Source organism: Ostrea edulis, chromosome 7, assembly GCF_947568905.1.
Source record: "Ostrea edulis chromosome 7, xbOstEdul1.1, whole genome shotgun sequence".
In the NCBI taxonomy this organism is placed as follows: domain Eukaryota; kingdom Metazoa; phylum Mollusca; class Bivalvia; order Ostreida; family Ostreidae; genus Ostrea; species Ostrea edulis.
Window position 1 is genome coordinate 69,003,433 of NC_079170.1, and position 124,451 is coordinate 69,127,883.

The window sequence follows — 124,451 nt, forward strand, 5'->3', positions numbered from 1 at the left end:
AACTACCCTTTCAAAAGATGAAATTCTTCAAAACCATGCTTTAGTTTTAGAAACATTTGATATCCCCAGTGAATGGATTGGGTAAATATTAGTTAATGTACCTATACTGGATTCCTAAACTACATAAAAATCTCTACAAACAGAGACACATTGCTGGATCCATTAAGTGCTCTACAAATCACCCATATTTGCTCCTCACGAAAATATTAACAGCTGTGAAGGAGAAACTTCAAACATATTGTGGCAGTGCATATGCCAGAAGTGGTGTTAATGAAATACGGATTCTAAAACTTGAAATCACAAAACTTTTCCCAAATCAATAACATCAAAACCTTTGACTTCTCAATGCTAAACACGACCATTCCTCACGATAAATTAAAGACTAGAATCATTGTAAATTCTATGGTCGTTATAATGATCTAATTCGTCAATGCAACCTAACATTGGGTCAAATGCTGTCTGACGTGTTTCAGACCGATTGTTAGGCCGTTCCTGGCACACTGATTTTGACTACGGTTAACTGTTTACCTGATCAGGATATAGGGATCACGACGGTTTGACTGGACTACAGGTGATGCTTACTCATCCCAGGCACCTGACCCCACCTCTGATGTGTCCAGGGGTCTGTTTGTCAAACTATCTATTTTGTATTGCTGATAGGAGTTATGGGATTAATCACAGTTCGTTTTTTTCACCTTTCATTTAACCATGGAGCTTGCATCTCAGCTGGTGGACAGTCTCTCCCTGAGGATACCTATCGCTCGATATGTGTTTCTTTATGAATGCAAGGTGAAGATAACGAACAGTGATCAATCTCATAACTCCTACAAGCAATACAAAATATATAGTTGGGCAAATATACAATAACGAAACAGTACTGACTGACACGTCGCCCAAAAGGAGTCACTGTATGGTGTCCACAAGAGACACAGACTCTTGCAGATTGGTCGGTGTCCCTCGGATTACCCTTCAACACATCAAAAATTTGTCTTATGTACAAATGCCATATTGCCAGATTTGTTACCGAAACCAAAATTCTTATACCCAAATTAAAGACTATATGTTCCTCTAACAGATATTTATTGATGATTCCTTCTTAGATCCCATGTGCAGAATTTCAAAATGTTCTGCAAAGAATTGCGAAACAATATACTGTTCACTAGAAATCTAATTAGTAGTAATTGCACTGGACGTAGTTTCTGTACCAAAACTTTTGATAATCTGACTTGTAAATCTTCTAACGTTGTGTACGACAATGAGTGTAACCTGCGTGGCTTAATTTATGTAGGAGAAACCACGTGCCCACTTAATAAAAGAATTTCGGGGCATACATTTCAAATGAATAATGGAGGTAACCAACTTCTTTACATTTTAATGTACCGTACCACTCCATATTGTCTATGAGGGTAAAATAGACATCCTGGTGAAAACTTCACCAGGATGAATACAGGCTAAACCCTTACTAGATTTTAAGTTTCATCTAGACCTATTCGTCTGATCATGTCCCTAACAGTGGTACTATGACCATTTTTGAACACTTTTTTTCTCTTTTCAATTCTGTTTACAATCAGTCCATCTATTTTAATTTTTTTGAACTTGATAACCGATTGCTTACATGTAAAACCCATTTATCAGTTTCCGTGATTCTATGTTTTTCTTACACATCTACCCTAGACATGATCAGTACGGGAATGTCTGATGTTGATTCAATTTCCTGAGCTGCCTATTCTTTGTTTTTGTTTGGAGTTGGTCCATTTTGTTAACTTATTCAAACTTGTTGTTTACATTATCTTTCTCTCAAACTTTGTTCATCTCTTACTTCGTTTACATAGCTTATTTTCATTTATTTATTATTTATCTATTTTTTTGTATTTGTTACTTACTATTATCTTTTATAAATTATGCATGGTTAAAATAGAATCTCTCTGGGTACGAGTTAGCTTTACTATTTGTCAACGTAATTGGGTTAACTCGTTCCACTTGAGATTAATTAAGTTTATTGTTTTTCTTTTCGGACATTTTGGATCAGCTCTTTGGACGAATAAGGCATGTCCTAATTCGCTCCACTTTTAACATTGATTGGCAAGCCTAAAGACCAAAAACATGTAGTCTGCGTTGTAAATACGTTTGTAGATTAGTGTAGTTGTAGTGCTAGATGTATTTATATGTAGTTTTTGTTATTATGCTCTGTTGATATTGACCACATTATGTAATTGTTTTCGTTTGTCCTGAAGAAGGGACGGGTCGTCCCGAAAATTTGACAATCTCGTTGTTCGTGTCGTTGGTCATTTTAGTGCTTTGTATAATTTTTTGTATTTGACCTTGTATCCATGTTGTGGATCCGACACTTTGAGGTATCGGATGTTGTTGGAACTTTAGTGCTTATATATATATATATATATATATATATATATATATATACATATATATATATGTATATATATATATATATAAATCCTCATGTTATTTGTTACGGCATTTGTTTATAATCCATGTCGTCCGATATGAGTTAGGGTTAGGGTTAGGGTTAGTAATAGTGATAGTAAATATGCATATCGCAAGATTTGAATTTCATCGCTTTGAAACTCTTAAACTACGCAAACTATATCATTAAAACACATTTAAGGTTGGTCGATTCTCATGTGATGTCATAGGTTTTTTGCAAAAATCTTAATAATTTAAACTTTGCGCATGATAGAAATATGTCTTTCTGAGAAATTTAGTTCACTAGATATAATAAAAAATTTGATAAACAATTAATGCTGAAAAAGTTAATATTTTCCATCGATAATCAATTATTTACGATTTAAAAAATGTTGTCAAGGGCAATAACTTCTATGGTGGAATTTCCTCTACTGAATGTCTATTCTATATTGGTTTCCCTAATATTCACTATTAATCTATACATATTTATGAATTAGCAGGTTTTTTTAAACTGTTGATATTTAAATTTTGTTATTTCAACAAGTTTTTATCTGTTTTTATTATTCTGTTTCACGAAAATGTGTGATTTTCTGATTTAGATGTATACTTCTGTTTTTGTATGTCTTGTATCTTTAAAAAGGTGGCAACATATATATTTTCTTTGATTATTAATTAAATTAAACTATATTGAGTGGAAATTAATAAAGTTTTTCCACTTTTAACCATTAATATTGATAAGTCACATGAGGATGGAGCTACCTTAAGGTAGTTTTAAGCATGGAAAAAATTAAATTTGCTGACGAAAAATGAAAAAGTTTAGAAACATGAAGTCCACGGCTTCAAATACAAATTTAAGAATATCTCCATAAATGTATATCATGCAAGTCGAAGATAACGAACAGTGATCAATCTCATAACTCCTACAAGCAATACAAAATAGATAGTTGGACAAACACGGACCCCTGGACACACCAGAGGTGGGATCAGGAGCCTAGGAGGAGTAAGCAAGCCTTGTTGATGGGTCACACACGCCGTGAGCCCTATATCCTGATCAGGTAAACGGAGTTATCCGCATTCAAAATCAGTGTGCCAAACATCTGCTTAACAATCGGTATGAAATACATCAGACAGCATGTTGAAAAGGACATAGCTAGTAAAAAGAACTGCACATAACAATTTGAGGAAACATGGAAATAGTTTTTAAAAAAACTGACTGACTGAAATTTATTTCACATTGTATATGTATAAACCATAAAGTTAAGTTATTGGTTTGCCATTATAGATATATTTTATACGTTGTTATATTTTAAAAATGTGTGTCCACTTATTTTTGTAACTGTTTGAACATCTACATGTAAATCATACATCATTCGTCAAAACGTTATTTGTGTACATAATACAAATCATCAGGCACCATCACCATGTAAATCTACTATTTGGAAATGCAAGGAAAAGCGATGATATTTAGAAGAAGTGTATTCCTCTTCTTTATTTAGTTCAACACAATTATGTATATATTCTTACCGCCGACTTCTCTGCTGAATCCCGACGAATCTATAACAAGCAAACCGAGGCCTCTATTTTACTGTATTTTGATTCTTTCCTCATAAGAGAGGGTCCAAAATTATGTGTCACATTGCAGTTAACCTATTGTTCGGAAAGAAAGAGTTAATATGTTTGGGACAAAATGAATTTGACGAGCATTGATCCTATCATAAATCGCACGTGTCTATTGAAATAACAGGATATCAGACTGAAAATTACATTTTCTTGGAAATTTTCAATCATTTCCATTTCTTCAGTATTAGTATGTGATTGATCACAAACTAATCGTTATCTTTAACCTTGATTTAATATCCCAAGCTATTGGACGAATGCGTATAATCTATGGTATTATCAGTATTCCAAAACTCGAAGAAAACTTTCTCATAGATGCAAGGTGAAGATAACGAACAGTGATCAATCTCATAAATCCTACAAGCAATACAAAGTAGATAGTTGGGCAAACACGGACCCCTGGACACACCAGAGGTGGAATCAGGTGCCTAGGAGGAGGAAGCATCCCCTGTTGACCGGTCACACCCGTCGTGAGTCCCATATACTGATCAGGTAAACGGAGTTATCCGCAGTTAAATCAGTGTGCCAAGAACGGCTTAACAATCGGTATGAAACACGTCATACAGCATTTGACCCAGTGCGAGGTCGTATTGACTAACTAGATCGTTATAACGACCATAGAATTTGCGAAATGCTAATTTCAATCGAGACTGTTGAAATCCCTGTACCATCAACTTGTTTGTCAGTAGCTTACCTCGATTTAAAAACTGACTATACCCAGAACAAGCTCTTGCATAACGAATCAGTTGAGATATATAAACACCATATGCAGGTGATAATGGAATAGTGTTACATAAATGTGGGAAGTTGACGATGGAGAAGCTGAAATCATCCCGTTTTGTCATACAGTTGAGTTGTCAGTTTGCCGTTAATGTTTACTTTCAATAAAATATACAAGCGTGAAGCAGAAGTGGACGACTCTGTGGTGTCCTTTATTTCGAGCTCACAGGGATATATCAAATCGAGATACATCGAATGAACCTAAAAAATTCTAGAAATCCTAATTTCTACTCTTTACAAAATATTGAGGAACTGTGATCTATCTCCTAAGTCCCATATATAGAATAGAAATAAGAGGACATACACTAACCTTCTGATACACCAGAGTTGGGATTATGTGCTAAGTAGGAATAAGCATCCCTTTATGGCTAGGACCATCCGCCGTGAGATTTTTTGTCTTGATAAAGTTTAACAGAAAAATCTGTTGTAAAAACAAACTGTAAAGAACAGCCGTGAATTTAGAATTTTAATGAAACATGTTTCTAATGCCGAAATATGAGAGAGAGAGAGAGAGAGAGAGAGAGAGAGAGAGAGAGAGAGAGAGAGAGAGAGATTCTTTTTTACACCGGGTATATACCATACATTTGAAAGCAGTTGAATGATTATCATATATGTTAGTTGGATTGTTGGGTGGGGGCCCTTATTCTATATGACAAATTGACGATAACAATAAGTGATCAAACCCATTCATTCCATAAAAAAATACGACATCACTTTTGCTGCATCATTGGGCGCATCTCTTTAAGAGTTGTCAAGTTTTGGAACACTTTATTATACAGTAACTCACATTATTTCGTCCTATTGCTAAAATGGAGTAAATTGAACTGATTCAATACAAAACCACCTTTCCAACATAAGGTTATTTCCTGTTTTACATCCTGTTATTTCGATAGACACGTGTGATTTATGATATCAACTATGTCTGTTTTCTTTATTTTGCCCTACATATATAGTAACCCTTTACTTTATAAGGTTAGCTGGTAATTTAACACAGAATGTTTAACCTTTGAAGAAAAACCAGAAAACAGTATAAATAGAGGCCTCGTTTTGGTAGTTTTAAATTCCTCAAGAGTAGCAGAAAAGTTAGTGATCTCCATATCAGGTAAGGAGATTTACAATTTTGTATTAATTTGAAGAATTGAAAAAAGGAAATGCACTTTTATTCAGATATTAACCTTCGGGTGTTTTCAGGATGATTTTCAAAATAGTTGTGATGTTGGCTTTCGAAAAATTTTCAAACTAATTGGACATATATCTTAGAAACAGAACACTATATGATATATCTTTATTGAACATACCTATAACGGCAAACTAACAATTTAACTTTTTGACAAACGGGATGGTTTCAGCTTCTCCATCTTCAAATTCCCATATTTATGTGACAACTTTCAATTAATCAACTAAAATTGTTTAAGGGGTTGATGTGTTTGATCACTGTTCCCTGTCCTAATCTTTTCGTAAAGAATAATACCACAAAATCCCACCATAGATTGGGTAACAAAACTGTTTATCTTTCTCTCTCTTTCGTTCTCTCTGTCCATACACATTCGGTATATACTCGTTTAAAATTTTACTGCAAAATCACAACTTCATAAAATACATGATGATTTAGTTTTCTCCATTTAAAACTTCACACGATTTCATTATGATTTGCATTTCATGTTCATATTTCACAACTGATTCGATACCCAAGACGAATTTCTGGGTATGATAGATATTTTAATTGAACTAAGCTAGTGACAAATGAATTGCAGAAGTCAGCATTTGGTAAACTCAAAGGTCGTTATAATGATCTTATCAATAAATACGACTTGTCATTATGCCATTTGTTATCTAATATGCTTAATGACAATTTGAGCTTGTTTTTTACATATTGTTTTTGATACGAAATATTCTAAGGAACTTCTTCAAAATATAGAACTCACAGCGGGTGAGACTTGTCAAAATGGCATTCTTGCTCCTGCTAAACACAAAATCCAACCTCTGATGTGTCAGTGTTCGTATTTGTCCAACTTTTAAATTTGGATTCCTTTTAACATTTATCACTGCTATTTTAAATTTTCCAATATTCTATCACGCATATATACGAATGCAGTGTTTGCAATCATCAGGCACCATCACAATCGATCTTGATTCTATAAACTATCAAACATGGTGTGTTTAGCACTTAAACTCTTTTTTTCCTCTTTTCCTCATTTTACAAATTTGCATTCAACATGGTGCGTTTTGATTTCTACAGAAAATGCGAATCTACATCAATTCCATTTTCCTCCTTATCTGCCTACTTGCGGGTGGAAGTTTTTGCCTTAAAATGATTGGACCATACAATGGTGGATTTTCCCCACTTTTTGGCGGGAGATTTTATCCCCAACCTGTATATGGTGGTGGGTATCTTGGGAAGTCTGGCGGGAAATTCGGAGGCGCATTTGGCAGCAGCGACTATGCCGGCGGAGGATAAACTGTTTAGGTTCATATTATTACATACTGCATGTATTAACTTTGAGGTAAAAGGACGGGAATCAATTGGTTGTGTTTATTATTCATTCAAGATTGACCTACTACATATTTGAACTGTTTTATCGCAATGTTTTTCGTTACTTTACAGGGATGTTAAACGCGGACGAACAGAAACGGATATGAAAATCCTACTTCAGTTGGATTATTCTCAATAAATGATTTTTTTGCAGAGTGTATATCTTTGATTTGATTTGATTTGATGTTTTCCGCCACACTCAACAATTTTTCAGTTATATGGTGCGCCCAGTTTTTGTTGGTGGAAGAGAGAACCCAGATATAATGCACCTGGGAAGAGACCACCGACCTTCCGAAAGTAAACTGGGAAACTTTCTCACTTACCGACGCGACCGGGATTCGAACCCGCGGCGATAGAGGTGAGAGGTCGTGTGATTTTGAGCACGATGCTCTAACCACTCGGCCACGGAGGCCCCTAGTAGTATATCAATTATCTTATATTCAATACATATTATGTGGTTTGAACACAAATCAATTATAGAGTAATGAAGTGTTGAAGCTACTGGTGCTAAAGGAACATACCATAGAATTTTGGTGGCTTTAATATAGGTATAATACAGGTATGGTACAGGTATTGTTATGGAAGAATACTAAAGGGAATCTGAAAAGATATGTATGAAAATAAAATACCTCCAAAACCATTCTAAAGCTATTAAGGATGTACGGAACTGACAATTTTGAAATTACCGCGCAACTCAGAAGGACGTAAATAAATCCTATGTCGTTCGCATCTCCTGTTTGATTCTGAGTATATGCTAGATAATATCTACAATGAAATCAATTTTATAGATATATTTTACATAAACTATGACACAAATATTAATAGATTCGAAATAAAAACAAATCGGGTACATTTTACGACTTTAATTACTTATCGACAATGTAAACATAGTGAGATTTTTGACACATTGAAATGCGGGTAAAACACGGATTTCAGTCAGCTAAAGCGATCCGGCGTTACATCAAGGTTTCTTTGGCCCAACGAAGACGATGGAAAGCTGCCTTACCAAGACACCAGACGCCGGATCATCCATATTCGCAATCGCAGAAGCATGACATGTGTTCAGTTTTGTCAATCACTGTTAACAGGTTAATAAATTAATGCTGAGTACGCACGTACGTCAAATAATAAGAAGAAGAAAATGTTCAAGTGCAAATCTTCCCCCAAAAATTCCATGAAAATCAATGCTTGAAAACAATATTGAAATAAGGTATGAATTCAACGGCGCTTATTAAATTGTCAATGTCAGCTGATTGTTCATAGACTTTGTATATCTAGACCAAGCTAAATTATTTAGCGTAACATACCAAGTGTATGATACAAGCATCTGAGTATGAATATGTTAGAGGATGTTCTCTCCTGTTTTGAATTTTTTCAGAAGTATCAAACTTTTTGATAAACCAATTTAACTGATTAATCTTTATCCGAAAGACATTTAAAACATAAAAAAGAGTATGTTAGTGTGGACTTTAAAGAGTTACAGCCCCTCAAAGTTGCCCCTTTGCTGAAACTTAATTTTTCAAGAAAAGCGCCAATTTTCACAAGAAACACATTAAAACAAATATTAAGGACAGAATAATTTTGGTTTTCTTATATTTTATGAAAATTAAGCATATTTGATTATTTCAATAACTTTTACATAAAATATATCACCAATTCTACAAAAAATGAAGTATTAATTAACATAATTGTATATGATATCACACAAATTTGAAGAACTATTTCAACAAAAAATTCAATCTCGGGAGAATATCTGTATCAAACTTTTTCTGAAATTACTAATGTAGATTTGAATCATATTTTTGCTTAATTTAAATGAAAAAAATGTGAGAGGTAGTGTGCATTGGAACAGAAATTTGAACCATTTTGTGCCCCCCCCCCCCCTTCTTACACTGACATACATTCTAAACAATAACAATATACGATTTGTTATAAAATGTGTATTTTTCAATTCATATTTACAAATTCTATATATTTATTTCATTATATGATAAATAATCAGAAAACATAAATAATATATGCATATATACAATACTAATTCATTTATAACTTCAGAATGTGTAAAAACATATGCCCCCGCATCAGCATTTTCTAATTTCCATGCAGTGTGATCTTGATCTTGACCTTGATCTTTGACCTTCTGACCCCAAATTTGATAGACATCTCCCTGTCTTTGTATGTATCCATATGTCCAAATTTGGTTTGAATAGAATGCAAAGTATTTGAGTTATCATCGAGAAACTACTTTTAACAGTCAACTTCCATGTGGCCATGAGGAAGAAATCTGCACTTCCTGGTATGGTTGTTCATATGATGATAGAGAACAACTCATCCCTCTCATTGTGGTTACCAAATCGATGTAGCTAAAATGCAAACATTGGAATTCAATTTCTATCAATACTGTAAATTCTTAACAACAGAACAGAATATACTATTAGGTTTACCACCAGACTGCTAATACACCAACTTCAACTAACTCTAATTTTTGTCCAGCCAGGGATTATGTGTTAATGACTTGTCCAACAAATTGTTACTCTAAAATAATTTCTTAGGCAAAATGTTATATATGAAATCGTTCGTGCATAAATGACTGTTTATGAACTACATGCTAAAATTCTAATCAGGATTTTTTTAAATTTGCATTTTCAATACCCTATAAACAAATTTTAACATTATCATAACGTTTTGACAATTACACTTGGAAGGAATCATTAAAATAATATTTTGATAAAATAATTTAATTTTAATTTTCCAGAACTGATTAGAAACAAATTATCAATCTAGTAGCCTCCCAAAAAACATATCTATACATGTATATTTAGTCAACAAAATTATCTTTTATTTCAACTAATTTGTACACGAATGGCGCGCCATAATTCTCTAGATGGGAGAACCCTCCCCCTTTTCCCTTTGAACTCTTTTTAATGAATTAAATTCGCTATATACTTTGGCGATTTTTTAAAACAATGCTATAGAGTACACTTTTTAATCAAAATGATGCTTCAATAATGATACATTGAAAGATAGGAGCGATATTCGCTCATGACCGACGACTCTTGTGGGATCGGGAAGATCGCAGATCAATTTAGGTACAGATCTACATAGTTTGTAGATTTTATTTTCATAAAAAAAAATTCTTGTATATTGAAAAACTTACAAATTCACTCAATGCTATATCAGCAGCCTCTGATTCGGGTACTAAATCGCTAACATCCTTCCATTCCCTCCTCTCGTCTGACACTATGTACAGTACTGTAGTGTGTCACCATGTGCGTGGTTGTGCCTGCTTGTCTGTAATTTTCTTTGTCTGCCACTCACTTGTAAGAATATTGAATACAGACTGATCTATAACTGCGATTTACTTCTAACGAATCGCCCATGTATGTTTCTGGACTGCTTTAGAATAGACTAAATGTCACATCGTACAGTATGCGTCTTCGAGCTCGAGTTTGTTTACAATCGTAACGTCATCATGAATGTCGTAAAAGAGAAAATAAGTAAAAAATTGTCATGTTTTAATTAATATTTGTAGTTTATTAACATTACAAATAAAAACAGATATTAATGTTCTCCTTTGTGCATACGAAATCAAACACACGCATCCCCATAGTTACGACTTTAAAAAGTATGGAGAGTCTCTCGCGGTAAAAGTACCACGAGAGTACATCCTTAAAGTATTTGTCAAGTTTTAATATGCATATCTATCAATTTAAATATCTTTTGGAGGGATTATATAAAGTTAGGGTATACACGATAGATCAGTGGTGGATCTTTGGTTTTACATAGATTGATGAGTAAGATTTTTTCTTCCTTAGTTGATGTTGTCAGTACAGAAAACAGAGACAGGGCACTAAAAAGAATCTACCACCACATACAAATTATACAAACCCAGTGACATGCTTTGATTTATTTTCACATTGTGCAACATAAACAGCATAATGTCATAAATGGGTTAACTTTTATTTATTTTACTATATAATTGATTTTGAAATCATTTTCATCCACTTATAAAGATTCAATTCATAGTAACCTTTACACCATTGACAGCACAAATATCTCCAATATCTTGTTTCAGGGTCTTATTTTTCCCCTGAACATTGCAGCCATACACATATTATATGATTGTGTTCCACTCTTACAAAGGAATATATAAGGAAATGGAATGATAAATTTCATTACTCATGCATGTTTTCTGCATCTAATGTTGCTAAAAGTTTTTGAAATCATGAATAGAATTTATGTCCAGATCAAATGTATTTGGATAAATGTTTTAGATTTCATAAAAAAATTAAATACATGTTGTTAATATTTGAACAATGTACCCACAGGAAAGAAACATGGAAGAGTGTGGGATGCAAACACAAAACTAATTGATAGTCATTTTGTCTGCATGTGCATGTACGCAATTGCAATTTTGGTACAAAAAATGAAAATCGAAAACAAAAGAAATCAACATGAAACCTTCATAGGATGATAGTATATCATCTGTATCTGCGCAAAATGATAGTCATATTGTCTGCATGCGCGTTCATGCACATGTACGTGCATCGCATTTTTCGTACACAAATTTGTAATCAATGTAACTTTCTTGTTGCTCATTCAAATGGTTTGATATTCATATCATAGGTAGGTATTGAGATCCTTAACTGATATGCATTGTCAAAATTACCAATCTGTATGCGCATGCACGTGTGCTTCTTTTTGATTGGATAATACATCTACTAAAACATCTGTAACTCTCTTATTAATGAAGCGAATGAGTTGATATTCACATCATAGGTAGATGATATGTGTATCTATATATTGGTGTAACAAAAAATACCAACGCAAACGTGCATGCACATGCATCATATATGAAATGTTAATTTTTTGAAGGATTATGTTTTTGTTTTTCACCAAATGCTTTTGATTTTAAGGTTTTAGGTGTGTCTTGGTACTCCTTACAAATTGCTGTGGTTAAAATTATTGGTCAGCACGTGCACATAATTATGCTGATTTCTGATTGGATGATTTTAAAACCACTCTAACTTTCTTGTATTTGATGCAAACATCAAGGAATTATTTCTGTGGGTATATGATAGAAAGTCCTGTACTAGAATGACATAAAAAAAAGTACAATCATACTCTTGTGCGCATGTATGCACGTGCATTTCTTTCTTTTCTTTGCACTGAAATGACCATAGTAAACATGCCACATGTAATCAAAAGGCTAAAATAAAATGATTTTTGCTATAGGTTTACAATGGCACTACTTTTTAACTGGGGAAGGTTTGGGGAACATATGTAATGGTCCCCGTTACAATTAGAACTAGTTACAAATGCAATATTGATTTTGCTTTAGATTGCAGAATTTTTATCTTTAATATGATTTTATAAAGAAAAGCAACTCATTTTTAGCTTAAGTGAGCATTTCTGATCACCCATTTTCCATCGTCTGTTTGTCTGTAAACTTTTCACGTTTTCGACGTCTTCTCTGACCAGAACCACTTGGCAAATTTCAAACAAACTTGGCAAAAAGCATCCTTGGGTCGAGTCAATTTCAGTTTGATGACATGAAGTGTAACACCCTGCTTCAGGGGGAGATAATAGCGAAATAGTAGATATATATTGACAAAGTTAAAAAAAATTCTCCACAAAAATCCTATGGGGATCTGGTTTAGAGTAGATCCTCAGTACCCCTTTGCTTGTCGCAAGAGGCAACTAAATGGGGCGGTCCTTCGGATGAGACTGCAAAAACCGAGGTCCCGTGTCACAGCAGATGTGGCACGATATATATCCCTCTCTGCTCAATGGCCATAAGCACCGAGCATAGGTCTAAATTTTGCAGCCCCTCACCGACATTGTTGACATCTCCATATGAGTGAAAGATTCTCGAGTGGGACGTCAAACAATATTCAATCAATCGATCTCCAGAACAAGCAGGCCAATTTCATGCAAGTTTGGTACAAATCCTCCTTGCATAACGGGAATTCAAGTTTGTTCAAATGAAGGACCATGCTACCTTTTAAGGGGAGATAGACGGCCAATTAAAAATCTCAAGAACTGCTGGGCAAGGAAAGTTCCAATGGTCATGGCAGATTCCTGATATAGTGCAGATTAAAGTTTGTTGAAACCATGGCTCATGGCGGGTAGGATGGGGGCCACAATAGGGGATCCAAATTTTATACCTGAATATATGGGGGAAATCTTTATAAAGCAATACATCTTTATTATATTTAATATATATATTTACTGTTAATATTACATATTGCTATCCATTTTTTTTTTATATGTCTCCAGTATGGATAGTTTGGCGATTTTTACCATGGAAACAAACTCACAGACCAACATGTATGTCAAAACAGTTTTTTGGGTAAATTAAATATAGTGGTACCCATTTCAATCAATTTTAGAATTTTTAAGCTAGTCTGATGTCAGTCATACTTTTCCTTTTTTTTTTTTTTTACCGGTTTTGAACATGGTGTCTCCAGCAATAATATGTTTGATGATGGTAACCATGGGAACGAACTCACAAACCTATGTCAAAAATGTCTTTTTCTGATAAAATAGAAATAATGTTATCCATTTCACTCAATTTTAGAATGTTTTAATTATTCTGATGTCAGCCATACACTTCCGGATTCTCTACAGGTTTTAAATACCAGGTGAAGATAACGAACAGTGATCAATCTCATAACTCCCATAAGCAATACAAAATAGATAGTAAGGCAAACACGGACCCCTGGACACACCAGGTTGCTAGGAGAGGTAAGCATCCTCTGTTGACCGGTAACACCCGCCGTGAGCCCTATATCCTGACTACTAAATTGACATTTGAGATGTCTTGACTTGCATTTGTCTTTGATGGTTCCCAAGTATCAACAACTTTGGCGGTACTCAACTTACATATTACAGACATTGGTTGAATGTCAATACCCTGAGCCGACATATTGCAGACTCGCACGGGAACTCTTGAGGTTTTACCATTTTTATTAGATACAACCCTAGGACAAACTAAAAGACTTTGGTTTGGAAATGTATCTGTTTGCTCTGTAATAGCTGTATCTACACTATTGGCATTCACTGATTTCACTATCCCCGACAGGGTTTTAACCTCCTATGTTCCAATTGTAATATAACATATGTTAGTTGTTTTGACAGGAATCCCACTAGCACTTAAGTTTGATAAAGCTAATTCCCATTCATCTGGTTCGCAGGTATATTAAGGCAGGTCAAGCTTCATTTATGCATGTAAACTGCATAATTTTTAAAATATGTCTTACATAGAGAGAGGGAGCTACTAACTCTTAAAAACTATTTTGGTTGTTTACATGAGAGCATTTTGTATCATAACACCATGACAAACATGCGCTTCCGTATGACGTCATTGCATGACTGTTATAAATAGATCATGGAGGTACCTTAATAGAAAATGTAAAAGTAACACATTATCCCAAGATTCAAATATTGGTCTAACTGGCGATAATGACGTTAAAATACCCATAGTATATCAAAATCACTGATAGAATACTACCACTTTCAATAAGAAATAATTATTGAACATTTAAACACGAAACCATCTAGCTCATGTTTTACATTTTGCATGATGCTATGTAGTTTTCTTTAAAAGTTTTCTTCACAGTGGATTCTATCAGTAATTGCCTTGTATATTAGTTTATGACCTTTCAAATGGTGTATAAAAAGTCGCTAAAAGTATGCAGTCTAGTGTGCTACTTTTGCCGTTTTATTTCAGTCTGTGACAGAGGAAAATCTGATCGACATGCTAAATGGAATGTTTTCTCCGTTAAACAAAGTTGTCAATGAATGATATCAACATACCTTCCTAATATCAATAAATTCTCATCGTTTCACATATATATTCCATATATCCCATGCCATATATTTCAAATACTCTACATTTTGTCGATATTTGCATGGCACACATAAACAAATTCCTTGCATGTGTCAACGTCACTTGATGTATAGTCATGACGTCATCAGTTTACTTTCATATCGATCAGACAGAAATTACACAACACCAGTATAGCATTTCGAATTTCGTTGTGTCTTAGTAGTTGCATGGTTTATTTTATGCATAAATAAAACTTAAATAAAAAATAAAATCGAAATTTAATATATACTTAGTGATATACTTATTTCAATTATGACGTCACATTGTTCGCGGATTTTATCCCAGTAAAAATTTTCATAGCCTGCCTTAACGTACCGGCGTTCCTCTAAATTCTCATATTGTGAGAACTCTGCATATTTTGATAATATTAGTGCCCACACTTATAGGAACCTTACTACTATATTCTATTCCTTTTGAGATCAATACGGGTGTATAAATTGGTTTAGAAGATAGAAAAGGGATCTTAAGCTCTACCTCTACATAACCTGAAAATGGTAATGCGCTACCTTCAGCACTATAGACCTTCAATTCAAAATCTTCAATATCACACAAAACAGGCTTATTTTCAAACAAATTATAAAATTGCTCTGACATGCAAGTAATCATTGAACGGGTATCAATCAAGACTTCGGCTTCAACTCCGTTAATATATAGTTTGCTCTCATTCGGTTCACCTACCATCCTTGATAATAGATATGAAGAATTTTTAATAGGGCTTTTACTATTCTCTCGCTCCCCCTCCATTCGCCCTGTAATAGAAGAGGTTACTCTTTTAACTGAGAATCTGCTTGTTCTGTTTTGATAGCATAATTTTGACCTCGACCTTTGCCTCTATTATGATCTCTACTCCTATTGTTATAACTTTGGCCTCGTCCTTGCTTTATTTTCTGTCGATGAATTTCTACAGGTGCATTGTTCTCTAATTGGTGAACCCTTTTATTCAGTTGTTGAAAACGTTTTAAATTGTCATCTATTTTCTGTTCTAACCTTTAAAGTGAAGCTATCATATTCTGTAGGTCATCATGCAAATCTGTAGATATCTCTGCTTTCTCAGCATGTAGAACCGTTGGTCTGAATCTAGTTCCTCTTGTAGAGCCTTGCAATGATATCTCCTCCTGCTGAACCTTCCTGATCTCCCTAAAAAGAGTTTCAAAGTTGTAATAGTGTCAAACAAATGTCTAGGACTCTGTTTTAATTGTTGACTTTTCAAACAGGTTATAAGTTATTGAATGACATATTATGTAATAATGCATATATTGTAAGCAAGTTTAAACTACAAAACATTTCATTTACGAGTGTGATAATGTTTTAAATATATGGAACACTGTTAGCAGTTATCTATCCTTCACAGTTCAATGGAAACACATTGTTGTTGGATTTTTTCTAGAACAAAATGATGAAACCAAATCCTTAGATTTACTTATTACTTACATAGCCTACAGAATATACAAACATAAAATTTTATCTAGATTAGATTTTTTAGACTTTTAATATGTATAATCATGTTGAAAAATCATGTTTCTAAACATCAGTATTGAAGTATATAAATGCAAAACAGCATACATTTTTTAACATCTTTATAAATTAATGTAACTTGACTGCTGTGAAGAGACCAGTATTTACTATCCTTAGATATTTATCATTATAACTATACGGTCAACTTAGGACTACATTTTTTATATATTATTCCTTGAGTAATGTCTATGTTATTCTACTGTTGATATATCTACATCAACGTTGTATATAATATGTTTATGACTTCGAAAAATATTATTATACATATAGTGATATTATGTATTTTCATATAAATTATATATACTGTATATATGCCTTATCTAAAATAATAATTATAATAAAATACATTCAATCCAATGGGCACCTGGCAACATTGGTGAGAATTAAGAAGTATCCGAGGATATTTTATCCCAAATAGTATGTATACTTTTTAATAAATGATGAAATTGTTTTTTAAAAAAAGACTTTTCAAACCAGTCAAAAATTTACTCCTAAGAATTCCATCTTTCGCTACTGCATCGATGTGACCAAACGTTATAGCTTTTGACAAGGTATCTTCTAACCTTGAAGCATATACAATGATATATTCATTGTCCTTTTTGAAAATCATTATAAAATGACTGCAGTTCTAAAATTTGAATCTTTACCCTTTACTAACTTCATTTGTCCATTTCATTTTATTGCTGTGATTGAGTCTGTAGAAATGGTTTACTAGTATGCTAAAAGGAACAGACCTTTCATTAGCATTTGTGACGGAATTTGTTTTCATTGGATAATATCTCAGTAATTTTCGGCTTGTTCACTGATAAACAAATCGTCATCGCTTGAAAAGTTTTCGCTTCTATTTTTAGAAGCCATAATTAGCTGGCGGTCAAAGTGGAGTGTATTGAAGGATACTAACAACTGTTTAAAAAATGCACCAGGGGTTTATCAATCTTTCCAACAAATGTACTGTGAGTAAAAGAAATTTAACCATAAGTTAGTTACTCAGTGATTAGTAAATTTAACCAGAATTATTTTGGAGATATTTCCCCAGGTATATATCCAAATGAAAGACACTTTTCAAGTATCTTATTGTATAGAAATACCTGAACTATAATTATAGCCAGCGAAATTCCATGGAATGTCCTTTTAGAACCAGACACTTCAACATTAACACTGATTAGTCTATAATTACTTTTTATTTAAACTATAGGATATGCATTGAATGTAAGATAAAACAAGTTATATACACTCTGCAGATAAATCATTTATTGATAATATTCCATTTGAAATACGATTCCTATGTCCACCATAGTGTTTGTATCCGTCCACATTTAATACACCTGTAAAGTAACGAAAACATTTTGATCAAAAAGTTAAAACATGTAGTAAGTAAATCCAGAATGAAGCACAAAATCAACCAATCTATTTCCGATCATTTACCTCAAAGTCAATATATATATGCTACAACATGAACTTGAACAGTTTATCCTCCATGAACATAATCGCTGCTGCCCAATGCGCCGCCCAATTTCCCGCCATATTGTCCAAAATATTCACCATCATATGTAGACTGTGGATAGAATCTACCGTCAAAACGTGGAACAAATCCATCATAATATGATGCAATTATTTTTTGGCTAAACTTACCACCCGCGAGTAGGTAGATGAGGAAAAGGGAATTGATGTACATTCGCATTTTCTGTGAAAATCAAAATGTAACATGTTGAATGCAAATTGGCAAAATGATTAAAAGATGAATCAGAGAGTTTAAGTGCCAAACACACCACGTTTCATAGTTTCTAGAATCAGGATCGATTGCGAACACCGCAATGATATCCACGCGTGATAGAATAATGGAAAATTTAAAATAACAAGCCATGGTAAATGTTATAAAGATTCCAAATGTAAGAGTTGGACAAATAAAAACACTGACACATCAGATGTTTGATTTTGTGTTTAGCAGGAGTAAGGATCCCATCTTGACTATCCCCACCCGCCATGAGACCTATATCTTGATCAAGTTCCATAGAATATTTCGTATCAAAGCATTATGTAAAGAACAAAGTAAAAATATAACGAAGCAGGTCAGACAACACTTGGCCTAATGACAAGTTTATTTCTTGATTAAATCATCAGAACGACGGTTGAGTTTGCGAAATGTTGAATTCTGCAATTCATTTGTCACTAGCTTAGTTCAATTCGAATCTTTATCATACGCAGAAATTGCTCTCGGGTCTTAAATCATGTGAGAAATAAGAACACCAAATGCAGACCATAATGAAATCGTGTGAAGTTTCCAATGGAGACGTTAAAATCATACTGTCTTTTATAAAGTTGTAATATTGCAATAAAGTATTAAACGAGTACATCTCGAATTTAGAAGGAGAGAGAGAGAGAGAGAGAGAGAGAGAGAGAGAGAGAGAGAGAGAGAATGGAGAACGAAGGAAAGGGAGAGAAATCAGTTCCGTTACCCAATCTATACATAATATACATTTTAAAGCAATTTTATGATTAATAGTATAAACATAAGAGCGATTCTGGGGATACCCGTATTCTATATGCAAAACTAAACACAACGAGTAGAGATTAAACACATTAACTCAATAAACAATACAAAATTAAAAGAACAAACATGCAGTTATAATAGCTCTAAGACTTCATTGTTATTTCGGATTTCAAACATTTCGGTTGAGCATCACGCGGCTGAGTTAAGGCTTTCCTCATAAATACCAGTGCTGTAAAACATGTACTTTACCGCACTGGCACATTACATGACGTCACAATTACAAATACCTCATAATGAAGGTCATGACGTACATATCTATATTCCTTTTGCGGTTGGAAATGTCAAAATATTTTTTTCGTTATTTACCACCGCTGTCAAACAATAAACCGCAATCGTGTAAAAGTTTCTGTCAAATGGGTTATATTAATTCTCTTTGATATTGAAATATTTTCAATTTCTTCTTTATATAACATACATGCTAAAGTAATATCCATATTATATTGAGATCTTGATATCGCCCCTAATCTACATCTATATTGTGACTTTCACAATGAACTCATTTGCATAAACAGGGTTTCCGTACATACAAATTTCATCATTGGCACGACAACCCGAGGTTTTTGAGTGAAAGGTGTTTGATTTATGCGACATGTGAACTTCAGTGCAAAAGGAAAGTTAGGGGAACAAGTTGTGGCTTCAACAGAAAATATGTTTTTCGGGCTAGATTCAACTTCGTATATGCAAAAATCGTCGCATCTTGCATGTTCAATGCAAAAATTAGACATGTTACAAGTCACGATAAACTTGATCTCAGCACTTTTCAAATTAAGAAATTAATATGTTTTGAAGTAATATTAACTTCAACTTGCATTGATATCTGGATATCGTGCCAATGGAACGATTTATACATACACGGTACGATTTTATCTTGATATTTGATCACGTGATATACAGCTGATGTAGAGACTGTCGGTCTGGTGAAAAATGTATGGGAGGTCAATATGCACTTAATTATATATACATATTTTTTTTTTGTATGAAAAGGTTGTGTGTACAGAATTTGTCAAAAATTGATCTGTTTATAATGCTTTTTTCCTCTAAAATATTTCTATAGCCCTACTTAACACAACTGCGCACTGAAGATACATTATTTCTCGAAATGCGCATCTGGTGCATCAAAATAGGTACCGTATAAATTTTACATTATGACCCCTGGTTCGAGGCCTCTGCTGGTGGACTGTTAGTCCCCGAGAATCTCTACAGCCCAGTAGCTAAGTACTTCGTTACTAGCTTGAAAACACTGACGTATATGTAATTGCTGTTATAAAATTTAGAAAATCATTTCAAAATTAGGGATTATCTCCCTCATGCATAGCTCTTATCCTTAGACGAATTTGACTCCATTCTTTTGGCACGCTGATTTCCGGCTATAATAGCTCTAAAACTTCATTGTTATTTCGGATTTCAAACATTTCGGTTGAGCATCACTGAAGAGACATTATTTGTCGAAATGCGCATCTAGTGCATCAAAATTGGTACCGTATCAGTTTTACATTATGACCCCTGGGTCGAGGCCTCTGCTGGTGGACTGTTAGTCCCCGTGGGTCTCTACAGCCCAGTAGCTAAGCACTTCGTTACTAGCTTGAAAATACGGATGTATATTTAATTGCTGTTATAAAATTTAGAAATTCACTTCAAAATTAAGGATTATCTCCCTCACGCATAGTTCTTATCCTTAAACGAATTTGACTCCACTTTTTTGGCACACTGTTTTTCCCTATAATATAACTCCAAATTTTCATTGTTTTTTCAGATTTCAAACATTTCGGTTGAGCATCATGGAAGAGACACAATTTGTCGAAATGCGCATATGGTGCATCAGAATTGGTACTGTATAAGTTTTACAACAAAAAGCAATCATATACATGTATATGTAACACTACTTTACAATAACTTAATCTACCTTATTATTATTATTATTATCATTAGGCCGTTCTTGGCACACTGGTTTTGGCTACGGATTATTCCGTTTAACTAATCAAGATATAGGACTCACGCCCGTTCGACCGGGGTGCTTACTTCTCCTAAGCACCTGACCCAACGTCTGGCATATCCACTGGTCCTTGTTTCCCTAACTCTCTATTTTGTATTGCTTATAAGAGTTATGATATTAATCACTGTTCGTTAGTAATATTGTTCTGTAGGCACCTACATATTATTATTATTATTATTATTATTTTATTCATTTATAAAGCACAAAATTACGTATAGTTTCAAAAAAAGTAAACAAACTGGTAAATCATGTGTTTCCAATCACAGACTACAAGTATATCATCGTTACTATAACCTAGGCATCAACACATTTCATACAAAAAACACCCAAATGAATTACATGAAGACTGGCAACAAATAGTGCAATACTGAACCCCCAGTGCTTACATGATCTCTCAGTAGAATGTATAGAGTGTACATCTGTTCTTTGTTCTTGTTTCGCGCGTTTCCGGTATATAGAAATAAACAAAATCCGAAACTACACAGATGGACCAAAGATTTCCAGACCAGCCTCTCTCCCATACTCTCTGTTGATTCCTGTAACGTTCCCCATACTGTAACTATTCAACTTACAAACTTAACGAACAGTAAGATACCGGTCAACAGGGGATGCTTACTCCTCCTAGGCACCTGATCCCGCCTCTGGTGTGTCCAGGGGTCCGTGTTTGCCCAACTATCTATTTTGTATTGTTTGTAGGAGTTGTGGGATTGATCACTGTTCGTTATCTTCACCTTGCATAAAAAAATCCTATGTATAACATACAAACTTAAGAATAGGAGAGGTACGAATTCTCTGATACAACTGGGGTGATATTAGGGTTTTAGTAGGAGTGAGCATCCCATTTTGGCCAGCCCCATCCGCCTTGAGCCCTATATCTTGATCGGGATTAAAAAGAGCAATCCGTATTCAAAACATGTAAAGAACGGCCTAAGAACTGTTGTGAAACATGTCAGATTCTAATGATGAAAATGTGAAGGGAGGGAGAGAAAGAGAGAATAGAACATTAATTCGGTTACACACCGTATTGATAACATACACTGGAAAGCGGTTTTATCATTATCACATATGTTAGTTGGATTGTGGGGGTCCCCTTATTCTATACGACAAATTGACGATAACAGTAAGTGATCAAAACCATTTATTCCAAAAAGAATACAATAGAACGTTTACTGGGTCATTGGACGCATCTCTAAAAGAGTTATCAAATTTTGGAAACTCCTTTGTACAGTCACTCATATTCATTCGTCCCATTGCTTGTGATATTAAATTAAATATTACTGGAACTGCTTCAATAGAAAACAAAAACAAAACTTCCAGACATAAGGTTATTTCCTATTTTACATCCTGTTATTTCGATAGACATGTGTTATTTATGATATCAATTATGTTTGTTTTCTTTATTTCGTCCTACATATATAGTAACCCTTTACTTTACAATGGAACCTTTCAATGTGACACGCAATGTTTATCTCTTTTTATTGAAAAAAAAATCAGAAAACAGTATAAATACAGGCTTCGTTTTAGTAGTTTTACGATCGTCAAGAGCAGCAAAGAAACCAGCGATATCCATATCAGGTGAGAAAATTTACAAATTCCTATTAATTTGAACAACTGAAAAAAGTTGTAATGTTGGTTTTCGAACAATTTGTAAAACTAATTGAACACGCATTTTAGAAAGAAAACAACATATGAAGTATCCTTATTGAACATATCTATAACGCCAAACTAACAATTTAACTTTATGACAAGCTGGATGAGTTCAGCTTCTCCATCGTCAAATTCCAATATTTATGTCGCAACTTTCAATTAATCACCTACCATTGGTTTAGGAATTGATGTCTATTATCACAGGTCGCTGTCGTTAGTTTTTCATATAGAATAATATCACAAAATCTCACTTATATATATATAATTAATAATGAAATTGTTTTAGAATGAATATTATGTATAGAAAGGGTAACAATACTGGTTTCCTTCTCTCTTTCGTTCTCTCTCTCTCTCTCTCTCTCTCTCTCTCTCTCTCTCTCTCTCTACACACACACACATTCGGGATATACTCGTTTAATACTTTATTTGAAAATCACGACTTCATAAAACACAGTATGATTTTATCTTCTCAATTTAAAACATCACACGATTTCATTATAATCTGCATTTGAGGTCCATATTTCGCAAGAGACTCTATACCCGAGAGTAATTTCTGGGTATGAAATGTGAATATAACGAACAGTGATCAATCTCAGAACTTCTATAAGCAATACAAAATAGATAGTTGGGTAAACACGAACCCCTGGATACACCAGGTGTGGGATCAGGTGCCTAGGAAGAGTAAGCATTACCTGTCGACCAGTCACACCCGCCGTGAGCACTATATCCTGATCAGGTAAAACAGGAGATATCCGTAGTCAAAATAAGTATGTTAGGACCGTCCTAACAATCGGTGTGAAACATGTCAGACACCATTTGTGTATGAAAGATATTTGAATTGAACTAAGCTAATGACAAATGAATTGCAGAAGTCAGCATTTTGTAAACTTTACGATCGCTATAATGATCTAATCAACATATACGACTTGTCTTTTCGCCGATTGTTGTCTAACATGCTTAATGGCAATTTGAAATTGCTCTTTATAAATTGTTTTTGATACAATACATTTTATGGAGCCTCATCCAAATATAGAACTCACGCAGGTGGAGCATGTCTAGATGGGATTCTTGCTCCTGTTAAACACAAAATCCAACCTAAGATGTGCCAGTGATCGTATTTGTCCAACTCTTGAATTTGGATTCTGTATAACGTTTATCACTGGCGTTTTAAATTTTCAGTATTCTATCACACAGAAATACCAAGGCGGTGTTTGCAGTCGATCCTTATTCTAGAAACTAACATGGTGTTTTGGCACTTAAACTCTTTTTACTCTTTTCCCCATTTTGCAAATTTGCTTTTAACATGGTACATTTTAATTTTGCAGAAAATGCGAATCTACATCAATACCCTTTTCCTTCTCATCTGCCTACTCGCGGGGGGATGTTTTGGACTTAAAGCAATTGGACCATACCATGGTGAAGTTGTCCCACTTTGGGGCGGTAGATTTTATCCCCAACCTGTATATGGTGGTGGGTATCTTGGCGGGAAAGTCGGCGGTGCATTTGGCAGAACCGATTATTACAGCGGAGGATAAACTGATTAGGTTCATATAATAGCATACTGCATATATTAACTTTGAGATAGAAGGACGGAAACAGATTGGTTGTGTTTATGATTCATTTTAGATTGACTTACTACCATTTTAAACTGTTTTATCACAATGATTTTCGTTACTTTACAGGGCTGTTAAATGCGGACGGACACAAACATTATACTGGATATTAGGATCCTACTTTAGTTACATTATTCTCAATAAATGATTGATTTGCAGTGTATATCAATTGTCTTATTTCATATTCATTACATTTTATATAGTTTGTACAAAACTCAATTACAGAGTAATAAACAGTTGATGGTTTTTTTAACGTTGTCTACGCGATTGCGTGTAACCTGTGTGGTTTAATTTCTGTGGGAGAAACAGAGTTTGGAAAAAAATACCATCACACAAACAAATCCAACATTAAGCACCCCTTTTCGTAGACAAGGAGATCTCTGGATCAGGACCATGGTTATTGGATATCCATATGGATGTAATAATAAGGTATATGATGTGGGAAATTTGACAGGTCCACAGGGAAATAACTTGAATGTGATGGACTCTTTCCTAGTACTCATACACGGAAACGCAGACATGGACATCATTCATATTAAAGACGAAGGATAATGATATCACGTTTGATTCACTTTTGCCTCACGTCAACAGACAATTAGGTCCACATCATATTCGTACAAAATTCTACTCTGTTCCATTGAGGGGTTTACATACGTTATTTGAAAAAGCTACAGCTAGTCTATACTTGTAATTTTCAACACCTGAATATCGACTAAACTTCATGATTATGGATGTTGCCTATCACATGCTCTTTGAATCAGCATGGGTCATGAACGATATTCCTTCCAAATCATGCCACCAGTTCCGTAAGCTCAAATTTACAAACAAAGGAATATATGCCGTCTACATAAGGGTTCAGTCGTGTATTCCAACTTACCTAATGTTCAGGTTTACACCCTGTATTTCCTACAGCTATACTTTTACTATTGCATCCATTTTTAAAAAAAATTATAAACACACTTTGCAGTGTCTAAATATAGACCATCTTATTCGTAATTCACCAACGTGTTCTTGTTCTTCATCTTCTTTCAACTATAGTCCAGCTGGACATGTCATTACTGGTGATGTTGATATAGTTGAAAATGAGGACCTGAAATCACTTATTCTAAAAGATCCTAAATACGAAGAACCTCGGTATTTTGATAGGCGCAGAACTTCATCTCCATTGTGAATTACCTTGACGGTTATGCCAGACGATGTGCTCAATATGAAAAAAAGAACTTGACACATTGTCAGAATGGGTTAAAAGAATAAAAGAAATATCAAAATCCCATATTTGACATATTAAAACAAAAGTACGCACCATCTATTCTTCTGTATTTAGCAAAGACGAAGTAATAAAAGAATTATATAGGTTACATGAGGAATATGCTTTGGTTCCAGCTGACAAAACTAGTAACAACATTGTCTTTGTTTGTTAGGCTCATTATCTCAGAAGAGTGTATCAATGAACAAAAATAAATATATGAAAGACTTATATCTTTATAATGGAGTGGGTTTTTTTTATTATTGTTTTCATCATTTTCAACAAACACATATACACCTTGTACTCACACTTTCATACAGATTAAAGAAAGCGATATAGACAATTACATGTATATTTTAGTACTTATTTTTAAAAAAGAAGAAATGATGTTATCATTAATTGAAAAGACATTTACATATAGACCATTTCTTTTTGTAAAATATTTGTTCTGTAAGTTTTTCCTCCAAAATGTAGTAATGATATAAACATTTCAAAACATCATCAAAACAATATTGATATTCTTTCTTGAATATTGGAATATGTATCTCTTCACTAAAAGGATTATAAAGTTTAAAACCATGTGTTCTTTTTCTGGAAAACCAAAAATAACAGTATGTACACTAAATCCCATTCTTTTACCAGATTTTTGAAAAATCCAATCTGATAATTTTGTCCACAGTAAAGAGACAAAAGGACAATAAAAAAAGGATATCCTTAATTGTTTCTGGTTCTGGTGCAGATATTGAACAAAGTGCAGAGTTTTTTAAATTTTTTTTATATATGTAGGAGTCTGTTAGAACCTAATATTCTATGAATAATTCTATAGTTGAACCATATCAGTCCTGAATCTTTTGTTACAGATTTGATGTTCGTATATACATGTTTCCAATTTAAATCTAATTGCAAATTTAAATTATTAACCCATTTGTTTTCACAAATAGGTCGATGCTGTGATTTTGATATTAAATAGTCATAAATATTCCTAGAACCTTTTTTGTATTTGCGTAGAACTTTAATGAATTCAGGTTGATTTTATTGAACGTTATATCATGTATAAGGAGTTTGATATTTGGCCATGAGTGCACAATAGCTTGTTTCAATCCCTCATATGTAGTAAATGGAATCCGAATTGAGTAACCATTTGTGATACTCTGGTAGCTGATAAAGTTGCCTTGCTTATCTAATAAATCATATATTATATGAAACCCCTTATCATACAATTGCTTGTAAAATATGTATTTATTTTGAATCTTTACTTTATCATCATACCATAGGGGTTCAAACAAAATATGAAAATCATTTATTTCAAAACTTTCCAAATATTTTGCGAAGTAAAATAGAGTTTCTGTCTAAAAAGAGTTTCTAGTGGAACTTGCTTTTTGTTTACAGTAAACAGGTCCAAAATGACACAATTTTGTAATGTTACAACCAGTAATTTCAGAAAATAAGCTTATCCAGCTACATGTAGAATTAGTTGTAAAGAGTCTCCTAAACCAAGTTAGTTTGAAAGACTTGATAAATGTTTCTATATTGGTCATTCTACATCCACCATTTTCAAAATCCAATTCTAGTGAGGGGTTTTCTAGAAAATTTCTCCATTTTGTTCCCCCATATAAAGGACAAGGTACGGTTTTAGCCAAAATCTGCCCGGCGTGTATGGAGGAAAATTATTTTGCGTTGTAGATATTTTCCTGTCAAATTCCTAAAAGAGTAACTTATAGTAACTCTCAAAAGCATATGGAAATCAACTCATCTACGCGCATGCGTAGTACAGTACACGACACGAGTTTTATACACCCCACCGTGGAAAGACCACGGAGGAAAATCCACGGAGATACACCGTGTCCTCCGTGTTCCACGGTGTGTGTTATTTGCGAATACACACAGCTGCTAAGAGCTTTGTTCTGGCCACGGGCGCCTTGCGGGAGATGTGAAAATGTGCCGCAGGTCAAATAATCAAGATAAGGGTGGAATTTTAAGAAAAGAAAAAATGTCAATATTTTCCCCCCTGATACTTATATTATTTTTCAGCATATTGAGCCGATTCCAACGATACCAAACACTATATATTATGTTTTTAAGAAAACCTGGTTTTGACTTTTTTTCTTTTAGTCTTCTTTCTTCATTAAAATATTCTTAAATTCTATGTTTAAATAATGCGTACTTATAGGCAATTCCTGTTTTGAATGCGAATTAGTATATTCAGTAAATGAAAAACATACATGTACAACATGTGATAGGGATATTTAATAATTACCGATGTGCTCTCTCTCTCTCTCTCTCTCTCTCTCTCTCTCTCTGTGACAAATGCGCTGTTTAACATAATTACCTCCATCATATTGTGTTGATATGCATCTTGACAAATATAACTTTATCCAATATAGAAATTAGAGCATTGTCGATGATTAACAAACTGGAATTAATTTATTACGTAATTAATAGAAGCAAAAATGCAAACCATCGAATGATTTATTTTTAAAATCCCGAGTTAATTACATTTGACCGAGACTTATGTTCGATGTACTTTGATAGAGGTTTTCATAAAAAAAAAAAATGTTCATCGGGAGTGTCTGGATAATGCAATGATTTTTGTATAATAAGTATATACCATGCAAATTCCTAGGGTCTTTCTCACAGTATAACTAAATTACGGTTAGCTAGTTTGGGTTTTGACTTCTCATGAAAAGTGTGAAATATATTGGGTCGGTGCGATATCAGATCTAGTCTAAGATCACGGGTATCTTACGCCGACCCAATATATTTCACACTTTCCGCAAGAAGCTAAGCACTTCTGTTGATTTCAAATACACGGATTAACTGACTCCCATTGTTCTACTGAGGCGAAAACCCCTTCGAATTTGCATGGAATGTACAAGTTATACACAGGTCATTGTTATAGTCATACATCATAGTACCGCTAACCCGACAAACATTTTTTTTTTATTTTGAATAAGTTATTGAATGACGAAGTATGACCAAACTGCAGATTGAACTTTATAGAGGCCCGTGCTAACATTACTTATATTTTTCAATGTATCAGAAGAGGTATGTTGCCGGTTAAGTTGTGTAAATTTCTTGACAAGCAATAAAATAACAACAAAAATGGTGCTTAAATTGTCCGATTACGAAAACCTTTCAAGTTTTCAAAGTACACCCTCTCCGATTCTACGTGCTTGTAATCAATATTTAAGGATGTAAATCCTCGGTGTCAAATGCAACTAGTTCATGAGAAAAAAAAACTAATATAAATATAAACAGAAATGACTTAACGATTATTTGCTTTTATTCATATACGCTATCGATTATTAAAATCTTTAATTTAATCTTTAGATGCATTAGATAATGAGAGAGAGAGAGAGAGAGAGAGAGAGAGAGAGCATTGGTAATCATAAAAAATTGGGGTTTTTTTCATCTTGTTCGTTAGCCGAGATTATTCGTGCACGAAGGCACAGTTGACTCAAAACCCATTGCTAGCGGAGATTAGATGAATTTTATCCCGTATTATGTTATAACTGACCAAAACCTAGTACGTTTGTTTTACAACTTTCATTCAGAAGACGCGCAAGTTATTGAGTTACTGAATTAACGAGAAAACGTCTGCATTTTTATTTCAATCGTTGTCAACTCTTTACTTTGTGATATTTTAAGACTACATGTACTCAATTCAATTTATTGGATCTCATCACCATTATGCAATGGTATATAAAAATATAAAGACAAAAAGCTGTTATATATACATTTAGTAAATAATATATGCGTGTAATAAAGTATTTATCAAGTTAGAAAAAAAAACCTAAAAAAAAAAACGTGTTACTATTAATGTGAAGTATGGGCATTCTAATGAAATTTTCCTAATGAAAGTACGGAGTTTTCTAAAGGTTTGTTTAAAAGTAAAGATAGTTTTAATATTTATTTGTTTAAGTGATAAAAATTTGATTCTTTGCTCACATTGCTTCACAGTTGAGTACATCATGAAATTCATATCCTATGTAAACATGTACATGTATACAGCTGACCTTAATCACATATTCCTAATTACAATGAAAACCTTACGTAAAAATAAACTATTGCTTATGGTACACATTTCTTTGAACTGCTGTTTATCAAATTGAAATTACTGGCATGTGATTGTCGTTGTTCATGACCTTTCTTTTATTTGGTGAACTTGTGCTGCACGTGCCGTGAAACAATGTACCGACGAGTGGTAGGAATAACACAGGTGTTTATATACAGCATGTCGAGAATTTGGGCGTTACATAAAAAGGTGTGAACGTCTGCAGGGAAGTCTACATACGGATATGAACCGAAAACACCAACGTATCATTAAACAACAATTACAAGAATTGAATGATTTATAGCTAATTTCTAAATAAGTAATGGGGTGAGGGCATGTATGCTGGCCAAGCGAAAAGGTTTTTTGGGTGAATCATTTCGGAAATTATTTCTTTGTTTTATCACACGGAGGTACACGGTGGCATCGACGGAGGTACAGGTGACATCCACGGAGATCCTCCGTGGACTTCAATGTCTAGCTCGCGCGGAAAAATAGGACTTCAAAGGTGCCGACAATTTTAAAGGTCCACCGCGTTTGGGGCAAATTTGTTCCACCGCGTTGCGTGGAACACGCATAAAACTCGTGTCGTGTACTGTACATAATCAAATAAAGTAAGGGCTTTCAGGCTATTTGTGGTGTTTTCATGGTTTTTGTATTCATAAACTTGTGAAATTGAACACCTCTTCCCTCGTCGCCCGGAATAATTTTTATATGGATTAAAAATTTACTAAATAACTTACAATTCCTCTTAGTTTCATCCCGGGCGACGATGGAAGAGGGGTTAAAATATCAGTTGAAAGATGCTAACAAATTCACCATCGTGACGCAATTTGCGTTGATCGTGGCGGTTGAAGAAGAAACGAGAATCATTTGAGTAGTAAATATATTTTCAAATAATATATGCTCATATAGTTATTTATTTAAACACATTGACATTTATTAAAATCATAATAATAATAATAAAAATCCGGATAAATTTAAGCCTATCTTACAGACCGGATGCCATTTTTGTTGTTATGACTATAGTGTAAACAGAACGGTATATAAATAGCACCAACCGACGATTTGTGAGAATTCATGTTACATACCAGGCAAACTACATTTAGATAGTTTATATAACGATGGACGATTCTTTTAATAAATAATATATTCCTTGAAGATTCAAGCATTATTTTTTACCATTCATATTCATTTGATTAAATGGGAAACGGCATGTAACAGCAGACGACAATATCCTCCTAGGTACGTACGTACATCAGTGACTTTTTTAGCGCGAGTGTAACATTTTATATTTTTCAAAGACAACAATTTATTTGTCAGAAAGTTTACGATGGTTATTCACAAATATAAAATTTTAAGCACACTATCTCTCAATATTCGCCCCGCATGCGGAAGGCCCGGGGTTCGAATCCCGGCCGCGACAGACCGAAGTCGTTAAAACAGGTAGTGACAGTTTCATCGCCAAAATGCTCGGCATCAAGTGTGAATGTCACGGGTCCTTGGAGATGACATTAACACCGGATAACCGGTGTCACAATATGGCACTGGGGGTCTTCAGTGTTCTACTATATCTGCAATGGTTACAAAACTATTTCGTTGTTTGGGGAACACTAATTCACTTTCATTTTTGAAAACACAATACAAAACAAAAAAAATAGTTTGTGTAGCTAAGATAGGGATTAATATACATTTCTTGCAGGGCACTTTTTACTAAGGAATATATGTTACTCATTAAAATTATTTTTAAATTGAGGTGCCTGAAAGATACTTTGCTCCATATGTGTTACTCGTATTACTATATGTATTTTAATTTACAATGATTGAAATTGATTATAGGCGCATATATCGTTTTTTGTTTGTTTTTTTTAAAAGGGGGGGGGGGTTGACTTCTCGAAAACATTGACAAATACAAAATAGGGATTTTGGTATCATTGGAGTGGGTTAATTACATGTATCCAATGTATCACTTACAATTACATTTCATCTATTTTTACTACTATAAAATGCAGTCCGGGTGAGGGGGGTTACACAAAGTGAATACACAACATATGGATATATATAAATATAATATTGAGACTCGCAGTATTGAGCATTCCGTCAAAATTTTGTTTTTCTCCATTCGAGATAAATATACGATGTATGTATATACTTGCATAATGAGAAAATGCAGTTTAGATTTGAATGGTTTTCTTTTATCATGGGGCAGGGATTGGTTAGAAAGTCTTAAGTTTTATTTCTCTTGTATAAACTATCGAATGATTTTTGTATTTTACAACTTTTAAGAGGGTTTCTTTGAGCAAAAGTGGATAGAATGACACTAAATTGCGCAAACTAAGTGTTGGGGTGTACCAGCTTTGTATCGCTCAGTTGTACAGTACCGAACACATTGACGATTTTTTTGTGGAGAAGCCTGATAGTGGTGAGTGAGAGTGTGTGTGAATATGTGCATGAGAGACGGTCTGTTTGAGGCATGGTATATTTATGAGAGAGAGAGAGAGAGAGAGAGAGAGAGAGAGAGAGAGAGAGATTTTGACTTAAAAAGTGTTTCATGTTTTGTTTGTTTATTTTACGTCCTTTCGAGAACTTTTCTCTCAAACTGAAAAATCATCAGCTGTATGTGAAGTACCACATATAAAACCTATGATTAGCATTTAAGGCTATAGCATTGCTTTTTTTAACGTGCCAATACCTGTTGTGACACAGGACCTCCTTTTTTAAGGTCACAACAAGCTGAAGATATCGAATAGTGATGAATTCGAATTTGTGTAATTTCTTTAAAGAATACAAAATAAAGAGTAGGGCAAACACGGACCCCTGGACACAGTCGAGGTGGCATCAGGTGCCTATCTGAAAGACCCGTGATTCTCACTTTTGTCGAAGAGCACATGTATGTCTACGTCTCAGGTTCGACGTGGCATGTCATGAGCGTGGTTCGAACACACTATACCTCCCGGTTACGAAGCGAATGCCCTACCACTGATAACCGTAATCGTTTCATAATTATCTTCCCTTTGAAGTTGTGTTTCTAGTTTCTCAGATACACTGCGTTTTTTCCTGAGTATACCTATGAAATGACAGGCACGTAGTCAGAAAGAAAATGAAGTGTACGCAAATTATGGCAAGGGGTCGGGTGGAGGAACGCCTTGCGGCCCCCAGTGGGTTCAGTGCAAAGCCCTGGGGAGTCCCCGCAAGCTCCCGAGTTTTACCAGTGAAATCACATATCTTTGTTTATAAAAAACAGGGTTTCTTGTCAATGTCCAAACCCAAAAGAATTCACGAAAACATTTCCTAAAGTGTTTTATTATGCCAACTCACCGTGTGTACTTGGACTGACTTTACATTCGTTTTACGAATGTTCTTTTTTTTCCCCTAGTTATTTTTGAGTCAAACTTTTCACGGGCAAAAAGCTCCATCTCTCTCTCTCTCTCTCTCTCAAATGATGTGTACGCAGTTGCGTACCTGCGTATAGGCAGCTACGCGCCTGAATGACATTTTGCTCCAACTTAATACCACGCATATAATATTAAGAATATACATATATGGAATATTGCGTATGCCAATTAAAAACAAATACCGATGAATTCTATTGTGTTCCGATTCGTGAAGAATTACATTGGTGATAACCCAAACTTTGCATAAAATTCAGTGATTTGAATTTGAGCTGCCTTTGATGTCATCATTTTTTTCCGAATGCATGCGAGACTCTTAACAAATATATATAAAAAAAAAAATCTTAAAATTCGCCACAATAAAGGAAGTTGGAGACAGAAATAAGAAATCACTGTTACCAGCATATAAATGTTTCTTTAATTAATTTGGTGTTCAAACCATTATATTTCTGCACCAGAAAAGCTTTCCCCGAATACCTGCAGTGTTTGCCCCTGTGCGGCATATTTGATGTGGTTTCAATTTCCATTTAATACCCATTCAAATCAGTACAAAAACCAATAATTTCGCATTTATTAACAATTAATAGTTCTATGTGTGATACAGCTTTTATTTCCTACTCAAAACATCGCTTGGGGAGAACTCTCGTATATTACGTCAACATTAACGTCAAATTTGGTGACGTCGTCAGGTTAATATAAAGTTTTCCGTTGAATATATTACAGCTACTATTGTAGATAAAGAATAACAATGCTCATTTTCATAAATGGCACATTCTCAAATACCAGATTTAGTATTTTGGTGAATTTCCTTGACAGGGCAGATTTTTGCTAAAACCGTACCTTGTCCTTTGTAAAAAGCATTATGGAGTTTATGGGCACAGCTATATTTACAACACAAAGGAACGGGCCGCCAGCATGATGAAGGGGAGGCTCCAACAAACAACAAAAGCATCATCAAAAGCAAATTCCACATCAACATATTCTCTTGCAAAGTCAATATTCAAAGTTCAAAAATATCAACATCCACAGTTCATAATTCACATCATATCAAAGAGTGCTTGACCCTGGGAAGTGCAGAGATCAAGGACTTGTAGATTTTCACATTTCATCATAAGTTTCTGACATTGCCGCTTGTAAGCGCTAAAACCAGGCGGCCGTTTCACTAACCGATCGTAGATCGTAACCGTACGATTACGTTTAAGATCATTTGACTCGCACGTATACGAGCGTTTCACGAAACCAATCGTAGTCGTAACGCTTACGATTGCGATTTACGTCTGACTTTTTATAACTCTTTTCTCTATGGAGGTAGATTTAAAATTAATCCTACCATGGAAATAGATGTCCATTCATTATGTTCTCATGGTTTTAAACATATCCTAATCGTCTGCAGTAACCAATGCACGTTGTGAACAAACATAATGGAAATTTTGAGCCCGATAATTCCTAGAATGTTAAAACAATTGATAGGATAATTTTTATTGACTTTCATGTAGATAAAAGTTTGGGGAAAATTATATAAGAAATAACATAAAAGATTTACATTTTAGAATTTTAAATGTCAAGTAAACTATGTTCAAAGGATTAAAAAAAATAAGAAAATGAAATGATATTGATGAAAACAAAAATAAAATGAAAATAAAATTGCACACAAGTACAGGAAATTTTACCCTGCATCAAACCATGGATATATACATGAACTCCGGCGTTTAAACATTGTTGTAAAATACGTTATAACACTAATGCCTTATCTATTCACTTATTTGTATAAATTTTAAACAAATCATGGACTCAATTTGTTCCTTAAATGACCCCATGTGTTTGTATTTTATATTTTTTCCGTTTAGGCATTTAAGCATATGCCAACTTCCATCTTTACGCGATGATGTATATTCCAGATCATTTATTAAAAATTATTATTGATATTGCACTGCCGGTGAAGGGCTGCAAAATTTAGGCCTATAATCGGCGCTTACGGCCATTGAGCAGGGAGGGATCTTTATCGTGCCACACCTACTGTGACACGGGGCCTCAGTGTTTGTAGTCTCATTATAGGACCACCCCACTTAGTCGCCTCTTACGACAAGCAAGATGTACTGAGGACCTATTGTAAGCCGGATCCCCACGAGATTGCACTTTATAACAAGGGTTCGGAACCCCAAGGATCCGATGATGACCTATCCCTTTTCTGTGTATACTTATACGTCTAGGTTTGTATGTTTAATTTCTAACGAAATTCATAAAACTACAGAAACGTTCCATTTGCAAAATTGGGATTCCAACCCCTCTCCCATTACCAAATCATGTTATTATCATATTTTCCTTAAAATTTGTAATGTTTATCATTCAAATGTGCATGTATTATGCAGTTAGTCAGTTGCATGAAAGGTATTGATCCCACACAAAAAAAAAGAATAGCTGAGAACGTCGAATTGCAACGTTTCGGATTTAAATGAACTGTTTCTAAAGAAACTTAATTTCTGAACATCCCAATGAAAATTACTTGAATTCTACCTTATGTTAAATATACATATACACTAGCGGTGATGCAGGCACAGGTAGCAATAACACCCCCCTCCCCATATTACTTTTCTAACAACTGTTCTCGTTATCATTGCATGTAAAGTTTGATATATGGACTACACTCCCCCTCCTCACTTTTTAAAATATAAATTCATTGTCTTTACATTTACTTCAGCAGACTGGCCACGGGGGCTAGGTCCGTTTCGAACCCGAACTCTGTGATACAATGAATTTACTTTATCTGTGGTATCACAGAACCTTGGCCCAAAACGGACTCGACTCATGTAAAACTGGCATTTCTGTGGTTGTGCGTAACAAAGAAGGACAACTCTAATATTGATTTAAGATCCCGGCTCGGACTGTACAATGTTTTTGTGGAAAAGCAGACTACAAGTCATTATGATTGTTTTCATCCTACAAAGTATAAAGAAACTCGGTCAGGTAAATACTACCACCGAATGATCTCAGGCAGGCCACCATGGCGGCCACATTACTCATTTACGTGCATGTATGAGATCTTACGATAGCCCTAGACCACTCGTAGGGTGAAGATCAATATTGATCGTAAATCGCAAATCGTAACTTTTAGTGAAACGGTCTTATGTGCTACGTTCACATTTAAGTCTACGTTTACGATCTACGATAGATTAGTGAAACGGCCGCGAGGTACCAACGTCACACTGCAGACACCGTACCGGAATGCAATATATGCTAAAGCTGATGACCTAGAACACCTTCGACTCCGTTTGTGATGTCGGCATGGAAGACGAGTTTTTCCTGAAAGTAAAAATTAACAGACGACACAGAAAAGGCAAATAAAGTGGAGGGAGGGGTGAGTTTTTTCAGACAAAAAACCTTTGATCACTGACCTGATATGATGTTGTAAGTTTGGGAAAGGAAGAGGCAGACAAAGCGTCGCTGCTCATCTATAGCACAAGGGGAAATAATCAGAATGAACTTTGGTGCATTACACAAACGGGGAATAACTGCACATTGTACTATATTCGATAAAATCATCTAATTCATATGCGAATTAGATGTATTATCTCAAAACAGTGTATCAATGAACAAAAAATAAGTATATGAATACTTATATCTTTATTATGGCGTTTATGGTAACGGCTGTATATACAACACAAACGAAACGGTCCGTCAGCATGATCAAGGGAAGGCCCCAACAAACAACAAAAGCATCATCAAAAGCAAATTCAACACCAACATATTCTCTTGCAAAGGCAACATTCTAAGTTCGAAAATATCAACATTCACAGTTCAAAGTTCACATCATATAAAAGAGTGCTTGACCCTGGAAGGTGCAGAAGTCATACATATCATGACCTTAACGCTGGGAGGTGCAGAGGTCAAGGACTTGTACATTTTCACATTTCATCATAAGTTCTGACAGTGCCGCTCGTAAGCGCCACAAGTTTCCTACCTTGAATGGCACTACTGGTAATCATGGCAGGAAACTCCGCCATACTGGGGGTGGGGAAAGGGCGGTACTGTGTTATGATTAAGCCGTACCCATAAGGACTACTGTATAACTTCTAGGCCCCCTTGTGTGTTTTATAGAATTACATCCCCTAGTTTGGATAGATGAACACTGTGTAAAAATGTGGGTTGTTGTTTGATGTCTGGATATGAAATGACAGCCCCGCCCCTTCCGACTTGATCAAAGCACTTGCAAAGGAATTAAGCCGCCGGCGTGCTTCCTCCATTTTGGCCCTATTGTGGGAATATTTCCATTCAATGTGCGGTAGAACGCCATATCATTTAATCCTAGCATTGGGAAAATTTGTTTTTATAAGTGTTGTAACATTCTTAGTCTGTAACCTCAAGTTTGTTATGGATGTATGGCTTAAATCGTTCCCATCACAATGCAGTAGAATGACGCTAGGCTGTGGACCAAATCTACTATAGTGTTTTAATTTATTGATGACCTGCATAAGAGCTAGACCATTGTAACCCTGCCACCATAAAGATATATTTACCCTACCGAGATTCAAACCGCAACCACCAGGCTTAAGTAGAGCTTCTGTTTGTGGCTACTTTAATGTATTAATAATACAACCAAACGATTTGACACTCTACTAAATAAATCAACTTGGAAATTACAACTTTGGCATACGGACGTATGATTTATAAAAGCTAGATCGCCATCTACCAGATTTCTGAATGACATCGGATGACCCCCCCTCCCCCCCTCGCCCTTGATTGCTAGTTCAATACTCGCCCCAATCCTAAAACAATGAGTTTTATACTTGCCTGGCAATTGAAGTACTTTGTTTGCTTTTGACAAAATAGCAGTAAATTGGTATCTAGTCAATGGGGACGAATCGAAATTGCAGAAAAGGGGGGCCTGAGTCATTAGAGCGAACATTCAGAAAAACATCAATATGATGAAATGGGCATGTCGAATCACCTACCCTAGGAATGCTAAGTACTGGACCCTTGCCCACCTGGTCAGTCTTAGAGAATATAATGGTTCAACATAATGAGGCATTAGCTCTGTCTAGTTTGGCATCACCTCTTTGTATAACTCTTGTTGTTGAAATGGGATCACTAACTAATTCGCCTACCCTGAGCAGCCCGTAAAAATCTAATGAGAATGCAGCGGAAAACAACGCAGACTCATAAACATTACTACAAATACATGAAAACACCTGGAATATTCTAGTTAAAATATGTTATTGAAAACCTGTTATCTGGAGTATGTCTCAAACGTTTCATACCTTAAAAAGGTTTAACATCCAAAACTTCAGAAGAAGGATCATAAATTCCTTGCAATTTGCAATGATATGACAAGGCTGCCATTTATGAGCCGGCTGTGGAAAACAGCTAAACCTCTGATAGATAAATTTAGCATGAATTGAACTAGTGAAGCTAAGTTGGGTGGCCAATTTGGACTGATCCGGTTTTCTGAACAAAACTTGTAATATGTCTGGATACTTGCAGTATGATTTGTGTGTGTGTTTGTGATAATGATGCGTTTAATAATTTGTTAAATTCAAAAACTGAAGATGAAGTTTGTGAAGGAGGAAGGGATTGTCAATGGAACTGGATATCCTTCCGACGCTGCATGATGAAATATTTCCCACTGCTTGCGAGAAATAAAATCGGCAATGATGTTAAGTTGTGTGGGAATATATTCTGCTCGGAATAAAATGTCATACTGCATGCATTTTAAAACAAGTGATCGAACCGGGGACATGATAAATTTGGATTGTGAGGACTGCTTATTTAATATTGCTACAAGGATGATTTTCTTTTTGGCAAGCTTATCGTCCCATGAATAAACTGTCAATACCTCCAGTATTAGTTCTAAAACTGGCATATCACCTATTAGGTCTTCCCAAAAGGGGGATCAACCAAGGTAGCACCATTCACCTTGAAAATAGGTCACACAACCTAAGTTTAAAGCCCCTGTACTGTCTGTAAACAACTCAAACAAATCATCTGATGTCCATTCCATTGGTCTAAGAAGTAAACTTGACCATTAAAGTTGTTTAAAAATGTTGACCATGTGCAAAGATCTTCATGCACGGCTATTGTAATACTAATATGGTTGTGAAGTTATGTTACCCCTATTGTAACATCATATAGCCGCCTCGCAAATGCATGACCAGGGAGGATAGCTCGAGTGAAAAAAGTTTAACTTTCTTAACAAGGAATGTATGTGTTTTAGAGTAGTCCTTTTCCTGGACATGAAATCCTTAATAATGACCTTAAGTTCCAGCAATTTGGGGATTGGTATTTAACCAAAATATGAACTCTGTCTATCTCTAAGCCCAGAAAAGCTAGGCAGATTGTTGGCGCTACTGATTTGTCATTTGCTAGGGAAACCATAAGTTCACGGTACATATTTTGAAATGTTGACATAATACGTTTACAGAAATGAGCCTTTTGAGCAGCAAAAATAAAATTATCGAGATGGTGATCAACCGAATCAAAGCCACATTGATGAATTGTCAAACAATTCAAAAAGGTGTCAAATTCCTCAAAAACTTTACAAGATATAGAACATCCCATGGGTAGACATTTATCAATGAAATAGTTATTGTCAAAGAGCAAGGTACATTAAGACCCAACTTTCGCCACAAAATTAGGACAAATTTAAAATGGGGTTGCATTTGGTTTAATCATTATGATTATGTACTAGGGCATTGGCCCTGATGATACATGTGGAAATTAGTGACGAAATATGTCTGTGACGTCATTTTTCTTATCTCCGATTGACATGATTTACCGAAATCGCCGAAATTAGCCGTTTCTTATGTAGACTTAGTCTGAAGCTAAAAAAAAAAAACTTTGGAGTTTGATCTCATCAAGAATTTACTAGGAAATGTAGCAGACAGAATGTTTATTTACTTTCTGAATGAAATAGCTGGATATCTCTAACAATCTGAAAAATTATATGATTAATCCACTTAAAATGCATTAAGCTATTTCCTAACTAATCATAAGGATAAGTACGAAATATCCTAAAGCTATCTACACTGTTTCATTCTGTGACATTCTCCCCTAAAGATACCATACTTGCGCCGTTTGTTTACCTACAACCCACTCTCCATGTCTACCTGGGGGGGGGGGGGGGGTCGTATGCGATCTGAGCGACGGGTTTGTGGACTGAATGTAGACTGGCTCGATTCACTATTTCTTGACGGATGATTTATATTTACGTTCGAATAATCCGCAAAATAATTCGTGTTAGAGCTATTCTGAAGTTCAACAGAAGAAAATGTTTCTTGCTGTATTGAGGGTCTACTATCGTCAACACTAAAGGTATGGATTGTCCCTAAATCACCTGATCTCATATGTTTACTTGAACTTTTGAAACAAGTATTGTGATTAACATCCGAATTCGAAGTGTTTAAGACATTTCTATTCGTATATAATACGGGTTTGGAAACAAATATAATTTGATCCCTCTCTGAATCGCTTGATCCCGAGTGGCTATCGGTACTGATACTCCCGCTTTCTTGTTTCTTCTCCGTCGTATTCCTAGGATATTTACTTCGCTTGGAAACAGTTGGGGGAATTTCTGAAGTGTAATAATCACCTGAAAGATACATAGAGGGTAATAATAAATTTCTATGTACATATCTAAATTTTGAACTTTGTACACAGGAATATCATCATTTGGAATGTCCAAGACGACATAAGGATCTCTGTCCCATTTGTCAGATAGTTTCCTTTTCCTTTTCTTTGCTAAAAGTCTAACTAAGACACGATCACCAATCTCTAATCTGGAATAACGTACTTTGTTGTCATAGTAATGCCTATGCCTGGAATTATTTTTCTCTATCTTTTTCTTGGCAACATTATATGCAAAATTTAGTCTTTTCTTTAGTTTTTCTGCATAATCTGCACGTCTAGTTAGCTTTGATGTGTCTGAGTCATCTAAATTCGAACATGCGTCGAAAGCAAGTCTAGGATGCCATCCAAACATTAAATAATGAGGTGAAAATTATGTGATCTCTTGTCTTCTTGCATTATACGCATGTACTAAAGAAAGTATATATGATTTCCAGTCTTCCTTTTTGTAATTTTCTAAAGCTCTCAACATTTTTATCAATTCTACAAGACCATTACCCATTGGATCATAAGGTGTAGCTCGACTCTTACTGACGCCAGCAATTTTACATAATTCTCTGATGATTACTTTCAAATTGTCTACCTTGATCGGAATGTAGTTTCTCAGGAAAACTATAATGACAAATGAAATTTTCGAATAGAGCTTTTGCTGTTGTGTTAGCAAGTTGGTTGCGAGTAGGAATTCCCATAGAAAATCTAGTAAAATGGTCAGTAATGACTAAAACATTTCAAAACCACCTAATGGTTTTGTACTTTGAATGTTTACCAGATTAGCTTTAGGTATATCTGATGTTTTTCTCCGAACGCCACTCTGATTCCACGCACAAGTACTCTGAAGTTGAAATAAAAAATATGCTAGAGTTCCTCATTGACAATATATTCGTGGTCTTTGGTGATCAGGTCTTCCAACAGTCTGTTGGAATTCCCATGGACACGAATTGTGCTCCTTTGTTAGCTGACCTGTTTTTATATTCACATGAAGCAAAATTTATTCAAAAACTTCTACGTGGGAAGAAAAAATATCTCGCTGTGACCTTCAATTCGACTTTTAGATATATCGATGACGTTTTGTCTATTAACAATGATAGCTTTCATTCATATGTCGATTTGATATATCCCTGTGACCTCGAAATAAAGGACACCACAGAGTCGACCACTTCTGCTTCATACTTAGTATTTTATTGAAAGTAGACATTAACGGCAAACTGACAACTCAACTGTATGACAAACGGGATGATTTCAGTTTATATATCTCAACTGATTCGATATGCAAAAGCTTGTTCTGGGTATAGTCAGTTTTTAAATCGAGATAAGCTACTGACAAACAAGTTGATGGTACAGGGATTTCAACAGTCTCGATTGAAGTCAGCATTTCGCAAATTCTATGGTCGTTATAACGATCTAGTTCATCAATACAACCTCGCATTGGGTCAAATGCTGTCTGACGTGTTTCATTCCGATTGTTAAGCCGTTCTTGGCACACTGATTTTGACTGCGGATAACTCCGTTTACCTGATCAGGATATAGGGCTCACGGCGGGTGTGACCGGTCGACAGGGGATGCTTACTCCTCCTAGGCACCTGATCCCACCTCTGGTGTGTCCAAGGGTCCGTGTTTGCCCAACTATCTATTTTGTATTGCTTGTAGGAGTTATGAGATTGATCACTGTTCGTTATCTTCACCTTGCATCTACCAAATGTTTCAACTCTATCTTTGATTTCCTTATCAATTCCACTCCAATAAAATCGCTGTTTCACTAACCATAAAGTTTTATTCTACCTTAATGACCTGCATCATTATGCATTCCTTTGAAAGCTGTTTCTCCGAACTGGAAAGGTAAGACTAGCTGCCTAACATTTGAGCCTTCTACTAAAGTGTTTCTTTAAAGAATACCTTTTCTTATTTCAAAATCCTTCCACTTTTTCAAATAATCTCTAACTTCATAATTTCCTTTCTGTAATTAATTACCATTTGGTCTTAAAGTAAATCTAAAACTCAACAATGTTGATGGAATAATCCTTCCTTTGCTATTCTATCTAGTATATGTTTCGAAAATCATCTTGTGATATATCATCCTTTAACTTTTCAAGTTCTGCACTCTGGGATAAAACAATACATTCTGTGAGTGGTAGTTCCTCCGTTTCGACTAAAACAGCACAAGTAAAAGCTTTGATAACATAAGGAAAGACTTCAGTAGATCTGCGAGATAACCCATCAGCATCTCTATTACATTTACCAGTTTTGTAAATCAATTTGAAATTGTAATTAGAAAGGGATGCCAACCACCTATGCGACATTGAATCTAGTTGGACTGTGGTTGTAACATAAGTTAATGGGTTATTATTTGAATAAACTTAGAAAGTATTTCCATACAGATATTAATGGAATTTATCACACAATGTCCATTTTAAACACAAAAATTCTTACTTCTGGGCGGGGTAATTACATTTGCTTGGTCGCAAACTTCTATTGGCATACGCAATTACGCGGTCTTTACCGCCTTGATTTTGATATAAGACCAACTTTGGGTGCATCTTTATTCACAATAAAAGGTTTGGTAAAGTCTGTAAACGCTAATATTGGGGGTGAAGTAAGTTTTTCTATCAAACTATTGAATATCTGTTATTCTTCCTTACCCCATACCCATGGTACTTACATTCGCTTGGTCGCAAACTTCTATTGGCATACGCAATTACTCGGTCTTTACCGCCTTGATTTTGATGTAAAACTGCACCAAGATCATCTTTGGATGCAACTTTATTGACAATAAAAGGTTTGGCAAAGTCTGCAAACGCTAATATTGGGGGTGAAGTAAGTTTTTCTATCAAACTATTGAATGTCTGTTCTTCTTCCTTACCCTATATCCATGGTACGTTCTTTCTCTTAGACTATTTAGCCTTTTTATTTGTTGGGTGTCCTACCAAGATATTGTTCAAGGGTTTTACTAACCTTGCGTAGTCTTTGACAAACATCCTGTAGTACCCAGTAAATCCTAGAAAGGAATGTAATGATTTAATATTTATTAGGGACTAGTCAGGTTTTCAAAGCCATATCTTTTCAGAATCCGTTTGAATACCATTTTCTTTGACAACATGTCCCAAATATTTTACTTCGGGTTTGAAAAACTCGCACTTGGAAGGTTTTAATTTCGAATTGTGTTTTTCTAATCTAGTGAATACACCCTCTAATCTCTGTAACTGTTCTTCAAATGTAGATGAAAAGATAAGAATGTCATCCAAAAATATTAAACACTCTTTAATATTAATTTCACCCATACAGGTCTCCATTAATCACTGAAACGTAGCGGGTGCATGGGTTAATCCAAAAGCCATGCGATTACATTCATAAAATCCTAAAGGACCTAATGCAAAAGCTGGTTTATGCTTCTCTTCCTCTATGATCTCAACTTGCCGATAACCAGACTGAAGATCTAACTTTGAAAAATACTTACTTCCCAAAAGAGTATATATTGTCTCATACAAAACCTGAAAGAACCGTCAGCTGTTTTATCAAGTACCATATTTGAACATTATGGACTCTTAGATTATCTAATTGCTCCGGCCTCTAGCATTTCTTTAAGATGTTGCCTTACCTCTTCATACATTGCAGGTGGTATTCTCCTGTATGGTTCTTTGAACAGTGTATGATCTGACAGCCTTATTTCATGTTCTACTAGATCGGTTCTTCCAATGTCAATAAAGGACGTCGAAAAAATATGTTTCCACCTATTCAAGAAAGCATAACTCTTTTCTAACTGATCCTTAGACAAATTAGTTTCATTAACCTTGACTCCTCCTTCTACTAAATTGACATTTAAGATGTTTGACTTGCATTTGTCTTTGATGATTCCCAAGTATCAACAATTTTGGCGGTATTTAACTTACATGTACATATTACAGACATTGGTTGAATGTCAATATCCTGAGCCGACATATTGCAGACTCGCACGGGAACTCTTGAGGTTTTACCATTTTTAATAGATACAACCCTGGGACAAACTAAAATACTTTGGTTTGGAACTGTATCTGTTTGCTCTGTAATAGCTGTATCTACATTATTGGCATTCACTGATTTCACTATCACCGATAGGGTTTTAACCTCATGTGGTCCAATTGTAATATAACATATGTTCGTTGTTTTGACAGCAATCCCACTAGCACTTAAGTTTGAAAAAGCTACCTCCCATTCATCTGGTTCGCGGGTATGTTAAGGCAGGTCAAGCTTCAGTTATGCACGTAAACTGCATAATTTCTAAAATCTGTCTTACATAGAGAGAGGGAGCTACTAACTCTTAAAAACTATTTTGGTTGTTTACATGAGAACATAACACTATGACAAACATGCGCTTCCGTATGACGTCATTGCATGTCTGTTATAAATAGATCATGGAGGTACCTTAATAGAAAAATGTAAAAGTAACACATTATCCCAAGATTCAAATATTGGTCTAACTGGCGATAATGACGTTAAAATACCCATAGTATATCAAAATTACTGATAGAATCCTACCACTTTCAATAAGAAATAATTATTGAACATTTAAACACGAAACCATCTAGCTCATGTTTTACATTTTGCATGATGCTATGTAGTTTTCTTTAAAAGTTTTCTTAACAGTGGATTATATCAGTAATTGCCGTGTACATTAGTTTATGACCTTTCAAATGGTGTATAAAAAATCTCTAAAAGTATGCGGGCTGCTCTGGTACTTTTGCAGTTTTATTTCAGTCTGTGACAGAGGAAAATCGGATCGACATGCTAAATGGAATGTTTTCTCCATTAAACAAAGTTGTCAATGAATGATATCAACATACCTTCTTAATATCAATAAATTCTCAGCGCTTCACATATATATTCCATATATCCCATGTCATATATTTCAAATACTCTACATTTTTTCAATACTTGCATGGCGCACATAAACAAATTCCTTACATGTGTCAACGTCACTTGATGTATAGTCATGACGTCATCAGTTTACTTTCATAACGATCAGACAGAAATTACACAACACCAGTATAGCATTTCGAATGTCGTTGGATCTTAGTAGCTGCATGGTTTATTTTATGCATAACTAAAACTTAAATAAAAAATAAAATCGAAATTTAATATATACTTAGTGATATACTTATTTCAATTATGATGTCACATTGTTCGCGGATTTTATCCCAGTAAAAATTTTCATAACCTGCCTTAACGTACCCGCGTTCCTCTAAATCCTCATATTGTGAAAACTCTTTGCATATTTTGATAATATTAGTGCCCACACTTATAGGGACCTTACTACTATATTATATTCCTTTTGAGACCAATACGGGTGTATAAATTGGTTTAGAAGATAGAAAAGGGATCTTAAGCTCTACCTCTACATAACCTGAAAATGGTAATGCGCTACCCTCAGCAGTATAGACCTTCAATTCAAAATCTTCAATATCACACAAAACAGGCTTATTTTCAAACAAATTATAAAATTGCCCTGACATGCAAGTAATCATTGAACCGGTATCAATCAAGACTTCGGCTTCAACTCCGTTAATATATAGTTTGCTCTCATTCGGTTCACCTACCATCCTTGATAATAGATATGAAGAATTTTTAGTAGGGCTTTTACTATTTTCTCGTTCCACCACCATTCGCCCTGTAATAGAAGAGGTTACTCTTTTAACTGAGAGTCTGCTTGTTCTGTTTTGATAGCATAATTTTGGCCTCGACCTTTGCCTCTACTATGATCTCTACTCCTATTGTTATAACTTTGGCCTCGTCCTTGCTTTATTTTCTGTTGATGACTTATCTAGCCTTCAAAGTTCAATGGAAACACATTGTTGTTGGATTTTTTCTAGAACAAAATGATGAAACCAAATCCTTAAATTTACTTATTACTTAAATAGCCTACATAATATACAAACATAAAATTTTATGTAGATTAGATTCTTTGAGTGAAACGACTTTTAATATGTATAATCATGTTAAAAAATCATTATGTTTCTAAACATCAGTATTGAAGTATATAAATGCAAAACAGCGTTCATTTTTTAACATCTTTATAAATTAATGTAACTTGACTGCTGTGAAGAGACCAGTATTTACTATCCTTAGATATGTATCATTATAACTATATGGTCAACTTAGAACTACATTTTTATATATTATTCCTTCAGTAATGTCTATGTTATTCTACTGTTGATATATCTACATCGACGTTGTATATAATATGTTTATGACTTCGAAAAATATTTGTTATTATACATATAGTGATATTATGTATCTTCATATCAATTATATATATGCTTTATATAAAATAACAATTATGATAAAATACATTCAATCCAATGGGCCCCTGGCAACATTGGTGAGAATTAAGAAGAAGTATTTGAGGATATTTTATCCCAAATAGTATGTATACTTTTTAAGAAATGATGAAATTGTTTTTAAAAAAAGACTTTTCAAACCAGTCCAAAATGTACTCCTAAGGATTCCATCTTTCGCTACTGCATCAATGTGACCAAAAGTTATAGCTTTTGACAAGGTATCTTCTAACCTTTAAGCATATACAATGATATACTCATTGTCCTTTTGAAAATCATTATAAAATGACTGCAGTTCTAACATTTGAATCTTTTCCCGTTACTAACTTCATTTGTCCATTTCATTTTATTGTTGTGATTGAGTCTGTAGAAATGGTTTACTAGTATGCTAAAAGGAACAGGACTTTCATTAGCATTATTGACGGAATTTGTTTTCATTGGATAATAAGTGATTTTCGGCTTGTTCAGTGATAAAAAAATCGTCATCGCTTGAAAAGTTCTCGCTTCTATTTTTAGAAGTCATAATTAGCTGGCGGTCAAAGTGGAATGTACTAAAGGATACTAACAACTGTTTAAAAAATTCACCAGGGGTTTATCAATTTTTCCAACAAATGTACTCTGAGCAAAAGAAAGTTGACCATTTGTTAGTTACTCAGTGGATAGTAAATTTAACCAGAATAGTTTTGGAGATATTTCCCCAGCTGTATATCTAAATGAAAGACAGCTTTTATGTATCCTATTGTATAGAAATACTTGTACTCTAATTAAAGCCAGCGAAATTCCATGGAATGTCCTTTTGGAACCGGACACTTCAACAGTAGCACTGTTTGGTCTATAATCACTTTTTCTTCAAACTATAGGATATGCATTGAATGTAAGATAAAACAAGTTATATACACTCTACAGATAAATCATTTATTGATAATATTCCATTTGAAATACGATTCCTATGTCCACCATAGTGTTTGTATCCGTCCACATTTAATACACCTGTAAAGTAACGAAAACATTGTGATCAAAAAATTAAAACACGTAGTAAGTAAATCCAGAATGAAGCACAAAATCAACCAATCTATTTCCGATCTTTTACCTCAAAGTCAATATATATATGCTACAACATGAACTTGAACAGTTTATCCTCCATGAACATAATTGCTGCTGCCAAATGCACCGCCCAATTTCCCGCCATATTGTCCAAGATATTCACCATCATATATAGAATGTGGATAGAATCTACCGCCAAAACGTGGAACAAATCCACCATGATATGATGCAATTATTTTTTGACCAAATCTTCAACCCGCGAGTAGGCAGATGGGGAAAAGGAAATTGATGTACATTCGCATTTTCTGTGAAAATCAAAATGTAACATGTTGAATGCAAATTGGCAAAATGATTAAAAGATCAATCAGAGAGTTTAAGTGCCAATCACACCACGTTTGATAGTTTCTATAATCAGGATCGGTTGCGAACACCGCAATGATATCCATGCGTGATAGAATAATGGAAAATTTAAAATAACAAGCAATGGTAAATGTTATAAAGATTTCAAATTTAAGAGTTAACACTTTTTTTGGCACGCTGTGTTTGGCTGTAATAGCTCTAAAACTTCATTGTTATTTCGACTTCAAACATTTCGGTTGAGCATCACTGAAGAGACATTATTTGTCGAAAAGTGCATCTGGTGCATCAAAATTGGTACCGTATAAATTTTACATTACAAAAATACGAACACTGATACATCAGATGTTTGATTCTGTGTTTAGCAGGAGTAAGGATCCCATCTTGACTATCCCCACTCGCCGTGAGACCTATATCTTGATCAAGTTCCATAGAATATTTCGTATCAAAGCAATATGTAAAGAGCAAAGTAAAAATGTAACAAAGCATGTCAGACAACAATTGGTCTAATGACAAGTTTATTTCTTGATTAAATCATCAGAACGACGGTTGAGTTTGCGAAATGTTGAATTCTGCAATTCATTTGTCACTAGGTTAGTTCAATTCAAATCTTTATCATACACAGAAATTGCTCTCGGGTCTTAAATCATGTGAGAAATAAGAACACCAAATGCAGATCATAATGAAATCGTGTGAAGTTTCCAATGGAGAAGTTAAAATCATACTGTGTTTTATAAAGTTGTAATATTGCAATGAAGTATTAAACAAGTATATCTCGAATTTAGAAGGAGCGAGAGAGGAAGAGAATGAAGAACGAAGGAAAGAGGGAGAAATCAGTTCCGTTACCCAATCTATACATAATATACATTTTAAAGCAATTTTATGATTAATAGTATAAACATAAGAGCGATTCTGGGGATACCCGTATTCTACATGTAAAACTAAACACAACGAGCAGAGATTAAACACATTAACTCAATAAACAATACAAAATTAAGAGAACAAACATGCGGTTATAATAGCTCTAAAACTTCATTGTTATTTCGGATTTCAAACATTTCGGTTGAGCATCACTGAAGAGACATTATTTGTCGAAATGCGCATCTGGTGCATCAAAATTGGTATCGTATAAGTTTTACATTATGACCCCTAGGTCGAGGCCTCTGTTGGTGGACTTTTAGTCCCCGAGGGTCTCTACAGCCCAGTAGCTAAGTACTTCGGTACTAGCTTGAAAATACGAATGTATATTTAATTGCTATTATAAAATTTAGAAATTCATTTCAAAATTAAGGATTATCTCCCTCATGCATAGCTCTTATCCTTAGACGAATTTGACTCCACTTTTTTGGCACGCTGTTTTTCGGCTATAATAGTTCTAAAACTTCATTGTTATTTCGGATTTGAAACATCTCGGTTGAGCATCACTAAAGAGACATTATTTGTCGAAATGCGCATCTGGTGCATCAAAATTGGTACCGTATAAGTTTTACATGCAAACAAGGACCTCTGGAAATATAAGGGAAGGGACGAGGTGCCTAAGAGAAGTATGCATCTTCTTCTCATCGGTAACATCCTCTCTACTGATCCATAGTCAAATTCGATAAAGGCCTGACAATGCGGGTTGGATAGTATTTGATCGAACTATAGGTTATATATACATGGGTATAAGTAAGATCATTATAACAATCATAAAATTTGCAATTTGTTGACTGCAAATCGAGTTTTATGTCAGTAGCTCGTTTCGATTTGAACATTGATGGTACGCAAAACTTTTATCATCTATGGAATCAATGGAGGAAGATAAACCCCATATCTAGGTGATTAATTGAAAATTGCTACATAAATATTGGAATATTGACGATGGAGAGGCTGAATTCATCCCGTTTGTCATAAAGTTAAATTGTTCGTTTGCAGTTATAGATATGTTCAATAAAGATAGTTCATGTGTCGTTTGTTGCAGAAATGCGTGTCCAATTAGTTTCAAATATTGTTCGAAAACCAAAACCACAACTTTTTAATAGTGCTGTGAAAAAACGAGCAATGATTAATAATCGAATAAAAGTGCATTTCCTTTTTCAGTTATTCAGACAAATAGAATGTTTTAAGTAGCAGTCCATGCAAGAATCATGCAGAAGGTGGCACACTGATAATCTTGGATTTTCATGAAACTTTCAATAACACTTCATGATAAGGATATATGAAAACATACAGAGTAAACACATTGTGCATCATTGGTTGCTATGGAAATCGAAGTTTTTGTGTTTCCATAGCAACCACTGTATTCAGTTTTGTAAAGTGCAGAAGTCTTCTCATCTGAGATGAAAATCACCAACTTGTCTGCTGCTCCTGACGAATCTAAAATCACCACAACGAGTCCAGTATTTATACTGTTTTCTGATTTTTCTTCATAGAAAGGGTTAAACATTGTGTGTCACATTACAAGCTAACCTTATCAAGTAAAGGGTTACTATATGTAGGACAAAATAAAGAAAACAGACATAGTTGACATCATAAATCACACGTGTTTATCGAAATAACAGGATGTAAAGCAGGAAATAACCTTTTGTTGGAAAGGTTTTTTTTATTGAATCAGTTCCATTTATTCCGTATTAGCAATGGGACGAATGAATATGGGTTACTGTACAATAAAGTGTTCCAAAACTTGACAACTTTTTAGCTCACCTGAGCTGAAAGCTCAAGTGAGCTTTTCTGATCACCTGTATTCCGGCGTCCGTCCGTCTGTCCGTCTGTCTGTCTGTAAACTTTTCACATTTTCAACTTCTTCTCAACAACCACTGGGCCAATTTCAACCAAAGTTGGCACAAAGCATCCTTAGGTAAAGGGAATTCTAAATTGTTAAAATAAAGGACCAGGCCATCTTCCAAGGGGAGATAATCAAGAAAAGGTAAAAATAGGGTAGAGTCATTAAAAAATCTTCTTCTCAAGAACCACTGGGCCAGAAAAGATGAAATTTATAGATAAGCTTTATTAGGTAATGTAGATTCTAAATTGTTAAAACCATGGCCCCGGAGGTCGGATGGGGCCACAATAGGGGATCAAAGTTTTACATACAAATAAATAGGGAAAAGCTTTAAAAATCTTCTTCTCAAGAACCACTGAGCCAGAAAAGCTGAGATTTATATGAAAGCTTTCTTATATAATGCAGATTCTAAATTGTTAAAATCATGGCCCCCGGGGGTCGGATGGGGCCACAATAGGGGATCAAAGTTTTACATACAAATATATAGGGAAAATCTTTAAAAATCTTCTTCTCAAGAACCACTAAGCCAGAAAAGCTGAGATTAATATGAAAGCTTCCTTATATAATGCAGATTCTAAATTGTTAAAATCATGGCGCCCTGGGGTAGGATGGGGCCACAATACGGGGTCAAAGTTTTACATACAAATATATAGGATTTTTTTTTAAAAATCTTCTTCCCAAGAACCACTGAGCCAGAAAAGCTGAGATTTATATGAAAGCTTCCTAATATAGTACAGATTCTAAATTGTTAAAATCATGGCCCCCGGGGGTCGGATGGGGCCACAATAGGGGGTCAAAGTTTTACATACAAATATATAGGAAAAATCTTTAAAAATCTTCTTCCCAAGAACCACTGAGCCAGAAAAGCTGAGATTAATATGAAAGCTTCCTGATATAGTACAGATTATAAATGGTTAAAATCATGGCCCCCGGGGATCGGATGGGGCCACAATAGGGGGTCGAAGTTTTACATACAAATATATAGGAAAAATCTTTAAAAAATCTTCTTCCCAGAACCACTAAGCCAGAAAAGCTGAGATTTATATGAAAGCTTTCTGATATAGTGAAGATTCAGGTTTGTTAAAATCATGGCCCCCGGGGGTAGGATGGGGCCACAATAGGGGGTCAAAGTTTTACATACAAATATATAGGAAAAATCTTTAAAAATTTTCTTCTCAAGAACCACTGAGCCAGAAAAGCTGAGATTAATATGAAAGCTTCCTGATATAGTACAGATTATAAATTGTTAAAATCATGGCCCCCGGGGATCGGATGGGGCCACAATAGGGGGTCAAAGTTTGTTGGGTTTTTTTGTTTTTTTGTTGTTGTTTTTTTCGTTTTTCTTTTTTCTTTTTTTTTCCTTTTTTTGATATAGTGCAGATTCAAGTTTGTTAAAATCATGGACCCCGGGGATTGGATGGGGCCTTAAGGGGGACATCAAAGTTTTACATACAAATTTATAGGAAAAATCTTTTAAAATCTTCTTCTCAAGAACCACTGAGCCAGAAAAGCTGAGATTTATTTGAAAGCTTCCTGATATAGTGCAGATTATAAATTGTTAAGATCATGTTCCCCGGGGGTCGGATGGGGCCACAATAGGGGGTCGAAGTTTTACATACAAATATATAGGAAAAATCTTTAAAAATCTTCTTCCCAGAACCACTAAGCCAGAAAAGCTGAGATTTATATGAAAGCTTTCTGATATAGTGCAGATTCAGGTTTGTTAAAATCATGGCCCCCTAGGGTAGGATGGGGCCACAATAGGGGATCAAAGTTTTACATACAAATATATAGGGAAAATCTTTAAAAATCTTCTTCTCAAGAACCATTGGGCCAAAGAAGTTCACATTTACATGAAAGCTTTCTGACATAGTGTAGATTCAAGTTTGCAAAAACCATGGCCTCCAGGGGTAGGTTTGGGGCCATAATAGGGACTACGGTTTTACATGCAAATAGATATGAAAAATCTTCTGATATGGACCAAGGTGACTCAGGTGAGCGATGTGGCCCATGGACCTCTTGTTTAGAGATGTATCCAATGATCCAGTAAAAGTTATATTGTATTCTTTATGGAATGAATGGGTAGATCACTTACTGTTATCGTCAATTTGTCATATAGAATAAGGGAATCCACCCCACAATCCGACTAAGGCCACACCAAATCGATTATCTGGTTCTCAGACAATTTTTTTTCTTCAAAAAATGGGCAGGTAGGTAGATAGGGGGTTTAGTTTTTCAGTTTATCTCCATGTCACAAATGGGTAAGGATTTTTTGTCCGTGTTTTTTTTTTTGTGTGTGTGTGTTGTGAAGAAAGTTAAGGTTTTACAAATGGTATTCAACAACGTATAGCTTCTTTTCATTCTGTTTTTTTGTCTTGTTTTATATGTATGTCATGCTTTTATATTGTAGATCTTTATGCAAATAAAGTAAATACAAAATAGTCTGTTTTTGAAATTCCTAGCTCTAACTCAGCCAGTCAATAAACAACTTTGTCAAAACATCTCGTTTATTATTTTCATTTGGTCTTTTAGGTAGTTTCAGTTTTTCTCGGGCCTCCAGCAAAACGGCAAACGCTGGTTTCTTCTGTGTCAAAGGTTCATCTGACGAGGGCAAATTACTTTTAAATATCTCCCAAAAAGTTCAACCACTTTGGAAATTTTCACTGTTGAAAAAACCTCATCGCTATCAGCCGTTTTGTGTCGACCTACGAAAACACTTCAACTCGGCTTTGCTTTCATCAATTTATTCCTTCACGGTTTCAATTTCTTTAAATTCATCGTCCAGAAGTTTCTTGCAAACCGTATCAACTGTCAAAGACGAGTCTACCGGTAGAATTGTCCATGGGACAATCAGTTTTGCGTTAAAATAATATCAATGCTGACAAGAACTGTTTCTGTCGCCATATTGTTTACATCAACTAAGCAGCACGTCTTATTCAGCAAGGCGCTTTACGATTTTGGCGCCAAAACACGAATTTTATTTTCACGGATCAAACACGGGCGGCGGCGATTTTTTTTTCAGGTGGCAATAAACTCGTGTCAGCGGTCGATTTGGGGGGGGGGGTCTAAGAACCAGAGAATCGATTTGATGTAGCCTAGCATATATGATAATCATTGAAAAGCGTATATATATATGCACTTGTATATTGTCATCTTACGACATTGGTATATGGTAATCTACCCTTATATTGAATGTATGGTTCAACAGAGCTAAGGTGAGAATTTTTTTTAAAATGTGTTTTTACCAGCGATACATGCACATGTATATGGCAATTGATATATTTATAGAATTGATGAAAAAACGATCTGTTTTCAGTTGATGATCAGTATATTGTTTTACTTTAACGGGAGATAACTCGCGTTTGTTGATGGCATTAATTATCTAGAGGTGAGACCGCGGAGAGGACAGCGGAACCACGGGGGAAGCGCGGGATCTGCAGGGTTAACTGATATATATCGCGGTAGCTCCATCCCGCGGGAGGGGTCGGAAAATACGGGATCCGCGTTGGCCGTACTGAATTTACTATCGCTATTTTATACACCATTATGTGTGACGTTATATGCGCCCTCGGGTTTGAAAACATCTATTAGCCATTTCATAAACAGATCAGATTCAATCGACAAGAACCAATTATCACGTTAACGGGGGTGTAAATAAGATTACATTAAGGTGCTTGGTGCGATGTAAGGGTGTACTAGTTGTCGGTAGAAAGGATTTAGACTGAATACTTTCAATTTGTCGAAGGAAGGTATACAAAAAAGACGTGGATCAAAAAATTGTTGCAGCAAGAACTTTACTTTAAAAAAAAACACCCAGTCACCTTTTCAAACACCACTTGGAGAGAGATCAACTGCGAAAAATAGATATATCAAAGCTAAGCACTGGTAAGGGTACGGCATATCATTCTGTTCTGGTCCTCAAATTCAATACACACTCGCATCAACTGACCTTCACCTTGTAACAACATAACTTTGCTCCTAGTATCTAACAACTGGTAGATTTACAAGAATGTTAAAGATACAAAATAATTGAACTTTTAATTATAAATAATAGAATATTGTATTTCTTAACAAAAAAATGAATTATAAAATTATTTTTCATTGAACTCGTAAAATCATTAGACTGTGTCAAAACAACGCCGTGCTCCCACTTCCTAACGACGTGCAGATCACAATTCAAAAACCATTAGATTGTGTCGAATCAAATAATTTGACGTTGTAGACGTTAACATCAACTATCCTCTAGCATGTTAAACACGCTGTTTTGAGATTAATTCAAATAATGTCGTAATTAATAGTTTACCCGTTTAATGTATAATTATAAAATGTATAAATAGCCATTCTGTGGGCTAACTTCTTACTAATAATTGTATATTTAACATGCAATGTTTTATTTTAACAATGCTATTCCGTTTTTAAAAGCAAAAATGATAAAGTAAATAACACCCTCTCCCTCACTCATGTAAATGATAAAACAATTACGGAATAAATGCTATAGCATAATTTTATATAAATGATAAAGCTGATTGTTATTTTGGTTGTGCAATATAAATGATAAAGTAACATTTACGGAATAAATGCCTCTGTATATATACCCATGTCATTTGATTCACAATGTTCCGCCCGTTATATCAATGGAAATTAGATGATTTGCGTCGGTATATACTCATGTTATTTGATTCCCATGATTCATGGATTATAAGTAACTAGCGAATCAAATAACGTGACGTGAGCACACACACACACACACACACACATACACACACACACACACACACACACACACACACACACACACACATATATATATATATATATATATATATATATATATATATATATATATATATATATTGATGGGCAAAAAATCTTCCAAAAGCTTGAGGGCATTGTTACCTGACTGTTCATATTTTTCATCTGTTCAGCATGTCAAAAGGAAAACATGTTTGATGGGGACTGAGAAATTTTTTAGTTGTTGATATTGTACATGTCTGAATGTTTCGATATCCCAATTTCTTCTTTTCCCCACTATCCTTGTATGTCAATAACTGTCTGTTATGAGGATCTGTGGGTTCAAATCCCACCACTACTTATGTATATGATCCAGAGTAGTGAGTACTATAGGGAGATCCTCATTGTCTGACTAATAATGCAATAATGATCTGTAATTTATATGCCTTTGTGATAGTAACTGTTTTGATTTTGTTATCCTAATTTTTTATTCTTTATCCATATACCCTTAATCGTTGCTAATTTTCTGTTATGAGGATCTGTGGGTTCAAATCCCACTACTAATATATATTTGATCCGAAGTAGTGCATAATATATCAGTGAGATCCCCAATGTCTCTCTAATAGTGTTATAATTAAATTAATGAAAGACTGCTTCAAGTGTATTCACTCAATGATTTTAAATTGTTTCTTGAATTATTGTCAAAATCTATGTTAGTTTCAGCTTTTATTCATCTATTAGAAAATCATTATGTTATTTTTCAAACCCATGTATTCCAAATGCTAATATTATGTGTGTTGTTTATTTTTTCGTTTGAGGATCTATTGTTTAAAACTCACCACTACTGCAAGAAATAATTGTAACTTCTTTTCTTTAGATCAATATGTATGAATAAATGTCAAAAACTAATCATCAATCATAATTGAGGTTTTCCCAGAAAATACATGGAACACATTTACACTTACATTTTTGACAAATTTAGGGAAGTGTGTTCCCTTTTAAATCTACCAGTCTTTATAAAAGAAGAGTTTGTTAATGAATAACCTGTGTGGCTATATTTACATAGTTTTATTTGAGGCTGCTGAATTTCAGGTACACAATTATCAATGAAAGATGAGGGAGTTGCTGCATGGTGATCCCGCTGTAAATCCTGTGCCTGTGGATTCCTCCATTCAGCCATCATCATCAGCAACACCTTTCCCATAGAAGAAGAAGACTAAAGTTGTCAGCATATCAAAGGATCTAAGCTGGGTGGCATCATTTAAAGAGGACTTGCATCAAATGCATGCCGAGAGGATGGAGGATGAGAAAAAGCTGTTGGCTTTAGAAGAAAGGAGAGTTGTTGCACTTGAGAAACTGGCTGATTTTGTTCACAAATAAACTGTGAATACTGATCACATATATGCCATACATTGAAGGGAACAGGATAACACATATATACAATGTGTAGGAATCTGCTCATTCAGAATATAAATCCTCTTTCTGAAACTAAATGTGTGAGTATGGAAATTGATTTCAGAGGTGTAGGGGAACAAGGTGTATCAAAACATTTTGTAACATATAACTCATGGCTGCTTCATCATTTATTAGGGTCCTGCCATATGGTGGGTGCCCTATAGTAATAACTTTGTCCGTCTGTCTGTCAGTACTTTCTGTAACACACATTCATTAAAGTTTTCAGGGGAAGATTTTCATAAATATACATATTACTTTGATTAGAAAGAGGTAGACCCCTTCGATTTTCACATTTATCAACTTTGTCTTTATTTATTTGAAGGTCTTTTATGGCGTGTAAAGCATTACAATATTATACAAATCTTGATGTATATTTGATGATCTTAATATTTATATCCAAAAGTTTTTATTTATATGTGATAAATCTTGATTTATATTCGATAATCTTGTTATTTATCTTCGATAAATCTTGGTTTGTATTTGATAATCTTGTTATTTGATAAATTGAAAAAGATTATCGATTATAAATCAAAATTCATCTAATACAGATAACAAGATTATCGAATAAAAATCAAGATTTATCGCATATAAATCAAAGTTTTCGCATATAAATATCAAGATACTTGAGTATACATGTACATAAAATACTGCCTATAATATATATATCAAGATTATTGAATATATATTAAGATTTTTGTATATGAATATCAAGACTATCGAATACAAATCAAGATTTTCGCATATAAATATCAAGACTGTAGAATATAAATCAAGATTTTTGCATATGAATTAGAATTTGTATAATATTGTGGCATTTGACAAACCATAGTCTTTATCTAGTTAATTATATGACTTTATCGACAGTATCACACAGTACGACTACACATGTTTGATATTTAATAAAATAATAGCACTTTCTATATATAATGCATATGTATGTACGTGTGATATATATATATATATATATATATATATATATATATATATATATATATATCCAATAATAAAAGTCAAGAAACACAAAATTCGAATAACATTTCACTGTTAGCGCTTTCGGCTTTAATGCCTCTTCAGACAGTTATAAAATCAAATAATATTGCTAGGTAACGTCAACATATCACGACGTAAGTAATTGTCCTTTGTGACGTCATAATAAATTACACTGGTAGCGGTATAATACACACAATATTAGACAAAACTTGGAAATCAATTACAGATTTCAGTTCAATGTAGTTTCAATTTTACACAGTTATTTTCTATTAAGTTTGGGATTAAACAATTTTATAAAGTATTCCTCCTTTGTAACTCTGGAAATTTCGCAGTCATTATACATTTTATAAAATGGAAATATGTTGAAATCTCCATGATCACAATTGGCAAAATGTTCGGAACATGGCGAATTTCTTATACTTGGATCACGAATTTGCTGCTTGTGGACGCGCACACGGGCGTTCAGTTTGTTGGTTTGTCCGATATAGTTTTCATTACAGGTAGGGCAGGTCATACAATATATTACATTTTCGGATTTGCATGTCATGTTAGAATTTGGTGTTAATTTTTTGCCGCATTTAAGAATTTTTTCTCTGCCTTCCTCTAGATGATTGCATGTACCGCAACGTGAATCACCACATTTTTGCACGGATTTGGAATTTTCCGTAGTAAATCGGGCACGCGTTAGAATTCTCTTCAGATTAGGAGCCTGTCTTCTGCTGTTTTTCATTTGAGATTCTTTTATCAGGTTTTTGAGATTTTGGGATTGTTCTAATATAGGAAAAAATCTTCTAGCTGTTCCAAAAATATTGTGGTTGCGAGGGTTATGCGTAATTACAAAAGGAATATCGTTGTTTACATCGTTTTCTTCGTGTCGGGAGTTTCTTAAGATGGATATAGGTGTGTTCCGTGCTTTGGTAATTCCGTCATTAATGAGGTTTTCCGGATAATGTTGTCGCCGAAGGTATACTTTCAATTCCTCCAGTCTTTTTGACCGTAATGAAGTATCCATAATTATTGTACATATCCGTCTAGCCATGTTGTATGGAATGTTACGTTTAGTATGGGAAGGGTGGCATGAATGGAAATCCAAATATTGATGTGAATCTGTTTCTTTGCAATAAAGATCCGTGATTATATTGGTATCATCCTTAATGATTCGGAGATCCAAAAACGGTAGTTCTTTATCACTCACATCCATAATAAATTGAATTGATTGATGTAATTGATTGATTTCAGCACGGAATTTTTGTAAATCATCTGTAGTTTTATTCCAAAAAATGAAAATATCATCGAAGTATCTTTTCCAATTATGTTGAATATATTGTGCAAAATTTGCATCAAACATCTTTTGATGTTACCAGTCTGTACACCAACATACCACATGACTTGGGACTAGAAGCAGTGAAATGTCGTGGCCTTTTCAGTGCTTATATATATATATATATATATATATATATATATATATATATATATATATATATATATATATATAAAATCTGTAATTGGAATTTTTCGTTCCTTTTCTTTTGACCTGTTTGTGTTTCACTTCTGTAATTCAATATCTTGTATATTTTCTTATTTCGACTATTAGCGAAGGCAAGTGGTAGAATACGTGATGACATAACAGGTTCATCCTCTTCGTTCAAATGATCCCGAGCAACATGTTTTCAATGTTTCTTAACTGCTTGTATTACACTTAAAATTCTTAAAAAGTTAGTATGCACCCCACCATAAATATTTTTCAATTGATTATACATAGATAAAAACATCCATCTTTATTTATCAATGATTTTCCCCAAAAAAATGTAATTTTCACCCCATGATGTTAAACAATAGGTTTATTATCTACTTGTATATTCTCATTGTACCATATTACACTTTTACACATTTCTTTGGTAGCATTGTTTTTATCAAAACACATGCAAGATTTTTGTTTCAGAATTTAAATACATCCACCCAGAATTGATTATTATAGCTCTCAATGTTTTTAATATAAGTTTAAATAGGTCCTAATTTAATTATTTTGTAAATATCTACATTTTCTCCTAGAATATGCTCCCACTTTGGTGCACCTGAAGTTTGTAAGATTTTTAACCGACGAAATTTTTCAAAGTTTTCAATATCTCCCATTTCAAAATTTCCATCTATGTATCCTTGAGTGACTACTATTTTACAATTTAGAGATTGCTAATTAAAAACAGCTATTCGTCCTGGTGTTAAATTTCTTTTCCATTGATTTAATAAAATTTGGATAGACAAGACACTTTCATTATAGTTTGGTTTAACCATTTGTACCAAATCACGCCAGTCTCGAGATTCGAACTCTTCTGTGTAGGAGGTGCATTTAGTGGAACTTTGAATGACTAAGTGGGACAGTATGGACCTACAGTCAGCGAGTAAGATGATGAAATGTATTAAAAGCGGCTTCTCTTTTAATATGTAAATGTGGGAAATACAATATACTATCGAAAGAAATGTTTTACTAACGTGAAAACATAAAAACAATGTCATATTTGCAAGTAATGTCTTAGATATGGTACTTATGACCAACGAAATAACGTGATATAAGAATTCTATGTATTTAATTACTCCCTAAATACTTATAACTTACTTAGGTTGTGTATCAGTCGAATTCGGGTGATCTAACAGTGTATGAGAAACTTAATGAGTACATTCACTTACGCAGTGATGAATATTAGTCCCATTCCCACGTGTAAACAAATTGTTTCGCACCTCACAATATACGAGAGTTCTCCAAAGGGAAATAACTCGGGTGTATCTCGAAACCGGCGTAACGTTTTACTCCCCTAAATCAGCTTTGTGCTATTCACTATCTCTTCCACATAAAACCTCATCCTACCGATCCATATAACCTGACTCTTTGAATAATTAAAGCAATATAAGCTGTCGAGGGCGGGAATTTTTAAACCAAATTTCGTGTGGTCATTAAACAAATATGTATCAGAAATAGATAATCTGCAAGTATCAGCTATCACCTGCTGTTGTTTATACACATATACATGCCTTAACTCGACCGTTTGTTTGAACTGTCCTTCTCTGCAGCCATCGCTAATTAATATTCGGGACGAGATACGAAGATAACCGAGTACTTAGCAGCGCGTGCAAGATGCTGAACTCATCATTAAATCGAAGATGGAGGAATCAGAGGTAAGTGATAAATTTACTCTGTATCAATTTTAAACTTGTTTCTTTCACAGAATTGCTTAAAAACTTAAATAAGCGTCACAAAAAGCACTTTAGGCTAAACTGAAAATAGATTGATATTTGTATATGTGAAGGGGCCCCCAACGGGATATCTATTTTTATCTGTATCTGTGCAAGACGCTGTAAATCGGGTTTTACGTATCATTTTTTGATAGAAAAAATGGATGGAAGAAAAATTTTGTGATAAATTTTAACAATATAAACTTGATTTGTACAAAAATGTTGCAGAGAATTATTTCTCTGATAACACATGTACATACATTCACGAGAGCTGGCTTTTTACTTGAACGTACTTTATATATATATATATATATATATATATATATAGAGAGAGAGAGAGAGAGAGAGAGAGAGAGAGAGAGAGAGCATATTTTTTTTATTTAATTACATTCGTAATAATTGTATAGATAGTTTTCAAATGGATCAAGATCAAGAAGTGTTACACCAAATTCAACAAGTTTCTCAGATGAAGAGTACTCATTGCAAGTGAATGCCATACAAAGAAGAGGATGTGGTAGAGGCAGACAGCCTAGAGCTACTGGGGTAGGAGCAGATTGATTTAACTCTATTCATCCCCCCCACCCACCAAATACAAATTAAGACAACCTACAGCTAATGAGGTAGTGTAGAAGATCCACTCCTCCTTCCACACCCACCAAAAAAAAAAATAGATATATGTAAAAAAGAAAAAAGAAATGTTTTTTATGAGTTCAGGCCTCTAGAAGTCGTGGTCGAGGAAGGCGCAGCAGAGGACGACAGCGAGGGCAGCCAGCAGGGTTGAACAGACTGGAAATGGCAGCACAGGCTCGGCGTGACAGACAGTCTCAGCTTGAAGTATGCATACTTCTAAGCCAAGTAGAATATATAAGGTTCATATTTTAGCCAGCCTTTAATTATCAGAAATTTTATTTTAAAACAAGCAACTTTATTTTCAGGAATGCGTTTCCAATATGGACTTGGCTGCCCTTCAGGAAACTCAAAGATTAGTTTGCAAGAAACAACCCTCATTACTTATGGATGTCCTGAAGTCTGCAGATAACAATGGAGATCCAGCACCGGGGAATCACTCTACAATCCCAGATTGGTGCTCATGCACCAGCTGTAAGGAGATGCCTACCGAGAGGGAAAAACTGTGCTGTGGAAAAATACCCCAAAATTGCCACACAAAATTAGCTGTAAGTTTTCATTTGTTCAAAATTTAAAACAAATTAATACCATACTGAATAGAAAATAATCATTAATTTCCTAATCTGCAATGTAATGTTATCATTTCTAGGATTTCTATACCATAGTCCTAGATGAACTGGTTCTGGAAGTTGCCATGAGATTTAGAAATGATGCTGTGGCAGAACCTAGAGATGACAATTACAACAGAGCTCATCGACACACTGCTTACAGACAATATGTCATGTGAATGCATGGTCGTCTTGGAGCTGGAAACCGGAAGGTCATTCTAAGTTGTTGTATATGGAGGATTAGAGACCAGTATCCTGACCTTCTGGTCAATATGTGGGATACATTGAAGGAGTCTTAGGTTGATAATGACAAGATTTCATCCATATCTTATATGACTGATGATTTATCTAATTCAAAGTTCATCTTAACATTGAAATACATATGTGGCATTTTTCATTCATCAATTTAAAAGGAATAATAACAATGTAATACTTGAAACACTATTTCACATGTAAAACTTATTATACGGTACCAATTTTGATGCACCAGATGCGCATTTCGACAAATAATGTCTCTTCAGTGATGCTCAACTGAAATGTTTGAAATCCGAAATAACTATGAAGTTTAGAGCTAAATATAGCCAAAAACAGCGTGCCAAAAAAGTGGAGCCAAATTCGTCCAAGGATAAGAGCTATGCATGAGGGAAATAATCCTTAATTTTGAAATGAATGTACTAAGCTGTTAAAAGTAACAAAGTATGATATACAAAATTATGCACTACCATAAATGGAAGCAGTAAAATAATTGCAATATCATAAATGTTACAGGTATATTGCACATGTATTACAATGGTATAAAACGTCAAAGAAATGTCACTCTTCTTGATTCTGACTGGTGCTCTCAGAAATAAATCGTGATTTCTTTTCTGCCACTAGAGATACTGTTGGTGGTGGAGCGACAGGAGCCAGGGTCTCGGATACGAGTCGTGGATCCTCCACATCATGGACAACTGGCCTATTCATGCCTATAGGGTCAAAGATCCTATTCTACACACACATTTTCATGATATCGGTTGCATAAGGATAGTGCTTTTCTTGTCTTACTGGGTAGGCAGACCATCGCCCACTTTTTTTGCTATAGTACCGCTGATGCCTAAAGAACAATATTCAATGTATTTAATAATGCATTACAACAATCATATATCAAACATATAAGCAAAATGCTCACTGGTATATTGTAGACTTTAACTTTCACTAAATGATCAGAAGTTTTTGAGAAGAAAAAGAAACCTTAATGATCCATCTTTTCTTTTGGTAACCTCTCTGTCAACATTTGCATTGTAGTCCAGTGCAGCGACAGGGTTCCTAGCTCTGTACACTGGAGGTGTGTAAGAATGGCGCTTTGACGAGTACTTCAAAATGAGGTTTTGGAAATTCTCTAGAGCAGCTGTACTCCTGTAAAAAATGAAAACAAAATCACTAAATACACTCCATGCATGGTGAAATTTTCCTAGAAAGTTTTAATCTAACAAATTAGAAAGCTGGCTCCGGGATCATGAAACTGTCTTAAACTTTAAGATTGTCTTAAATCAATAAAGTTGCACTTAAATCTTAAGACTGGTCTTATAGTGAATCACAAAAAAATCACTTAGGCTTAAGATTGGTATTTTGCCTTAAATTTTAAGACTGCCTTGGAGCTGTCTAAACTTTCTAAGACTATCGCTAAGTTCGTTCAAAATGGCCGTGCTGGTTGCATTTTTGAGGCGAGTAAGAGAAAATTAACATGATGTCCGTCGTTGAAGATGTCTGTCCCTACCATGAAGCGGACAAATCATTTATTTAAGAAAGAATAGACTGTCGGTAGATCGAAAACAGGATCTTGACGTTGAAAATCATATAATGAAAAAAAAATTGTTTTTCTATAAGCAGAGTATTGACATAAAGTTTGTTTACAGGGAAAAAAAGTCAAATCCATGTAATCGAAAAGTAACACCGCTAGCCTAGAAAAATTGAGAGCGGGCGTTTTCAGACATGTAGGCATAAATATGACTTCTTATGTGATCAAAATATCGCAGGATTGATCGCCCGATTGTCCGTTTCACTGCCTGATCGTAGTTCGTAAAGTAGATGTAAATGTGAAAGTAGCACGTGCACATACGACAGTTTCACTAAAAAGTTACGACTACAAAAGTACATGTATTTACCTGACTGAGTTTGTTGACAATATGTGGAAGAAGAAAACAATCATTACTTGCAGTCTGCATTTGCACATGAATAATGTGCAGTCCGAGCCCGAATTTGAAATTAATTAGAGTTATCCTTCTTTGCTACATGTACGCACACAGTCGACAAAATAAATAAAGGCATTGAATTTAATAAAATTATCGCTTCAGTCACTCTTACATTTCCATTTTCATTCATTACTACTTTTAGAAAGAGGGAGGCGACGGGGTCAATACATCAAAATTTGTATGCACATGTATGTAATAACGAAAATAAGTTTCTTTTTAATAAAGGGGGGGGTGTTGGTACATGTATGTGCCTGCGTCAGCATTAGTGATCATAAACTAGACGTTTTAGATACTGAGTATGTTGTTTAAGTCATTTATTTTTTATATCTTTTTGTTACCTCTACGCAAAGGAGTTCCTTGTTGCTATAGCAATTTAAGATTCGAGACTTAGACTTAAGTTAAGACAATCTTAGTTAAGATTTGCTTAAGTTCGTTTTGTGATCCATTTAAGTCAACAGTCTTAGCTAAGTTCAAATCTTAATTTAAAGTCAAAATTTTTACTTAACTTTAAGACGGTTTCATGATCCCGGAGCCTGTTACATATACATATGTATGTTTTTAAATTTTCCTATGGCAACATTTTGATTAGATATGCATGAATATTATAATCGGATAAATCTGGCAATTAAGTTCCAATGTGAGCAAAAATTCAATTTGAATTGTGTATACCGGCAATTAAGGTAGTAAGGAATCTTCTTTAATAGTCTTTTGTTCCTGACAATATCACGCACGGCAACATGTGCTGGGGATCCTGCCTCAAGCCAATCTTTGTCCCCTTCCTCTGTTAATGGGCCATGCTACCATGACCTTCTAGCTCCTGCTCTGTACGGCAAAATCCATTCATGATCATTCACAACATGATGCATGACTCCAAACCAAATGCCCTGAAAAGTAGAACAGTCTAAAGTTTTTTACCCACTCTCTTTTAACACTAATGGAATCATGTGATATTTTTGTTTACAGTTCAAACTTACAATAAACTCTTCTTGTGTATTTGCTACAGAGGCACAAAACCAAAAATGGTTCACTCTCTCTCTTGTCCACTGTAATATTGGCTTTTTGGATTTTTCTTGCCCAGCCTGTAAAATAATATTCAAATTCAGTTCACTTGTTTTAACATTTCCCCAAATTTTGAAAATGTTCAATCAATCAAAGTCTTAAATCATCTCACCTTTATTATTTTTTCCCCAAGGTTTTTTAACCCGTGTCATATGTCAAAAGAATGCTTTATTTGTGGGTACTCCTTTTCTGGAATAAAAACATGTCCAGAATAGTTAAAGGAAGTTTAATTTAAATATGTACTCCTTAAGGAAATCAGAAAAATTTCACATAACTGTGTATATTTTTACAGTGCGTTTTGGCAATTCAGTTAGAAACCCAATAAGCTGAGAGAGAAAAAGAAATACACAGAAACATATTCATTAATGCTTCAATCTGCACGTGTGCACCAGTCACCACTTCCACCACGTTTATTCATTTTTCAAAGAGAAACTGCAGACCTTTTATAAAACATGCCTTTTCAAGGATTGCGCTTTTTCTTCCTGTCATCCTTTTGTCCATGGTCACTAGGCACAGTATCTTGTGGGTCTCATTTTCCATAAACGTGTATGTACAATACTGTGATGAATGACCTGGGCTGTCCATACGACCATCACCTAAGCAACAAAAGATGTTTGTAAATCAACTATGCCCCCTGTGGTGCAAAATTGAAAAAGGATTATACACACAAATCATTTAATTGATATCAGTATCATCAATTCAAATTATTGAGCAGACAATATCTTCCTATGTCAAGAGTGGATTTACCATGTGACCTAAAAATCAATAGGGGTCATCTACTCCTTATACTGTACCAGTGTACCAAGTTTGGTGTCAATCAAGCAAACAATTCTTAAAATATAGGAGACAATACATTACTATGTCCAGTTCAACCATTGACCTTTGACAATGTGACCTCAAAATCAATAGAGGTCATTTACTTCTTATGATATACCAGTGTACCAAATTTAACGTCTGTCAAGAAAAAGGTTCTCAAGATATTGAGCGGTAATATATTCCTATGTCCTGAGTAGAATTACCCTTGATGTTTGACTTGAAAAAACAATAGGGGTCCTCTTCTACTTGTAACCAATCCCCATATGAAATATCATTATCATCAAGTGAATGGTTCTCAAAAGATTGAGCGGACGACATGTGGTCTACTGGCCGACTGACCGACAGGTGCAAACCATTATGCCCTTCTTCTTTGAAGGGGGGCATAAAAATAATTCTGAAAATTTAAACATTATCTCATACTATGACAAAACAAGCCATACAAACATTTGGTTGATATCATACTATTTACTCACCAAGAACAACAACACCCTGGCCTCTGAATTCTTCCAAAATTTCATTCTGATGCCTTTTCCAAATTTCTTCAATCCTTGGGGTGACTTAAGTTCTCTGTATTTTTATGAATGATGAGACAGACATAATTAGAAGCTTCAAGAACTTAGAAAACAGGGAAATCTTTTGAAAATTATTTCCTGAAGTCAGTAAAACTGCTGAGAGCAACACATCCCCACTGTGAACACGTCTATTTAGAAGAGGTTGTGAAAACCATTTGTGTGCCTCATGATTGTTTGCGCAGACCTGGAATGTAAACTATATAAGTACCAGGGTATTTCAAACGAGAAGTCCATGGGCCATATCGCTCACTTGAGTCACCTTGGCCCATATTTAAAGATTTTCCCTACACATTTACGTGTAAAACTTCGATCCCTATTGTGCCTCCAATTTACCCCTGGGGACCATGATTTTTTCAGACTTGAATCTGCACTATGTCAGAAAGTTTTCATGTAAATATATACTTTTCTGGCCCAGTGGATCTTGAGAAGAATAGTTTTAAAGATTTTCACTATATATTTGTATGTAAAAGTTTGATCCCCTATTGAAGCCCTGAGGGTCATGATTTTAACAAACTTGAATATCCACAATGTCAAGAAGCTTTCATGTAAATTTTAGCTTTTCTGGCCAAGAAGTTCTCGAGAAGATTTTAAAATGACCCCGCCCACCCAATTATTGCATTTTTGTGATTATCTCCCCTTTGGAGGGTGCATGGTCCTTCATTTGAACAAACTTGAATCCCCTTCACCCAAGGATGATTTGTATCAAGTTTGGTTGAAACTGGCCCATTGGTTCTGGAGAAGAAGTCAAAAGTATGAAAAGTTTACACAGACAGACAGACGACAGACAATAGGTGATCAGAAAAGCTCACTTGAGCTCAGGTGAGCTAAAAAAGATGGATGATGACTTGTAAAAAATGCTTGACATATTAAAAATGATTCTTTTTAGATAATACTGCAAGATAAACTATTCTTTTCTTTCTTGTGGAGCCATTCTCAACATAGAATTAAAAAAGAGGTAATCGTAAAGCAATATGAGGATGGTGGGTTAAAAATGATCAATGTAAAGGCTTTTATAGCCTCTTTAAAATTGTTTTGGATGAGACAACTCATTTTTTCAGATAGGGGTTTACATAATTTTATACCAAATTTAGATCTTAATAAAGTTACTACATGTGGAATAGATAACATAAAAAACATTAAGACATCGCTGAAAAACAAATTTTGGTTGATGTATTTGATTCTTGGATTGAGCTACAGCTTAAACAAAATCCATTTACAGTAACAGTAGATACTCCAATATTTTACAATTCTAACTTTCTTGTGGGTGGGAAAGCATTTCTTAATAAATCCATGTTTCTCAATAATATTAAATACCTTAATGACCTTATTGATGAAGAGGGTTTGTTCCTGACTTATGAATTTTTCTGTAACATTTATCCAAAAGTAAAAATCAATTTTTTAGAATATATGAGTGTCATAAATGCTATTAAAGCATGGATGAAAAAAATCAAGTTTGATAAAAAATTAATTAAATTAACAAACCCTCTGATTATGTCGAGTATATACACTCTTCTACGATGCAAAAAATCAAGACAATTTTATACTCTTCTCAATCAAAACTGCATAGAACCTACTGGTAAAAGAAAGTGGAATGAAATATTTGAATTAAATGACACAGAATGGAAAATGATCTTCAGACTGCCCTTTAAAGTTACAAGTAATTGTAAACTGCAGTGGTTTCAATACAGAATTCTGAGCAAAATTTTAGCTTCAAACTCATACTTATTCAAAATCAAAATTAGAGATGATAAGAATTGTACATTCTGTCAGATAGAAGAAGAAACAATTGAACATTTGTTTTGGGAATGTGATAGTGTTCAGCATTTCTTAAGAGAATTTGAAGTTTATTTTGAACATAAGACCAATCTTCAAATATCAATAACAAAAAATAATTTTATTTTTGGATTTTTGGATGAAAAGAAAACTATACAAAATAATCTTGTTCTTTGGCTGAAATATTATATCTAGACTATGAGGTGTAAAGGGAAGACACTGAATGTAAATGTTGTGATATCGCTAATGAACACATTTTATGAAACTCAAAGACATATTGCATATAAAAATGGTGAAAAAGATTTGTTTGACACCTGCTGGAACCGCTGGAATCAATTATTTCATTGAGTGTTTGTTTGCTGTTGTTTTTTTTTTTTTTTTTTTTTTGTACCCTTTTAAAATATATTAAATAATGACTGAACTCATCTCTCTCTCTCTCTCTCTCTCTCTCTCTCTCTCTCTCTCTCTCTCTCAGAAAATAATATATACATATACCTTTGATAGTTCTTCTAAACATTTTGTACAAGTTTCTTTGCAGAATGTATGTATATATATATATATACTGTGTGTATGTTTAAAAAAAAATAAATATAAAAAAAAAGATAAAACTGCAGGTTGATTTACCCATCTGAGGTACACATCAGAAGACACTACTTCTGATCAAATGTGCACCACAGCTTCACATCCCTTCACACTGCAAATCTTTGCCACTTTTGTTTCTGCCAATGCAACCAGTGCATTAATATAAACCATGGCTGGTCGATCTTGAACTAGTTGTTCAATTTCAGCATTGTTGCGGATTACCTGTACACCGCCGCACTCAAAATGTTCAACACTTTCTTCTTCATCCTCAATCTCTTCTGAATCTGACTCGTCTAGGGTTACACCATGGTCAAGTCTTTAGGCAAAAAAATAAAATACGTGTACATCAGAATTAAAAATGTCATTACAATTAAGTGAACCACTAAGTTATATTGTAAAACTCATACGGTACCAATTTTGATGCACCAGATATATTTCTAATTATTTTAATAATATTTAATCCTATAACCAGTAGTTTGCTTCATGTTATCTAAACTTTTACAATTTAAAAAACAACACCATCAATCTCTTTTAATTAAAACTTATATATTATTTAGCTAATAATTATTATAACAAAAATTACTTTAAAGACAGATGAAACTTGGCTCATATTTTTCCTCATCTGAGGAGTAATTTTGTCCACAAGTCAGTTCTGAAGCACTCATTGTCAATCTAATAAAAAAAATGCATATCAAAATCATCAATTATAAAATAATACATGTCTTGAAAAAATACATTTTAATATGTGTGAAAAGAGCAATTTTGTCAAGTAACTAACCTAAAAGGATCCATAAAACTGTCTGAAAACGGCTTGGAGCTCTTCATCCTTGGTTCTGCAAGTTCTTCAATGCCCGATATACATGTAGCACTCTCAACACTGTAAATATTATATTTTTATATTCTTTCTTTTTTAAGCAAATATTCTTATAATATATAGATTTATGATAGATTTACAATTACTGTGTTTTAAATGTGAGTGCATGTGCTATAGCAATAATACATGTAATGCACTACATCTAGTCGAGTTTTAATCTTCATACTTTGTACATTATACTGACAATTACAGTCCTGAACTGGACACAGGGAGGATCCCATTTAACAGTTAGAGATTCTTAAGCACCGTCCCCTGGTGTCCTTTGCAGTTCTGTAATCATTAATTACTATTATGAGGGTATACACATATGTATATATTTACTGTGGTGCATATATTGCACTATATCTAGTCACAATTAGGTTAATACATGTCAATATTGTCTAAACATTGTCAATATGTTTATGTTATAGCAATGGTACATGTGTCAGATGTAAATACACAACATCTAGTCATATTTTTCAGTCCAAATTCATCATTATTACCAATAACTCCAATACTGCAATCAATCTAAATTATATTGTAATCACAACTTTGTTAACTACATGTATGCTATGTATACACGTCTGTCTCTTGTACATGTCTTAAATGTAAGGTGAAGATAACGAACAGTGATCAATCTCATAATTCCTACAAGCAATACAAAATAGATAGTTGGGCAAACACGGACCCCTGGACACACCAGAGGTGGGATTAGGTGCCTAGGAGGAGTAAGCATCCCCTGTTGACCGGTCACACCCGCCGTGAGCCCCATATCCTGATCAGGTAAACGGAGTTATCGGCAGTCAAATCAGTGTGCCAAGAACGGCTTAACAATTGGTATGAAACACGTCAGACAGCATTTGACCCAATGCGAGGTTGTATTGACGAACTAGATCGTTATAACGACCATAGAATTTGCGAAATGCTGACTTCAATCGAGGCTGTTGAAATCCCTGTACCATCAACTTGTTTGTCAGTAGCTTACCTCGATTTAAAAACTGACTTTACCCAGAACAAGCTCTTGCATATCGAATCAGTTGAGATATATAAACGCCATATGCAGGTGATAATGGAATATTGCTACATAAATGTGGGAAGTTGACGATGGAGAAGCTGAAATCATCCGTTTGTCATACAGTTGAGTTGTCAGTTTGCCGTTATTGTCTACTTTCAATAAAAGATCTAAGTATGAAGCAGAAGTGGACGACTCTGTGGTGTCCTTTATTTCGAGCTCACAGGGATATATCAAATCGACATATGAATGAAAGATACCATTGTTAATAGACAAAACGTCATCGATATATCTAAAAGTCGAATTGAAGGTCACAGCGAGAGATTTTTTCTTCTCACGTAGAAGTTTTTGATTAAATTCTGCTTCATATGAATATAAAAACAGGTCAGCTAACAAAGGAGCACAATTCGTGCCCATGGGAATTCCAACAGACTGTTGGAAGACCTGATCACCAATTATTTCAACTTCAGAGTACTTGTGCGTGAAATCAGAGTGGTGTTTAACAAAGTAAGTTTTTGAATGACTGATCACTAGATATGAATATTTCTGTTTTCCGTTTTTGTTGAAGAAGCAACTGTATATGATGTCAAAAAGTCTAGTCTTTAATTTATCGTGAGGAATGGTCGTCTATAGTGTTGAAAAGTCATAGGTTTTAATGCTATTGATTTGGGAAGAATTCTGTGATTTCAAGTTTACTAAAAGTTCTTTAGAATTTTTTAGAATCCACATTTGATTAACACCACTTCTGGCATATGTAGTCGCACAGTAAGTTTGAAGTTTCTCCTTCACAGCTGTTAACATTTTCGTGAGGAGCAAAGATAGGGGCTTGGTAGAGCACTTACTGGATCCAGCAATGTATCTTTGTTTGTAAGGGTTTTTATGTAGTTTAGGAATCCAGTATAGGTACGGTAACCCATATTCATTCGACCCATTGACTGGAATATTAAATGTGTCTAAAACTGAAGCATGGTTTTGAAGAATTTCGTCTTTTGAAAGGGCAGTTGGAGTATGATTACCAAAAGTGGAATTAATGCCAAATTCGTTTAAAATACAGTTGTAATAACGAGCCTTACAAACAAAGACAATGGTGTTACTAGCTTTGTCAGCTGGAACCAAAACATATTCCTCATATAACCTATCTAATTCTTTTATCACTTCTGGTTTACTAAACACAGAAGGATAGATGGTACGTACTTTGGTTTTCATGTGTCTAATGCGGGATTTTAATATCCCTCTTATGCTTTAACCCATTCTGACAATGTATCAAGTTCTTTTTCATATTTAGCCCATCGTCTGGCATAATCTTCGACAGAACTCATAATAGAGATGAAGTTCTGTCGCCAATTAAAAGACCGAGGTTCTCTGTATTTAGGACCTTTAAGAATAAGTGATTTGAGGTCCTCATTTTCAACTATATCAACATCACCAGTAATGACATGTCCAGTTGGACTGTAGTTGAAAGAAGATGAAGAACAAGAACATGTTGGTGGATTACGTATATGATGGTCTATATCTAAGCACTGCAAAGTTTGTTTATAATTAAAAAGTTTGGATGCAATAGTAGAAGTATAGCTGTAGAAAATACAGGGTGTAGACTTGAACTTGAAATAAGTTGGAATACACGACTGAACCCTTTTATGACGAAGAATGTTGCTTATGTTGACGGCATCTACTCCTTTGTTTGTAAATTTGAGCTTAAGGAACTGACGGCATGATTTGGAAGGAATATCATCCATGGTCCGTGCTGGTTTATAGAGCCTGTGGTAGGCAACATCCATAATCATAGAGTTCAGTCTATATTCAGGTGTTGAAAAATCCAAGTATAGACTATCCATAGCTTCTTCAAATAACGTATGTAAAACCCTCAATGTGTCTTAAATCATAACTGTTCTTTGTACATTTGCCCCTTGTGGGTCCATAATTGGTTAATAAATCATATCATATACAATAAAATGAATAATTTTAAAAATCTTTTTGAACTTGTTTCTGTTAATATATTTAAAACTATGACATGATTCATTTAAAAAAATTTACAAAATGTGTAACAGGCCTAGATACTTACTCTTTTCCAACTTCATCTAGTGAAATGTCTGATAAATCAGACTGTATTAAACAGATTTTCTTCAATGCTGATGGACCAGGCGTTGAAGTAACAGAGGGATGAAGACGTTTTCCGCAGGCACATTTGTCGATTTGTCTTGTTCATCCTTAGCTTCATAGCTAGAACAACGAAATATAAACGTTTACAGATCACAGTTTACCCCTTCCGTACCTCACAATATTTACGTTACCAACTAGCTTATGGAGATGCTTGTTTGTTGTGTATTACTTCAGCAACAAATAACATCGGCTAGATATAAAATAAAGCTTAGAAGACCAATAATGTATTTAGAGTTTTCCCCAATCTTTCTTATAAATATCGTGCAAAATAATGGATATAATATACTACACACTTACTTGTCAAGCAGAATCTGCAACTTCGATGTTTGTTTTCAAAGACAGTTTTGTCCGTAGCTCCGTCCAACGATCGTACTGGTCCCCAATATATATTTTGTTTCTGTTTAATTTAGCATTAGCTTCTCTTTTATTCCTTTTTCTTGCTAAATCTGTTAGTTTTACTTTCGATCCCCATTTCCCCGACATCTTTTACGTAATCTCCGATACTCTGCATGCACATGCGTATATCAGCCTCCGAGGGTTTGACCCAGAGGTCACTTGCATATCTCCGATTACGTCAGGAAAAGACTGTCTTGCAAGACAAAAATTCTGGCACTGCTAATTTTCTCGTTTTCAGTGCGTTTTAGACCTTCGTTGAGTTCAAATTGAGTTTAGAATTTTATATTTCGCATCGAAAAAACGTTTTAGCGACACTTTCGTGATTTAAAAAAATTGCCGCCGCCGACAGCTTATATTGATTTAACTGCAAGACCAGACAAAATTTTGAAATCCTGAAGCTCTTGCAGTGTTACATCCAGTCACATTTTAGAACCATCTAGAAAATTGTGTTATGAAAACATTTCATTACCGATGCGTTTGCTACTTCGTATCTTGATTGCTAGTATTTGTGCGTATAATAAAACTAAATAAGGGGATATTGGGTATTCTTGCTTACAGCCTCTCCCATTCAAAAACCATCTTGTTCTCTCGAGTCGACAGAATACAATGCTTCCGTTTCAAGACCTTAAAACAGAATGTACCCACTCTATTTTCATATCTGATGACATCACAAAATGTTTATATTTTGCCGACAACCCGACGTAGCTATCAAACGCCGACTATTCATTGATATTATGACTAATAATGCATATCTATTGATAGTAATGATAGTAACTACATTGTGCAAAATTCTGCTTCCCTAATCCATAAAAATGCCACTAAAATACCATGACACGTGATACATCAAGCATGGGGGAAATCTTATATGACCCCCCCCCAAAAAAAAAAACTCCGAAAACGTGGCATACTCCGGCTTCACGCAGTACGAGTTAAGTCCCTTTATTGAGAACGAATGAATCAGTTATTGGTTCAAGATAGACAACCCCTGTGTCTTTTTTTAGTGCAATATGCTTATATGTCATCATCGTTAATGCAAGGTGAAGATAACGAACAGTGATCAATCTCATAACTCCTACAAGCAATACAAAATAGATAGTTGGGCAAACACGGACCCCTGAACACACCAGAGGTGGGATCAGGTGCCTAGGAGGAGTAAGTATCCCCTGTTGACCGGTCACACCCGCCGTGAGCCCCATATCCTGATCAATCTCTGTAATCCCAGTATCTTCATCAAGCGCAATAACTGCTTCCTTTACAATATTTACAACAAAGAAAACTTTTTTTTCAACGAGGCATCCTTTTCATCTCCCTTTTTTTCTTACAACAAGTAACAGATTTGGTAAAATATTCTAGTAGGAGAACTAACGGTGAGTGTTTAATTCCAAACATTATGCTTTTCAGTCATTTACTGTGCGTAAATAGTTGTTACTTTTAATTCTATCTGGAACAGCGTTTAACCACTATGGTCGCCGTATTTCAGTTTTGCACACATCAGTTGTGCTTTTAGCTAAACATTCTGTTTTCACCTACAGTTATTACTGTTGGGTTTTTTTATCCCAAGGTAATTATCCATCATTAAGTGTGGAGGACTAAGCAATCTAAAAGGAAGTCCACATCACCGTACGCAACCATCTCCCCCGTAAATACAAGACCGGGTCGTGGTGTTATGTATTAGCAGCAAGGAAAGTCTTGATTCGGCTTTATGTTGTTTATTTTTGTAGAAATGTATAAGTATGAGTATAAGGCATTGACCTATAAGCAAAACAAATAAAAATTGTCCCTGAGGGTCTCTACAGTCCAGTAGCTAAGTACTTCGTTACTAGCTTGAAAATACGGATGTATATTTAATTGCTGTTATAAAATTTAGAAATTCCTTTCAAAATTAAGGATTATCTCCCTCATGCATAGCTCTTATCCTTGGACGAATTTGGCTCCACATATTCCTCATATAACCTATCTAATTCTTTTATCACTTCTGGTTTACTAAACACAGAAGAATAGATGGTACGTACTTTGGTACTTGTTTGGCACGCTGTTTTTGGCTATATTTAGATCTAAAACTTCATAGTTATTTCGGATTTCAAACATTTCGGTTGAGCATCACTGAAGAGACATTATTTGTTGAAATGTGCATCTGGTGCATCAAAATTGGTACCGTATAAGTTTTACATTAGACAAAAAGTACAAGTTCATAATTTGAATAAACTATTGACAATAAGTTGCCAATAATACAGCATACATTTATAATAGAAAAATATGTTCTGTAAGAAATTGACCTTTGAACTTACAAACAAATTCTGAAAATATACTTAGACAACTTTAACTGCAAAAATACAATAAAGTATAAACGTTGCAATTAAGAATAAGAGTCATATACAAAAATATTGTAGTAAGGTAAGACTTAAGTAAATATGATTCTTACGTACCACAAGATGCACCTGATTGAAGCTGGACAGCTAGACCTTCGAAGTAAAATGTACACTGCTCTGATTTACTAAGTTTGAACGGTAACTCATAGATAAATGTTAATCATGACTATTGGGTAATACTTAATGACGAATGAAATTTAGCGTTACAAAAATATCAACTCAATCCAATGCGCAGAAGAAAAACAACTCAATCCGATGCGCAGAAGAAGTCCTACTCAATCCGACATTTACTAAACTTTTCAAAAATATAATCAAACGAAAAATGAATAAATATATAAGAAATAAATAAGAATAGATTTGTACTACCACACATGGAAGCCTACACCCCACCCCCAGTGGCACCAGAACCCCTGATGATACTACATGTACAACCCTACCAGTATATAGTGCCCCTCAGACTCGGATCTCGGAGCTGGATCCTCATCACGACAATAACCAACAACTGCTACTGCATTGGGTAGTTGTAGATAAGTATATAAGCACCTGCTACATCAGACACTGTTTCACATGTATGTATTTCTTCAAGTACTACACTATCATCTAAGATTAACCCAACGTCTCTCAGTCTATCAAAGGATTTGGGTCTCAATGTCCCACAATCAATTCAGGAAAAATCTGAGGAAATGATAATATTGACTTAGTTAAAGTGTTATATAGGTTTATAATAGAGTATTGAATGTTATATAGGTTTATAATAGAGTGTTGAATGTTATATAGATTTAAATGGAGTGTTGAATGTTATATAGGTTTATAATGGAGTGTTGAATGTTATATAGGTTTATAATCGAGTGTTGAGTGTTATATAGGTTTATAATGGAGTGTGGGATGTTATGTAGGTTTATAATGGAGTTTGGGATGTTATATAGGTTTATAATGGAGTGTTGAATGTTAGGTAGGTTTATAATGGAGTGTTGAATGTTATATATCTTTATAATGGAGTGTTGAATATTATCTATGTTTATAATGGAGTGTTGGAGATTATATAGGTTTACAATTGATTTTTGAATGTTATATAGGTTTATAATGGAGGGTGGGATGTTATATAGGTTTATAATGGAGTTTGGAATGTTACATAGGTTTAAAATGGAGTGTTGAATGTTATATAGGTTTATAATAGAGTGTGGGATGCTATGTAAGTTTATAATGAAGTGTTGAGTGTTATATAGGTTTATAATGGAGGGTGGGATGTTATGTAGGTTTATAATGGAGTATTGAATGTTAGGTAGGTTTATAATAGAGAGTTGAATGTTATGTGGGTTTATAATGGAGTATGGGATGTTAGATAGTTTTATAATGGAGTGTTGGAGGTTATATAGGTTTATAATGGAGTGTTGAATGTTAGATAGGTTTATAATGGAATGTGAGATGTTATATAGGTTTTTAATGGAGTGTTGAATGTTATATAGATTTATAATGGAGTGTTGGAGGTTATGTAGGTTTATAATGGAGTGTGGGATGTTATATAGGTTTATAATGAAGTGTTGAATGTTATAAAGGTTTAGAATGAGTGCTGAATGTTATATATGTTCATAATAGAGTGTTGAATGTTATATAGGTTTATAATGAAGTGCTGAATGTTATATAGGTTTATAATGGAGTATTGGATGTTATATAGGTTTATAATAGAGTGTTAAATGTTATATAGGTTTATAATGGAGTGTTGAATGTTATAAAGGTTTATAATGGTGTTTTGAATATTTTATAGGTTTATAATGGAGTGTTGAATGTTATATAGGTTTATAATGGAGTGTGAGATGTTATGTAGGTTTATAATGGAGTGTGGGATGTTATATAGGTTTATAATGGAGTGTTGAATGTTATATAGATTTAAATGGAGTGTTGAATGTTACATAGGTTTATAATGGAGTGTTGAATGTTACATAGGTTTATAATGGAGTGTTGAATGTTATATAGGTTTATAATAGAGAGTTGAATGTTATGTAGGTTTATAATGGAGTGTTGAATGTTAGATAGGTTTATAATGGAGTGTTGAATGTTATATAGGTTTATGATAGAGTGTTGAATGTTATATAGGTTTTTAATGGAGTGTTGAATGTTATATAGATTTATAATGGAGTGTTGGAGGTTATGTAGGTTTATAATGGAGTGTGGGATGTTATATAGGTTTATAATGAAGTATTGAATGTTATAAAGGTTTAGAATGAGTGCTGAATGTTATATAGGTTCATAATAGAGTGTTGAATGTTATATAGGTTTATAATGAAGTGCTGAATGTTATATAGGTTTATAATGGAGTATTGGATGTTATATAGGTTTATAATAGAGTGTTAAATGTTATATAGGTTTATAATGGAGTGTTGAATGTTATAAAGGTTTATAATGGTGTTTTGAATATTTTATAGGTTTATAATGGAGTTTGGGATGCTATGTAAGTTTATAATGGAGTGTTGAATGTTATATACGTTTATAATGGAGTTTTGAATATTTTATAAGTTTATAATGGAGTGTTGAATGTTATATAGGTTTATAATGGAGTGTGAGATGTTATGTAGGTTTATAATGGAGTGTGGGATGTTATATAGGTTTATAATGGAGTGTTGAATGTTATATATATTTAAATGGAGTGTTGAATGTTACATAGGTTTATAATGGAGTGTTGAATGTTATATAGATTTATAATGGAGTGTTGAATGTTATATAGATTTAAATGGAGTGTTGAATGTTACATACGTTTATAATGGAGTGTTGAATGTTATGTAGGTATACAATGGAGTGTGGGATGTTATGTAGGTTTATAATGGAATATGGGATGTTATATAGGTTTATAATCGAGTATTAAGTGTTATATAGGTTTATAATGGAGTTTGGGATGTTATATACGTTTATAATGGAGTGTTGAATGTTATATAGGTTTATAATGGAGTGTGAGATGTTATATAGGTTTATAATCGAGTATTAAGTGTTATATAGGTTTATAATGGAGTTTGGGATGTTATATACGTTTATAATGGAGTGCTGAATGTTATATAGGTTTATAATGGAGTATTGGATGTTATATAGGTTTATAATAGAGTGTTAAATGTTATATAGGTTTATAATGGAGTGTTGAATGTTATAAAGGTTTATAATGGTGTTTTGAATATTTTATAGGTTTATAATGGAGTTTGGGATGCTATGTTAGTTTATAATGGAGTGTTGAATGTTATATACGTTTATAATGGAGTTTTGAATATTTTATAAGTTTATAATGGAGTGTTGAATGTTATATAGGTTTATAATGGAGTGTGAGATGTTATGTAGGTTTATAATGGAGTGTGGGATGTTATATAGGTTTATAATGGAGTGTTGAATGTTATATAGATTTAAATGGAGTGTTGAATGTTACATAGGTTTATAATGGAGTGTTGAATGTTATATAGATTTATAATGGAGTGTTGAATGTTATATAGATTTAAATGGAGTGTTGAATATTACACACGTTTATAATGGAGTGTTGAATGTTATGTAGGTATACAATGGAGTGTGGGATGTTATGTAGGTTTATAATGGAATATGGGATGTTATATAGGTTTATAATCGAGGATTAAGTGTTATATAGGTTTATAATGGAGTTTGGGATGTTATATACGTTTATAATGGAGTGTTGAATGTTATATAGGTTTATAATGGAGTGTGAGATGTTATTTAGGTTTATAATGGAGTGTTGAATGTTATATAGGTTTATAATCGAGTATTGAGTGTTATATAGGTTTATAATGGAATGTGGGATGTTATATAGGTTTATAATGGAGTGTTGGATGTTATTTAGGTTTATAATGGAGTGTTGAATGTTATATAGATTTATAATATAGTGTTGAATGTTATACAGGTTTATAATGGAGTGTTGAATGTTATATAGATTTAAATGGAGTGTTGAATGTTACATAGGTTTATAATGGAGAGTTGAGTGTTACGTAGGTTTATAATGGAATATGGGATGTTATATAGGTTTATAATCGAGTGTTGAATGTTATATAAGTTTATAATCGAGTGTTGGAGGTTATATAGGTTTATAATGGAGTTTGGGATGTTATATAGGTTTATAATGGAGTGTTGAATGTTATATAGATTTAAATGGAGTGTTGAATGTAATATAGGTTTATAATGGCGTGTTGAATGTTATATAGATTTATTATGGAGTGTGGGTTGTTATATAGGTTTATAATGGAGTGTGAGTTGTTATATAGGTTTATAACGGAGTGTTAAATGTTATATAGGTTTATAATGGAGTATTGAATGTTATATAGGTTTATGATATAGTGTTGAATGTTATATAGGTTTCTGATAGAGTGTTGAATGTTACATAGGTTTATAATGGAGTGTTGAATGTTATATAGGTTTATAATAGAGTGTTGAATGTTATGTAGGTTTATAATGGAGTATTGGATGTTATGTAGGTTTATAATGGAGTATTGAATGTTATATAGGTTTATAATTGAATGTTGAATGTTATATAGGTTTCTGATAGAGTGTTGAATGTTATGTAGGTTTATAATGGAGTGTTGGATGTTATATAAGACTATAATGGAGTGTTGAATGTTATATAGGTTTATAATGGCGTGTTGGATGTCATATTGGTTTATAATGGAGTGTTAGATGTTATATAGGTTTATAATGGAGTGTGTAATGTGATATAGGTTTATAATTGAGTGGTGAATGTTATATAGGTTTATGATAGAGTGTTGAATGTTATGTAGGTTTATAATGGAGAGTTGAATGTTTTATAGGTTTATAATGGAGTGTGGGATGTTATGTAGGTTTATAATGGAGAGTTGAATGTTATGTAGGTTTATAATAGAGTGTTGAATGTTATGTAGGTTTATAATGGAGTATTGGATGTTATATAGGTTTATAATGGAGTGTTGAATATTATATAGGTTTATGATAGAGTGTTGAATGTTATGTAGGTTTATAATGGAGTGTTGAATGTTATGTAGGTTTATAATGGAGTGTTGAATGTTATATAGGTTTATAATAGAGAGTTGAATGTTATGTAGGTTTATAATGGAGTGTTGAATGTTATATAGGTTTATGATAGAGTGTTGAATGTTACATAGGTTTATAATGGAGTGTTGAATGTTATATAGGTTTATAATAGAGAGTTGAATGTTATGTAGGTTTCTGATAGAGTGTTGAATGTTATGTAGGTTTATAATGGAGTGTTGGATGTTATATAAGAATATAATGGAGTGTTGAATGTTATATAGGTTTATAATAGCGTGTTGGATGTCATATTGGTTTATAATGGAGTGTTAGATGTTATATAGGTTTATAATGGAGTGTGTAATGTGATATAGGTTTATAATTGAGTGGTGAATGTTATATAGGTTTATGATAGAGTGTTGAATGTTATGTAGGTTTATAATGGAGAGTTGAATGTTTTATAGGTTTATAATGGAGTGTTGGATGTTATGTAGGTTTATAATGGAGAGTTGAATGTTATGTAGGTTTATAATAGAATGTTGAATGTTATGTAGGTTTATAATGGAGTATTGGATGTTATATAGGTTTATGATAGAGTGTTGAATGCTATGTAGGTTTATAATGGAGTGTTGAATGTTATGTAGGTTTATAATGGAGTGTTGAATATTATATAGGTTTATGATAGAGTGTTGAATGTTATGTAGGTTTATAATGGAGTGTTGAATGTTATGTAGGTTTATAATGGAGTGTTGAATGTTATATAGGTTTATAATAGAGAGTTGAATGTTATGTAGGTTTATAATGGAGTGTTGAATGTTATATAGGTTTATGATAGAGTGTTGAATGTTACATAGGTTTATAATGGAGTGTTGAATGTTATATAGGTTTATAATAGAGAGTTGAATGTTATGTAGGTTTATAATGGAGTGTTGAATGTTAGATAGGTTTATAATGGAGTGTTGAATGTTATATAGGTTTATGATAGAGTGTTGAATGTTATATAGGTTTATAATGGAGTGTTGAATGTTATATAGGTTTATGATATAGTGTTGAATGTTATGTAGCTTTATAATGGAGTGATGGAGGTTATGTAGGTTTATAATGGAGTTTTGACGGTTATACATGCTTCTGAACAATTTGTTGTACTGTAATGGCACATTATTGTGGAAAGTTGGTGTAACAAACACGTGTTTGTTTACACTCCTCTCCCGCACTATTTTTTTGTGACTTATCAAGGTCGAGTATCTTCCATATAAGATACCAATAGTACAATGGGTGTGGCTCTTACTTACATGAACCATGAAAACCAACAATAACAACAACAAGAGACTTTGATAAACTATGCTACGTTTATGTGCCTTGTTTTGATAGATGTTTGTACATGCAAGTGTGTTCCACAATGCACAGAAGCCATACCGTTCCCTAGATTTTAACTTTCGGGTGATATCGAAAGTTGTACTTTTTTTCTAAAATGTAAACATTACAGTTTATCTTTGAAATAAACAAGACATGACAAGACGATGTGTAAATTTCGTTCATCAGCGGATTAATGGAGAAGAATTGTCACGATACGTTCCTGTTTTCCATTGTAAAATAGTGATCACTGCTCTCTACGAATCCTGATGTGTCGTACACATCACCATTCTGTTTTGACCCCATTCCACGCTCTAATTTGGAGTTGAGATGCCAGTAATCCTCATCAGGGGCTCCGTGCTCTGTGGATGGGTGGGCGTGGTCGTAGTCGTCTAAGTCAGCACCAGGCTTTTCCTTTTCATTCAAGTGGTTATAAATGTCGCCATTGTCGTTGTCGGATGGACATTTTATGTTGGAGTATGTGGCCTCTCTGATGGTTGGTCGCACGTGAGATACCTGTTTCTATATATAATAATAATCATAATAATAATCATAATAAAATATATTTACATATATAATAAAAACTACAACGTGGAATTACAAATTGATATTTTGAGACTATTTTACCGTATCTGTTGTATTTGAAATTTGACTTGATTCTCCAAATTCTGTATCTTTGTCATATGATTGATTAACGACTACTTTTCTGCAATCACTGAAATAAAACAATGATTTCTTGTTACGAATAAGGAGTTTCCATCAACTTAGTAAACATGCTCTCATTTAATTCTATGAAAATTCTAAGTTAAGTCGATTGTAGCTCTACTGACCAATGTAGATAACTCTAGGAAATAGGTAATAGTGAACTTATTCTTTTATGAATAAGGGTTGTGTTATTTCTGGTTGCACATACATGTCTATTGCAAGTGAAGAACGGAATATAAAACGACTATCAATTACATGCAACTGTCGAAATCACACAAAAGGACCTAATAAAACTGTCACAGGCCACTGGGCTTAGACTCCCTTACCCACATTGCACTTTTTATAGTTTGGAGGACCGGACATCTGACACCCCCCGCCCTCTTCTCAATTTCAGACACGTATTTACATAACCAAGACAGTAACCATTTATCTATAGCTAGGATTCAGGTATGATTAATGATTAGAACTAATGCGATACATGTAGCCAATATTTATATGATTTCTGAGCTCCTTGAATGTATCTACTACTTTGAGATTTCTTACTTGTTTTGCTTTCCGTGGGATTCACGCTTTCGCAAGAAAATCATGATGCCAAGACTGACCACGATTCCCAGGACAAAACCTCCAATCGCAGCTCCCGCTACTGTTCCCGCACTAGAACCCTTCCCAGCATTCTCTGGAGGAAATACAAATAAACCATCATTGGTAATAAAAGACTCCAATCTTACATACTCCTCGCTCAGCTTCACTGTCGTGTACGTATATAAAATAGAGATTGATTGATTGAATATTGTTTAACGTCCCTCTCGAGAATATTTCACTCATATAGAGACGTCACCACTGCCGGTGAAGGGCTCCAAAATTTAGGCCTATGCTCGGCGCTTACGACCTTTGAACAGAGAGGGGTCTTTATCGTGCTGTGACACAGGAACTCGGTTCTGTGGTCTCATCCGAAGGACCGCCCCATTTAGTCGCCTTCTACGACCAGCAAGGGGTACTGAGGACCTATTCTAATCCAAATCCCCGCGGGGCTGTAAAATAGAGAAAACAAATGATGGTATTCATTTTACCACTAGCTTGGTACTGTTGCTGCGTGTTCGGGTCACTGGTACTGATCGCGCTATCGCTTTCTGTGGTTGTACCGGATATTTCATCTGTATAAAACAACATTACAAGTACGTTACTGAAGTAATGGATGCTATATAAGTATATTTCAAATGCATATATCTATATATCATCTGTTTTATATTTTTACTCTCATTTTATGCATAAACGTATTCCTATTTCTGGGATTGATGGGCTGGGTGGAGATGAAGAAATCCATTTAAACAATAAATTGATTCCTTTGTTGTTTAATCAGATGATGAAGGTAGGAAACATTGAAGAAAAAATTCATAACCCGTGTTATTGTTTAGATTTAAGTACTAAAATATCATAGCGTTGGTCAAAGGAACAGCCAAGACACCCTTTGACCGTGGCGACCCTTCATATTTGTTGATACAGGTTGTACTAAATAAACGTATCGAACTAGTTTGCAACAAACATCAATTCATTGTCGAGGATAAAAACAAGGTCAGTTTCAAAAGAAATACAAGAAATGTTTGTAAAACATATATCCCTCTCGTGGTGCAAAACTGAAAAAGGTTATACACATGCATCATAATAATGGAGTGTTAAATGTTATGTAGGTTTATAATGGAGTGTTGAATGTTATATGCCCTTTGATCATATGACCTCAAATCAATAGGGCTCATTTACTTCTTAGGATACACCAGTGAATCAAATTTGGTGTCTGTCAAGCAAATGGTTCTCAAGATCTTGAGCATATTCCTATATCCGGTTTGACCCTTGACTTTTGACTATAGTGCCTCAACATCAATAAGGATCATTTACCCTTTGTCATGCACCAGCTTGCAGTGAATTCCAAAGTGCAGTTTGTCTTTTGACCGTTGGCCGTGTGACCTAAAACTTATTTACTCTTTATCGTGTATCAGTCTATTAAGTTTGGTTTTAATCAAGCAAATGTATCTTAAAATATAAGAGACCACATATTCCTATATCCATTTTGACCCTTCACCTTTCATTATTTGACTTCAAAATCAAGAATGGTCATCTACTCTTTATTATGTAACAGTGCACCAAGTTTGATGTATGTCAACCAAAGTGTTCTTTAGATAATCATCGGACAGTATCCTACTATATTGAGAGTGGATTGACCCTTGACGTTTTGACCTGAAAATCAATAGGGTCATCTTCTACTCATAACCAATATAAACATGCAATATCACAATCAAGTGAATGGTGCTGAATATATTGCTCGGCATAATAAAAGAAAAGAGTCCATGAATGTGAATATAATTAATGTTTAACAAAATCGTATTATGAGGTTAAACCAACAGAAAGTTAAACAATTGAATCAATGTACCGTGAGGTTGTGATGACCGTTGGGAGCTGATGATCTGAGAGTCTGTCGTCATACTGGATTTCTCACCTGAAAATTATTTTCACATATTCTGTACCTGTATTTCATCCAAATACTGAAATCATATTTATATGACGTTATGGGACCCCTGCTATCACAGAGAACATAACATGTTTGATAGCTAACATTTTTGTGGCGCTGAATGATTTTCCCACTTTGCATGTTGAGTTTAATATTATACATTTTATGTTGGGTTTAATATTATACATTTTTTTCAAAATGTGTTTATAGTTTAGCTTCGTTAATGCTCATAATCTTAATATTTTTGATAACAAGATTCATCACATGACGTACATTTCGTGCAACATTTGTAAAAGATTCGAATTGAGTTACTTTGAACTTATAATATACTATAAGTCAAAAGTCAGAGAAAATAGCTAGAGAGTCAAATTGTTCATAAATGAAAGGTGAAGATAACGAACAGTGATCAATATCATAACTCCTACAAGCAATGCAAAATAGACAGTTGGGCAAACACAGACCCCTGGACACACCAGAGGTGGGATCAGTTGCCTAGGAGGAGTAAGCATCCCCTGTTGACCGGTCACACCCACCGTGAGCCCTATATCCTGTTCAGGTAAACGGACTTATCTGCAGTCAAAATCAGTATGCCAAGAACGGCTTCATAATCGGTATGAAACACATCATACAATACTTCGCAATCTTTAATTAGATAATTCATTAAGTGTTTTGGGAACTTTTTTCTCAAAAGAAAAAAAGATTAGCTACATGTATATAGAATGAGGTCAAGGGACAAAGTACCAAAGTTTTCACAATAGGTATTCACAGTTTTCAGGAAATTGAGGTCCGGTTTTACAATCTAAAGGGTTTACTATTAGTAAAACAGGCTATTATAATGCTAAAAATGTTTACTGTTATACTAGTTCAACCCATCACATTTTTCTACCGTATATTGAAATGTTTACTGAGGGATCAATGTTTTATGAAGGGGTCAAACTTTCAAATCAGGCAACATTATTTTACTAAGGGGTCAGGAAGTTAACTGCGAATGTCCAGGAGCAACTATTTATAACAGGAGTGAATGTGTTATTGTTCAACATGATTCTTTTCTAACAGAAGTGAATTGTTAGTGTTCAACATATATATACTGTATAGGGGGAAAATAAATTGCGGGGGAAATTTTCGCTATATTCGTGGTCTAGACAAATACGCGAATTTAAGTAGCCGTGAATATTCTTATTTTTATTATTCTTTAATACACAATGTGGGTTTTTTTTCAAAAAAGGGGAGGGGGCTTATAGTGATTCGAATCCGCGAATTTATGAAACAGCGAATGTGTCTGAATGAAAAAACCACGAAAATAACAACCCGTGAAATTATTCCCCCATACAGTATTATATACACTACTGTATTAAGGTAGCGACGGATAGCAACCACGTGATCAGTAAAAAATTTGTATTTTCAAGTGAATTTATTTTCCGGAATTCCTTACTCCGTCATAGAATAGTCGAAAAACAAAAAGGGGTTCCGAAAGTGTTTTGTTGCTGTGACTGACTCGCCTAGAGAAAATCAGCACATACCACATAAGTATACGTCAATATCTGTAATAATGGTAGATCAAATGTTTCATCTGTGTGAAACTTTTTGCCAAACGAAATGTTAAACCAACCACCAATCCATGTACATAGATGCACTACGTAAACAAAGTTGTTGATTGATGCATCGTAATGTCCGAGTGCTGCATGCTGCGAGATTAAAGGCCGGAAGTAACCTAGAAAAATTTACACCCCTACAGCAATTAAGCATATATGGCAAGAGGGCAGGGCTTAGCAGTGTTATCAGAATAAGCAGCAGTCTGATGCTTGACTCTACACGTGCTCTGTAGCAGACGATATTTTGAACAGGGAGACTGGCATGATTTATCAAAATAAACTAAAGTTTCCCTGCATTACTCTACCACTCTGCTTGATTTGTGAGGCACTGAAAGGATATGTTTTTACTTTAACACAACTGCACCCTAGGAACTACAAAATGAATTCATCATTGTTTTATCCATGTCTTTTAAAACACGTAGTGTTTTTGATAATATTACACAAATATTGGTATATATGATATATTATTATACTTTCATGTAAAATACTCGAACCTGATTGGTCGAGAAGCATTTGAAAAAACATATTGTTACCCTCTGAGAACAAAAAACACGCGCCCCAGGGTGATAGTATCTAGCAACGGGTAACAATACTTGACAACGGGTGATATTATAAAAAATTATCACATGCGTCAAATTTATGCGCGTACGGTTCGCCGTAGATTGCTAGACGACGTCGTTTGAGCGTTTGTAATAAACGCGAGTACCCGCATCGAAATACGAAATATCGCATGACAGTGATTGATCAAATGTCAACAGACGTAAGTTTTTCTGCTTTCCAGTTTACATAACATTCAGTAAGATAAAACAAATATTGCATGTAGTTGAGGGTAACATTGAAATTTTCACCCCTCGAGAAACCATTGTCAACCTCGGCTACGCCTCGGTTGACAATGGTTTTCTCGGGGTGAAAATTTGCAATGTTACCCTCAACTACATGCAATATTTATATACTAATACTTATGATTTTCCTCTTGGTACCTTTCAATTATGAGAAGAATTTGGGGGTGGGGGTGGATTGTAGCTGTGCAATGGAGGACATGTGCATTGAAGGATTATTAAGAAACACTTTGCCCATTATAATAATTGGAGACCTACTATCTGTGATTATCTCTTTTGATATTGTAATGTTCACAAGTAAGAGTCCAGATTGAGAGTAATTTTAGAGTGATGGTTGATCAATTGGACATTTGTCATCATTGGTGAGAGACAATGGGAGTTACACAACTGGCCTTAGGAGATTTTTGCTTAATCAGACAAACATCATGCTTGACATTATTCGAGAAAAGGTACCAGCAATTCTGCAAAACTCTGAAACAGCGATAAGACTGAACAGTCCTAATGAGTTATTTTTATAAAGTTAACAATTTTTTTTTTAAAGGAATGTGATTATATATGATTAAAAAATAAAATCTGGATTTACCAATGATATATGAGTAAGTACTTTTTTCCACGTTATACAGTTTGATTACATGTTTCCTTTGGTGAAATTCCCCTTATCAAGAACTAGACAAGCATGCTCGTGCAATATGTGAGTCAACATCCGGTGTAAACAATAACAAAAGATAATCACACCCACAAACTGCCAGTCTCTAGTTTGAAATACAAATTTAGCCCTGCTTCAGATTTTTGAGGCCAAAATCAAAACTTCATAAGAATTTATATCTAAAATAGATATGGCCAATATATGCACAGTTATGAGGGGAAGAAGCATATCCATTTTAAAATTTCAGTACAACAGCTTACTCTTTATTTTTGCAAAATAAGTGCTGCAATCTGAATGTGACCAGAAAATTCATATATTCCACCATTTTCACCGATTGGCTGCTTTTATACCCAATTGCCGATCTTTAAATACTGTTTATACAGTCTTTGAGATGCTAAACAAAGTTTCTTGCTAGAAGAGGAATTTGGTGGATGCATGCAACTTGAACAACGAAATCTTAGGTGCGTTTGGTGAGTGAAAAAAAAAATGCCATAAACTGATAAATTTTTATTCAAAAGTTCAACTCACATTTCCTCTGCTATTTCACAACGTGATTTATGATAACATCTGTAAGTTTAAACACACGACATACAGTAGATGTATTATTTTGTGAGTATATATGTATTCCATGTGTGCTTAAAATATAACTCCAACCTGTGCATGTAAATGTAAACGGGCGGCATGTATATGTATACCACATTTGTAAACATTAGCTCTCACAATTCTTTTATTAAGAAAATATCGTTATGAAAATAACCGTCACGAAAATAACATACCTTGAACTACATGTATAAAAGTGATGAAAAACAAATGTCTACTATCTAGGGGTATGGGAGAACCGGGTAGAAAGTGTGTGTGTGTGGGGGGGGGGGGCATGTGTTGTATTATAATTCCCTAGACTGATGTGTACATATACTATTACTTTGAAATTTCAGTGACCTAAGAAATATATCAAACCTGAGGTTTCGTGTTTCACACAAACATGTAGGTTGGCAAAACATTTTTAAAAATAATGTAAATTAATTACAAGTCTGCATATGCCCTCGTATAGGTAAATGTATGCATTGTATGTATAAGTAAAATATGTATACTACACGTATGTCCTTCTCTCGACCCACAATTTGTAAATAAACAGATATGATGAGTCAATGGCAGTTTATGAAAACATATATGTCATCTCATATTGCAATTAATAATTTTGAAACATCAGTATTTAAATTTTCACTGAATATGTGTTGAGACACAATTTTAAAATTCACATTGTCTGATGCAGTCTTATTACTCAATGTTATAATATAGACCTAACTGTGCAAATATCAGTTATGATGATCTTTTTTTCTAGGCATCAGCCTGAGGACCAATGGAGGTTAGATAGGACCAGTGCAGGTTGAAGTGGGTTTCGAGTCAACAAGTGTAACAGAAAGAGAGGTACTATATTTTCTTTAGATAAAGATCAGGCAGTATTTGTAAGACAATTCTGAGTATATCAGATATTCATCGTTTTTGCTATATTTAAATATATTTATCTATATTTTGAACAGGTACTCCATTTACAGTGATGATGGACCCCCACAACTCCATAAATTTAAAAATATTTGATCAAGTTCCGAAGATTAAAGAACTACTGCAAAATTTGGGACTTGGATGAAAAACATTTATTCACTTATATGAGCTCAGAGCAGTGGATGTTGTACAACATACTTTAAACTAAATTGTGAATTTAAGGGAAAACAAGTACATGTACTCGTGTATTACATGTACATGTCTTTTGAAAGACAATAATATTGCATAGATAGAAAGGAAATTTCACTGTTGATTATTCTTTCTCAGATATATTAGTAAAAAATGTGCACATGATAGGATACCAATTTTATAACTTCAATCAATTTGTTTGAATTATCCTTGTAATTCAGAATTTAGTTGAAACATACATCATTGATACATTAATGTACATCACATTTTTAGTAAAGTTTCATAATGGAACTAATCCCCCCCCCCCCCCCCCCCCCCCTTATACATACAGTGAACATAGACCTTCACCTGGGGAAAATTACAGTGAATTAATGCAATATACATGCATTCTCAGTTATCCAATAATGAGTTTTTGGTTCATTGTGAAACTACAATTAGGAATCTTAAACCTATGAAAGACACACCTTTATGTGAGGGCAAGATGGTTCAGATGGACTTAGTGATCCATGGGCAGTCCATGGGTCTCTTTCCATTGATATTAATTATTTATTGAAATATCAAATGGTTATTTAAACATATTTGGTGTATTATACTGTATAGTGATATCAATTTCTATCAAAAAATGTGTATATGTAATATATTGGGTCCAGTTATTACGAGAAAGTGTATGAAAAATAACTAAATATTTAGGCAATCATTGTGAGTGCAAAAAGGTCAACTGCAATAGCAAACACTATAAATCATTCTTAAATGGCTCATAGAAATTTCTAGTATTGTGATGTTGAATGCTCAAAGTGATAATTTGGGAATGCTTAATCATTTAAGGTCAATAGTTTATCTCTGCTGAATGTATCTCTTAAAATTCATTTCTAGAAGGGAGGGGGTAGGGTTTCAAAATCTGACATAGTTTCAGATTAAACCTCATTTGGTTTTTTCTTTTTTTCTATTCAATATTTTAGATACTACTTGACTTATGGTAAAAATGAAATAAAATCAGAAATTTTATGAGAAGAATTTTTTTGTTGACAGAAAATTTATGCCTGATAGTGTTTGAAAAACGCCATATCTAGGGTGAATTTGGTCAATTGCGAAGTCCAAGCATCCTAATGTTTTCCTTCTAAAGATGCATTTTGAATTTCTAATTAATGTTGATTTTTTTTATCTGTTTGTGTTTAATTTACATAACTATATATGACAAACAATATTTCTGGTGTCAATGAAATTTTTATTGGCTGCTGTGTTAATTTGCTCAATTTTGGCATTGTTTGTCTTTTGGGGCTGCAAAAGAGGGGATTTCAATCTCGCTTTCCTAAAAAAAAAATTAACCTGATTACTTTTGTTGGTTTTTTAATATGTTTTAGGATAAAGTCCAAATATCATAATAAATAAAATTGAAAAAAATTCAATGAGTGGTTTTTTGGGGGCAAGCTATCAATAGCTACCTTAATTTAATTAAGTTAATGTTAAAGAGATTTGAACAGTCTCGGTTAAAGGTCATAGGAGACGATTTTCAAAAAAAAACTTGTTTTCCACGAAAATGAGTTCTTCTTTAATACGCAATTTCCGAGTTTTAATAGTTCTTTCCATTTGTAGAACTCTCACGAACAGTGAGACGCAAAACGTACTATCGTCCACAAGTGGTGGGTACAAATGCTTATCGCTGCCTTCATATGTTGCCTAAAGGTCGATTATCAGACATCATGCAACCACCCTAACTGCAGGGACACACAATATTAGTAAGTTTAATAGTATCTAATAATAAAATAGTTTAAACAAAAACCGATAATAACCATTTTTCTTTGATTAAATATCACTCATGCAAAGGAGGAAATAAAAAATAATTTAATATTTAATTTAATGGCCTAATTCAATCAAATATTCTCCATATGGTCTGTTTAATGTATACCAAAGGCTGATATCAACAAAATATATACTTTCATTACTTTCATCCGTATTTACATAGCTAGTCTATAGTATATGTATACGTCTTGTACCCACCCAAGCGTTCAACAGAACACTGAACGTACCTCTATCACAGAAGAGCTGATATTTCGGAAGTTGCGTATTACTTAACATATGTAAAGAAGTCATTCAAAAAAAATCGTAAGGTAACAGGCGCTGCAGACCGTCAAATGTTGCTGTGGTGTAAAGTATCAAATATTATAAGATGATTTATCGCCTTTGCTTGATGACGTCAAAAGAGACCAGCCTGACGCAAATGTGTATTTGTATATACTAACAACTGCGGGTTTTAGCCGTCAAAATATTCAATGTGCTTACATTCAACTCTAATGTAGAAAGTCAGGTATTTCTATATACTTTTGTTTAAATGATCCAACGTTCAGAAAGACTTGGGTGTGAAATCTACACCGAGAACACAGAACTCGAAGTTGTTTCACAGGCACATGAAGTATGGATATTACTACCCACCCACCCACCCACCCCTTTTCATAATTTTTTTTTTGGTGGCAATAATTTCTCTGAAATGTGTGAATTCCCAGTCTATCTCATCCCTCTTTCGATTCATGTAATCGTCTCACGCTTTTTGTAAGCTTCAGAGATTGGTCTTCTACCGATATAATAAAATGTCTCTTGTCAACCATTTTTTTTTTCCTCTTTTCATTTTAGCGTTTGAAAGTTTAGTCAGAGTTGTATTTATCTGATTTAGAATTATGTTTGACTTACACAGTAAACCATGCTGAATAAACCCCAGGCAACATGCACACAACCCAGCGTTACAGCAGCTGTTGTCGGTTGACCGAGAACATTGCGTGTCATCAATGCAAAATTGGCCGAGAGAAGCTTCATCTGCAATACAAATTAATATACATTCAATGTTGAAGATATGCGTGAAGAACAAGCCATTCTATGTACGTTGTTTAATTTGCTTTAGGCCTTTTTTATGCAAATCGGAAATCCATTTTTCTGTCCTTTTTTAAAACAAGGGAGAATGTCATGAAAAGCATGTTTGAGAAGGTCATATCGTACATATCATAGAACCAATCAAAATCAATTATCAATTAAAAGGAGACCGAAATTTATGACAAAGAAAAGCTGGAATCAGAACTCGAATACAGTAAGGAGATGGTAATTGTAACAGTGTACGATTTCATTACGAAGAGCATAAAATAATGCGTGTTCGGATATCAGACTTCATTTGCTACGACCATTCGTGATTTTTCTGTCAGATTAAAGTAAACTTCTATCATTGATTCTGATAGACAGATGAATTGATTAATTGTATCCTGTTTAACGTCCCTAACTAAAATCTTTAAATCATATGGAATGATATCTATAAACATTAAGTGAATGTCGCTGGCTTGATATACCATTATATATGTACATCTAGCTACAACGTTTAACCCCTTTTGAGGTCATCCCTATTTCAATATTCCTTGGGTTGTTCTCTTGTTTATATATAGATAACATGAAGTACAATATAACGTAAAATATTCATTTGAATCTTTATAACAATACAAATCTAAAATCTAACTTATTTCTATATCGACTTCAAACTAGAGCTCGATGTCAATTCTATTGAAAAAGAAATCACCAGATATCTTAATCTGAAACGCGATAAACAAATTAATACAAGTACCAGAAAATACTGTGTACAACAAAAAAGCCCACCGGCCTTTTCGGTCACCTGAGTACTAGTGAAAAGTGGTATACCCCCAGGCACTATGAAATCTAGAAATAAATCATATTCTGAATATCTAAGTTATATTCTAATGTTCAGCAACAGTATAAAACAAGATTTGTTCTTAAAACTGAAATGCCCTCAACCCTGATGAAAGGCTTTAATAAAACCCATCCTAGAGTCAAAACCCTGAGTTATGAAATTCACCATTTTTGTAAATCCTTTTCTGTTATTCCTAAATATGCATTTAGAGTCCACACAATATCAGCAAACTTCAAGAGGTCCTTGTGTGGTTGTAGAGAAGAACATTTTTGAATATATGTCGACTTTTTGGCAGTTTTGGTCCCATCCCTAGGATCCCAAGGGTGCAGAAGTCCATAAATTTACCAGTATGCTCCCCCCACCCTGTCCCAAAGATGCTTCATACCAAATTTGAAACGAATTGGAATGGCAGTTATCAAGAAGAACTTAAAAATAACCAATTATTAACGCACGACGCATGACGACGAACGACAATCAGTCAAAACCAATTATCAAATAAAAGGTGTAGACGTAACAATAAAGAACATATCCAATCATCAAAGTGTCGGAAGAAGCCACCCCCCCCCCCTCCTCCTTCACTTCCAAGAATGAATTAGAAACACTGCAATTACAAAAACTCTTTGTTCACTAAAATCACTGATCCAATGTTGTTGATTAATCTAAATCAATGTAATATTAGTCCAATGTCATCAATCGTCAATGAGATTTCAAAAACCCTTTTTCAAGTCAGCTGCGTCAACAAACTAAACACTAGTTAAAGTTTTGAAAGAAATACAAAATGAGTTTATTGTTTTGATTTTTTACCATCTTTTTGCCATTTTAACCTAGCAGAAAAAAATAGAATAAATCGTTTCTACGATATAAAACGTCGTTTCCACGATTTGCAAAAGATGTTTCTACGATTTAAAAAAGTCGTCTGTACGATTTAGAATAATCATTGTACGATTTAGGAAATTGTAGAAATGACAGATAAGAGTGAAAAATTCTTCAGCGAGACTTTAAACAATATACAACCAACCAAACATGACCTATAATATATACTTTACATAATTATGTAATATGTAGTGTGAAAAACGCTCCTGCCGTGGTACATTATCGAAACTATCTCCTACAGAAGTAAATATTGCACATTCGCTAGGTACAGGGTCTGTGATAAAAAGGGGCATAATGTAAGTAGAAACTGCCTAGTTCAACACAAGTAAAATTAAAGTCAATAGTTTTATACCAAAGATCACACATCCATATTCTCATTTCTACTGGGGGTTCAATTTGGCATTGAATTATCATGGGAACGAAATGTGCTCCTTTGTTAGCTGACCGGTTTCTATATTCATATGAAGCAGAATTTATTCAAAAATTTCTACGCGAGAAGAAACAAGAGGCCCATGGGCCACATCGCTCACCTGAGTCACCTTGGTCCATATCAGAAGATTTTCCATATCTATTTGCATGTAAAACCGTAGTCCCTATTATGGCCCCAAACCTACCCCTGGAAGCCATGGTTTTTGCAAACTTGAATCTACACTATGTCAGAAAGCTTTCATGTAAATGTGAGAAGAAGATTTTTAAAGATTTTCCCTATATATTTGTATGTAAAACTTTGATCCCCTATTGTGGCCCCATCCTACCCCCCCCCCCCCCCGGGGGGGGGGGGGGGGGGGGGGGGGGCATGATTTTAACAAACCTGAATCTGCACTATATCAGAAAGCTTTAATATAAATCTCAGCTTTTCTGGCTTAGTGGTTCTGGGAAGAAGATTTTTAAAGATTTTCCCTATATATTTGTATGTAAAACTTTGACCCCCTATTGTGGCCCCATCCGACCCCCGGGGGCCATGATTTTAACAATTTAGAATCTGCATTATATAAGGAAGCTTTCATATAAATCTCAGCTTTTCTGGCTTAGTGGTTCTTGAGGAGAAGATTTTTAAAGATTTGCCCTATATATTTGTATGTAAAACTTTGATCCCCTATTGTGGCCCCATCCGACCCCCGGGGGGCATGATTTTAACAATTTAGAATCTGCATTATATCAGGAAGCTTTCATATAAATCTCAGCTTTTCTGGCTCAGTGGTTCTTGAGAAGATTTTTAAAGATTTTCCCTATATATTTGTATGTAAAACTTTGATGCCCCCCTATTGTGGCCCCATCCGATCCCCGGGGGTCATGATTTTAACAATTTAGAATCTGTACTATATCAGGAACCTTTCATATAAATCTCAGCTTTTCTGACTCAGTGGTTCTTGGGAAGAAGACTTTTAAAGATTTTTCCTATATATTTGTATGTAAAACTTTGATCCCCTATTGTGGCCCCATCCGACCCCCGGGGGTCATGATTTTAACAATTAGAATCTGCATTATATAAGGAAGCTTTCATATAAATCTCAGCTTTTCTGGCTTAGTGGTTCTTGAGAAGACGAATTTTAAAGATTTTCCCTATATATTTGTATGTAAAACTTTAATCCCCTATTGTGGTCCCATCCGACCCCCGGGGGCCATGATTTTAACAATTTAGAATCTGCATTATATAAGGAAGCTTTCATATAAACCTCAGCTTTTCTGCCTCAGTGGTTCTTGAGAAGAAGAATTTTAAAGATTTTCCCTATATATTTGTATGTAAAACTTTGATCCCCTATTGTGGCCCCATCCAACCCCCGGGGGCCATGATTTTAACAATTAGAATCTATATTATATAAGGAAGCTTTCATATAAATCTCAGCTTTTCTGGCTCAGTGGTTCTTGAGAAGAAGAATTTTAAAGATTTTCCCTATATATTTGTATGTAAAACTTTGATCCCCTATTGTGGCCCCATCCTACCCCAGGGAGCTATGATTTTAACAATTTAGAATCTGTACTATATCAGGAAGCTTTCATATAAATCTCAGCTTTTCTGGCTCAGTGGTTCTTGAGAAGAAGATTTTTAAAGATTTTCCCTATATATTTGTATGTAAAACTTTGATCCCCTATTGTGGCCCCATCCAACCCCCGGGGGCCATGATTTTAACAATTTAGAATCTGCATTATATAAGAAAGCTTTCATATAAATCTCAGCTTTTCTGGCTTAGTGGTTCTTGAGAAGAAGATTTTTAAATATTTTCCCCATATATTTGTATGTAAAACTTTGATCCCCTATTGTGACCCCATCCTACCCCCGGGGGCCATGATTTTAACAATTTAGAATCTGCATTATATAAGAAAGCTTTCATATAAATCTCAGCTTTTCTGGCTCAGTGGTTCTTGAGAAGAAGATTTTTAAAGATTTTCCCTATATATTTGTATGTAAAACTTTGACCCCCTATTGTGGCCCCATCCGACCCCCGGGGGCCATGATTTTAACAATTTAGAATCTGCATTATACAAAAAAGCTTTCATATAAATCTCAGCTTTTCTGGCTCAGTGGTTCTTGAGAAGAAGATTTTTAAAGATTTTCCCTATATATTTGTATGTAAAACTTTGACCTCCTATTGTGGCCCCATCCGACCCCCGGGGGCCATGATTTTAACAATTTAGAATCTGCATTATACAAAAAAGCTTTCATATAAATCTCAGCTTTTCTGGCTTAGTGGTTCTTCAGAAGAAGATTTTTAAAGATTTTCCCTATATATTTGTATGTAAAACTTTGATCCCCTATTGTGACCCCATCCTACCCCCGGGGGCCATGATTTTAACAATTTAGAATCTGCACTACCTAATGAAGTTTATCTATAAATTTCATCTTTTCTGACCCAGTGGTTCTTGAGAAGAAGAGTTTTTAATGACCCTACCCTATTTTTACCTTTTCTTGATTATCTCCCCTTGGAAGGTGGCCTGGCCCTTTATTTTAACAATTTAGAATTCCCTTTACCTAAGGATGTTTTGTGCCAATTTTGGTTGAAATTGGCCCAGTGGTTGTTGAGAAGAAGTTGAAAATGTGAAAAGTTTACAGACGAACAGGCGGACGGACAGACGGACGGACGCCGGAATACGGGTGATCAGAAAAGCTCACTTGAGCTTTCAGCTCAGGTGAGCTAAAAATCTCTCGCTGTGGCCTTCAATTCGACATTTAGATATATCGATGACGTTTTGTCTATTAACAATAATAGCTTTCATTCATTTGTCGATTTGATATATCCCTGTGAGCTCGAAATAAAGGACACCACAGAGTCGTCCACTTCTGCTTCATATGTAGATATCTTATTGAAAGTAGACATTAATGGCAAACTGACAACTCAACTGTATGACAAACGGGATGATTTCAGCTTCTCCATCGTCAACTTCCCATATTTATGTAGCAATATTCCATTATCACCTGCATATGGTGTTTATGTATCTCAACTGATTCGATATGCAAGAGCTTGTTCTGCGTATAGTCAGTTTTTAAATCGAGGTAAGCTACTGACAAACAAGTTGATAGTACAAGAGTTTCAACAGTCTCGATTGAAGTCAGCATTTCGCAAGTTCTGTGGTTGATATAACGATCTAGTTCGTCAGTACAACCTCGCATTGGGTCAAATGCTGTCTGACGTGTTTTGTACCGATTGTTACGCTGTTCTTGGCACACTGATTTTGACTGCGGATAACTCCGTTTACCTGATCAGGATATAGGGCTCACGGCGGGTGTGACCGGTCAACGGGGGATGCTTCCTCCTCCTCGGCACCTGATCCCACCTCTGGTGTATCCAGGGGTCCGTGTTTGCCCAACTATATATTTTGTAATGCTTATAGGAGTTGTGAGATTAATCACTGTTCGTTATCTTCACCTTGCATTGAAGATGTTGGGAAGGTTCAATGATTGTGATCCAATTTAAACTTTGTTTGCAATACACAAATGTGTTGACTTACTTGGGTAGCAGTTTGAACCACTCCTGTAATATCCGGATCGACAGTCACATTTGCTCATTAAACAGTTTCCGGAATTCGCTGAACCCGTGCACTGCTCGTTTATATCACAGTGGTCGCCGATAATCAAACCAACTGGTAACATAAAAAAGAATCTGGTACTGTTTAACGCAGCAAAAATGCAGTTTTTGTGAAGTTTTGTTACTCATATTATCTCCCTCACGCATAGCTCTTATCCTTAGACGAATTTGACTCCACTTTTTTGGCACACTGTTTTTCCCTATAATAGCTCTAAACTTTCATTGTTATTTCGGATTTCAAATATTTCGGTTGAGCATCACTGAAGAGACATTATTTGTCGAAATGCGCATCTGGTGCATCAAAATAGATACCGTATAAGTTTTACATCTATATACTACTCAAAATTTGATAAGGATCACTAGGTTATATGTGTGTAATTTACCACTAACATAACAAAAGACATAAATTTGACTCAGAAACGTGTTTTCTCAGGTTATGAATGAAAATTCATGAACGGCATGCACTTTTATCAATATGGAATGCTTGAAATTTGATAACAACACCAAAAGGCATTTCATTACAAAAAGTTAACAGCAAACCAGAGAAAGAATTACACAGTTTTGGGGGATAGTCCATCATGACACTTAGTCAATGAAGTGTCAATACCGGGTATGGCCTTCCCTTGCGTCAATGACGGCTTGACAACGTCGAGCCATGCTGTCAATAAGCACCCGGATGTTTCCAATGGGAAGGTTGTTCCACTCTCCCACGAGGGCGTTTCCGAGCTCTGCCAAAGTCGTGGGTTGTGCTCTACGGCGTGAAAAGGCAACCTGCAGCATGTTCCATACATGGTCAATCGGGTTCAAGTCGGCGAGCGCGCTGGCCAGTCCATACGGACAATTGTCTCTTACTGAAGGTACTGTTCCACCACCCTGGCGCGATGAGGACGGGCGTTATCATCCATCAGGATGAACTCATGGCCAACAGCACCAGCGTAGGGTCTGACGTAAACATCGACGATCTCATCCCGGTACCGCACCCCGTCATTGTTCCTCTCTCCAGGACATGGAGATCTCTTCTTCCATCCCTGCTGATTTCACCCCAGACCATGATGGAACCACCACCATAACGGTCATGTTCAAAGATGTTGGCATCATGGAAATGTTCACGTTGTCGTCGCCACACTCGGTGCCTCCTGTCTGTAAAGTCCAAACAATACCTGGACTCATCGGTAAATAGAACTTGAACCCAATCGTTCTGTGTCCAAGTGACATGATTTTCAGCCCAGTCCAATCGCTCCCGCCGGTGTCAAACAGTCAGAGGGACTCGAACACATGCCCTTCCCGGGTTGAGACCTGCATTGTGAAGCCGATTCCGTATCGTTTGAGTGGACACATTCACCCCCGAGGCGTTCAGGAGGTCGTTACGTAGGCTGGTTGCTGTCCAGAAGGGATGCTGTCGTGTCTGAAGAGCCACAAAATGGTCTTGGCGTTGGTTTGTCGACCTCTGACGACCACCCCCATGTCGGTGTGCTGCTGTACCAAAAGTTTGCTGTCGGTTCCAGGCCTTGTTTACAACGCTCTGGCTGACGTTTAGGGCATTTGCAACGTCACGTTGTGAATAGCCAGCGTCAAGCATTCCAATACATATGCCCAGTTGTTCTGTCGTCAGGCAACGCTTTACAAATTGAGGGGGCATTGTGTTGATAAACGTAGTGTAAACACTCAAGTGAGTTTGAAATTTTAGAAAGAATCAGACACCGATGCCTGAGTGAAAATCGTGCAATGGTAGCAAAAGCATAAACTGTGATGAGAAACGCATTTCCCATGGCGTGAAATGCACGTGCAAGTTTGTTGAAGACGTTTTTGATTTCACTTAGACACAATATTGCCAGTTATGCAGTTATTGATTTTTTTAAATAGAAAAATATCTATGATCCTTATCAAATTTTGAGTAGTATATATTGATTACATGCTCATATCATAATTACATATTCATACTTATTACATAATCATACTAATTACATACTAATATTTATTACATATTCATACTAATTACATATCCATACTAGTTACATATTCATACTAATTACATATTCATACTAGTTACATATTAGTTACATATGCATACTAATTGCAAATATGTACATTAACCAGTGACTCTAAATCTATCAATGAAGCTGCTTTTCATCTTCATAGATATTACTTGTAATCTAACCTTTTCTACAATATCCATTGATTAGTAGAAATCCATTGTCACACATGCATCGCCCCGTGTCTCCATACGTGGAGCAATACGCATTGGATTTTCCACATTCCATGTCTTCTGAGCAGATGAGTCCAGAATAAGCTTGGTTAAATTAATAAAAAATGAATGCGTTACTTTTTTGTATAAAATATTGTCAACGTTGCATTTAAAAAAGATTAGCATTACCAAACTATAAAGACTGCCTTTCGCTGATCCATTGCAGAACTGAATTTCTAAATATATACATGTACTATACCTAATAAAATTCGGTGGCATCAAATCAATTGGTTCATGTATTGGCACAACATATTGCCATTAAAGTATCGTATCGCCTACCCTCGTCATCCAATTTGAAAGAAGACTGTTGCAAGGGTGCGTTTATGAAATTTAAAGAAAATTCAAATTTCCGATTTGTATGAAATTATTTTGATTTTTTTAGATTGGCATCATGTTGATCGTTTGACGTATGGATATTTGGTTTTGTTTTTGTTATATACGACAATTTTTTTCAGAAATTCTTGAGGCATCGCGAATTTTACTTTCACTTAAACAAAGAGATGGAATAAGATACAAACCGAAGACTTCATGCCACTTTTGTCATAATATACATGTATAATCTTCATTTTTGTGAAACTTTTTTTATAAAAACACATTAGACGCTAAATTTTGGTTATTTGATAAAGTGAAAAATACAATTTTTGAGGATATCGTGAATTAATCTCTCTAATAAATGATTGAATAGTTTGGTTGGAGAAGTATGAAAAGGTGAAAATAACAAATAGTGATGAAGATCATAATTTTTAAAAAGAATACAAACAGGGTAGGGCAGACACGGAACCCTGGATATACCAGGGATTAGATCATGTGCCTAGGAGGAGTAAGCATTCCCTTTTGACCGGTCACACCCACCGAGAGCCCTATAGCTTGATCAGGTAAACAGAGTTATCCGTTAAAAGTAGTTTGTAAAGAACAGCCTAACAATTGGTACAAAATACGTCAGACACTATTCGACCTATCGTAATAACCGATTGTATTTGTAAATCATATCTTACACTGTATAACCATCATAAAATGTTTGCGAAATGCTGACTTTAAACGAGATTGGTGAAACCTCTGTAACATCAACGTATTTGTCAGAAGCCTGCCTAGATTTGCAAGCTGATAAATCACAAACATACATCACTAGTTTCTAGTGTCAGACGACTTGATTAACAAATACATACCTTTGAACGCACTAGGTGAGCAGTCCACTATTACCTCAACAGTATCATCAACTAGACACTTCCTGTTTAGGTTCAGCGTCCTTTTTAAATCACCGTGTACTTGAAACCGTAATTTGCTCACCGCAACGGATACATCATCATCCAGCGTCACTGATAATGAACATTGTTCCTCACAAGGAAATCCGTGTGGAGGTTCTAAATGTAAATGTTTGCAGAATTTAGACCAAGCAATCGGGGGGGGGGGGTGATCTGATGTAATATATGTGATTCTTACAAACGATAACTGGGCCTTGTTTTCGAAAGTATAATATGATTGATCTTAAAATATATTTTATGACAAATCTTAGAACAGTCTTAGGATTATCGTGGGACAATCAAAAATTGTAAATCAAAGATGTCTTAAAATTATCCTAACAAAGTTCATCGTTGGAAACCCATGGTCGGTTGGACTTCTTTTTCCTAAAACCGACGATGGACAAAATAAGACTTAAGATGGTCAATTATTCTTTTATTTACATCATTTTATGGACGAAAAAGTATTATAGCATTGACGGACATTTTTATAATTTATTTCAAAAGATGAAATACATTTGCAAAATTAAAAAAATCCATCAACTTAAATTGCATGGGATTATAGAAATTATCAAATATTTTTTTCATGACATGGGAAGTGAAAATAAATATTTATGTACATTTTTTCCTATACAATTTGAATCGAGAAATAAGACAAGCAATATTTCAGACTGAATTAAATAAATTAATTTGAATATGCATGTACCTATGTTGTTTGTTAATAAAAAAAAATTAGCGGTTTTTTAACGTGTGAATATTTACCTCTTTCTATTACTTGCTTGTTTACGTGTGAATAAAGACGCCCATGGTTGAAATGTACATATATTGTTATATCAAGCACACGTAATAATAAGCCCGCCAAACATTTATTCGTGCTTATCCGGAAAATCTAACGACACCTTTGTATCAAAGCAACGAAGATTACTTTTTATTGAAAAGTCATGCCATGAGATCCAAACTTTACGTTCGAGGAGCTGCAGATATTGCTAACACTCACCAGAGGGCGCATTACGCAAGTGTCACTTACACGGAACTGTGGGTAGAGAATGATATTGCTACATGAAGTGAGAAAGAATAAGTGTTATGCGTCAGAACAAACCCTTATATAGCGCAGCAGAATATACTAAAAAAGGTAACTAAACAAGAAATAAAATTTCTTAACAATTGATAACTGAAAGAAAATTGTTACAATAGCAAAATATTAACTTACGGTAGTTGAACAATAAATTAAAACAGAATCTACACACACAAAATAATAATCCAAAACCGCAGTTCCAAGTATAAAACTCCAAATGAATAGAAAAGTGTCTAACCAGAACTTTTTTATCTGAAGAATGTCAGTGTATATATAATGGGAATGAATTTTCCAGTATGTACAATCTTGAAAGACCATGATGCAACCCATTACGTAATCTTCCTACTAAAAATAGCATGTATCTTGAACAATCACATATTTCAATGACAAGTAAACATAACTTTCTAGAACTATCTAGGTCACAGGTCATGGTGTCACAATAATTATAAACATCATTTCTCTAGAACAATCTAGTTTAATTTAGTACTATACACAACACCTCCCCCCTTAAAAGAGTTTGAATGACAATGAAGATTCAAATATACAATGCACATCAAGCAAGGCAACAACGAAATAACACAACATACTCAAGACACTCTTGAAAAGGCACCTGCTATAACATTGTCGCTGATATGTTTGATATCAATTTTATACTCTTGTAATAATAAACTTCATCTTGTGAGTCTTTTATTCTTGTCTGACATTTTATGCAAAAAAGTGAGAGGTTGTGATCCACAACACAAGAATTGGATGTATAATAACATTCAAATAATCATCAAATGCTGTAAAGCTAACAACAAAGCAAGACATTCTTTTTCAATGGATGAATAATTCTGCTGACTTTTTGTAAGTTTCTTTGAAAAATAAGAAACAACTCTATCTACATTGTCACTATGTTCTTGAAACATAGCCGCACCGATTCCTACATCACTAGCATTTACAGTAAACTTAAATTGCTTAGAACAGGACTACTCATGAGAACAGACTTAATTTTACAAAATGATACGTCGTATTCCTGTATCCATACTTTAGCCCTCTTGTGCAATAAGTTGGTAAGTGGACAAACTGTTGAAGAAATACTTTGACAAACTTTCCTGTAAAAACATGGCATGCCCAAAAATCTTATTGACTCTTTCTTGTTTGTAGGAAGCGGAAACCTTGCAATAGCATCTACTTGAGCCAAAATAGGTGTAACATTACCTTGACATTACCTTGACCTACTTTATGACCTAAACACTCTACAGTAGCAAGACAAAAGTCACTCTTTGCAAGATTCACTGTTAAATTTGCTTTTGCCAGAATATCGAAGAATATATCCATGATTTGGAACTGTTCCTCCAATGTGTCGCTGTAGATGATAGAATCATCAATGTAGACTTCACATCCTTGAAAGTCATGTAGAAGGGAATGAATCATCCTCTTTTTTCATACCAAACGGCATCATTTTGTATTGGAATCACAAATGCAAAGATTTCTTTGGCTCTTTCGGCCAATGACACTTGCCAGTAACCCTTTAACAGGTCAAATTTACTGACAAACCTGGTATTTCCGATTTTGTCAATACAGTAATCAATTCTAGGAATCGGATAAGAGTCTGTTTTGTGACAGAATTCACTTTTCTAAAGTCATTACATAATCTGTAGGTACCATCAGGTTTAGTACGAGAATGTAAGGGGAGCTCCAGTCACTTTTACTTGGTTCAATGTCATTGTACAACATGTATTGCACTTCTATTCTCAAGTACTGTGATTCCAATGGATTTAAACGATATGTATGCAGCTTGATGGACAAAGCATCACCAACTATAACATCATGACAAGCGGCATTGGTCTTTTGTGGAACATCCGAGAAGATTGGAGGATAATTAGCCATGGGCCGTTGAATTTTTTCTCTTTGGTGAATATTATAATTTCCAAGTTTGTTATCTAGATTGGCATGAATTTCCGAGTTCTTTAATTGGATATTCTGGTTGAAGTCTTTTTCACACTTTTCTACTCTAATTTCATTCTCATTACAATTTTGTAATGTCTTAACATTGGCTAAAGTGGAAACTGATTTTACAGAATTTCGGTCACACCTATCAAAATACTCTTTCATAACATGTTAATGTGACAAACTCGTTTTTCTTTACGTCGGTCAGGTGTACTAACTATATAGTTCACATCACTAAGCTTGCTTTCAATTTCATAAGGATCATAATACCTGGCCTGCAAAGGATGACCAAGAACGGGTAAAAATACAAGACCCTGTTCACCTGATTTAAAAACTCTGTTCCTAGGATATTTGTCATACCAAACTTTCATTTTGGCTTGAGAACTCTTGAGATTTTATTGTGCTAATTTACAAGCATTATGAAGTTTCTCTTTGAAATTAGATACATGGTCCAAAAGGTTAAGAACACTAGTTTCAGTTAGCCATTTTTCTTTCAGCAATTTCATAGGACGTCTAACTGTATGGCCAAACACTTATTCAATGGAACTCAATTCTAGAGACTCTTGAACTGCTTCTCTTGCAGCAAATAAAACAAGGTGAACCCCTTCATCGTAGACTTTGTCTTATTGATAGCAATATGTTTTCATCATAGTTCTGAGAGTTTGATGGAAGCGTTCAAGTGTCCCCAGAGACTCGGTATGATAAGCAGTAGAATTGTACTATCTAACACCTAACTCATGCATGACCTGTTGAAACAACCCTGACATGAAATTTTAACCTTGGTCTGACTGAATAGCCTTAGACATTCCTACGAAACTGAAAACTTGGTTAGGGCCTCGACTATGGTTTTCGCCTTAATATTCCTAATATGTATAGCTTCAGGGAATCGAGTGGACTTACACCTCATAGTAGATAAATACTGGTTCCCTGACTAGTTTTTGCAAGGGTCCTACACAATCTATTAACATTCGACTGAATGCTTCTTCAAATGCTGGAATGGGTTGTAAAGGGGCATATTTATGAAATTTTCTGATTAGTTATACATACCATCTGACAAACATGACAATACTTGCAAAATTCAGAAACATCCTTTCTTAATGTAGGCCAATAGAAATGACTCAAAATCCTGTTACAAGTCTTATTGACTCCTAAATGACCTGCCATGGGTGTATTGTGAACCAAACTCATGAAGTCCCTACGCTATATCACTGGCACACTATCTGGTGAACGACCCGTCATACTTCATCCGTTAGTGCAACAGGTAGTCGCCACTTTCACATAAGGATCCCGTCGTTGGTATGGAAACACTCCCAAACTTTGGCGGCATCTTCTGATGAAAGTGCCCTCTTGCTCATTTGAATAATATCAGGGTCCTTATTTTGCTCGGACAGTAACTGATCTCTACGGAGGATGTCCTTGCCCTGGTATAACTATATATTGGGACCATAATCTCACTGACTTTCAGTGGAGACTCACTGTTATATGGCTGTCTTTTTTCATGTGAATTGCCACCAAGATCAAAAAGGAAAGTGTAACTGAGGTCAATTTCATCAGATGAGCCAGCTGTGTCGATGGATTGAACATGGTCAGCCTCGACCTCTTTCCCTCTGGTCATTGATCTAGTAATAGCACAGGCTAGATATAGGTCGTCGTATTTTTCATCGGACGCGAAATTGGAAGTGATTTTCTCACAAACTACAGGATCTGGTACGGCTTTGTCACCAGCTAAATCGTTGTCTAACAACAGGGAAAAGCCTTGAGCAGGAAGAGTAGGTCGACCACTTAGATAACTGGTCCAGTAATTAAATCTGATTTCAGATAACTTTCTATGTAAGGGAACGTCAATGACGCCTAGTTCAACACCCTGACGAAAGTTGTTGAAAACGACATTTATTTTATTAGATCTCAGCCACTGATCAAATAATTAATAAACCTTTTTTTTTCTAGCAAACTCTACATTTCTTTGATTGTCAAATCTTCTGTACTTTGTGATTTTTTATCTGTACGCTTCGGGTACTAATTCGTAAACTTTTAAGATCGCGGCTTTGACTTTGTCGTAATCTGAACTTTCATCTATGGCCAGCGCTGAGTAAACATCGGTTGTTTTGCCAACCAAAACACTTTGTAACAAAGTGGACCAAAACTGCCGTGGCCATTTCAAATTTTCGGTAACTTTTTCAAATTGAGGAAAATATTTATCAAATGCTTTTTCTTGAAATTTCGGAACTAATCTGATATTTTTAGCTGCATCGAATTCATTTCTGACAGGCAAGGCTTCAGATTTCTGTTGTACTTTTAATTTTTATACGTCCGTCTTTAGACGGGACGTATTATGGTACAGCGATGTATGTACGTACGTCCGTCTGTCCGTCCGTCGTTTCAGGGTTTTCGCTTTATAATTTCATTTTCCTTTCACATATCATGCTAGCTGCAATAATGTAGCCCTCTCTGATTTTTTTTTTTTTTTTTTTTTTTTTTTTTTTTTAGGGAGAGGGCTACAACTCCTTAGGATCTCCGTAATGGTGCAAATGCGGGAGTGATTCACTCCCGCAACATTTGCGCTCATTCTAAACATTTGCTGACTTTCTTTACGTAAATAAAATGATATTCTATGTTTCTTAGTCAATATATAAATTTACAACCTGCAACTTTAGATTTGTGAGGCTCTATTCTACCGTTTTCAACAATTTCGATAAATTCCAATTTCTCGATTCATATTTTTGCGCCATGTTTGATGTACTGAAGTTTCAACTTCCGGTTGTCAAGTCATTTGCATATGCCATATAAGGTAGTATTTACATCAATGATCAAGTATGGAGGCGAAAGCTATTTCGTCGATATTGAAAAGGTTTGAATTTAATATCAAGTTAAAAACCGAACAGCAGAGTGTAAATTCTTTCTGCAATAATATGATTTTCCTTTCTTTGTCGAAGTGGCTCGAGTAACTACATTTTCGCGCTGATTGTCAATGTTTAGGCTTTTCATTAGATCCACCTACGAGATCTCGCGATAACAAGCATGGCGGAGCAGACGAAGAATTTTGCATGCTGTACATTATATTTAATGAAAAACACCTTTATTAGACATGCCCGAGCACAAAGTTGGTACTCCTTTTGGTGTAAACAACATTTGGGACTAATACACAGAGTTTATTGTCGGTTATTCATAAAATTATTTTGCACCATTACGGAGATCCTATGGAATTGTAGCCCTATCCCGAAAACGTCAGAATAAAAAAAAATTGGATAGGGCTACATTATTGCAGCTAATATCATGCTGAAACTTGCTATGTAGCTTCTTTGTGGGTCACTCTAGATCATACTGCAATGTTGATCCATTTCGACCTTTTTTTCCAGGAGTTTTGCCCCTTTATCTGGAAATAATTATTATATGGAGGGTTCATAATTTGTCCGCCCTACTCCTCCCACAGTTTTCAAGTGAGAACCTTCTTATTTTGTGGAGTGTTTGTATGGGTATTGAAAATGTGCATGTGGGATGGATTTTGATTTCCTACAATTTTTGAGAAAATTACAGGTTGTTGAACTTAGTCTATTTGAAAATTAATATTCTATGGAGGGTATATAATTTGTCCACCCAACTTCTCCCACAGTTTTCAAGTGAGGACCTTCTTATTTTGTGGAGTTTTTGTATGGGTATTGAAGATATGCATGCGGAATGGATTTTGATTTTCTACAATTTTTGAGAAAATTACAGGTTGTTGAACTTGGTCTATTTGGAAATTAATATTCTATGGAGGGTACATAATTTGTCCGCCCAACTCCTCCCACAGTTTTCAAGTGAGGATCATCTTATTTTGTGGAGTGTTTGTATGGGTATTGAAGATGTGCATCTCGGGAAGGATTTTGATTTTCTTCCATTTCTGAAAAAAATACAGGTTGTTTAACTTGGTTCATTTTGAAGAAATCTAGATTTTTAAGTGAAGACCCTATGTTCATATGAAAGTTTGTCACAGCCTCATGATGGCTAATAATACCTGAAGCAAAGTTATACAAATTATAGCACAAGAAAAACACCCTATTTACGCATAGCAGATTTAATCTCTGACCCGAAGCGGACAGCTAAACTTTTCAACTCAGCATCGAATACCTAAACATTTGCGAATCAAGAAAATATGTGACCGAAAACATGGTAGATGTAAATTCTTCTGTCTATTAGAATTCAATTATTCAGAAAAAAATGAACTACAAATCTTGACAGAATGTGATATATTTTGTTTCTTATCCCGAACGAGCCCCCAATTTTGTTATGAGTCACAGCAAACCCTTAATATAGCGCAGCAGAATTTACTTTAAAAAAACAACCACACAATTAAAAAATTAATAAGATTTATTAACAATTAACGATTGAAAGAAAATTGTTACAATGGCAAATTATTAACTTGCAGTAGTTGAACAATAAATCCAAACAGAATCTACAAACAAAAAACAATAATCCGAAACCGTAGTTCCCAGTATAAATCTCCAAATGAATAGAAAAGTGTCTAACCAGAACTGTGTTTATCCAAAGAATGTCAGTGTATATATAATGGGAATGAATTTTCTATTACAATCCTGAAAGTCCATGATGCAACTATTACGTAATCTTTCTACTAAAAATAGCATGTATCTAGAACAATCTCGGTCAGAAATGTCGATGACAAGTAAACCTAACTTCTAGAACTATCTAGGTCACTGGTGTCACACTAATTATAAATATCATTTCTCTAGAACAATCCAGTTCAGTTTCGTGCTATTCGCAACTTAAGATTTTTACTCTTTAGATTATTACAACTTTTATGACAATCTTAAGACCATCCTAAGACATGTCTCAGTCCTAAGACATTTTCGAAAACCAGGACCCTGAGATGAAAGTAATTACCTTCGAACCAGGACTGCAATTTTTGTACGGTAATATCACAGGCAACATCACTCATCCCAAATTTTATTGCTGTCTCTAGGCATATTAGTCTACAAAAATCAATCAATCATCAACTGTTGCAATATATATAGCTTCAGAAACAGTCAAACAAACTGCTAAATACGTAAATAATTTTGTAGAATTTTTGTGAAATTTTATGAATAATTAAATCGTAAACAACCGAGGATGACAACGACGACGACGACGATGATGATGATGATGATCATGATGATGACAATGATGATCATGATGATCATGATGATGATGATGATGATGATGAAGTACAAATACAGTTCTATAGATAGCTTGGTAAAATACTATGCTGAAAAATTACGTGATAAAGATATCTTACTTCACGATCTCAGAATTAATCCTTAACACCAATCCGGAAAAGAATAAAATACCTAAAAGAAAGAGAAAAAACAATAAACAAGTGCTTACACCAGAAAAGTAAACAAAACTTGAAAGAAAAAAGATAAATAACAAAATTGAACAGATATTCCTTAATGCATTTTTTAAATATACTGTATCCCAATACTAAAATTACCCTATGCATAATTCATAAAAATATGTTTTCCTATTATCTTTAACCTATTATATAGATCATCTATGTGGTATCTAAAGTATTTAAAGTAGGGGGTATATGTACAAAGATGAAAAATAAATGAATAATTGTATAGGCGTAATGTATTTGTCGCATGGGGTATATTTTAAGGAATCCATTTTTCTGGAATACCCCGGTAAAGATTGGCAAATAGTATCATTTTTGTAGCACGAATATCGGCGGGATGATAGCTACTAAAGTTTTAGAAGGGGGTGGCTCCTCTCCTCAAACAGCTGTTAATGCGTGTAATTTGTATAAAGTATGAAAGAATCTACAAATTTACAGTACATAGAGTAATAATGTTGAGAAAATCACCCTTCATACCGTTCTTACATCTAGGGGTGGGGATGGTTATATCATGAAAGGGTGTACCGAGATACTTTGTTAAAGCAAACACCTGCATGAATCTGGGACTAATTAAATATGTAGAATTTATTTCACATGTTGTTGTTATCTGCTTAGTGTAAATGTGAATACTTCGGCATGTTCTGGTGGCTGTCTTTTGCCACTCGGTGATTTATAGTAGAAACAAATGATCTAATAGTGTTTCAGGTATCGTTATATTCTTTGGCATTCCGCCAGCTCATAAAAGTGACAAACTATTTTTAATCCTTCCTTTGTATTGTGATCTGCATTTATGTAAACGTAATAAAAGGAGCAATATCTCACAAGTGCATGCGCAAAGGTCAAGCTACAAACATAGCTCGATATATGGTACTTAAAACAAAATATCAAAATGCATGAATTAGAAAAAAAAAATCTGTAAACTATGTTAATAAATCACTTTCTAAGGGATTTTTACATGTACTCTGAACACAAGTTAACGGAAAATACAATTAATTTTACTATATACTTTCATTTATGTATTTATTCATTTACTTATTTATTCATCTATTTATCTATTAATTTACCTTTGTAAAATGTCTTTGAATGCTTATAGGGACATGACCACAATTTGAGCTGAGAAAATTCAAATTTTATTTTTCCATTTTTAATCTTTACACTGCATAGCTAAGTTATTTCTAAGGGTCAGCAAAACAGCATTGACTGCCAGTTGTTGGATAGGGGACTTAACATCGTTTAGAAAAAAAAAATATTATTAAAAGTCTCCATTGTTTGTGTGGTTTACCCGAGGACTAATTTTTCTTTGTATGTAGCAAATATTGCCATGCTAGAAGTGAACTATTAGGAAGTCTCTTAAATTTTACTTAATTATCTAATATATATTGTCACTTACTTCTATGGGGGAGACGAAGCTCAACATGTTAAAATAAACCAACGTATTTTTCCTCTTTTCAAAATTTCATCAGATATTCTGGAAGATTTACAGTTGCTACTACCTAACACCGTGCTTTATTGAAATAACTAACCTATGATACATGTATATTTATTTATCTAATGTAACTAAGAAATCATTTTGTTTATTTATCATAGTAATTAGTATATTGACAATTGTATTTCATGCGAGACCCCGTAAGTTGAAAGAACTTGTGTTCAAACCTTTTGTATAAGGTGCACGTGTGCAATAACATATGTTCAAATATGTTGTTGAGGTACACACGAGATATTGTGCTCACAATTCTTTGTCATGTAAACAAGGATCGCGCCTTGTTTTTGTTTACATAAATTATAGCTTCTAGTATTTTTTTTTTAGTATTTGCAAGTTAGATATGAACACGATTAAACAGTTTCTGGTGTTACATCTTTTGTTTTCTATATAGTAATTTCTATTTAACATTCTATATGTAAACAAAAACATGAACCTTGTTTACAGAACGAAGACTTGCGAGCTTTGTATATCGTTGTAACTCAACGACCTACATTCAAATTTGGTTGACCATTAGAAATACCTTTAATAGTTAAGTACTGTCAGCATTAGAAATGGAAAATTTAAAATTAGAAAATTTTCAGTTCGAATCGTGACCATGTCTCTTTAAACTGCTTCGGTTTTCTGTTTTGTGCTGTCGGAGTGAATGAGATGTAAATAACTGCAGGTGCGTATTATGTTATTTAACAACAGAGTGTGACTTTGATACCACCACGATGGGGTGTAAATGTAGTATACAAGTACATAGGCAGTGAAACAAGTTTGTTTTAATATGAGATTAAAGTTAATTCTAATTAAGACATATATACATGCGCTTTTAAATACATTTTTCTTACCCCAACATGCTTTCATTTCCATTGCTAGAGAGCATCTAATAGGTCGACTGTGAATTAAACTTCCTGGTAAATATTCTAACAAAAGAAGGTTTAAACCAGGGAAATACAGAGCGGGTTCAACAAGGCGCAGCTTACTGTGCAATCGGATGCGTATTTATTACATGTATTTACTGTGCAATCGAAAACGTACTTATCACGTGTATTTACTGTGCAATAAAAATCGTACTTATCACGTGTATTTACTGTGCAATCAAAATCGTACTTATCACGTGTATTTACTGTGCAATCAAAATCGTACTTATCACGTGTATTTACTGTGCAATCAAAATCGTACTTATCACTTGTATTTACTGTGCAATCAAAATCATACTTATCACGTGTATTTACTATTCGATCGAAATAAACTTACAAGGTGGAGACACCTGAAGTCATTTTTTCACAAACTGCTGACTGTCCGATCGAAAATCAAGTTCTCTACTTTTGTAAACTTTACAGTTTATCAGTACAATATTACAAATAATATAAACATAAACATGGCGGCGGTACATTTACTGGAGAACATAAATACATACGTAATTACAAATGTTATTTTAAAGTCTTGGATTACAACTTTTTTTAGGATTATGCTATTATACATTTATATTTTCCAAGGTTACAAAGATCATTGAAATTTTCGGTGTTAAACAATTGAATTAATTTAAACATTGAAGGTCTTTTGTAGTAATATTTCTTAATATATTTTTTCGTAATTCTGTATATACAGGACAAACTAATATAAAATGGTATTCATCTTCAATATTATTCACAGAAAAAGTATAAGATCTATTAGTTCTGACTGTGTTAAAATATCTGCCAAGGCCTGTTTCTATGGCTAAATGGTGCGAGGACAATCGCAGTAAGGGATACAAGACGAAGATGGTCTATTATGTCAGATACGGGACTGGCACGAGCCGCGTAGCGGAGTCTTGTATCTTACTTAAGACATTGTTTTATCTAAAACAGTATTTCTCATAATATTGACCTGCTCTTAATAATACTGGACTATGCTCAGTACAGTATGAAAAATAAAGTACTGTCAAGATAAGAACTGACGTCACAACAATGTTTTAATTTTAGATATACATGTACACCTTTACAGGAATTGGTTTTCTAAGATAACAGAGAAGATATAATCCATCAATTAAATATTTCTGAAATGAATATTTTCTTGCATTTTCGATCTTTGTAAACCTGTCTTGCTTAACTTGATCTACAATTCTTTGTTGTACAGTTTGTAGCATATGCTTATCAATTTTTTTATTAATCCAAATGTCATTGAAGCCAAGATCTAATAAAAATTTCTTAACTTCAAAAGCCCATTGGCAATTTCTACATTTCTAATTTTCACAAGTAATATACATTTCTTCATAACATTTTCTAATTATACAATTTTCGTAAGCTAGCACCTTACTCCAAAACTTAACAATAGTATAGAACTTATCATACATCATAGGAGCTCTGATCACAATTCAGTGTATACAACTACATTGTTTGTACTCTTTTTCACTCCAAGTATTTGCTTACAGAAGCCAGTATGTACTTTTTCAAAATTACAACCTTTATGATTATCACAAATTTATAATAGCATCATATCAAAGCGCATATAATAGCATTGCGTAGTATTAGTATTCCACTGCGTAATTATAGCATTCTGTAGCATAATTATAGCACTTTGTAGCATGATTATAGCATTCTGTAGCATACATATATAAATTTCTGTCTGGAGAAGAATTTTATTTCATTCTTTCAATTCCTAGGATTCAAATATCTCTCTCACTCTCTCTCTCTCTCTCTCTCTCTCTCTCTCTCTCTCTCTCTCTCTCTCTTTTATGTTAAGAGACTTTACCTGGATAACGAGATATTTTTTTTATGAAAGGTGAAGATAACGAACAGTAATCAATCTCATAACTCGTATAAGCATTACAAAATAGATAGTTGGCAAACACGGACCCCTGGACGCACCAGAAGTGGGATCAGGTGCCTAGGAGGAGTAAGAATCTCCTGTCAACCGGTCACACCCGCCACGAGCCCTGTATCCTGATCAGGTAAACATAGTTATCCGTAGTCAAAATCAGTATGCCAAGAACGGCGTAACAATCGGTATGAAACACAGCAGACAGCATTTATCTAAAAAGCATTTTATTACGATAATTATAACAGGATGAGATAGCAGACACTGCCTATATATACATGTACATGTGTCAGTCTTCTCCGTGCAAGGTTCTACAAACATTAGAATACATACACAAAGGATTTAATTGCAATAAGGGTAATTCATGTGATGCCGGCTTATAGTTAAATGTACTCTGTTGTTGTATGGAATTAATCAAATAGTTTACACTGTAATTAGTCATTACTGTTCATTAGTTGTAATATTTGATTTAATAAAGTATAGACGAGTTCACTAAAATTCGATCACTTTTTCTTCTTTTTATTAAGTCGTATTATGACGTAGTATGCAGATTTAGATAAGTATATTTTTGTATTGTATTGGATTGTAATTAGTATAATACTAGCACAAATGAAAACACTGCAACAGAGTCAAACGTGCATATCGCACGACACACACAGAATACACAAGACTTGGTTATATCACACAACACACACAGAATACACAAGACCTGGTTCTATCAGTAACACGACACACACAGAATACACAAGACCTGATTATATCACACGGCACACACAGAATACACAAGACCTGATTATATCAGTAAACACGACACACAAAGAATACTCAAGACCTGGTTATATAACACGACACACACAGAATACACAAGACCTGGTTCTATCAGTAGCACGACACACACATAATACACAAGACCTGGTTCTATCACACGGCACACACAGAATACACAAGACCTGATTATATCAGTAAACACGACACACGAAGAATACTCAAAACCTGGTTATATAACACGACACACACAGAATACACAAGACTTGGTTATATCACACGACACACACAGAATACACAAGACCTGGTTATATCAGTAAACACAACACACACAGAAAACACAAGAACTGGTTATATCACACGACACACACAGAATACACAAGACCTGGTTCTATCACACAACACACACAGAATACACAAGACCTGGTTCTATCAGTAACACGACACACACAGAATACACAAGACCTGGTTCTATCAGTAACACGACACACACAGAATACACAAGACCTGATTATATCACACAGCACACACAGAATACACAAGACCTGATTATATCAGTAAACACGACACACAAAGAATACTCAAGACCTGGTTATATAACACGACACACACAGAATACACAAGACCTGGTTCTATCAGAAGCACGACACACACATAATACACAAGACCTGGTTCTATCACACGGCACACACAGAATACACAAGACCTGATTATATCAGTAAACACGACACACAAAGAATACTCAAGACCTGGTTATATAACACGACACACACAGAATACACAAGACTTGGTTATATCACACGACACACACAGAATACACAAGACCTGGTTATATCAGTAAACACAACACACACAGAATACACAAGAACTGGTTATATCACACGACACACACAGAATACACAAGACCTGGTTATATCAGTAAACACGACACACACAGAATACACAAGACCTGGTTATATCAGTAAACACGACACACACAGAATACACAAGACCTGGTTATATCAGTAAACACGACACACACAGAATACGCAAGACCTGGTTATATCACACGACACACACAGAATACACAAGACCTGATTATATCAGTAAACACGACACACACAGAATACACAAGACCTGATTATATCACACGACACACACAGAATACACATGATCTGGTTATATCACACGACACACACAGAATACACAAGACCTGGTTATATCAGTAAACACAACACACACAGAATACACAAGAACTGGTTATATCACACGACACACACAGAATACACAAGACCTGATTATATCAGTAAACACGACACACACAGAATACACAAGACCTGGTTATATCAGTAACACGACACACACAGATTACACCAGACCTGGTTATATCAGTAAACACGACACACACAGAATACACAAGACCTGATTATATCACATGACACACACAGAATACACAAGACCTGGTTATATCAGTAAACACGACACACACAGAATACACAAGACCTGATTATATCAGTAAACACGACACACACAGAATACACCAGACCTGGTTATATCAGTAACACGAAACACACAGATTACACCAGACCTGGTTATATCAGTAACACGGCACACACAGAATACATAAGACCTGGTTCTATCAGTAACAAAACACACACAGAATACACAAGATCTGGCTATATCACAAGACACACACATAATACACAAGACCTGGTTATATCAGTAACACGGCAAACAGAGAATACACAAGACCTCGTTATATCAGTAAACACGACACACACAGAATACACAAGACCTGGTTATATCAGTAAACACGACACACAGCATACACAAGACCTGGTTATATCACACGACACACACATAATACACAAGACCTGGTTCTATCAGTAAACACGATAAACACAGATTACACCAGACCTGGTTATATCAGTAAACACAACACACACAGAAGACACAAGACCTGGTTATATCACACAACACACAACGAATACACAGACCTGGTTATATCAGTAACACGACACATACAGAATACACAAGACCTAGTTATATCACAAGACACACATAGAATACACAAGACCTGGTTATATCACAAGACACACATAGAATACACAAGACCTGGTTCTATCAGTAAACACGACACACACACAGAATACACAAGACCTGGTCATATCTGTAACACGACACACACAGAATACACAAGACCTGGTTATATCAGTAACACGGCACACACAGATTACACCAGACCTGCTTATATCAGTAAACACGACACACACAGAATACACAAGACCTGGTTATATCAGTAAGACGACACACACAGAATACACAAGACCTGGTTATATCACACGACACACACAGAATACACAAGACCTGGTTATATCAGTAAGACGACACACACAGAATACACAAGACCTGGTTATATCAGTAAACACGATAAACACAGATTACACCAGACCTGGTTATATCAGTAAACACAACACACACAGAAGACACAAGACCTGGTTATATCACACAACACACAACGAATACACAGACCTGGTTATATCAGTAACACGACACATACAGAATACACAAGACCTAGTTATATCACAAGACACACATAGAATACACAAGACCTGGTTATATCACAAGACACACATAGAATACACAAGACCTGGTTCTATCAGTAAACACGACACACACACAGAATACACAAGACCTGGTCATATCTGTAACACGACACACACAGAATACACAAGACCTGGTTATATCAGTAACACGGCACACACAGATTACACCAGACCTGCTTATATCAGTAAACACGACACACACAGAATACACAAGACCTGGTTATATCAGTAAGACGACACACACAGAATACACAAGACCTGGTTATATCAGTAAGACGACACACACAGAATACACAAGACCTGGTTATATCACACGACTCACAGAGAATACACAAGATCTGGTTATATCAGTAACACGACACACACAGCATACACAAGCCCTGGTTATATCAGTAACACGACACACACAGCATACACAAGACCTGGTTCTATCACACGACACACACAGAATACACAAGACTTGGTTCTATCAGTAACACGACACACACAGAATACAGAAGACCTGGGTATATCACATGACACACACAGCATACAAAAGACCTGGTTCTATCAGTAACTTGACACACACAGCATACACAAGACCTGGTTATATCAGTAACACGACACACACAGCATACACAAGACCTGGTTTAATCACACGACACACACAGCATACACAAGACCTGGTTCTATCACACGACACACACAGCATACACAAGACCTGGTTCTATCACACGACACACACAGAATACACAAGACCTGGTTCTATCACACAACACACACAGAATACACAAGACCTGGTTCTATCACACAACACACACAGCATACACAAGACCTGGTTATATAAGTAAACACGACACAGACAGAATACACAAGACCTGGTTCTATCACACCACACACACAGAATACACAAGACCTGGTTATATCAGTAAACACGACACACACAGATTACACCAGACCTGGTTATATCAGTAACAAGACTCACACAGAATACACAAGACCTGGTTATATCACAAGACACACACAGAATACACAAGACCTGGTTATATCAGTAACACGGCACACACAGATTACACCAGACCTGGTTATATCAGTAAGCACGACACACACAGAATACACAAGACCTGGTTATATCAGTAAACACGACACACACAGCATACACAAGACCTGTTTCTATCACACGACACACACAGAATACACAAGACCTGTTTCTATCACACGACACACACAGAATACACAAGACCTGGTTATATCAGTAAACACGACACACACAGAATACACAAGACCTGGTTATATCAAACGACACACACAGAATACACAAGACCTGGTTCTATCACACGACACACACAGAATACACAAGACCTGGTTATATCTATAACACGACACACACAGAATACAAAAGACCTTGTTATATCACAAGACACACATAATACACAAGACCTGGTTATATCTCACGACACACACAGAATACACAAGACCTGTTTCTATCACACGACACACACAGAATACACAAGACCTGGTTCTATCAGTAAACACGACACACACAGAATACACAAGACCTGTTTCTATCACACGACACACACAGAATACACAAGACCTGGTTATATCAGTAAACACGACACACACAGAATACACAAGACCTGGTTATATCAAACGACACACACAGAATACGCAAGACCTGGTTCTATCACACGACACACACAGAATACACAAGACCTTGTTATATCTATAACACGACACACACAGAATACACAAGACCTTGTTATATCACAAGACACAATAATACACAAGACCTTGTTATATCACAAGACACACACAGAATACACAAGACCTGGTTCTATCACACGACACACACACACAGAATACACAAGACCTGGTTCTATCAGTAACACGACACACACAGCATACACAAGACCTGGTTGTATCAGTAACACGAACACACACAATACACAAGACATGGTTCTATCACACGACACACACAGAATACACAAGACCTGGTTCTATCAGTAACACGAACACACAGCATACACAAGACCTGGTTCTATCAGTAACACGACACACACAGCATACACAAGACCTGGTTCTATCACACGACACACACAGCATACACAAGACCTGGTTCTATCACACGACACACACAGCATACACAAGACCTGGTTCTATCACACGAAACACACAGCATACACAAGACCTGGTTCTATCACACGACACACACAGCATACACAAGACCTGGTTCTATCACACGACACACACAGAATACACAAGACCTGGTTCTATCAGTAAACACGACACACACAGAATACACAAGACCTGGTTATATAAGTAAACACGACACAGACAGAATACACAAGACCTGGTTCTATCACACCACACACAAAGAATACACAAGACCTGGTTATATCAGTAAACACGACACACACAGATTACACCAGACCTGTTTAGATCAGTAACAAGACACACACAGAATACACACGACCTGGTTATATCATACGACACACACAGAATACACAAGACCTGGTTATATCAGTAACACGGCACACACAGATTACACCACACCTGGTTATATCAGTAAGCACGACACACACAGAATACACAAGACCTGGTTATATCACACGACACACACAGAATACACAAGACCTGGTTATATCAGTAACACGGCACACACAGATTACACCAGACCTGGTTATATCAGTAAACACGACACACACAGAAGACACAAGACCTGTTTCTATCAGTAACACGACACACACAGAATACACAAGACCTTCTTATATCAGTAACACGACACACACAGAATACACAAGACCTGGTTATATCTATAAAACGACACACACAGAATACACAAGACCTTGTTATATCAGTAACACGACACACACAGAACACAAAAGACTTTGTTATATCAGTAACACGACACACACAGAATACACAAGACCTGTTTCTATCAGTAACACGACACACACAGAATACACAAGACCTGTTTCTATCAGTAACACGACACACACAGAATACACAAAACCTTGTTATATCAGTAACACGACACACACAGAATACACAAGACCTGGTTATATCTATAACACGACACACACAGAATACACAAGACCTTGTTATATCAGTAACACGACACACACAGAATACACAAGACCTGGCTATATCACAAGACACACACAGAATACACAAGACCTGGTTCTATCACTAACACGGCACACACAGATTACACAAGACCTTGTTATATCAGTAACACGACACACACATAATACACAAGACCTGGTTATATCACAAGACACACATAATACACAAGACCTGGTTATATCAAACGACACACACAGAATACACAAGACCTGGCTATATCACAAGACACACACAGAATACACAAGACCTGGTTATATCAGTAACACGGCACACACAGAATACACAAGACCTTGTTATTTCAGTAAACACGACACACACAGAATACACAAGACCTGGTTATATCTATAACACGACACACATAGAATACACAAGACCTGGTTCTATCAGTAAAAACGACATACACAGAATACACAAGACCTGGTTATATCAGTAACACGACACACACAGAATACACAAGACCTGGTTATATCACACGACACACACAGAATAAACAAGACCTGGTTATATCTCATGACACACACAGAATACACAAGACCTGGTTATATCACAAGACACACACAGAATACACCAAACCTGGTTATATCAGTAACACGACGCACACAAAATACAGAAGACCTGGTTATATCACACGACACACACAGAATACACAAGACCTGGTTATATCAGTAACACGACACACACAGAATACACAAGACCTTGTTATTTCACAAGACACACATAATACACAAGACCTGGTTGTATCAAACGACACACACAGAATACACAAGACCTGGTTATATCAGTAAACACGACACACACAGAATACACAAGACCTGGTTCTATCACAAGACACACACAGAATACACAAGACCTTGTTGTGTAAGTAACACGACACACAAAGAATACACAAGACCTGGTTATATCAGAAGACACACATAATACACAAGACTTGGTCATATCAGTAACACGACACACAGAATACACAAGACCTGGTTCTGTCAGTAACACAACACACACAGAATACACAAGACCTGGTTATATCAGTAACACGACACACACAGAATACACAAGACCTGGTTATATCACACGACACATACAGAATACACAAGACCTGGTTATATCAGTAACACGACACTCACAGTATACACAAGACCTGGTTATATCAGTAACACGACACACACAGCATACACAAGACCTGGTTATATCACAAGACACACACAGAATACACAAGACCTGGTTCTATCACACGACACACACAGAATAAACAAGACCTGGTTCTATCAGTAACACGACACACAAACCAGGTCTTGTGTATTCTGTGTGTGTCATGTGATAGAACCAGGTCTTGTGTATGCTGTGTGTGTCGTTTGATAGAACCAGGTCTTCTGTATGCTGTGTGTGTCGTGTGATAGAACCAGGTCTTGTGTATGCTGTGTGTGTCGTGTTACTGATAGAACCAGGTCTTGTGTATGCTGTGTGTGTCGTGTTACTGATAGAACCAGGTCATATCAGTAAACACGACACACACAGAATACACAAGACCTGGTTATATCAGTAAACACGACACACACAGAATACACAAGACCTGATTATATCAGTAAACACGGTACACACAGAATACAAAAGACATGGTTCTATCAGTAACAAAACACACACAGAATACAGAAGACCTGGTTATATCAGTAACACGGCACACACAGATTACACAAGACCTGATTATATCAGTAACACGACACACACAGAATACACAAGACCTGATTATATCACACGACACACACAGAATACACAATACCTGATTATATCAGTAAACACGACACACACAGAATACACAAGACCTGGTTATATCACACGACACACACAGAATACAGAAGACCTGGTTATATCAGTAACAAGACACACACAGAATACAGAAGACCTGGTTATATCAGTAACACGACACACACAGAATACACAAGACCTGATTATATCACACGACACACACAGAATACACAATACCTGATTATATCAGTAAACACGACACACACAGAATACACAAGACCTGGTTATATCAGTAAACATGACACACACAGAATACACAAGACCTGATTATATCAGTAAACACGGCACACACAGAATACACAAGACATGGTTCTATCAGTAACACGACACACACAGAATACACAAGACATGGTTATATCAGTAAAACGACACACACAGA

General features: G+C 34.8%; 1 protein-coding gene and 2 pseudogenes across 1 annotated transcript; 1 reads left to right on the forward strand and 2 right to left on the reverse strand.

Annotated features, from left to right (window-relative positions):
* The first annotated feature begins 62,691 nt into the window (after nucleotides 1–62,691).
* Nucleotides 62,692–63,280, forward strand: LOC125653805 (P2X purinoceptor 7-like; annotated as a pseudogene).
* A 20-nt stretch (nucleotides 63,281–63,300) lies between these two features.
* LOC125656322 (uncharacterized) lies at nucleotides 63,301–70,867 on the reverse strand (annotated as a pseudogene).
* Nucleotides 70,868–83,112: 12,245 nt separating this feature from the next.
* Nucleotides 83,113–113,956, reverse strand: LOC125653795 (uncharacterized). The gene is made up of 12 exons (XM_056145201.1): nucleotides 113,867–113,956; nucleotides 111,452–111,503; nucleotides 111,061–111,149; nucleotides 103,104–103,298; nucleotides 101,851–101,982; nucleotides 99,616–99,747; nucleotides 93,798–93,920; nucleotides 86,266–86,331; nucleotides 84,911–84,994; nucleotides 84,384–84,516; nucleotides 83,763–83,850; nucleotides 83,113–83,657 (listed from the first exon to the last, which is right to left on the reverse strand). The coding sequence occupies exons 1-12, from the start codon at nucleotides 113,886–113,888 to the stop codon at nucleotides 83,346–83,348; spliced, it is 1,428 nt and encodes a 475-aa protein (XP_056001176.1). The 5' UTR covers nucleotides 113,889–113,956; the 3' UTR covers nucleotides 83,113–83,345.
* Between the last annotated feature and the right edge of the window lie 10,495 nt (nucleotides 113,957–124,451).

Coding starts and splice junctions, on each gene's coding strand:
- LOC125653795 (XM_056145201.1), bottom strand. CDS start 113,888: ATGGAAATGAAAGCATGTTGGG. Junction 111,504..113,866: donor GGAAATGAAAGCATGTTGGG/GTAAGAAAAATG, acceptor TCTTTCTTTTAG/GTATTTTATTCTTTTCCGGA. Junction 101,983..103,103: donor CTCACCTAGTGCGTTCAAAG/GTATGTATTTGT, acceptor AATTTAACCAAG/CTTATTCTGGACTCATCTGC.